Source organism: Balaenoptera musculus, chromosome 13 (genome assembly GCF_009873245.2).
Source record: "Balaenoptera musculus isolate JJ_BM4_2016_0621 chromosome 13, mBalMus1.pri.v3, whole genome shotgun sequence".
Classification (NCBI taxonomy): domain Eukaryota; kingdom Metazoa; phylum Chordata; class Mammalia; order Artiodactyla; family Balaenopteridae; genus Balaenoptera; species Balaenoptera musculus.
In genome coordinates, this window is record NC_045797.1 from 4,926,390 (window position 1) to 5,054,350 (window position 127,961).

Below are 127,961 nucleotides of genomic sequence, written 5' to 3' on the forward strand. Positions count from 1 at the left end.
AGATATAGGTATACGTATAGCTGATTCATTTTGTTGCACAGCAGAGACTAACACAACATTGTAAAGCAATTATACTCCAATAAAAAAAATTTTTTTAATAAAAATAAAAGCACTTTTCTGAAACCCTTCGGGGAGTTTGGGCTTTTTAGGGTATGAGCCACCGGTCTTCTTGCATGACCCTGCAATAAACCTTTCTCTGCTCCAAACTCTGACGTTTCAGTTTGTTTGGCGTCAGGCGCACGAACTTGCGTTAACATCACCCCTACCTCCAGGCCAGTCTCTGTCCCCTCTGGTTCACCCAGGGGACATGGGGCCCACCCCCAAGGACAGGTGACAAAGCTCCTTTTACCTCACTAAGCCCAGCGGCTGAAACATGAGTGAATGAATTAGTGGTGGCCTTCAGCTCTCCTATAGCCTGCCTTTTTGTCCATTTCCATTGGCACTTAAACCTTCTTTCTTATGCACATCTGGGCCTGAACCCGTGTCAGCCCACAAATGAACATTCTCAGCCCTTACGGGGCCAACCTACATTTCAGTGGCAAAGCCAGGCTAACTCCTTTATTTGTCTTTTTACCTATTGCATCCGTACGATTTCATTAAAAACAAGCGGAAATTAAAAATGAAAGTGCTGAAACTACTAGTAATAAAACTGAGAATGATTTGGGATTCACTGGGTATTCACATGGCAAATATTTCCCGTGAGGTTTCCACTTCGTTATCTTTAGCAGCTTAGTGATCTGTTCAGTTGCTGAGATAAAATATTAAAGAATGTCTCCAAACTAGTGGAAATGCACATTTTAAGGACTGTATTGTGGATGTCACTAGTTCCAACGCCACTTCCCTCAAATCTCCATTGGGAATCAACCCACTCTCTGACATGGGTAATTAACGGTGTCTCCGTCTTAGATAAAGGTCTTTCTATACAAATGCTGCTGCAAGCCCTTTTCTCCCACCATCACCCCAAACAAAGGGTGCCTCTGAGCCCCTGCTGTAGAAATTCCGGAAGGCTCTAAGGGAAGCACAGTCTTCAGGGAAAATTGGCAAGTCTCATTTCGGGAGTGCTGGGATGAAACAGACAGGAGAAGTGAGCAAACTCCAGGACCTGACAGGTCGTTTGGAGTCAGAGCCACTGAGTGTCCGAGGAAGAAAGGATCCTGGTCTGAGAGGCGGTAGAGGTTGGAGGAGGGGTCCACGGCGCGGTCCCCCGGAGCCCAGGGTAGGGATGGCTCTGTCGATGGGGTCTCCCCATTTCAGGTACTTCCTTCAAAGACTCTCCTGGCCTGGGATCCTGCGTGGTAGAGTGAGTGCAGGTGAAGGTTATTCCTGGCTCCCACCTCCCAGGTCCAGGCTTCAAAAATCCTGAGCCCCCATAATCACCAACAAGCAGCAGGTGAGGAGAGTTATCCAGACCACATCGGAGTGGAGCTGCATGGGTACCCAGGGGAGCAGGAAGGCCAAGGTCCCTGCGGAAGTGGGAGGGAACACCGGCTAGCACACAAGGCAGGATGGTTTGGAAAGTCATTCCAGCTGAACGCAAACAGCAGTGGGGCACAGTCATGGACCCCGCAGAGCCCAATATGGAGAACCCCGTCTCCAGGGGCATTTGGTGTGTGTGACTTTAAGAAGCTAGTAGAAATTTTTATGAGCTGCCTACTGCAAAACGTTCAACGTCGATTTTTTTCCCCCTTCAATTAAACCTTTTCCCTAAATATTAAGTCTTGAGTTATTTCAAGCATCCAACCTGTCCATAAATAACAACTGCTTTTCATACGGTGCCTCACATATGTCATCTCTTCCCCTCACATCATCACGAAATGAGGACACAAGCTCAGGGAGGTTGACAAGCTTCTCAAAGACCCCTCCAGGTAGTTAGTGGAGGAGTTTCAGACTCGAATCCCTCTTGCTCTTAACCACTAGGCACAGCCCCAGATCCTCAGATTCCTAGGAGGCAATGAGGCAAGAGGTGAAATTAACTCCAATGCTTCCCCCCTGGAGGAGTGTCTCAGATAAAGTTGTCCCAGGAAGAAAGGAGATTAATTGAGACGGAGCCTTATTCATCAATGTCATCTTAAGATCTCCAGCCATGCGGAAGGATCCATTCAAGAAATGTAAAACTCATTGAAGGAGTTCTCCATCTTGAATGTTACATCTCACGTGCACCTAAATGCTATAGTTTTCTTCACTGCCAGGCAAAAACAAGGCAAAACAAAACAAAAGTGTGTTCGCTCCCGAGAAAGCCCAGAGTAAATCGAGGGAAATCACTCAGAAACCTTCATTGTATACTTCCAGAGGTCAGTGTCCAGGTTTCTAGAAGTTAGTTCCAACCAGCAATTGGTCTCACAGGACTGAGAGAGTCAGAAAAAGTTGCTGTAGGGTAAGAACCACAGCGCAGGTAGCAGACTACAGTGCCTGCCCGACAAATGACTGTGTCTCTGGTTTATCAACCTCACTTTTCTGGACCTCGGCTTCCTCCATGGTGAAATAGGCGCTGTCATATGGGCTCCACATAAGACCAATCGAAGGACAAAGTGTCAGCCGTCCTACAGGTGAGGAGAATTCTCCAGCATTGCAGGCAACGAGGGACAAACCAGAGAGGAGAAGACTGACGGAAGGTGAGGGGAACAGGATGAGGGGCACATGTGGCGGTCATCATTGTGCTCTTGGGTGCACCACGAGAAACAGCTTATTTTACCTAAACTGGAAAATCCTCCATGAAGAGCTATGATTCCCAGGTTGGGGAGATAAACCAAGATGCAAAAAATTTACAAACATCTGATTAGAAGGGCCCTAATGAGCTTATGACTTTGGGTGGTCGTCCCTCTCCCTGTAATAAAACAGAGAATCTGCCCTCCCCTCACTGTGCCCTTCAAGTAGGGAAGGAAAAAAAGGAGGGAGGGACTAGGTGAGAGTAATGAACACAAAGCAAATATTATGGAACTCTGAGGGCAGAATGCTAAGGAAAATAATCCAGTCACAAAAGGACAAATACCCTATGATTCCACTTCCGTGAGGTACCTAGAACAGTCCAAATCATAGACACAGGAAGTTGCCAGGAGCAGAGAGCAGGGGGTCTGGGGGGAAGGGGGAATGGGGAGTCAATGCTTAATGGGGACAGAGTTGCAATTGTGGAAGATGAAAAAGTTCTGGAGCCAGATCATGCTGATGGTTGTAAAACAGTGTGAAGGTACCTAATGCCACTCTACTGCACGCCTAAAAATGGTTAAGATGGTAAAGTTTGCGTGTTATATATATTTCCCATAACTTAAAAAATTTTAAAGAGCAAATAGTAAATAAAATAAAGAGTGGGTTGATGTACATTCCGGACCTGAGTATTACGATAGCAAATGTGTAAAGCTGGGTCATCTCGGAATATAAATCCTGAGAGACGAGCATGGGCTCCTTGTCACCTAAGATCCCGCCAGGCACTCCATGCCATCCACGGCCTGTGAAGAAGGGCACAGGCCCACCTGACCCTGCTCCCCCAACACATGGGGCCTCTGCTGTCCCCGCTAACCCCTGCTGCTCCCCCCGGCCCTGACACATCTCCTGTGTTGTCCATAGACTGACCCCCTCCAGTCTCTATGACTCTTCATTAGGGCCATGCCCTCATCTGCTTGGCTGCTATAACAAAATACCATAGACTGGGTGACCTACAAACAACAGAAATTTATTTCTCAGCCTTCTAGAGGCTGAGAGTCTGAGACCAGGCTCTGGAAGAGGTGAGGTCCCTCTTCCAGATTGCAGACTTCTCATTACACCCTCATGTGGTAGAAGAGGCAAGGAAGCATCTGGGATCTCTTTTACAAGAACTCCAAAAAACGAATACCGTATGCTAACACATATACATGGAATCTAAAAAAAAAAAAAGGTTCTGAAGAACCTAGGGGCAGGAGAGGAATAAAGACACAGAAGTAGAAGATGGACTTGAGGACACGGGGAGGGGGAAGGGGAAGCTGGGACGAAGTGAGAGAGTGGCATGGACATATATACACTACCAAATGTAAAACAGATAGCTAGTGGGAAGCAGCCGCATAGCACAGGGAGATCAGCTCGGTGCTTTGTGACCACCTAGAGGGGTGGGATGGGGAGGGTGGGAGGGAGATGCAAGAGGGAGGGGATATGGGGATGTATGTATATGTATAGCTGATTCACTTTGTGATACAGGAGAAACTAACACACCATTGTAAAGCAATTATACTCCAATAAAGATGTTAAAAAAAAAAACAACACCAATCCCATCCATGAGGGCTCCTCCCTCAAGGCCTAATCACCTCCCAAGGCCCCACCTCCTAAAGCATGACATTGGGTGTCAGGATTCCAACATATGAATTCTGGGGACGGGAACATTCTCACCATAGCACCACCTTTGAATGCTGCTGTTGTCAACTACAGAATAAGAGAGTTGGACTATATCTAAGCTCCAACAGTTTGGGTCTTTGAAAGTAATGATAAGAGTTTACAGCTAAATTTTAGTGTCAGAAATCTTTGTGACTTGTTAAATCATAAACTGTGATGACCTGTGATGAGAGTGATGCCAGCTATCTGAAAGATGGCTTTGTTTACTTGGAGTAGAAGTACATCCTCTTGGTGTGGTAACTGCATCTATCACACGTGGCTCAGAATTCCGGCTGACGTAGGCCAGCTGGAAAAAAAATAAGTGAGTTCTTACTTATTTTGGTTTGACAGGTAAAGTCTTTCAAAGCATGGGGCCCACCAGCAGGGTGATTAACGGGCAATCTCGGTGGCACCAGAGTTGGTCCCCACAGGTCTAGGTGACCTCCAAGTTGCTTCCAGTGTCAAGGCGCTCAGACTGCGGGGTCACAGGTATTTATTTGCATTTGAGGAGTGAGAGGGGCTCAGAGACACAGCAAATATTCCCTGAGGACAAGGGCCTTGCACACTGGTCAGGCATGAAGAGTGAGGGCCATTACCTTTGCCAGCCCTACCCAAGCCCACACTGCCCTCCTGTATCCTGGCTACCCAGCCCCACTGGGGCCACACCACATGCCAAACCACCTGACATCTGAACTGCCACTCTACAACCCTCCATGTCCCATCCCCAGGGAATCAAACGCTAATGCTCCACGTTCATCAGTGTTCATGAGCCAGTCAGTTAATGAGGGCTTCGGGAGAGGTAATGTCTTTCCCTAACGAAGTAGCTCTGAGCAACATGAGCAAATAAACACAGTCCTTTCCACAAGTACACAACCGTAAGCTTCAAGCGAATGGCCCAAAGGCAGTGCATCCTTATTTAAATGTGAGCCACCACATGACAACCAACATCTCCATCACGGGGTGATGAACCCCACGTTGGCCTCCCACTTGCTGTCCATGAGGTCGAAGGGTGTGTGCTTTAGCAGCTGGACAGGGGGAGAAGGTGGCCACCTTTTGGGTGGCATGTGATACCTCACTTTTTTCCAGAACTTGGTCTTTGCACACTGCGACTGCTCTGTGAAGTCCCCACTCCACTGGACGGCCCCATGCTTCTGTCTGATGTACTGAATGGACTCTGGCAAGGTTGTATAGTCCTTGACCTTCTCCAGTTCAATCAGAATGACCTTTATCCCGTCCTGGATGAGAACATTGTAGACTGCGATTTGTTCTTCAGACATGTTCCTTAATAGGTCAAGGCTTAGCGCTTCGGGAACTATGAAGATGATCAGTCTTCTGCACAGCTTAATATTTTCATCGATGACATTGACCACAGCTGGAAATAAAGAAAGAAGATGCAGAACATCTCACGATTAAAAGAGCCACAGACCATGTGCTACTCAGAACAAGGATCTTATCAGGTCTAACTTTGTATCTCCAAACTTAGCTGAAGGTCTGGTATATAGTAGAGGATAAATACTTTTTTAAAAATAACAGACTTTTAAAGGATAGGACACAGGTAGTTAGCTCAAATGTTGTACTAATCTTTATTTGTGTTTTCCTCTTGTGTTTCATAGCTATTTAAATGACCAGGACTTATAAGACTAACTTGAAACCAAATAACATATCCTAATGATTTCTTGGGAAGGGGAGGGGAAAGTTCTTGAAATATCCAACGATGGATAAAACTTGGTCTTTTTTCAAAACAAAGGCCAAGTTTTATATCCTCCTTATTCTTAGGATATAAGAATAGACTGTAACCTCCCCAAGAGCACTTCCTTCTTCTCTTTGGTTTATTTTAATATTTCTAGTGCCTACAACATTACCTGGCACATAGCAGGTGCTCAATAAATATTTGTTGAAGAAGTGAATGAATGAATGAATATTGATATGCTTATGAAATGAGAGCTCTTCTGCAGGTTTATAACAAGCACTGGATCACATTTTCATTTCCTCACGGAGGATGGTTTCATAACTTGAAACGATGTGATAAGCTATGGATAGGAGCAGCCTACAAATCCAAAGTTCTTAGAAACCTTTTAAAATGACCCAGAACAGGCCACTAGGTAGTAATCTTGGTTTCCTGGTGATATTTCAAATATCAGCTGTTTACTGTATCGCCTTCTAAGAAAGAGAAGGTATAGGATAAGACGGATGTTTTCATCTATTGAGTATCTAATATGTGCTAAGCTCCATACTGGTCCCTACTCAGGTTTTACCTCATTTAATTCTCTCAACTGAGTCAGGGAAGCCATTCTCAACCCCATTTGACAGACGAGACAACTGAGGTTCAGTGATGTTAACTGCATTTCCCAAAGCTACTCTCCTATTAAAAGGGGGAAATAAATAACTTCTGTTTTATTTAGGTAGGGCAGGGTTGGAGAGAGTTGAAGTTTATAAAACCAGCCTTAAACATGAGCTCTTTTACAAATTCAAATTGACAGAAAATACTCAGTGGTTAGACTCAAGGATGTGACAGCAAATGACCAGTTGTCCCTTTTTAGTCTCTTGGCCAAGGCTGTGTATGTCATCATCCAGCGGTTCATACAAATGGGTCAACCAGATCCTTACCCAAAGTGAAAGTCACATGATTTCAACCAGGAATCCCAGTTATCCTGTTGTAGGGATGAGCCTAATGAGAGAAGAGAGCCTGGTCCTACCTCCTCAGCTCAGGGGCTGTGGGCAGGTGAGTGAAAGGCTCCCTGTGGTTCTGTGGGAAAGGCAAGCATAGCTCCTTCTGTTTGTAAAGTCAAAGAAGAGAGAGGTTCCTTTCCATTTTTTTTTTTTTTTGGCTGCATTGCAGCATGCGGGATCTTAGTTCCCTGACCAGGGATCGAACCTGTGCCCCCTGCAGTGGAAGCACGGAGTCCTAACCACTGGACCATCAGGGAATTTCGGTTCCTTTCCATTTTATTCATTTCTTATTTCTATACCTCATTTAAAACATACCTTGTCCAGGAAAGTCATCCCTGCCAAATATAAATAACTTGTATCCACACTGCCTCTCCAGCACCTTGGGGAGAATCTTCAACACCAGAGTGTCCATATCATGGCTCTGGCTTTCTCTTTGAGGCTTGGGGCACAAGACGTATGCATCATACAGCTTCCCATCTGAAAAGGAAATGGGACAAGCTCGTGAAATTATGCCTACCAAATTATCTTATGTGAACAAAGTGAAAATCTGAGTTGCTATCATGATGTCTTTTTTCTTGGGTTCAATGACTTCAGGGTGCCCAGTTGGCTGACTCATTGGCAAGCACTGCATCTCATTCTTTCAACACTTTAAATTTTCACTCCAATCTCTTCTTTCATGCATGGTTTTTTGAGGATAAGTTGAATGTAATTCATCTTTGTTTCTCTAGAGGTAAGGTGTCTTTTTCCCCTGGCTTCTTTCAGAATTTTTTCCCTATCTTTTATTCTGTAGTTTGAAAATGATATGCCTAGGTGTAGTTTTGTTTGTTTGTCTTTGGTATTTATCCTAATTGGAGTGCTCTGAGCTTCCTGGATCTGTGGTTTGGCATCTGACATTAATTTGGAGAAATTCTCAGTAATTAGTGTTTGAAATATTTCTGTTCCTCTCTTTCTTCTCCTACTGGTATTCCCATTACATGTATGTTACACTCTTTGTAGTTGTCTCACAGTCATTGGATACTTTGTTTTGTTTTGTTTTATTTTTTCCTGGTCTTTGTTCTCTTTGCTTTTCAGTCTTGGGGGTTTCTACTGAGGTATCCTCAAGCCCAGAGATTCTTTTCTTAGCAGTGTCTGGTCTAGTAATAAGCCCATCAGAAGCATTCTTCATTTTTGTTTGTTTTCTGCTAGCATTTCTTTTTGGTTATTTCTTAGTATTCCCATCTGTTTACATTGCCCATCTGTTCTTGCATGCTGTCTACTTTATCCTTTAGAGTCCTAAGCATAGTAATCATAGTTGTTTTAAATTCACAGTCTGATAATTCCAACATCCCCACCATATCTAGTTCTAATGCTTGCTCTGTCTCTTCAAATTGTGGGGGTTTTTTGGTCCTCTAATAGGCCTTATAGTTTTTCTTGATAGCTGGATGTGATCTACCAGGTAAAAGGAATTGCTGTAAATAGGTCTTTAGCAACATGTGGTGAGGAGTGGGAAGAGGGGAAGTATTCTCTAGTCCTATGATTAGATCTCAGTCTTTTAGTGAGCCTATGCCTCTGGACTATGAAATTCACAAATGTTTCTCAGTGTTTTCTCCCCCCTTAGGTTGGGCAGGATGGCTAGAGAGGGCTGGAGTTTGTTATTTCCCTTTGCCCAGGCCAGTCAGGCCCTGATAAAACCCCAGCAGGTTAGGTTCTCATTAACTGGTGTATCCTGAGGGCAGTCCTTGTTAAGAACAGAATGTTCTGGTGTCTTTCAAAATGGTTCTTTTTCCCCTCTCCCTGCTGGAAGCACATAAAGGAATTTTTCTCTGATATTTACCAGCAGAGCTTGGTCAGGCTCCTGGAAGTAAAACGCACGAAAGTGTGAAGGCCCCTTTATGATTGGGTCCCTGAAGAGGGTTCCCAGACCCAATTGCAATATGTGTGTGTGGAGGTTTCCCCACACCAACAAGCAATTCTTGGATGCCAGCAGGGTGTCTAAGAATTCAACTCCATTCCGACAATTTCTACCCAGAGATAGAATCAGATTGCGCGGGGAAAGGGCTCAGTCCCACAAGGTCACATTCCACTTCAGACGCCCAGTTGTTACCTGTGCTTCTGACCAAGGCGCTACAAACTGGAGGTTCCAACGACTCCCCCCCACCATCCCAATGTAAGCAGCTCCTTGCAGGAAGCAGCTCTTTGCAGGAGGCCCTTTTGTCCTGTCACTCTGGCAAAGCTATATTTTAGCTTAACTTTTACACCAGGTGCCTCCATGCTTAACTAACCTCTGGCCAAAGCACACCTTTCAAATCTTTTGATCACACAATGCCTCGCCTAACCTGTTGATTCTTTTCTTAGTAGAAATGAAGAATAAATAATTAACAGATGACTACATCTTTTCCCCAGCTTCCCCTTCAGTAATCTCACAAGCAGACTGTGTGAACAAGATAGCATCTAAAGAAAGATCATGTGGCGTCAACAAGCCTGCACGCAGTGGGAGATGGTGAAGAATCTGACCCCCTTTCTCAGTGATTAGCTGAGATTATTTCCCCTTTTCCCTTTAACACTTTCATGGCCACGCAGAATCTTTGGAGTTGGTTCTGGGACACCGGTCCACCTTCTCGCCTGGTTGCCGGCCTCCTGAATAAAGCAACATTTCCTTTTCCAACCAACCCCTGTCTCTCGAGTATTGGCTTTCGAGTGATGAACAGCCGAACCTGAGTTTGGTAACACTAATTCAGGATACCAGTAGCAAGTCCAGGGTGTTACCTGTACTCTGGACCAATTGGCTATAAACCAGATTCCCACGACCCCTTCCTTGGGTTCGATTAATTTGCTAGAACAGACTCAGAGAAACATGTTACTTACTAGACCACTGACTTATTATATAAGGATTTTAAAGGATATGAATCCACAGCCAGATGAGGAGATGTGCAGGGCAAAGGATGGAGAAGGGGTGCAGGGCAACCATACCCTCTCTGGGGGGCACCACTCTCCCCGAACTCTACCTGCTCACCGGCCCAGAAGTTCTCCAAACCCTGTCCTTCCAGGTTTTATGGAGGTTTCATTACATAGGCTTGATTGATTAAATTAGAAGGAAGCTTCACAAAGCTCATCCCTGATTCATCCTGTGCAACTGTGTCAGATGGTATTTTCCAAAAATAGCCCCAGCAGTATTTCCAGTCTCACAAGTTCTTTCTGCACTTTGCCACACCCCACAAAGAGGCAGAATCTATTTCGCCTTCCTTAGAATTGGGTAAGACTCTGCAGCTGCCTTGACAAATGAACAAGGTAGAATTGATCCTAGAAATTCAGGGTCTGAGTCATTTAAAAAAAAAAGGGCTTTTACCTAGCTCTGCCGTTCTTGAAACACTAGCCCTTGGAAGCCATCGCATGCTGTGAGGAAGCCCAGTGTCGTAGCCCCCATAGAGAGGTTATTTGGAGAGGAGCCCAGGCCACCAGTCAACAGCCCAAATCAGCTGCTCATCCTCTAGCTGAAGCCCCAGGCATCATGGGGCTGAGACAGGCCACCCCCGCTTTGCCCGTCCGCACTCCTGACCCACAGAATCCAGAAGCAAAATAAGTGGTGGTTTTATGCCGTAAAGTTTTGAGGTAATTTGACTCCCAGCCACAGTAACTGGGCCAGAATTGGGGAAATAACAATGAATAGCAACAAATAGCCATGAGGTGGACCACCCCCGGCAACTGTCTACATCCTCAAGAAAATTACAGAGACACAGACCTACTAGTGAGTTTCCTAAGGAAAGTGGGCCCTGCTCTCTCTGTGTAATGGTGGGGAAACAGTGCATCCAGGTTCTGGTGAAGTTCCTTTCATTTTCTAAGGAGATTCATCCCTACTTTTGATGTTAAAGCATCTGCGTACACCCTCATTGGCTGTTGGCAAAAATACAGTCATTTATTTGCACAACTTAATGTTTATGAAAGCTGCCTAAAGATTATTTGATTCCCTACTTCTCTCAATACGATGTTGCTAAATTTTAAACCTGATCAAACTGGTCCCGTGGAAAAATCAGATGTAATCAATTTGACTTTCAGGTAAATGCGCTAACTGAATTGCATGAGTTCTTGGCGTTTTTGCCCTAGCATGAAGACACTGGGAGAAAAGGCACATTAAACATGCTTTTACATTTACCATGGGAATTTTCTTGCAAGCAAAGTTCATTACATCACATGCTTTAAAGACAAGATCTCCCTACAAAACAATTTTCCTGAGGGATTGGCCCAGAAAAAGCCATGTGCCCTCATGAGCGAATGAAAAGTTTGTGTAAACAGTGCCATGAACCTTGTCATGGCTTTGCCTTCACTTTTAAAGCAAGAGCATCTTTAAAAACCATCCAAGGTGGGTCATTAACTGTCCCCTGCCCTGCTTATGTTATCATTCTACCCTTTGCTCACTGTACCTGTTTTGTTTTTGTTTTTAATTTATTTTATTTTTGGCTGTGTTGGGTCTTTGTTGCTGCGTGCAGGCCTTCTCTAGTTGCGGTGAGCGGGGGCTACTCTTCGTTGCAGTGCGTGGGCTTCTCATCACGGTGGCTTCTCTTGTTGCGGAGCACGGGCTCTAGGCACATGGGCTTCAGTAGTTGTGGCACGAGGGCTTCAGTAGTTGTGGCTCATGGGCTCCAGAGTGCAGGCTCAGTAGTTGTGGCTCACGGGCTCAGTTGCTCTGTGGCATGTGGGATCTTCCTGGACCAGGGCTCGAACCCGTGTCCCCTGCATTGGCAGGAGGATTCCCAACCACTGCGCCACCAGGGAAGCCCTTGTTTTTGTTTTTACTCATCTGTTCTACAGGTACATTCCCCACAAACCTATTTGGAATAAGGTGAGACATAGATATATCTCTCGCGTATATTTGTAAACTAATCCTTATGTTTGTGTACACACATGCACACCTGGGATAAGAATTTTTAAACTCCCTCCTGTGATTTAACAGACAATACACAGAGCTCGTGGACTTAGCCAGGCCTGTCCATGACTCTTAATAAAACTGTGAGTTATACACACCTCACTATTAATCACAGCTGCAGCTTGACTAATCTGGTTGGAATAAACAACTTACCACGAGAAGGACACATGTTCTCTCTCTGCCTCACTTGTATTTGTCATCCATTACTCCACATGTTCCCAACTAACCAGAAAATATCCTCAAGGGACACAAAGCTGCAAACAGCATCCGGGACTCGTCTCAGGGTCTCATCACTAACTCACTGCTGAAGTCACACTCAAAGGGGGCTCACAGGGCAGTTCTCAGAGACTGAGCTGGAGGAAATTTCATCACAAAGGGCGCGTGCACTTTTCTGACTTAAAAGGAAGAAGACCGCCGGCTGACTGTAGGTTCCCATCTCCAAACCCTCAGCCCGCCGGTTCCAAATCTGGGCAGCAGCCTGGTCTGAGCAAAGGGTGGGGCACCCTGAGTCAATCAACTGCCCAGCTTCCCCTGCTCAGGGTGAGGCACGATTCCTTTTTTCTCTTCCTGCTACACTTGACCTCACTCGCGGCGGTTTCACCAGACACTCAGCATTCACGCTCCGGGGATCCCGGTAGGTCAGGGAGGGAGTTCTGGGGACATCGCTGAACCCACGCAGCCCCCTGTCAGTCAACAAACAAAGCATCTCTGTGTCAGAAAAGACAAGCAGCGGTGCTGCCTTGAGGTCTCTTCTCAGACAGATGCAGGAAGAGCGCAGGCAGAGGTGGGCTTAGGCAGAGCAGGCCCTACAGGGGCCACGGCCCAGCTTGGCGCCTGCAACACTAAAAGAGCTTCAGGCCGCATTGGACGTGCAACGCCGATTTCCACAAGTGAATTGTACCGGCAAAGAAAAAAAAAAAAAAAAGAATCCGTTTTTTTCCAGGTTGCTCAAGGGCTGCCAATTTTGAATTCTGAAATTTAACTTAAACTCCAAGTTAGGACACTTATGCTTTATCAAACATGTGGACAAACACGTGTGTTTTATATGCAAAGCAGGCACTTAGTGTGACTACCACCCTTCTGTGTAATAGGGATTCCTAAAACGTGCTGGGACCCACCCCACCTCCCTGAGTTCCCGTCAACACCGCAAGTCTATGGACTTGAAAGGGATACGATTGTGTATCTCCGTGCAGGAAAGCTGCACAGACCTCTCTCAGCCAGGTGTGACTTTTCTATCCAGTTAGGAGACATTAAAGCAGATGTATTACTTTTCTGCGAGGCCTTGATTGATCACATCTATTGTGAGATACAAAGGAAATAGCACAGAGTTGAAAGCACAGCGATGAGAAATGCCTGATGCTCAGATTCCGGATCACACGGGCGCTTCTCCGGTGACTAGTGCTGTCAGGACACAGCTCCCCACACCAAAATGAGCCCCCAGGCAGAGCGGCAGGGGCAGCTTGCGTGGACCTTCAGACACGGGAGCCCCCTGCACCCCAGGACCCTCAGTGCTTTCCTGAACGTCAACTCAGCTATTCCTACAGGACTCTGTGAGGTGGGCTCTGATCATCGTCTCCTCCCCTCCCCTCCCCTCCCCTCCCCTCCCTCCCCTCCCCTCCCCTCCCCTCCCCTCCCTCCCTCCTTCCTTCCCTCCCTCCCTCCCTCCTTCCCTCCCTCCCTTCCTTCTTTCCACCTATACCTGAGAAAGAGAAGAGAATTAAATACCTAAATCACACAGGGAGTAAGTGGAGAACTCAAGTTCAAACCCAGGTCTGTCTCTCTCCAAACTTGAGAGCTGGAGACAAATCTTTTTGGGCACCAAGCCCAGGCCCAGAAGGAGCCGCAAACACAGGCAACTCCTAGCTCTCTGTGACATAAATTCTGCATGCACATGTGCTGTGTTGAAGATGTACCGTGAACAGAGCTCACGCTGCTCCAAGAGAAGTTTTTGTCTTTTGCCAACACCAGTGGACGTGAGAACCTTCCTAAAACAGTTGCACTGGGAGCCAGAAGATGATCTGCCAGGGCACTCCTAGCTTGCAAGCCTTATGTGATTGTACAGTGCCGGTGGCTATGGGCAAATCCTTTCTCTAAAGTACGAGAAGCCCCAGGGAGACGCTCTCCTCTAAAGTTGCCAACAACAGGAAAGGCAAGCTAGTAAAGATGATCAAGTATATTTACAACGGTTATACGGACGAGCAGATTCCAGGACAATGCATTTTTCAATGGTTACTCACCTTCTATGGGCCCTGCAGAATGGAAGGCACTTCGATACCAGAGTACAATGTCGATCTTAAAAACGTTGTAGATACACACAGCAGACACCGCCACGCTGGTCAAGACAAGAAGCCCTCCTATCAAGTAAGCTTGAAAATCTGGAACTACAAATGATGGCAAAAAAAAAAAAAAAAAAAAACAACCAATAAATAATAAAATAATAATACTACAAAGAGTCAATTATACACTTAACTTACACAAGTCCCATTACATACGCCAGATGGGTAGTAGATGTCAGTGAGGGGAGCACTTAATTATTCCTTTACAGTTAAGTAATAGGTATGGGGAGTAGAATAATTTGGTCTTGACCATGAGTTTGGGGAAGAAAATGTGATCTTGGGTATCTGGAGAGGGAAAGTCTGCAGACCCCTAGCTCCAGACGGTGGTTGTGGCATGGCTGTGACCGCAGGAAGACTGCTCCCCTATCAAAGCACACATGGCCGGGTCCTCCTTACTCAACACTAGACTCTCCAGAGGTGGAGCCTGAGAACCTTTACTGGGGAAGTTCCCCAGGTGGTTCTGTTGCATGTTCTTCATTATATTACTGTTATAACCGCCTTCCCAGTTACTCAAACTTGAACAGCAGGACTCGTGTCATAAATAAAGAACCTTCAGCTGCCTCTCCTGGAAGCCATCTCCGTGGCTTCATACGACTGGCTGAGAGCCAAACTCCCACCTCATCCCCTCTGGGCCAGCAGAGGCCAGGCTGGGCTCCTGTCTGCAAGACATGGTCTCAGGAAGGGCATTTACACCCCGCTCTGTTTTGTGAGCACATTGCCAAGCAATTAAAGCAAAAGCAGTGGGCAAGAGATGACCAAGGAGAAGAACCAATTTCTCTGGAACTCCAAGCCCCCTCAAAACATGCTCCTATGTATCTAAGAAGAGGAACAGCACAGCTTTCTGCCTGACCACAGCCCAAAGCGGTGCTGTCAAAGAAGGAGGCTCTAGGAAGGCGAGAACTAGAAAAGAGGAAGTGGGAGAGCGGAAGAGAAATCCTCCCCATTCTTAGAATCTACCGCACGTCCACCACTTCCTTCATTGGCCCCCTCCCTGGTCCTCCGGTCCCCACTGGAAAGTGTGTGTGGGTAGGAGGGTGGGCGGGAGGGGGGAGGGGAGCTTACTGAAGAACCGATCACAACCTGCCCTAGGCCACACATGTTGCAAACATTTTGTAAAGAAATCCCTATGCGTGCTTGTATGTCTTCAAATACATGGCATAATAAAGCACAATAACTAAAAACACATTCTGTGTCCCCAAAATTAATCCATTGATTAAGTCCCAGCATAGCCAAGTGGATCTGCTCTGCACGCTGGTGCCCAGTTGGTCCTGACCGTGAGTTTGAACCTCTAGCTTCTATCTGTTGGATGGAATCGCCTCCTCCCCGCTGCCACCTCCCGCTTCTATGCTTTTTACCAGCTCTTGGAGCAACAGTGCCACCTCTCCCCTTGGGAAGACCTGTGTGTGGGGACCTTTACTGTACACATCAGGGATCTTGGCACTGCAAATGGTCATGATAAAAAGACCATGGCCACAATATGTATGAGATTCAAAAAGCCTCTGGTAAGTAAACAGGAGTGTTGGCCTGAAATTCTTGGGTTGATCACGCACTGCATTCAGGAGTGTCGATACCCTCTTCTCTATAATGGAGCTAAAAGACAATGAAATTCCAAACAGGAAGTTAATGAATAAGTTCAAAGGAAGTATTGGCTTTGAAACTGAAATAAGTGGAAAACTCTCTGTTGAGACATCAGGTGACCTATTGAAGGCCCTATTTAAGGGGGTATTTACCTTTTGGGTCCACCTGGCTACCACCAGCCTTAAACTGAGATGGTAGCTGAGAACAAGTGATTAAAGGAAATTCATAGGAGGTCACACCCAACCCAAACAACTTTCTAGAGAGCCTGCTTCCGATCATCCAAATATGATTCACATCTGAAGGTGTCTTCAACAAAAATCAGGAAGTCCAACGGAGAAGTTGTAACCTTACTTCAGGTCCCAAGGAAAGCAACAAGAGGCTTGGATTTAAGAGGGTTTGTTCCTAAGAATTTAGGGAAAACAAAACAGAGTGCACACGTCCAAATATACATTGCATGTGAGATATGAAATAAGTGTTGATAGGAACAAAGATGAATTTAGTAAGCGTAGGTTTCTTAACTAACCTGAAACAAAGGAGATTAAGGACATGTCCCCTCTCCTGTATGATCACCAGGTGTTAATTGATAACATCATTAGTTGCTCTGAGCCTGGACTTTGCCTCAGAATCCTTCTGAATACAGTACTTCCATGTGGTTACTACCTATAAGGCAGTATTGACATAGAAATTGACACTGGTCTTCCTCAGTCTAGGTTGAGGCAGATTTCAGTTATAACCACTTCAGGTATTGTGCAATTTCCAAGGCTTCCCACAATCAGGTCCCCCTCTTTTCTCTGGTGTGGACCCTGAGGCACTCTCTCCAGCAGTTTTACTCCTAATGATGTATCACAAAGGAATGCTTCTACATGAGCGCCAGCACCAACACACAAGAATTTCCATAGCATCATGATTTGTCAACAGTCCCAAACTGGAAACAACTCAAATGACCACATAGTTACAGTAGAATGGATACACTGTAACCTGGTTATTCAATGGAACAGGATTCAGCACTGAAAATGAATGAACTTCTGCTACACGCTACATCACCAATGCCTCAGTGAACCCCATAAACCTAAGAAGAGAAGCAACACATCAAAGAAAACCTACTATGTAACTCTCTTTATATAAAGTTCAAAATCTGTCCAGTAAGCAGTTGGAAATGCAGAGTTGCCACGTGGGAAGGGAAAATGTCATTGGAGATGTGGAGTTTGTTTTCACGCACACAGGGATGACAGTTGAAACCATGAGGATAAGGGATAGTATCAGAGAGGAGGGTATAGAAAGAGTGGCTCTGAGGATAGAATCTCAAGAATCACCCAGATGTGCCATAGAAGGAGATGGGATGCACATGACTGATTGGGGGAAAGTGATCCCAAATGACTTTCGATGACAAAGAAAAGCCATTGAGCAGAGGAAAAATAGACAGTGATGGCAGATGAGCCAAAACTCCTTCTACCTGAGGCACCCAAGAGGGCTCCCCCTGGTCCAGAGTGAGAAGGGGGAGGTGCTGTGTGCTCATTCACAGGAAAGGCACCTGGGGACAGTGTGACCTTGGCCTCCAGGCATGGAAGTGAGGTAGGGAAAAAGCCCAGTCAGGAATGCAGGCTGCTGTGGACACACACCTACTGATTGCCATTCAAAGGGAGGGGATGGACGCTAGTGAGACTTTAGCTAGACGCACGCAAACATGGCTTTAAACTGATCCTTAAGGGACACTGGAAATTCAAGCCCTCTCTCTTGTGTGTAGCAAACCAAAAAAAAAACCAAAAAAGGTGATATTAATAGAATTATAAAAAAGCTGTCTTGGTAAACTACAGGCTTGGTAAACCTCTTACAAGGTAGTTCAAACATTTCCCCTGATACATTTAAGAATTGAAAGTTTTTCTCGAGATTATGATTTCATCCTTCACTATTTACTCTCTGGTTCCATCACCCTCCAATGGATAATCAGCACACTCTGTACAGTGTTAAGTGCACAATCTGTGTACACACATGGAATTGAAGCCTTCCTGCTCAAATATCAGGATTCAGCCTCTACAGATAATTTTACAAAGTTACATGATAAAAATATACATTAGCACTTTATTTTTACATCACATGATTTATAATGAACAACCTAAAAGCTGAAAATCACAAGTACATGATTATAAAAGTTGAGCAAGCAGGTTTAATAAAGGAATACTTCTGTGTTTTCTTGAGTTCTGATGCATAAAATCTCAATGCATATTAATAGGGAGCTTTCTAAGGACACTGTAGTGAAGCCACAGCCTGACCCCAAGAACATGACCAGACAGGGTATCAGCTTTTATCTAGATTTCATATTGAGTTTCCCTATTTAATACCACTCTGCTGCCTCACACCAAACATTTCAAGTCACTCCTCTTTCATTTGTGTTTCCTTGCCATCACCTGGAACACTCTTGAGCCGAATGCATCCCACTAGAGTATTACCTGGGAGTTTTAGTATAACGTAAGCTGCAGACACTCCAGCATGGCATGTGAAAGGGTGGCCATAATCTTCCATTTTCACTTCTAAGAAGGTTATGTTCATTGTGTAAAAAAGATGTCCTTGAAAAACAGTGTAGTTTCTATGAAAGAGGAGCCAGTCATTAATATGTACATGAGTTGTATTTAACCAACATATTTTATAACCTTTTGTCTGGAGAATAAAGTTCTTTCCTGGAGAACACTTGGGGCCATCATTTCACCCTAAGAATACCCGGCTGGTTCAATGAGGTGATGGATTGTGTAGCACCAAATTTGCATTTTCTTCTAGACAGTGACACAGAAGTGTAGTCTTTTTAATTAGAGACACCATCCTCAGCCCAAAGGGGCCTCCCCCTGTCCCTCTCCACTCATCCTAACCTACCTACACTGCAAAGCCCAACACAAGTTCTTCTGCCTTTTGACTTCATTAGTCTTGTTTCATACCACTCAACTTAAACCACCATAAATTGGGTTTACACCACTGCAGTAGCTAATGATCATGCATCGTCTCTCCCAAGAATCCCTGTGTTGTGGCCATTTTGCTATTTAAGCCTTGAAGGCCCATGGCCTTCCTAAATAGGAATGAGACTGGTTGTAAGGAGTAGCTGAGAGAAACTGATCTTGCTGCTTGGAGCCATACTTTGTTGTTTTGTCTCCTCTCTCTATGATCCAAGCAGGAGTAATAACATGAGCATCTTCTCTGAACCAATGCTTGGCCCCACAGTACTGAAAAGGGCTTGAAAAACTACAACCAAGAGGAGTGAGGGGAGAGACAGTGAGAGCCACCTAACATAAAGCAGTACCAGCACCAAAATCATTTAGATGGAGAAATTCGTGCTAGGTTTTAGGGAAGCCAGAAAAAGCAAAAACACCTACTCGCTTCCTTCTTGAATTCGTTTGGATTCCTTGTAGTAAACATTGACCAATGTGTTATTGACCCTCCAGTAGCGTGGTTTGTGTTACCCCGTGTGTCTGTTATATTGCAGTCCACGATGAGGGTGGAACCTGTACAATCAAATTCATAAACACACAATGAAAACACTACCAAAGTGACCTGCTTAACAAAGGCAACCTTGCTTCTGAGCCTTGAATATATTTCAATTACCAAAAATGTCCCCCTGAGGTCAATGTTCAATCTACTGTACATTATTCTCTCCCTGGATGGAAAGGACGAGGACACATGACCTTCCAGGATGCCTATTGTACAGAGACAGGAATAAGCTGTCAAACGGCACCAGCTTCAGACCAATTTTCCCACAATATCAGGGGCACACATACTGCTTCTACTGTCAGTAAACTTAGCAAAGTTTACAAAGTTTACAAAAGTATTCACACACGTTTTCTCCTTCAGTCTTCTTATCGTTCAGACACTCCTACAAGGCAGAAAAGGGGCAGAGCTATTATCCCCCATCTTAGAGATAAGAACACTGAGGTTCAGACAGATCAAGTGCTTTGCCCAAGGTCACACATTAGAGGAAGGAACGAGATGTGACTCTGGTTTCCTAATTCCAAATCCAGTGATATTTCTACTTCACCATTTGTGACCCCTACCCTTTCCCTCTTTCCTTTATCCTGCCTCCACATGCATTCAAAAATTATATTAAATAAATATACATTTCATTTCATTTTATTTTGCCCCCAAAGCCTAATAAATTCGATCTATTTACTACATGTAAAAAAATTACTGTACTTCTAACAGTCTACTTTAAGTTTCTTTATTCTAGGTGGTATTAAGTTTTTTTTCTTATTTGTAAAATATAACACAGTTATGGTAAAAAGTATAGAGTATAAATGTAAAGTTACTGAATTATTAAAATCAAATATCCATATCACCTTCACCTCATCCAGAAATAGTATATTGCCAAACACCCCAGAAGCCGCCCACTTGCTTTCCTTATTTTATATTTTATCACTTCCTACTCACCCCTGAACCCTGGCTTCAATGATCGATGTTTAGTGTTGATGTTCCCCATGCTGTTGTGTGTCACCATAGTCCATACAGACAATGGACCATACTAGTTCTTTTTTTTTTTTTTTAATCTTTATTGGAGTATAATTGCTTTACAATGTTCTGTTAGTTTCTGCTGTATAACAAAGTGAATCAGCTACATGCATACATATATCCCCATATCCCCTCCCTCTTACGTCTCCCTCCCACCCTCCCTATCCCACCCCTCTAGGTGGTCACAAAGCACCGAGCTGATCTCCCTGTGCTATGCGGCTGCTTCCCACTAGCTATCTAGTTTACATTTTGTAGTGTATATATGTCTATGCCACTCTCACTTCGTTCCAGCTTACCCTTCCCCCTCCCCTGTGTCCTCAAGTCCATTCTCTACGTCGGCATCTTTATAGTGTCCTGCCCCTAGGTTCATCAGAACCGTTTTTGTTTTAGATTCCGTATATATGTGTTAGCATACCGTATTTATTTTTCTTTATCTGACTTTACTTCACTCTGTATGACAGACTTCTAGGTCCATCTACCTCACTACAATAACTCAATTTCATTTCTTTTTATGGCTGAGTAATATTTCATTGAATATATGTGCCACATCTTCCTTATCCATTCATCTGTCAATGGACACTTACAATGGACTTATTGTAAATGCAGTGAACATTTGGTGCATGTATCTTTTTGAATTATAGTTTTCTCAGGGGTATATGCCCAGTAGTGGGATTGCTGGGTCATATGGTAGTTCTATTTTTAGTTTTTAAGGAACCTCCATACTGTTCTCCATAGTGGCTGTATCAATTTACATTCCCACCAACAGTGCAGGAGGTTTCCCTTTTCTCCACACCCACCTCCAGCATTTATTGTTTGTAGAATTTTTGATGATGGCCATTCTGACCGGTGTGAGGTGATACCTCATTGTGGTTTGATTTGCCTCTCTCTAATGATTAGTGATGTTGAGCATCCTTTCATGTGATTGTTGACAATCTGCATATCTTCTTTGGAGAAATGTCTGTTTAGGTCTTCCGCCCATTTTTGTATTGGGTTGTTTGATTTTTTGATATTGAGCTGCATGAGCTGCTTGTATATATGGAGATTAATCCTTTTGTCAATTGCTTTGTTTTGCAAATATTTTCTCCCATTTTGAGGGTTGTCATTTCATCTTGTTTATGGTTCCCTTTTCTGTGCAAAACTTTTTAAGTTTCATTAGGTCCCATTTATTTTTTTTTTTGTTTTTATTTCCATTACTCTAGGAGGAGGGTCAAAAAGGATCTTGCCGTGATTTATATCATAGAATGTTCTGCCTATGTTTTCCTCTATGAGTTTGATAGTGTCTGGCCTTACATTTAGGTCTTTAATCCATTTTGAGTTTATTTTTGTGTATGGTGTTAGGGAAGTGTTCTAATTTCATTCTTTTACATGTAGCCATCCAGTTTTCCCAGCACCACTTATTGCTGTCTTTTCTCCATTGTATATTCTTCCCTCCTTTGACAAAGATAAGGTAACCATATGTTGTGTGGGGTTTACCTCTGGGCATTCTATCTTGTACCATTGATCTATATTTCTGTTTTTGTGCCAGTACAGTACTGTCTTGATTACTGTACTTTGTAGTATAGTCCTGAAGTCAGGGAGCCTGATTCCTCCGGCTCCGTGTTTCTTTCTCAAGATTGCTTTGGCTATTCGGGGTCATTTTTTGTTTCCATACAAACGGTGAAATTTTTTTTTCTAGTTCTGTGAAAAATGCCATTGGTAGTTTGATAGGGATTACACTAAATCTGTAGATTGCTTTGGGTAATAGAGTCATTTTCACAATATTAATTCTTCCAATCCAAGAACACGGTATATCTCTCCATCTGTTTGTATCATCTTTAATTTCTTTCATCAATGTTGTAGTTTTCTGCATACAGATCTTTTGTCTCCTTAGGTAGGTTTATTCCTAGGTATTTTATTCTTTTTGTTGCAGTGGTGAATGGGAGTGTTTCCTTAATTTCTCTTTAAGATTTTTCATTTTTAGTGTATAGGAATGCAAGAGATTTCTGTGCATTAATTTTGTATCCTGCAACTTTATCAAACTCATTGATTAGCTCTAGTAGTTTTCTGGCAACATCTTTAGGATTCTCTATGTATAATATCATGTCATCTGCAAACAGTGACAGTTTTACTTCTTTGATTTGGATTCCTTTTATTTCTTTTTCTTCTCTGATTGCCGTGGCTAAAACTTCCACAACTATGTTGAATAATAGTGGTGAGAGTGGGCAACCTTGTCTTGTTCCTGATCTTAGAGGAAATGGTTTCAGTTTTTCACCATTGAGAACAATGTTGGCTGTGGGTTTGTCATATATGGCCTTTATTATGTTGAGGTAGGTTCCCTGTATGCCCACTTTCTGGAGAGTTTTTATCATAAATGGGTGTTGAATTTTGTCAAAAGCTTTTTCTGAAACTATTGAGATTATCATATGGTTTTTATCCTTCAATTTGTTAATATGGTGTATCACATTGATTGATTTGCATATATTGCAAATCCTTGCATTCCTGGGATAAACCACACTTGGCCATGGTGTATGATACTTTTAATGTGCTGTTGGATTCTGTTTGCTTGTATTTTATTGAGGATTTTTGCATCTATGTTCATAAGTGATATTGGCCTGTAGTTTTCTTTTTTGTGACATCTTTGTCTGGTTTTGCTATCAGGTGTGATGGTGGCCTCGTAGAATGAGTTTGGGAGTGTTCCTTCCTCTGCAATTTTTTGGAAGAGTTTGAGAAGGATGGGTGTTAGCTCTTCTCTAAATGTTTGATAGAATTCACCTGTGAAGCCATCTGGTCCTGGGCTTTTGTTTGTTGGAAGATTTTTTAATCACAGTTTCAATTTCAGCGCTTGTGATTGGTCTGTTCATTTTTTCTATTTCTTCCTGGTTCAGTCTTGGAAGGTTGTACTTTTCTAAGAATCTGTCCATTTCTTCCAGGTTGTCCTTTTATTAGCATATAGTTGCTTGTAGTAGTCTCTCATGATCCTTTGTATTTCTTCAGTGTCAGATGTTACTTCTTTTTCATTTCTAATGCTATTGATTTCAATCTTCTCCCTTTTTCTTGATGAGTCTGGCTAATGGTTTATCAATTTTGTTTATCTTCTCAAAGAACCAACTTTTAGTTTTATTGATTTTTGCTATTGTTTTCTTCATTTCTTATCTGATCTTTATGATTTCTTTCATTCTGCTAACTTTGGGGTTTTTTTGTTCTTCTTTCTCTATTTGCTTTAGGTGTAAGGTTAGGTTGTTTATTTGAGATCTTTTCTTGTTTCTTGAGGTAGGATTGTATTGCTATAAACTTCCCTCTTAGAACTGCTTTTGCTGCATCCCGTAGGTTTTGTGTCATCGTGTTGTCATTGTCATTTGTTTCTAGGTATTTTTTGATTTCCTCTTTGATTTCTTCAGTGATCTCTTGGTTATTTAGTAGTGTATTGTTTAGCCTCCATGTGTTTGTATTTTTTACAGTTTTTTTCCTGTAATTGATATCTAGTCTCATAGCATTGTGGTCGGAAAGATACTTAATATGATTTCAATTTTCTTAAGTTTACCAAGGCTTGATTTGGGACCCAAGATATGATCTATCCTGAAGAATGTGTCATGAGCAATTGAGAAGAAAGTGTATTCTGTTGTTTTTGGATGGAATGTCCTATAAATACCAATTAAGTCCAGCTGGTCTAATGTGTCATTTAAAGCTTGTGTTTCCTTATTTATTTTCATTTTGGAGGATGTGTCCACTGGTGTAAGTGGGGTGTTAAAGTCCCCTACTATTATTGTGTTACTGTTCATTTCCCCTTTTATGTCTGTTAGCATTTGTCTTATGTATTGAGGTGCTCCTATGTTGGGTGCAAAAATATTTACAATTGTTATATATTTTTCTTGGATTGATCCCTTGATCATTATGTAGTGTCCTTCTTTGTCTCTTGTAATAGTCTTTATTTTAAAGTCTATTTTTTCTTATATGAGTATTGCTACTCCAGCTTTCTCTTGATTTCCATTTGCATGGAATACCTTTTTCCATCCCCTTACTTTTAGTCTGTATGTGTCCCAGGTCTGAAGTGGGTCTCTTGACAGCATATATACGGGTCCTGTTTTTGTATCCATTCAGATAGTCTGTGTCTTTTGGTTGGAGCATATAAGCCATTTACATTTAAGGTAAGTATCTATATGTATTTTCCTGTCACCATTTTCTTAATTGTTTTGGGTTTGTTTTTGTAGGTCTTTTCCTTCTCTGTGTTTCCCTTCTAGAGAAGTTCCTTTAGCATTTGTTGTAAACCTGGTTTGGTGGTGCTAAATTCTCTTAACTTTTGCTTGTCTGTAAAGGTTTTAATTTCTCCATCAAATCTGAATGAGATCCTTGCTGGGTAGAGTAATCTTGGTTGTAGATTTTTCCCTTTTGTCACTTTAAATATGTCCTGCCACCCCCTTCTGGTTTGCAGAGTTTCTGCTGAAAGTTCAGCTATTAACCTTATGGGGATTCCCTTGTATGTTACTTGTTGCTTTTCCCTTGCTGCTTTTAATATTTTTTCTTTATATATAATTTTTGATAGTTTGATTAATATGTGTCTTGGCATGTTTCTCCTTGGGTTTATCCTGTATGGGACTCTCTGTGCTTCCTGGACTTGATTATTTCCTTTCCCATATTAGGGAAGTTTTCAACTATAATCTCTTCAAATATTTTCTCAGACCCTTTCTTTTTCTCTTCTTCTGGGACCCCTATAATTCGAATGTTGGTGTTTTTAATGTTGTCCCAGAGGTCTCTGAGACTGTCCTCAATTCTTTTCATTCTTCTTTCTTTATTCAGCTCTGCAGCAGTTATTTCCACTATTCTGTCTTCCAGGTCACTTATCCGTTCTTCTGCCTTAGTTATTCTACTATTGATTCTTTCTATTTTTAATTTCATTTATTGTGTTGTTCATCATTACTTGTTTGCTCTTTAGTTCTTCTAATTCCTTGTTAAACGTTTCTTCTATGTTCTCCATTCTATTTATGAGATTTTCAATCATCTTTAGTATCATTACTCTGAATTCTTTTTCAAGTAGACTGCTTATTTCCTCTTCATATATTTGGTCTGGTGGGTTTTTACCTTGCTCCTTCATCTGCTGCATATTTCTCTGTCTTCTCATTTTTTTAACTTACTGTGTTTGGGGTTTCCTTTTCACAGCCTGCAGGTTCGTAGTTCCTCTTGTTTCTGGTGGGTGAGGTTGGTTCAGTGGCTTGTGTAGGCTTCCTTGTGGAGGGGATTGGTGTCTGTGTTCTGGTGGGTGGGCTGAATCTTCTCTTTCTGGTGGGCAGGGCCACGTCCGGTGGTGTGTTTTGGATTGTCTGTGCATTTAGTATGACTTTCGGCAGCCTGTCTGCTAATGGGTGGGGTTATGTTCCTGTCTTGCTAGTTGTTTGGCATGGGACGTCCAGCACTGGGGCTTGCTGGCCATTGGGTGGAGCTGGGTTTTAGTGTTGAGACAGACCTCTGGGAGAGCTCTCACCAATTAATATTACATGGGGCCGTGTGGTCTCTGGTTGTCCAACATCCTGGACACGGCTCTCCCACCTCAGAGGTCCAGGCTCGACACCCAGCTGGAGCACTAAGAGCCTGCTAGCCGCACAGCACAGAAGAAAAGGAAGGTTAAAAAAAAAAAAAAAAAAGAACAGACAGAACCCCAAAACAAATGATAAAAGCAAAACTAAACAGACAAAATCACAGAAACATACACACACACACACACACACACACACACACACACACTCACAAAAAGAAAAAAAAAACAAAAAAAAACCCCGAACAGACAGAACCCCAAGACAAACGGTAAGAGCAAAACTAAACACACAAAATCACACAAAGAAACATACACACAGACGCTCAGAAAAAGAGAGGGAAAAAAAAGGAAGAGAGCAACCAAACCAATAAACAAACCCACAGATGAAAACAAACACTAAAACTAAACTAAGGTAAACATAAAACCAAAAACAAATCAAATGCAGAAAGCAAACCCTGAGTCCACAGTTGCCCCCAATGTCCCCCACCTCAATTTTGGGAACACTCGTTGTCTATTCAGGTATTCCATACATGCAGGGTTTACCAAGCCGATTGTGGGGATTTAGTCCGCTGCTCCTGAGGCTGCAGAGTGAGATTTCCTTTCTCTTCTTTGTTCACACAGCTCCTGGGGTTCAGCTTTGGTTTTGGCCCCACCTCTGCGTGTAGGTCACCCTCAGGCATCTGTTCCCCGCCCAGACAGGACAGGATTAAAGCAGCGGCTGATTAGGGCTCTCTTGCTCACTCAGCCCGGGAGAGGGAGGGGTTATAGTAGTCACAATTGGGTTGCCGGGAGTGCCTGCGGTGGCAGAGGGCAGCGTGATGTTGCAACAGCCTGAGGTGCGCCGTGTGTTATCCTGGGGAAGTTGACCCTGGATCACAGGAGCCTGGCAGTGGCGTGCTGCATAGGCTCCTGTGAGTGTGTGGGTAGTGACCTGTGCTTGCACACAGGACTCTTGATGGCAGTGGTGGCAGAGGTAGCGGTCTGTGTCTGCCTCTGGCGTCCAACATGATAGCTGCAGCTCATGCCCATCTCTGGAGCTTGCTTAGGCAGTGCTTTGCTGTCTGCAGGCTCACAGAGCAGGAAGCCCCTCTCCTCATGCACCCTGAAACAACGGTCTCTTGCCTCTCCGGCAGGTCCAGACTCTTTCCTGGACTCTCTCCTGGCTAGCCGTGGCGCACTAACCCACTTCAGGCTGTCTTCACACAGCCAACCCCAGTCCTCTCCCTGGGGATCTGACCTTTGAAGCCCGAGCCTCAGCTCCCAGCCCCCACCCGCCCTGGCGGGTGAGCAGACAAGCGTCTCAGGCTGGTGAGTGCTGGTCAGCACCGATCCTCTGTGCAGGAATCTCTGTGCTTTGCCCTCTGCACCCCTGTTGCTGCGCTCTCCTCTGTGGCTCCAAAGCTCCCCACCCCATCCCCGCCACTGAGGGGGCTTCCTAGTGTGTGGAAACTTTTCCTCCCTCACAGCTCCCTCCAGAGGTGCAGGTCCCATCCCTATTCTTTGTCTCTTTTTTTTCCCTTTTCTTTTGCCCTACCCATGTACGTGGGATTTTCTTGCCTTTTTGGAAGTCTGAGGTCTTCTGCCAGCGTTCAGTAGGTGCTCTGTAGCAGTTGTTCCACACGGAGATGTATTTTTGATGTATTTGTGGGGGGGAAGGTGATCTCCACATCTTACGCCGCCACCATCTTGAAGGTCTCCAACATACTAGTTCTTATTCATTTCTCTTACTGTTGCTATATACGCACTGACATGGTTTCTATTATTTACCTCCTATGCCTATGGCCTATTTGAACTCTCTTCTGTTCTGCATGTCTCCCAGGTCACATGCATATATTCCTCATGTATACACACCCCTGTACACGATGAGTATACAGAATTATCTACCAGTAAAATTGGGAGATTATAGATTATGCCTAGCTCCAACTTGAAATGACATGCCAAGCTGTTTTCTAATAGTTGTACCACCTGACGCTTCCACCAGCAGTGTGAGAGTTCCTGTTACTGCACAGACTCCGATGCCTGGGATTGTCAGTCTATTTACTTTAGCCATCTTTATGTATGTGTCCTGATATCAGCTAGTGAACTTAAGTTAAATCTCCCTAGATTGCACCTGGTCGAGCCACCTTTTTAAACTTTTTATTGGCTGTGTTGAATCCTCTACTTGAGCTGTCTGTCCAAGTGGTTTGTCGGTCCTCCCACCAGGTGGCTTTCTCCTCATTATTTTGGAGGAGCTTGGCCTAGATCCTGCCTACGAGACCTTTGCTCACTTATTTCAAGGTATCTTCTTCTACTCAGTGGCTTGTCTTTCCCACTCTCTGAATAACAGAAGTTCTTATTTCTAATGTAGCCTCACTTACCAATTTTTTCCTTCAAGACTAGTAATTTGTATGTTCTTCATTTTTTTAACCTTTCCTTACCCCAAATCATAAAGGTATTTTTCTAGAAATGTATGGTTTTTGACTTTCATAGGTAGGTCTACAATTCACTTGAAATTATTTTTATAAAAGGCACGAGAAGGGGGCAAGTTTTGTTTTATTTCATATTACATCCAATTGTCTAGGGCCATTTATTGAGAAGGACTGCACTTTCCCCTATTACTCTGTAGTGTCAGATTTGTCAAACCAAGTGCTTTGCATGCATGGATCTATTTCTGGGCCTTCAGTTCTGTTTCTACCGTCGATCCTCATACCAGGGACTAGATTGTCTTTTTAGCAAATCTTTTTTTAGCAAATCTTGAAATCTGGTGGTCACTCATCCTCCCATTCAGTTCTTCTTCATTAAAGTGTCTTGAGCGGTCCACCTCCTCGCCCAGAACTGAGCCCACGTTTCCGCAGAGCTGTAACTCCCGGCTCGGGGTCTCTTCCCTCCGCCATCACTGAAGGCCCCGGAGCCCGAGGGGGAGGGCGGCCTCACTGAGGCTGCCGGCTCTGGAGGGGCCCTGGCGGCCGAAGCCGAGACAGTCCTGGGGACCGCGGGCCGGTTGTTCAGCAAGTAACTTAAAAGTGTCTTAACTATTATTCAATCTTTGAGTTTTTCAAACCAATGTCATAATCAATGTATCAAATTCTACAAAAACCAAAATCTGTTAAGATTTGACTGTCTCTTCTTCCTCCAAACAAAGAAAAAGTGTCAACAAGTCAGTTTTGAGTGTGTTGTTCTATAGGTTTTTAAAAATAGATTTTTAAAAATCGGATTAAGGACATTCCCTTCTATTCTTAATAAAAGAGTTTATTTTTTTTTTAATAATGAATTCCCAGTTCAAGTTTTCTAAATGACTTTTCTGTGTCTATAAGGTAAGTGTATTATTTTTCTCCTTTAGTTTGTTTATGCAAAATAAAAGTGTGAATTATCTAATATGAAACAACTTTGTATTGCTCCGTATAACCCCAGTTTAGTCCTTTATGTATGTTGTTAAAATAAATTTGCTAGCAATTTGCTTCACATTTTTCATCTGTGTTTATGAATGAGATTTGGCCTGAAATTTTCCTTTGTAATAATGTTCTGGACTTCCCAGGTAGCACAGTGGTTGAGAATCCACCTGCCAATGCAGGGAACACAGGTTCGATCCCTGGTCCAGGAAGATCCCACATGCCACAGAGAAACTAAGCCCGTGCACCACAACTACTGAGCCTGCGCTCTACAGCCCGTGAGCCACAACCACTGAGCCCGTGCACTACAACTACTGAACCCTGCACGCCTAGAGCTCATGCTCCACAACAAGAGAAGCCACCGCAATGAGAAGCCCGTGCACCACAGTGAAGAATAGCCCCAGCTCGCCACAACTAGAGAAAGCCTGTGCACAGCAATGAAGGACCCAATGCAACCAAAAATAAATTTTTAAAAAATTAGTAATATCCTTGTTGGGTTTGGGTGTCAAGGTTTTCCTGACCTTATAAAATGAGATAAGGACTATTTCCTCTTTTACTTCTCTCTGAAACAATTTGTTTGAAAAATTGATGTTATCTCTTTATTAAATGTTTTGTAGAATTCACCAGTAAAACCACTGAATCTGGAATTTTGTTTGTGGGAAGATTTTAAATTTATTTAATAGTTATATGATTACCTTCTCTCTATGACTTATCATTTTCTTTCTAATTATCTAAACACAATGGCTAGAATTTTCAAAGACAGGAGAGGGGAACCAAAGTTAATTAAGAGAGTTAATAACAGGTATATTTATCCTTTCTAGGTGTTTATGAAATCCACTAGGGTATTCCATGGTGAGTGATATGTAGACAACTATCTTTTATTATAGGCATTATTATTTCTTTGAAAGTTCAAAAGAACTAAAAGAACTCTCCTTGAAACATGTGGGTCCAGAGCCTTTTAAGTATTGAGTAGATTTTCATCTCCTTTCCATGTGTTGCTTTGTAAGCTTTCTCATTTCTGTCTTTAATGTTGAGTTTCTCTGCATTGGGGGGGATTAGATTTGCTGGAGTTTTCTCTATCTTCTTTTTCTATTCCACCCCACCCCCGCCCCAACCCTCTATCCCAGAACCAACTTTGTAATTTATCAATTCTATTTGTTGGTTGGTTTCCTTATAATAACTTTTATAATTTTTTACACCTATCTTTTTTATTTCCTTCCATGGAGTTGTTTAGTTGCTCTTTTTTATAGAGTTAAAGGGTTAGATTATAGATTTTAATGTTTTCTACACTTATTATTAATAATAATGATATTTAAAGATACATGCTTCTTGTAGAACTCACTGTTGGTCACATTCCATGAAGTTTGATATCTTCTCTCTGCCATTATTTTCTAAATATTCTGTACCAATGGCTTTGGCTTAATCTAACCAAGAAAGTAAATAATTAGAAGCTAAATTGTTGTTGCTTAATTTTTTTAATTAGTGGATTTATTTTTTGTTGGGTTTATCATTGTTTTGATTTTAGCTGTAAATTTCTAGATTACCTACATGGGGATTATACCACATGGTCTGTATAATTTCCTCTTTTGGGACTCTGAGTTTTTCATAGATGTTTATGAATGCTATCCATTAAATACATTATTCTTAATATATTACTAGAGTATTTTAGATCCTTATTTGACTAGCAAATTTGTCAAAGCCAGAATATGTTAAAATCTCCCACTATAACTGAAACTATTGTACTGTCTTGTTGTATTGTGCTTGTATTTCTGAGAGTTTAGCTTTATATATTTTATTTTGATGCATGGCTATTTGACACATAAACATTTTTATTTGGGGAGGGATAATTTTTATTAGTATAAAACGATTCAATTTGTCATTTAATTTTTTGCATTGAGAGATATATTATCAGATTGAAAGATTAATATTGCGAATCTGATTTCTTTGTATTGCTATTGTATGCAAATCTTATGCATATCTTGCTTATGCACTGATTTTTAATCTTCTAGGACATGTATTTTTAGATCTGTGTATTTTGAGGAGAGCATATAATTGGATTTTACTATTTGACTCAACCTGAACATCTTTTTTTTTTTTTTACTTTTTTAATTTTTTGGTTGTGTTGGTTCTTTGTTGCTGCACGCAGGCTTTCTCTAGTTGTGGCAAGTGGGGGCTACTTTTCATTGTGGTGCACGGGCTTCTCATTGCAGTGACTTCTCTTGTTGTGGAGCATGGGCTCTAGGCGGGTGGGTTTCAGTAGTTGTACCGTGTGGGCTCAGTAGTTGTGGCTCACAGGCTCTAGAGCTCAGGCTCAGTAGATGTGGCACACAGGCTTAGTTGGGACATGGCATGTGGGATCTTCCCAGACCAGGGATTGAACCTGTGTCCCCTGCATTGGCAGGAGGATTCTTAACCACTGTGCCACCAGGGAAGTCCCAAGCATCTGTCTTTTAATAAAAACTTTGTTTAATTTATTTTTTCTTTAGAAGGTACTCAACACATTTTTACCTTACTAGTGATTACCTTTAAATTTTAAAAAAGTATTTGAGTCCCTTTTTCTCCACTTAGATCACAAACTGAGGCAGTGTTTATTGATCCCTTCCTATGTAAAATAAGGAAAATAACATGGTAACTTCCCCTACTCCTTTCATATCCTTCCTAGTGTGAGATAATATAACCCAGGACTCTTGATCAATATTACTTAACAGTAGTTTGATATTACATATCATGTCTTTCAGGAAGAATTTGTCTTTGCGTGAACAGATTTACAGTAATCTTTTAGACCCATAGTGATTGCAGCCAGACCTTTCATAGCACAACCTCCCCAGCCTTGTGCTCTGTGATTTTTTATTTTGATACCTCTCCTGATGAACTCAGGTATATACAAAGCTGGAAACTGGATACACCTGTATGGTATTTATCTTCATTCTTAAAATTCAAAAAACATTCACAAGGATGTGTGGACTTACTGATTTCCTGCCCTTAGTGACTTCAGAGGCTTCAATAAGTTTACTCACCAAGGTTTACTTCAATTGAATTATTTTTGGATAAATGATCTTAGGGATTCTTCTTCCATTTCCCACTTTTCCTGATAAGAAATTCATACCCAGATGAAATTGTATTAGAAACATTCCCAACTACTTGAATGCAATAATAACATAAAGAAAACATGGTACTGAGCATACCTTCAATAAACATTGGTCAAGAAAAAACAAAACTCATGATGGTGACAAAATATCGCTCCATAAGTGCATATTTTTTCAACCAGAAATAATTGAATTGCTAAGGGGAAAAAACTAAAAGCTGGGCTACTAAGAGAGTTCACATCACCATTATATATTTGACATAAATATAAACTGATGAGATTGTGTAATAAATTCTCATTGCCTAGTCATCCAGTACACGTCTAAGCAGTGGTGATAAGCAAAGTTCTGGCCTGGGTCCTAGACAGAAAGAAACAGTGACCCTAATGGTCTGTTCTCGGTTCCACTCCTCCATCCTCCAACCCTGCTATTCCATATTCTTCTCAGACCTTCCTTATTCTGCAGCTTTTTCATCCCTCTCCCCCACTTTATAACTGCCTTCCTTGTATTGACTCCCCACCCCTTTGTCTTTCTCCACGCCTTCCCTCCCCAATTTGTCTACCAATATTTAGCAATCACCCTCTGGATCCCACATTCCTCCTCTTCTATTTGGGGTGTGAGGTGAAAAAGTTATACGAGGGAAGCTATTAAAAATGCAAAAACCTATGTCCTTCATGATGGCAATAATATTGCACATTCTACAAACTATTCAAATTCAGTACAGTAAGTCCTCTGCATACAAACCTTCAAGTTGTGAACTTTCAAAGATGCTAACTTGCGTTTGTGTGTCCACATAAGTTAGTTCATGTGTCTGGCGTACATTGTCACATGTGTGCATCCGCTACAAGTGGTTGTGCTTTTGTGTACTTTACTGTACAGTACTGTATAGAGTACAGTATCTTTATTTCAAGCCCAGGATGTCCAGAAGCAAGTGTAAAAGCAGCGGTGATGTAGCTGGTACTTGCCTGTTCACTCGATGCCAGCGCCTGTATGCCAGCTCTCGTACTGTACAACTGTACTTTTCAAGGTACTGTACTGTAAGATTAAAAATGTTTTCTTTATTTTGAGTGTTTGTTTTTTATGTATTATTTTTGTGAAAATTATTATAAACCTATTACAGTACAGTACTATATAGCCGATTGTGTTAGTTGGGTACCTAAGCTAACTTTGTTGGACCTACAAACATGCTCTTGGGATGTAACTTGTTCTTATGTAGGAGACTTATTGTATGTCCCAAACAGAAGTCATCACCAGCCAGTTAATATACCATCTCCCACTCAATCACACACATAGAAAATCTAGATGTCATTCTAAGCAACATCTTTTCTCCCACCCTCTTCATATGACCATCACCCAGCCAAACTAATTTTACCTCCTAGCATTTCTCAGTCTGTGCCTCTTTCTTTACACCTAAACCCTATTTCTCTACTCTCTACTCTTTCCCTAGGCACTTTCATTCACATCCACCTCTTCAATTACCATCTAAAGTTCAATGACTTTGCAAGGTGTAACTCTAAGCTCCAGACCCATATAGGCCATGACCTACTTGACATCTCAAGTCACCAAATACTCAGCTCACCCATGACCAAACTCATGATCTCACTCTTAAATCCAGTTTTCCTCCAGAGTTACATTTTTTTTCTTGAATAGTATCACCATCCAAAAGGCCTAGCTTCCTGGACCTTGCCACATCCCTCACCCCCACATTCAATCTGACACTAAGACCTGTGGATTTTACCTCCTAGGATGCCTGGAGTCCATCCACCTCTCTCCATCTTCAGTGCTACCATGATGACTGTGCCTACCTGATGTCTCACCTGCATTTCTGCACCTGCCTCCTAACTGCCATTCTTATCTATAGGGATTGTTCTGTGCACAGTGGCCACAGTGAGCTCTCAGAAACATGTTACACCATGCTACTCTCCTGCTCTCAACTGCTCTGGCTGCTTCCCATTGTTCTTAGGAGAAAATCCATGCTTCCCATCTTCACTTCCAGCGAAGTTCAGATAGTTACATCCAGATGTTGCAGCAGCCTCCTAAGTGGTCTCCAGGCCTCAAGACCCCCTTCAACTCCTGCTCAAACCATCTTAGGACTGATCTCATCCATCACAAATGCAGCCTTGTGGCTCTGCATTTACACTCATCCAAGGGTTCTTCAGCGCTTCATGGTAAAACCTGCGTATAACCAGCCCCCTTGACCTTTCCCCTGTTTAACTCCATGACTTCAGTTCCCGCCACTCCTCAGCTCACAGTTTTTTATGCTCTAACAAAATTACTTTTAGATCCAACATAAACTATCATGGTAGACACTTCCATGCTTTGCCTGAGACACTTCTCTCTGTCCCTCCTCCCTCTTCTTTACTTCTGTAAATCCTGCTCATCCTTCAAAATTCAGCTGAGAAGACATTTCCTCTTGGAAAGCTTCCAAGACCATTTATTTACTTGCCACCCATGCAGCTACTTCTGATTTTTTTCCTGCTCCCCTGGACACTGTCTATAACACTCTCCTTACCACATAATGTTAAGATGATCTATTTACATTTCTAGCACCACTACAACCAGGCTGAGAGCTTCTCAATAAAAGAAAGAATTTAAAAAAAATTTTAATTATAGGTTTTAACAATTTTTGGCATATAATAGATTATAAATAAACATTTATTGCAATGACATAAAATACAGATTATTGGACTCAATGATCTCTTAAGGTATTCTTCATTTTGCCTTTGAAATTCCATCTTATAAAGAATTCCCTCAGCCACCAATGTAAGACTAGAGTGTAAGATCATTGAGGTATTCATGTTTGCCCTTTACTGAATACCTATACTTCGCCAGGCACCCTGGGTGCTACTCCATAGACATGATCTCATTTAATTTTCATGAATAAACCAAGAATTTTGAGTCTTCCTTTTTTTCAGATGAGAAAACTAAACAGCCCATGCCCTTTCGCCCCACTCTTCCTACCCTCTGATTCTAATAATGACGTGTTTGAGGGACTGCTAACCCTCAGGAAATCAAGATCAGGAACCCCTTCTGCCCAAGCCAACCTCTCACGCAAAGCCAAGAGGCAGTCAAGGTGATGGTAAGAGTGTACTTACTGATCTTCACAGAAATGCTATTTAAAACAGTGTGCTGCTTCTTTGCATATGTGAGCCTGGCTTGACACGCATAGTTCCCTCCATCCTTTGCTGAGACATTCGTCACTAAAAGCTTCCTTCCCCAAGAAATAAATCGTTCTCCTTCAATCTCTTTACAGTCCTAAATTTAAAAATATATTTTTCATTTCAAAGAGTATTTTGGGGTATCAGTTACATTCCTAGTTAGCACCGTTCTATGAACCATGGGGAGACAAGAAACCTATGTGATCTCTAGACCTTAGGTAATTTACAATCTAATTGAAGACATATGTATATTTATATAAGATATATACATATCTCCCCAGAAAACTGATAAAGAATATTCTACAGGTTACAGTGAGAGCTATAAATATGAGGTCTACTGGGAGTTGACAGAAGAGAGGCTTATGTAGGCTGGAAGGAAGACTTTATGGAGAAGGATTGGACCTGGTCCATAAAGGAGTTTGGTAGGAGAATGTGAACAGGCAGGAAGGTCCTCCATGTCTCTCAATGGACCACCATCTAATGGCACCAAGCCCCTTTGCAAGATTGCAAGCCCAGGTGAATAAGGACTGCGTCCTCTGTGTTACAGGTCCAATCACACCTTCTCCACCTATCAGGGGTTGGACTTTGTCGAGGTCCAAAATAACTCTTCACCAACCTTCTATCTGGAGGCCTAAGCAATAGTCAAAGTACGTGGCAAGGTTAAGGGGAGCAGATATCACGTCACTTCTTAAGTCACCCAGGCTTCCACTGCATCAACAAGGAAACAGCCTCACACAAAACCAACTTAAAGACTGGTTAGTCTCAGGGAAGGCCTTTCTCATTGTTCTCCTCAGTTTCCACCCAGAGGGCAAGCCTCACCATTCATCTGTCCTGTCATAAGCTCACATTCTCATGTGAATCGTTTTTTCCAACGCAGAGGCCCACTCCTGAACTCTTTCTCAAACCTTTTCCCGTTTCTTCAGGAAGTGCCAATCTACAAAATAACAACTGGGATAATTGAGTCCATTTATTCATTCAAATATTTTTCTTGCTCTTTGCTAGCATTGTGAGAGGCCCTGGTCATGCACGAATAAGATGCAGTCCCTCTCCTCCGAAAGCTCACAATCCTTATAATAGAGAAGACAAACATACAACCCCTAATTATATAAAGATGTAATCACTCAAGTTTTGAGCTCTCTCCTCACTGAGTCAACCATGGTCAGAACTCACTCTCCACCATTGGAACAGTGTGAATGCATCCATTGTGGAAGGTGAAACTCAATAATGCCAAAATGAACATTTGTTTATTTATTTATCATGTGAACAATAACTTTCTAGAAGTCTTATATTATTTTTTCTGTAAACACCCTATAGGGGAAACCAAATTATAATCAGATCATTGCTTACTGAGTAGAATGGGAATTACTAGTAAGAGTCAGATGCTGATAACATGAGTGATGTTGCCTTCTTTAGAATAGGGACAAACAAAAAGCGTGAGTGTTTGGATTATGGAAACCACGTTCCTGGGTGGGGCTTGGGTAGGTGTAATCTCTGGGACTCCATTTCTATGCTCTGATCTTGATCAGTCCCCTTTCTGATTGACTCATTCAAGACATACAAATATTTAATCATATTAAAGTTTAGCCTGGACAGCTGAAGAACCATTCTGCCCTTTTTCAGTAACTAGAACTGTCTCTATTGTAATCCGCTGCATTATTTTACAGTTTTAATACTCAGAAGGCTTTGATTTTTAGCTAAAAATGAGTGGTGATATCTCACTAATAAGATTTTAATTAGTAATATTAGCAGCCAAAATTTGAAAATTTTTGTCTTTCTAGCACCAAGAAGAACAATTCTGACCCAGCATGTACAATGGTTCACAGGTACAAAATAGACGAGAGCATCCTGGCTAAGCTGTAGTGGTCATAGGAGAGAGGTGAAGATGAAACTGGTGAGGGAGTCAGGAGCCCAATCATAGAAAACCATGAAAAGGGGAGGAGCACCTGAAGCTGTCTGTGCAAGGGACCAAGGTGTGCATAGTTGCCTTTGAGCACAATCTGTCTGGTTGCTGTGTGGGAAAGGATTAAAATGGGGCAATCTTAACGACTAGGGAACAATTTAAGAAGTTATTTCCGTACACTAAGGCTGAATAGAACATGAACTAAGGCAGTACACTGGGGATAACCAGGAGGGAACAAAAAACAGTGATTTTAAGCAGTTCTAATTCACAGCCTTAGTGACAAATTTGGACTATGGAGATGGAACAGGACTGGTATGGTCCCAGCTTAGGGATGCAAAAGTGTCCTTAGATAGGAGATGGAATGCAAAGAAAATACAGAAGAATGATCAGATTTGAGATTAAGATAAAAAAGTGGCTCTAGACATGGTGAATCTGGTGAGTTGTGTGATGGGAATGTCTACATGGAATCTATGTTAGGTTGTTGGATGAAGTATCTGGAGATGGGAGAAAGGAGAGTTGGGAGCCATCTGTGTGCGATGGTTCTATGAGCCTTCCACCTGAATGCAATCAAAACAAGAACTGAAGATGACCATGGCTGAAACTGGGAACCCCTAAAATCTAAGACCCAAACACAGAGAATGAGAACACAGTAATGATTACTAAGGAAAAGCCAGGGAGTGGGGAGATAAAGAATGAGTAAGTTTCAGAAGAGAGAGAAGAGGAAGCTCTCAGCTCATGGGCACGTCCAGCAGTGATGGACACCACAAGAGATCAAGATCAGGATTGGAAATGAATGTTAGATTTGGCAGCTGGGAAGCCAGTAGTAACTCAGCAACTATAGATCCAGTATGGTGGTGGGGCAGAAACCATTGTATTGAGAAGTAATTTGGAATTGAAAAAAAAAAAGGAGACATTCCTGCTTTCCCAAATGTGGATACTTCACAGTCTATGAGCATGGATGTTCTAACACCTGAACCTTCTCCTCTGGAACACCTTCATTCTCAAGGACAACCTCTACTCCTATGAGTCTTCAATTCTCCCTGCCACAAGCCGGATTTTGTCATTATCCAGAACTACTCTGTCTCTAAATTCTTAAAATAAAAATATACCATTCTGGGGGGACCTTCAAGATGGTGGAGGAGTAAGACGTGGAGATCACCTTCCTCCCCACAAATACATCAAAAATACATCTACATGTGGAACAACTCCTACAGAACAACTACTGAACGCTGGCAGAAGACCTCAGTCTTCCAAAAAGGCAAGAAAATCCCCACATGCTTGGGTAGGGTAAAAGAGAAAAGAAAAAACAGAGACAAAAGAATAGGGATGGGACCTGTCCCTTGGAGAGGGAGCTGTGAAGGAGGAAAAGTTTCCACACACTAGGAAGCCCCTTCACTGGTGGAGACGGGGGGTGGTGGTGGGGAAGCTTCGGAGCCACGGAGGAGAGCGCAGCAATAGGGGTGCAGAGGGCAAAACGGAGAGATTCCTGCACAGAGGACTGGTGCTGACCAGCACTCACCAGCCTGAGAGGCTTGTCTGCTCACCCCCGCCGGGACGGGCAGGGTCTGGGAGCTGAGGCTCAGGCTTCAGAGGTCAGATCCCAGGGAGAGGACTGGGGTTGGCTGCGTGAACACAGCCTGAAGGCGGCTAGTGCACCACAGCTAGCTGGGAGGGAGTCCGGGAAAAAGTCTGCAGCTGCCGAAGAGGCGAGAGACCATTGTTTTGGGTTGTTTGAGGAGAGGGGATTCCTTCCCCAGCTGCCCACAGAAGGCAGAGCACCACCTAAACGAGCTCCAGAGACGGGCGTGAGCCGCGGCTATCAACGCAGACACCAGAGATGGGCATGAGATGCTAAGGCTGCTGCTGCCGCCACCAACAATCCTGTGTGCAAGCACAGGTCACTATCCACACCACCACCCCCCCGGGAGCCTGTGTAGCCCGCCACTGCCAGGGTCCCGTGATCCAGGGACAAGTACCCCAGGAGAACACACGGCGCGACTCAGGCTGTTGCAACATTATGCTGGCCTCTGCCGCCGCAGGCTCACCCTGCATTCCAATAACTACCATACCCTTCCCTTCCCCCGGCCCAAATGAGCAAGAACCCCCTAATCAGCAGCTGCTTTAACCCCCTCTTGTCTGGGCGGGAACAGACGCCTGGGGTGACTTACACACAGAGGTGGGGCCAATCCAAAACTGAACCCCAGGAGCTGTGTGAACAAAGAGAAAGGGAAATCTCTCCCAGCAGCCTCAGAAGCAGCGGATTAAAGCTCCACAATCAACCTGATGTACCCTGCATCTGTGGAATACCTGAATAAACAACAAATCATCCCAAAATTGAGGCAGTGGACTTTGGGAGCAACTGTAAACTTGGGTTTTACTATCTGTGACTGATTTGTTTCTGATTTTTATGTTTATCTTAGTTTAGTTTTTAGCACTTGTTATCACTGGTGGATTTGTTTATTGGTTTGGTGGCTCTCTTTTTTTTTATTATTTTTAATTTTTAAATTTTAATATTATTTTTTATTTATTTACTTTTTTCTTTCTTTTTGTCTCACTTTTCTTCTGAGCTGTGTGGCTGACAGGGTCTTGGTGTTCCGGCCTGGTGTCAGGCCTGAGCCGCTGTGGTGGGAGAGCCGAGTTCAAGATGTTGGACCACCAGAGACCTCCCAGCCTCACGTAATATCAACTGGCAAGAGTTCTCCCAGAGATCTCCATCTCAACACTAAGACCTGGGTCAACCCAACAGCCAGCAAGCTCCAGTGCTGGATGCCTCATGCCAAACAACTAGCAAGACAGGAACACAACCCCACCCATTAGCAGAGAGGCTGCCTAAAATCACACTAAGTTCACAGACACACCACCAGACGTGGCCCTGCCCATCAGAAAGACAAGATATAGCCCCACCCACCAGAACACAAGCACCAGTCCCCTCCACCATGAAGCCTACACAATCAACTGAACCAACCTCACCCACTGGGGGCAGACACCAAAAACAATGGGAACTATGAACCTGCAGCCTGAGAAAAGGAGACACAAACACAAAAAGTTAAATAAAATGAGAAGACAGAGAAATATGCAGCAGATAAAGGAGTAAGGTAAAAACCCACCAGACCAAACAAATGAAGAGGAAATAGGCAGTCTATCTGAAAAAGAATTCAGAGTAATGATAGTAAAAATGATCCAAAATCTTGGAAATAGAATGGAGAAAATACAAGAAACGTTTAACAAGGAACTAGAAGATCTAAAGAGCGAACAAACAATGATGAACAACACAGTAATTGAAATTAAAAATTCTCTAGAAGCAATCAATAACAGAATAACTGAGGCAGAAGAACAGATAAGTGACCTGGAAGATAAAATAGTGGAAATAGCTACCACAGAGTTGAATAAAGAAAAAGGAATGAAAAGAATTGAGGATAGTCTCAGAGACCTCTGGGACAACATTAAACACACTAACATTCAAATTATAGGCGTCCCAGAAGAAGAGAAAAAGAAAGGGTCTGACAAAATATTTGAAGAGATTATAGTAGAAAACTTCCCTAATGTGGGAAAGGAAATAGTCAATCAAGTCCAAGAAGCACAGAGAGCCCCATACAGGATAAACCCAAGGAGAAACATGCCAAGACACATATTAATCAAATTATCAAAAATTATACACAAACAAAAAATATTAAAAGCAGCAAGGGAAAAGCAGCAAAAAACATGCAAGGGAATCCCCATAAGGTTAATAGCTGAACTTTCAGCAGAAACTCTGCAAACCAGAAGGGGGTGGCAGGACATATTTAAAGTGATGAAAGGGAAAAACCTACAACCGAGATTACTCTAACCAGCAAGAATCTCATTCAGATTTGATGGAGAAATTAAAACCTTTACAGACAAGCAAAAGTTAAGAGAATTCAACACCACCAAACCAGCTTTACAATAAATGATAAAGGAACTTCTCTAGGCGGGAAACACAAGAGAAGGGAAATACCTACAAAAACAAACCAAGAACAATTAAGGAAATGGTAATAAGGACACACACACTGATAGTTACCTTAAGTGTAAATGGATTAAATGCTCCAACCAAAAGACATAGACTGTCTGAATGGATACAAAAACAAGACCCATATATATGTTGTCTACAAGAGACCCACTTCAGACCTAGGGACACATACAGACTGAAAGTGAGGAGATGGAAAAAGATATTCCATGCAAATGGAAATCAAAAGAAAGCTGGAGTAGCAATTCTCATAACAGACAAAATAGACATTATAATAAAGACTATTAAAAGAGACAAAGAAGGACACTACATAATGATCAAGGGGTCAATCCAAGAAGAAGATATAACAATTGTAAATATTTCTGCACCCAACACAGAAGCACCTCAATACATAAGACAAATGCTAACAGCCATAAAAGGGGAAATCGACAGTAACACAAAAATAGTAGGGGACTTTAACACCTCACTTACACCAATGGACACATCATCCAAAATGAAAATAAATAAGGAAACACAGTTTTAAATGACACATTAAACAAGATGGACTTAATTGATATTTATAGGACATTCCACCCAAAAACAACAGAATATGCTTTCTTCTCCAGTGCCCATGGAACATTCTCCAGGATAGATCATATCTTGGGTCACAAATCAAGCCTCGGTAAATTTAAGAAAATTGAAATCATATCAAATATCTTTCCGACCACAACGCTATGAGACTAGATATCAATTACAGGAAAAAAACTGTAAAAAATACAAACACATGGAGGCTAAACAATACACTACAAAATAACCAAGAGATCACTGAAGAAATCAAAGAGGAAATCAAAAAATACCTAGAAACAAATGACAATGACAACACAACAACACAAAACCTACGGGATGCAGCAAAAGCAGTTCCAAGAGGGAAGTTTACAGCAATACAATCCTACCTCAAGAAACAAGAAAAACCTCAAATAAACAACCTAACCTTACACCTAAAGCAGTTAGAGAAAGAAGAACAAAATATACCCAAGGTTAGCAGATGGAAAAAAAGCATAAAGATCAGATCAGAAATAAGTGAAAAAGAAATGAAGGAAACAGTTGCAAAGATCAATAAAACTAAAAGCTGGTTCTTTGAGAAGATAAACAAAATTGATAAACCATTAGCCAGACCCATCAAGAAAAAAAGGGAGAAGACTCAAGTCAATAGAATTAGAAATGAAAAAGGACAAGTAACAACTGACACTGCAGAAATACAAAGGATCATGAAAGATTACTACAAGCAACTATATGCTAGTAAAATGGACAATCTGGAAGAAATGGACAAATTCTTAGAAAAGCACAACTTTCTGAGACTGAACCAGGAAGAACTAGAAAATATGAACAGACCAATCACAAGCACTGAAATTGAAACTGTGATTAAAAATCTTCCAACAAACAAAAGCCCTGTACCAGATGGCTTCACAGGAGAATTCTATCAAACATTTAGAGAAGAGCTAACATCTATCCTTCTCCAACTCTTCCAAAATATAGCAGAGGAAGGAACTCTCCCAAACTCATTCTATGAGGCCACCATCACCCTGATACCAAAACCAGACAAAGATGTCACACACACAAAAAAGAAAACTACAGGCCAATAGCACTGATGAACATAGATGCAAAAATCCTCAACAAAATACTAGCACATTAAAAGGGTCATACACCATGATCAAGTGGGTTCTATCCCAGGAATACAAAGATTCTTCAATATATGCAAATCAATCAATGTGATATACCATATTAACAAATTGAAGGATAAAAACCATATGATCACCTCAATAGATGCAGGAAAAACTTCTGACAAAATTCAACACCCATTTATAATAAAAACTCTCCAGGAAGTAGGCATAGAGGGAACCTATCTCAGTATAATAAAGGCCATATATGACAAACCCACAGCCAACATCGTTCTCAATGGTGACAAACTGAAACAATTTCCTCTAAGATCAGGAACAAGACAAGGTTGCCCACTCTCACCACTATTATTCAACAGAGTTTTGGAAGTTTTAGTCACAGCAATCAGAGAAGAAAAAGAAATAAAAGGAATCCAAATCGGAAAAGAAGAAGTAAAGCTGTCACTGTTTGCAGATGACATGATACTATACATAGAGAATCCTAAAGATGCTACCAGAAAACTACTAGAGCTAATCAATGAATTTGGTAAAGTAGCAGGATACAAAATTAATGCACAGAAATCTCTTGCACTCCTATACACTAATGATGAAAACTCTTAAAGAGAAATGTGGGAAACACTCCCACTTACCATTGCAACGAAAAGAATAAAATACCTAGGAATAAACCTACCTAAGGAGACAAAAGACCTGTCTGCAGAAAACTATAAGACACTGATGAAAGAAATTAAAGATGATACAAACAGATGGAGAGATATACCATGTTCTTCGATTGGAAGAATCAACATTGTGAAAATAACTATACTACCCAAAGCAATCTACAGATTCAGTGCAATCCCTATCAAACTACCAATGGCATTTTTCACAGAACTAGGACAAAAAATTTCACAATTTGTATGGAAACACAAAAATCCCCGAATAGCCAAAGCAATCTTGAGAAAGAAAAACGGAGTTGGAGGAATCAGGCTTCCTGACTTCAGACTATACTACAAAGCTACAGTAATCAAGACAGTATGGTACTGGCACAAAAACAGAAATATAGATCAATGGAACAGGACAGAAAGCCCAGATATAACCCCATGCACATATGGTTCCCTTATCTTTTTCAAAGGAGGCAAGAATATACAATGGAGAAAAGACAGTCTCTTCAATAAGTGGTGCTGGAAAAACTCGACAGCTACATGTAAAAGAAAGATATTAGAACATTTCCTAACACTGTATACAAAAATAAACTCAAAATGGATTAAAGACCTAAATGTAAGGCCAGACACTATCAAACTCTTAGAGGAAAACATAGGCAGAACACTCTATGACATAAATCACAGCAACATCCTTTTTGACCCACCTCCTAGAAAAACGGGAATAAAAACAAAAATAAACAAATGGGACATAATGAAACTTAAAAGCTTTTGCACAGCAAAGGAAACCATAAAAAAGATGAAGGGACAACCCTCAGAATGGGAGAAAATATTTGCAACTGAAGCAGCTGACAAAGGATTAATCTCCAAAATATACAAGCAGCTCATGCAGCTCAGTATCAAAAAAACAAACAACCCAATCCAAAAATGGGCAGAAGACTTAAATAGACATTTCTCCAGAGAAGATATACAGATTGCCAACAAACACATGAAAGGATGCTCAACATCACTAATTATTAGAGAAATGCAAATCAAAACTACAATGAGGTATCACCTCACACCAGTCAGAATGGCCATAATCAAAAAATCTACAAACAATAAATGCTGGAGAGGGTGTGGAGAAAAGGGAATCCTCTTGCACTGTTGGTGGGAATGTAAAGTGATACAGCTACTATGGAGATCAGTATGGAGGTTCTTTAAAAAACTAAAAATAGAACTACCATACGACCCAGAAATCCCACTACTGGGCATATACCCTAAGAAAACCATAATTCAAAAAGAGTCATGTACCACATGTTCATTGCAGCACTATTTGCAATAGCCAGGACATAGAAGCAATCTAAGTGTCCATCGACAGATGAATGGATAAAGAAGATATGGCACATATATGCAAAGGAATACTACTCAGCCATAAAAAGAAACGAAATTGAGTTATTTTTAGTGAGGTGGATGGACCTAGAGTCTGTCATACAGAGCGAAGTAAGTCAGAAAGAGAAAAACAAATGCCGTGTGCTAAGACATATATATGGAATCTAAAAAAAAAAAAAAAAAAGGTTCTAAAGAACCTAGGGGCAGGACAGGAATAAAGGCGCAGACGTAGAGAATGGACTTGAGGATACGGGGAGGGGGAAGGGTTAGCTGGGACAAAGTGAGAGAGTGGCATGGACATATATACACTACCACATGTAAAATAGATAGCTAGTGGGAAGCAGCTGCATAGCACAGGGAGATCAGCTCGATGCTTTGTGACCACCTAGAGGGGTGGGATAGGGAGGGTGGGAGGGAGACGCAAGAGGGAGGGAATATGGGGATATATGTATACATATAGCTGATTCACTTTGTTATACAGCAGAAACTAACACACCGTTGTAGAACAATTATACGCCAATAAAGTTGTTAAAAGAAAAAGAGGACCTTTCTGACAAGGTCAGTGGGTGAAATAAGAACATGGCTAGCTGATCCTCACTTGGCGAAACGTTGATTGTTTCTGAAAAGAATCCCCAGAGCCAATTTCATGTCTCTGTTCCTAAGGCTATAGATGAAGGGGTTCAGCATGGGAGTCACCACTGTGTCCATCGATGAGGCAATCATGTCTTTGTCATTGGAACTGCCCGATGAGGAGGAAAAGTACAGTGCCATAATCATTCCATAGAATAGAGACACCACAGAGAGGTGGGAGCTGCAGATGGACAGGGCCTTGCAGGTCCCTTTGGTAGAAGGGACCTCCAGGATCGAGACCCCAGTGCGGTCATAAGAGACCAGGATGCCAGTCAATGGAAGAATGACAACCGCAGCCCCTGCAGTGAATATAACCAACTCATTAAGAGAGGTGTCTGAGCAGGACAGCTTGAGTAGGATGGGGAGGCTACAGAAGAAGTGGGGAATGATGTTGTCAGCCCAGAAGGACACCAGGGCCAGCAGGAGGGTGTGCAGAAGGGCACTGCCACAGCAGAGAGTCCAGGACCCAGCCACCAGCAGCACACACGGCCTCTGCATCATGACGGTGGTGTAGTGGAGAGGGTGACAGATGGCCACATACCTGCCACATGCCATCACAGCGAGGAGGAGATTATCAACACAACCGAAAAGTATATAAAAATACACCTGTGAAATGCACCCTGCGTATGTGATAGATTGGTATTGAATCTGCATGTTCATCAGTATCTCTGGGACAGTGACAGATGAAAAGGAGACATCGGTGAGGGCCAAGTGGCTGAGGAAGAAGTACATGAGGGTGTGGAGGCGAGAGTCCAGCCTGATGAGTGGAGGACGAGCAGGTTCCCCAGCACCGTGGTCAGGTACATGCCCAGGAACAGGGCAAAGAGCACGCCCTGCTGCTCTGGAAGGGTGGGGAGCCCCAGGAGGAGGAACTCGGACACACTGCTGTGGTCCTCCCTCCTCATGCCATTCTTATCTCTGCTGGGAATGAATAGAAACTGGAAATGTCAGGAACTTAGACATACTGAGCATAGCAACTACCATATGGTCACATACTTTCTCCAAGTCGCTGTGTCACTGCACAGACAAATCTCACTGCATTGCACTCACACTTTGGTGCCTCATCCAGTCTGGTGAGAACAGTGAAGTGTGATTTGTCTGGACACTGACACAGTCACTTGGAGATATCATTCAAACATCAATCAAAGAAACATCAATCAAACTCTTCAGCTGAAATCAGAAAGAGCTCATTCTTTTTTTAATATAGTGAAGACACTATGATAGACTTTAGATGGACCTGGGCAAATATGAATCAGGAGTGGGAAGGGGACTTTCTGGGGCATGCCTTCTGATACTTCGTGATTCTTGAACCCTATGCGTGTACTACCCATTCAAAGAAACTACTTAATTAATCTTAATTAAAAAGAATAACAAAGGATAGTCTGAAAAGTAAGAATAATTGGGGGAGGGGTGGATTCCAATAATAAGCTATGACCAAGCTCTAATAACTACAAATTAAAAAAATAAATAATTAGCAGCGTTAAATTGTCAATAGCAATTAGTTAACAAATCTTACATACACAAATCTCTCTCTTTACCCATTCTGCTTTAAAAGGTACAACTTAAACTAAAAATCAAGTAGGTTTTAAAGAAGAGGAAGGAAAATATCAATAGGAAAATTATTTTTTTACCTTATACCACTTTACTGAATCCAAATCAAAACTGTTTGGGAAGTTCAGATGACACATAAGAGTGTCATCTTTTCCAACATATAAAATCTGTTTGTACTCATCTGGCACGTTCGGTTGACTGTTTCTGGAAGTACCACACCAGTGTTTTTTAAATACAGTGAGGTTGACTTGCATTCTGGGACAGATGTTTGTATCACTGTAAGAAAACAACAGATTGAAACCTCATAAACTCAAACAGTCACAAAACCAAATAATTCTGTTTATCTCCAAATATTTCCAAATCCTCTTCCAAGCACTGTGCAAACCCTCTGCCTCAAACAAGACAGCATACATCTCACAAGTCATTCATTATGAAAGGGAAAAAAAAAGTATTCGGATGGTGGAAACATGGGAGGACATCTTAACCAAATAATCAAAATGAACATCACCAAGCAGGGACACGCTGATGCTAGGTGTCTCTGAGTGTGCTGTCTGAAAAGAATGCAAACCACTTCCATAGCATTCCAGCCAAGAAGGCTCAGCCTGAACCGGCTCATGAAGAAATATCTGGCAAACCCAAATTAAGAGATACAATATAAAATAATTGCCTGTACTTCTTAAAAATGTCAACGTCACACACACAAAACAGGCTGAAGATCTGTTCCAGATGCAAAGAGATTAAAAGTACATGACAACCAAATGCAATGCAATGATCTTGGATTGAATCTTTCACAGGAAAAGGAAGAAAAACATTTATAAAAGTCATCATTGAGAAGATTGATAAAATTAGAATACAGATCGGTTAGTAGATAAAAGTATTGTGTGATGGTTAAATTTCCTGAACGTGATAACTATTCTGTGATGATGTAAGAGAATATTCTTGTTGAGAGGAAAGACACGTTGAAATATTAAGGGGTGAAGGGACCTGTTGCATACAACTGAGATGATTTGGAAAAAAATGGTTTAGAAAAAATACTGTGTGTAACATACACAGGGGATGATGGGGAAAATGTGGCAAAGTGTTAAATAATAGAAATCTCGATAAAGGGTAGACAGGAGCTCTTTATACAATTCTTGCAAATATGATATGAATTTGAATTATTTCAAAGTAAAAATATATAGTTTACTAAACATGTATCATATCTGTATATTAAAGATTTGTGAGAATTCATGTTTACTTTCTTCCATGACAGACAGTATTGATGTCTACGTTCTAGGAAAGATTATTTTGCCCCATTTCACAGCTCCCATATTTAAATATTTTAAATCAAGCCTGTGATCCAGCAATCCCACCCCTGGGCATATATCAGAGAAAACCATAATTCGAAAAGATACATGCACCCCAATGTTCATTGCAGCACTAGTCACAATAGCCAGGACATGGAAGCAACCTAAATGTCCATCAACAGAGGAATAGATAAAGAAGATGTGGTACATATATATATACACACACACACACACACACACACACACACACACACACACACACACTGGAATATTACTCAACCATAAAAAAGAATGAAATAATGTCATTTGCAGCAACATGGATGGACCTAGAGATTGTCATACTGAGTGAAGTAAGTCAGACAGAGAAAGACAAATATCATATGATATCGCTTATATGTGGAATCTAAAAAAAAATGGTACAAGTGAACTTATTTACAAAACAGAAATAGAGTTACAGATGTAGAAAACAATCTTATGGTTACCAGGGGAAAGGGGGGGAGAGGGATAAATTGGGAGATTGGGATTGACATATACACACTACTATATATAAAATAGATAACTAATAAAGACCTACTGTATAGCACAGGAAACTCTCTACTCAATACTATGTAATGACCTATATGGGAAAAGAGTCTAAAAAAGAGTGGATATATGCATAACTGATTTACTTTGCTGTACAGCAGAAAGTAACACAACATTGTAAATCAATTATACCCCAATAAAAATAAATAAAAATGAAGTCCCAGTTAGAATAAAAAATAAATAAATCCAGCCTGGACGTCCAGACAGATTTGTGTGGCATATGATCTCCAACTCTGGTTGATGAATAACCTGGAGTAAAGAGGAGAGCAGACCCCCTCAAGACGTCAGCAGCTGGTCTGAAGAGTGAATGAAATTTGGGGGAAGGGGCTACTGGCACTTCCACCTGTGCCACTGAGTAACCATGTACTTTGAGTCAATCACACGGAAATGAGGAATCTGGCAGGAATCAGAGAAGGACGTGGCCATCCCTGAAACACAGAAAGAGGCTGGCAAATACCAAGGAACCACAAGAGAGGGAGGATGCAGCTACATTCCTGGAGTACCTACTTCACACATGATCTGGGGTCATATTTACTTCTACCCTATCTGGCTGGCATTACTTCCACTTTACAGATAAGAAAGCCAAGGCTCGTGGAGGTCAAATAACTCATGAAGGTCATGCACATTAGCAAAGGAGGATAACAAAATTGGGGCCCTCAGCCAAAATTTGGTCCACAGATGTGTTTTAATTAGGACACATGCACAAAGCTTATTGGAAAGTTAACCACACACACACACACACACATTCTAATTTCCAGGTTACCTTGAAAATCTGGAAGATGGACTTGAACTGCATAGACTGCCACCTTTGGTGTGACATATGCTTTCTGGTTCACCACAGTGCCAACCTGGCTCAACTATCTCCCACCAGACCTGTGTCACTTACTTACATTCCTAGCATAAGGCTTAGCATGGGGTCTAGAACATACTTGATGCTTGGTCACTGTTAAATTCCTATAGCAGAACCCTTACAAAAAGTGCTTGAAGGAGGCTTATAACTCTCTGATGTACCACCTGTCACAAAAACTTTTAGCATTCCAAGAAAGAAGGCAGCAATCATATTGGGATTAAACAGGCTTTGTAAGCTGGTCTGGCCTTGGACATCATTTCGATAGGAAAAGATGCATTTCACGGTCCAACAACTGATTTACAAATCTGTTCTGCTTAAAAGTCTATTCATTGAAACCACCGCATAACAATTACAAAACTATATTCTTCTCATTGTTTTCTACATTGATTAAGAGTGTATCAAGAGTTTTTCTAAAGGAATTATATATTATATAAATATTATACATATATTATATACATATGAATGAGAGAGAGAGAGAGTTCTCATGAATGAGGAACTTACTTTGTATCACAGTGGTAGATCCCAGAGTCCTCCCCTTTCACAGGGAGAAACAAAATCCAGTTTTGGTCCTGGTGGATCCTAGACTGTATGTTTTTGGATACTGGGATTTTCCTAGGATATTTATACCATGTTGCATCTACCCTCCCAGATGTTGGCAGAGGGTATATGCAGTTAAAAGCCGTAGGCTGGCCTACTGACACAGTCTCCTGCATACTCACATCCTCGCAAGCATCTAGGGAAAGAAAGGAAAAAAATAATCACAACCGAGAGCGCTCATGTCGGTTATTATTAGTTTCCACAAATACCTCAATTTTCTTGCTGATTTGAAATTGTATGTGAGAGTTTTCTCAGTATGGGAGTTTCCTAAAAACAGTCTGCTGATGTGAAAGCATAACCCGAAGTCCTTCACATCCGTCCATAAGAGTGAATTTACTCAGTTCTCCCCCTCAACAAGTGATCTCCCCATTTGGAACGATTCCCCTCTTTCCCTTCTATTCTAAGACCCGTAATTCCTTCATCTTCCTCCTTCAGGGTAAACGTTCCTATTCTGAGCCCCACTTGACCTGTTTTCCTTCTGCCCTGCTACCCGGTTAATTCAATCCGTCCCCAATAAAAGGTGTAAGTATCTCCTCCCCAAAAGGATTGTTAAACAATCCGCTCGCTTTAAAGTTCGTTTCTAACAAAATGCTTCGTGTTTCTTGGAATTAATTTGTTCCGTTGCTGGTTTCTTTGCTATTACCTTGGGTCTAACATGTCCCTTTGTCATATAAAATAGAAGGTATTAGATCTATTTGAGCTTTTTAAAAAATTTTATTTATTTATTTTTGGCTGTGTTGGGTCTTCGTTTCTGTGCGAGGGCTTTCTCTAGTTGCTGTGAGCGCGGGCCTCTCACTATCGCGGCCTCTCTTGTTGCGGAGCACAGGCTCCAGACGCGCAGGCTCAGTAGTTGTGGCTCACGGGCCCAGTTGCTCCACGGCGTGTGGGATCTTCCCGGACCAGGGCTCGAACCCGTTTACCCCAGCATTAGGCACGCAGATTCCCAACCACTGCGCCACCAGGGAAACCCCTATTTGAGCATTTTAACTCGAGCCTTGACTTGCAAATTTGCCCAACTCCTCTCAGACCCCTGCAGCTGAAACTTGCCGTTTCCGCCTCCCCCGGGATTCTGCCTGGACCCCTGGGGCGAGTGTCACCGGCCAGGCTCCGGTCTCACGCGATCCCCCAGGAGGTCTGCACAGGGGCTCGCCCGGAGCGGCAGGGTGGCAGGGAGGGAGGGGGGCCACTGAGACCCGAACCAACCGAACATACCTGCTCTGATAAATCGTGGAAGAGCGCTGGACACGACGCAGAGCAGCAGCAACAGCATTCCCCTACCGGCTGCGAGGAAGCAAGAGGGGGGGATGGAAAAGGGCGCAGCGGGCGGAGCGCGCCCTCTGCCGGCACGAGGCCGGGGTTCTGCGACCTCCGAATCTCAGAGATCCCAGCTAGGCTTCTGACCTTCCCTTCTCCATGGGGAGACCTCCAACTTTGGCCCCGGATGTATCCGGACGCGCCCCCAAAGACTGCTCCCTCCCTTGCCCCGCCCTTGCTCCGAGCGCCCACCTCCAGAATCCGGGGGGAGAGGCATCAGTGGGAGGGGTCGGGAGGGGCCGGGAGGCGCAGTGCGGGCATCGGGGCGGGTCCCCTCTTCCAGATTGCCCGGTCGCCTCCTTTGGGGGCGCAGGGACGTCCCCTTCTGCCACGCAGCTCGCCGCCCGGCCCGCCCGCCTCAGCCCGCGGCCCCCGCTCCCCGCGGTGGCGCCCGGGTGCCCACCGTGCGTCGCGCGTAGCCCTCCCTGCGCGTCCTCAGCCTCAGGATCCTCCTGGGCCCGGCCGTCTAAACGGAAACCTGCTCACTCGGGAGAAGGCAGCTTAGGCCTATATGGCAAAGGCCGGCAGGAAAAGAGGGAGGAAGACGGGCCGGCAGTGGACGCGGCCTCCACACCTTCGCCCACAGACGGAGTCCGCTCCCCCAAGGTCGCCCAGCCGGTCAGGGGCCGCCCGGGAGTCCCGATCGCCGCCCCCCGCCCCAGTCGCGCACATTTTTGCCATCTCCTCGCCCCGCCCGCGCCCTGCTCAGCTGCAGACTCCGCGAGCCGGCTGTGTACCTGCAGGACTGGATCGGAGCGCGCAGGAGCCCCTAGAAAGTGGAGACTGACAGCCCGGGACTGAGCTCTGTCGTGGCATTTCCATACCAGGCTAGTTCCTCACTACGGTGGGCGGGGCAGCCCTACCTTCCCAGTGGTAGCTTAGGAAGGAGCGTGCCATTGCACTAGGAAGTGGGTTTGAAGGCTTTTAGCCGGATTTTCTGGCAGCTAAGAAGTCCTACATCCCCATTAATTGTCTGCTGAAATCTATTCCAAATTGTCCCACCAAATGAACTACTCCTTCCTTTCCGAACTCCATTCGGGGAGTTATTACATGCCCTGCATTGGCCTATATAGAATGCCCCCAAAGTAGACGCCGACCCAGATGGCTTTTTTTTTTTTTTCAATACCTGTATTTATTTTATTTTATTTTTCACACACACACACACACACACACACACACACACACACACACTGTATTTTATTTTTACAAGAGATAAATAGACTGACACCAAGCATTGTAAATGGATGACCACAACAAAACAACAATGATTGCAATTACCAAACACGAAACACACTCATGCTATGTCATAATATTGACATTCAGTCCAGTAATCCTCCACTGTAACAGCTCCTTTACTTTGCAGTGAAAATTGATTTGTATATTCTTTGCCTCTGGGTCCTTGTGGGTTTTTTTTTTTTAATTCAAACAGAAAGTCACAAAAATTATACTCATCCTCATCAGTTCACTCAGTCCCATGTAATTAATTTTTTTTTCATCTTGATCTTTTGTTAGCACTTTTATGAGTTCATCAGTTTTTCATTAGAGTTCTGAAAATACTTATTCATTCAGTTCAGCAGTACAGTCAGTTACCAGAAACCTGTACTTGTCAGAGTCTTTTCCATGAATTTCCTGAAGATGAAACCCTTTTATAGGAACATATTTACAAAAGCATCAGAGTACACCCAGAACTGCCTGTAAATGACAAAAGACTTAAAAATGACCACGGTTAAAGATTTGATGAAAGTTCATAATAATGCAGTTGACAAGAAAATTAGTTATTTCTGAGATATACATTTTAAAGTAATAACTAGGATTATGACATATAACATTATACCAGAACATATAAGATTTTTAGAAATTTCATGTAATGTCTGAAACATTTATATTAACATATTTCCATACAAATAACCCAATGAAAGTTTAGTATTAATTGTTTTGTTTCTTTGTTTTTTTATACTGCAGGTTCTTATTAGTCATCAATTTTATACACATCAGTGTATACATGTCAATCCCAATCACCCAATTCAGCACACCACCATCCCCACCCCACCGCGTTTTTACCCCCTTTGTGTCCATATGTCTGTTCTCTACATCTGTGTCTCAACTTCTGCCCTGCAAACTGGTTCATCTGTACCGTTTTTCTAGGTTCCACATACATGCGTTAATATACGATATTTGTTTTTCTCTTTCTGACTTACTTCACTCTGTATGACAGTCTCTAGATCCATCCACTTCTCAACAAATGACTCAATTTCGTTCCTTTTTATGGCTGAGTAATTTTCCATTGTATATATGTACCACATCTTCTTTAGCCATTCGTCTGTCGATGGGCATTTAGGTTGCTTCCATGACCTGGCTATTGTAAATTGTGCTGCAATGAACATTCGGGTGCATGTGTCTTTTTGAATTACGGTTTTTCTCTGGGTATATGCCCAGTAGTGGGATTACTGGATCATATGGTAATTCTATTTTTAGTTTTTTAAGGAACCTCCATAGTGTTCTCCATAGTGGCTGTATCAATTTACATTTCGACCAACAGTACAAGAGGGTTCCCTTTTCTCCACACCCTCTCCAGCATTTGTTGTTGGTAGATTTTCTGATGATGCCCATTCTAACTGGTGTGAGGTGATACCTCATTGTAGTTTTGATTTGCATTTCTCTAATAATTAGTGATGTTGAGCATCTTTTCATGTGCTTCGTGGCCGTCTGTATGTCTTCTTTGGAGAAATGTCTATTTAGGTCTTCTTCCCATTTTTGGATTGGGGTGTTTGTTTCTTTACTATTGAGCTGAATGAGCTGTTTATATATATTTTGGAGATTAATCCTTTGTCCATTGATCCGTTTGCAAATATTTTCTCCCATTCTGAGGGTTGTCTTTTCGTCTTGTTTATGGTTTCCTTTGCTGTGCAAAAGCTTTGACGTTTCATTAGGTCCCATTTGTTTATTTCTGTTTTTATTTCCATTACTCTAGGAGGTGGATCAAAAAAGATCTTGCTGTGATTTATGTCAAAGAGTGTTCTTCCTATGTTTTCCTCTAAGAGTTTTATAGTGTCCAGTCTTACATTTAGGTCTCGAATCCATTTTGAGTTTAATTTTGCGTATGGTGTTAGGGAGTATTCTAATTTCATTCTTTGACATGTAGCTGTCCAGTTTTCCCAGCACCACTTATTGAAGAGACTGTCTTTTCTCCATTGTATATCTTTGCCTCCTTTGTCATAGATTAGTTGACCATAGGTGCGTGGGTTTATCTCTGGGCTTTCTATGTTGTTCCATTGATCTATGTTTCTGTTTTTGTGCCAGTACCATATTGTCTTGATTACTGTAGCTTTGTAGTATACTCTGAAGTTAGGGAGTCTGATTCCTCCAGCTCCGTTTTTCTCCCTCAAGACTGCTTTGGCTATTTGGGGTCTTTTGTGTCTCCATACAAATTTTAAGATGATTTGTTCTAGCTCTGTAAAAAATGCCATTGGTAATTTGATAGGGATTGCATTGAATCTGTAGATTGCTTTGGGTAGTATAATCATTTTCACAATGTTGATTCTTCCAATCCAAGAACATGGTATATCTCTCCATCTGTTGGTATCATCTTTAATTTCTTTCATCAGTGTCTTATAGTTTTCTGCATACAGGTCTTTTGTCTCCCTAGGTAGGTTTATTCCTAGGTATTTTATTCTGTTTGTTGCAATGGTAAATGGGAGTGTTTCCATAATTTCTGTTTCAGATTTTTCATCATTAGTGTATAGGAATGCAAGAGATTTCTGTGCATTAATTTTGTATCCTGCAACTTTACCATATTCATTAATTAGCTCTAGCAATTTTCTGGTGGCAGTTTTAGAATTCTCTATGTATAGTATCATCTCATCTGCAAACAGTGACAGTTTTACTTCTTCTTTTCCAATTTGTATTCCTTTTATTTCTTTTTCTTCTCTGATTGCCATGGCTAGGACTTCCAGAACTATGTTGAATAATAGTGGTGAGAGTGGACATCCTTGTCTCGTTCCTAATCTTAGAGAAAATGCTTTCAGTTTTTCACCATTGAGAATGATGTTTGCTGTGGATTTGTCATATATGGCCTTTATTATGTTGAGGTAGGTTCCCTCTATGCCCACTTTCTGGAGAGTTTTTATCATAAATGGGTGTTGAATTTTGTCAAAAGCTTTTTCTGCATCTATTGAGATGATCATATGGTTTTTCTTCTTCAATTTGTTAATATGGTGTATCACATTGATTGATTTGCATTTATTGAAGAATCCTTGCACCCCTGGGATAAATCCCACTTGATCATGGTGTATGATCATTTTAATGTGTTGGATTCTGTTTGCTACTATTTTGTTGAGGATTTTTGCATCTATATTCATCAGTGATTAGTCTGTAATTTTCTTATTTTGTAGTATCTTTGTCTGGTTTTGGTATCAGGGTGATGGTGGCCTCATAGAATGAGTTTGGGAGTGTTCCTTCCTCTGCAATTTTTTGGAAGAGTTTGAGAAGGATAGGTGTTAGCTCTTCTCTAAATGTTTGATAGAATTCACCTGTGAAGCCATCTGGTCCTGGACTTTTGTTTGTTGGAAGATTTTTAATCACAGTATCAATTTCATTACTTGTGATTGGTCTGTTCATATTTTCTGCTTCTTCCTGGTTCAGTCTTGGAAGGTTATACCTTTCTAAGAATTTGTCCATTTCTTCCAGGTTGTCCATTTTATTGGCATAAAGTTGCTTGTAGTAGTCTCTTAGGATGCTTTGTATTTCTGTGGTGTCTGTTGTAACTTCTCCTTTTTCATTTCTGATTTTATTGATTTCAGTCCTCTCCCTCTTTTTCTTGATGAGTCTGGCTAATGGCTTATCAATTTTGTTTATTTTCTCAGAGAACCAGCTTTTAGTTTTATTGATCTTTGCTATTGTTTTCTTTGTTTCTATTTCATTTATTTCCACTCTGATCTTTTTGATTTCTTTCCTTCTGCTAACTTTCGGTTTTGTTTGTTCTTCTTTCTCTAGTTTCTTTAGGTGTAAGGTTAGATTGTTTACTTGAGATTTTTCTTGTTTCTTTAGGTAGGCTTGTATAGCTATAAACTTCCCTCTTAGAACTGCTTTTGCTGCATCCCATAGGTTTTGGGTCGTCGTGTTTTCATTGTCATTTGTCTCTAGGTATTTTTTGATTTCCTCTTTGATTTCTTCAGTGATCTCTTGGTTATTTAGTAACATGTTGTTTAGCCTCCATGTGTTTGTGTTTTTTACGTTGTTTTCCCTGTAATTCATTTCTAATCTCATAGCATTGTGGTCAGAAAAGATGCTTGATATGATTTCAATTTTCTTAAATTTACTGAGGCTTGATTTGTGACCCAAGATGTGATCTATCCTGGAGAATGTTCCGTGCGCACTTGAGAAGAAAGTGTAATCTGCTGTTTTTGGATGGAATGTCCTATAAATATCAATTAAATCTATCTGGTCTATTGTGTCATTTAAAGCTTCTGTTTCATTATTTATTTTCATTTTGGATGATCTGTCCATTGGTGTAAGTGAGGTGTTAAAGTCCCCCACTATTATTTTGTTACTGTCCATTTCCTCTTTTATAGCTGTTAGCAGTTGCCTTATGTATTGAGGTGCTCCTATGTTGGGTGCAGATATATTTATAATTGTTATATCTTCTTCTTGGATTGATCCCTTGATCATTATGTAGTGTCCTTCCTTGTCTCTTGTAACATTCTTTATTTTAAAGTCTATTTTATCTGATATGAGTATAGCTACTCCAGCTTTCTTTTGATTTCCATTTGCATGGAATATCTTTTTCCATCCCCTCACTTTCAGTCTGTATGTGTCCCTAGGTCTGAAGTGGGTCTCTTCTAGACAGAATATGTATGAGTCTTGTTTTTGTATCCATTCAACAAGCCTGTGTCTTTTGGTTGGAGCATTTAATCCATTCATGTTTATGGTAATTATCGATATGTAGGGTACTTTGACCATTTTCTTAATTGTTTTGGGTTTGTTTTTGTAGGTCTTTTTCTTCTCTTGTGTTTCCCACTTAGAGAATTTCCTTTAGCAGTTGTTGTAGAACTGGTTTGGTGGTGCTGAATTCTCTTAGCTTTTGCTTGTCTGTAAAGCTTTTGATTTCTCCATCAAATCTAAATGAGATCCTTGCCGGGTAGAGTAATCTTGGTTGTAGGTTCTTCCCTTTCATCACTTTAAGTATATCATGCCACTCCCTTCTGGCTTGCAGAGTTTCTGCTGAGAAATCAGCTGTTAACCTTATGGGAGTTCCCTTGTATGTTATTTGTCGTTTTTCCCTTGCTGCTTTCAATAATTTTTCTTTGTCTTTAATTTTTGCCACTTTGATTACTATGTGTCTCGGCGTGTTTCTCCTTGGGTTTATTCTGTATGGGACTCTCTGTACTTCCTGGACTTGGGTGGCTATTTCCTTTCCCATGTTAGGGAAGTTTTCGACTATAATCTCTTCAAATATTTTCTCTGGTCCTTTCTCTCTCTCTTCTCCTTCTGGGACCCCTATAATGCGAATGTTGTTGCGTTTAATGTTGTCCCAGAGGTCTCTTAGGCTGTCTTCATTTCTTTTCATTCTTTTTTCTTTAGTCTGTTCCGCAGCAGTGAATTCCACCATTCTGTCTTCCAGGTCACTTATCCGTTCTTCTGCCTCAGTTATTCTACTATTGATTCCTTCTAGTGTAGTTTTCATTTCAGTTATTGTATTGGTCATCTCTGTTTGTTTGCTCTTTAATTCTTCTAGGTCTTTGTTAATCATTTCTTGCATCTTCTCAATCTTTGCCTCCATTCTTATTCTGAGGTCCTGGATCATCTTCACTATCATTATTCTGAATTCTTTTTCTGGAAGGTTGCCTATCTCCACTTCATTTAGTTGTTTTTCTGGGGTTTTTCCTTGTTCCTTCATCTGGTATATAACCCTCTGCTTTTTCATCTTGTCTATCTTTCTGTAAATGTGTTTTTTTTCCCACAGGCTGAAGGATTGTAGTTTTTCTTGCTTCTGCTGTCTGCCCTCTGGTGGTTGAGGCTATGTAAGAGGGTTGATGGGAGGCTCTGGTGGTGGGTAGAGCTGACTGTTGCTGTGGGGGTCAGAGCTCCGTAAAACTTTAATCCACTTGACTGTTGATGGGTGGGGCTGGGTTCCCTCCCTGTTGGTTGTTTTGCCTGAGGCAACCCAACACTGGAGCCGACCCGTGCTCTTTGGTGGGGTTAATGGCAGACTCTGGGAGGGCTCACGCCAAGGAGAACTTCCCAGAACCTCTGCTGCGAGTGTCCTTATCCCCACGGTGGAACAGCGCCACCACTCGCCTCTGCAGGAGACCCCCCAACACTAGCAGGTAGGTCTGGTTCAGTCTCCCCCAGGGTCACTGCTCCTTCCCCTGTGTCCCGATGCACACATTACTTTGTGTGTGCCCTCCAAGAGTGGGGTCTCTGTTTCCCCCAGTCCTGTCAAAGTCCTGCAATCAATTCCCACTAGGCTTCAAAGTCTGATTCTCTAGGAATTCCTCCTCCCGTTGCCGGACCCCCAGGTTGGGAAGCCTGACGTGGGGCTCAGAACCTTCACTCCAGTGGGTGGACTTCTGTGGTATAAGTGTTCGCCAGTCTGTGAGTCACCCGCCCAGCAGTTATGGGATTTGATTTTACTCTGATTGCGCCCCTCCTACCGTCTCACTGTGGCTTCTCCTCTGTCCTTGGACGTGGGGTATCCTCCTTGGTGAAGTCCAGGGTCTTCCTGTCCATGATTGTCCAGCAGCCAGTTGTGATTCTGGTGCTCTCGCAAGAGGGAGTGAGAACACGTCCTTCTACTCCGCCACCTTGGTTAATCTCCCCAGATGGCTTTTAAGGAATATTATTTATCTGCCTGGGTCGTGCTGTTAACTTCTGTAAAGCAGACATCCGACGGGGATCCTCAAATACCTGGAGCAAGAAAACTGTTCCTGTCTGAAACTTCCAACTCTGACGATATCAACAGGGACTTGTTGCCCTGACCATCAGGAGACACCCAGAGACATCCTGGAGGACACTGAGACTTAGAAAAAATATAAAATGTAATCACCATTCAACAGATTTCTGGCCAAGCTATTTCTGGTGGACCTTGTGGGATTCAGAACAGTGAGAAAAGCAGCCATAGCAGCAAGAGGAGATGACAGCAAAGCTTTCTGTGATAAGCTGGAAGCCAGTGGTTTGCAAACTTCTACACTCTTAAAAATTATTGAGGATTCCAAAGTGCTCTTGTTTATGTGGGTTATATCTGTCGATATTTACTATGTTAGAAATTAAACTGGAGAGTGGTTTAAACATTTATTTTCTTATTTACTTAAAATAACAATAAACTCTCTACACATTAATATAAATATCATATATTTTATGAAAAATAACTCTACTTTCCAAAACAAACAGACTTATTGAGAAAAGTGGGATTGTTCTACATACCTCTACATACGCATACTCAGTGTTTGGAAATCTCTTATTTAATGTCTAATTTAACAGAAGACAGTTGGATTCTCATATGCAGTCTCTTATGATGTTACATGTCATGTAGCCTCTGAGAAAGTCCACTGTCCACTGGTGAGGGAATGAGAGTAAAAAAGACAGAGAAGGTCTTAATATTACGATGAAAATGGTTTTGATTTCAGGGATCTTTTTAAAAGATCTCAGGTCTCCCTAGGGCTCTTTACTCTGAGGCCCCCTTGGTAAGCCGGAAGTGGAGATCTTTATTACTTTTCCCCTGGTATCAGCATTAAGTGAGGTTCCTCTGTACTTATACATTTTGCAGGCTTTATGCCCCCAAACTAGCATTACTATAAAAAATATCAAGTGACTCGCATACAGAACTATTGTTATAAGCAGTGTTGAAAGTTATTTCTGAATCTTTTTTGTTGTCTTGTTCAGTTTCTACCTTATAAATAGAGGAATCTGTGTCCTGGCCTGTTTTGTATAGTTTGAGGATCAACTTGCATGCCAAGTTCAGTCAGTATAGTTGCTCCAAAGCTTAAGAAGTTAAGACGGGCGTCCCAGCCCTCCTGCAGGCCTCCCTCTGATGGGACATGGCTGACACTTCACTTTGTCGGTGAGGCTGAGGACGCGAAACTTGCACTTCCAGAGATGGTTTCTGTACCAAATGTGTTTCCCGGTACTGGGGGAATGAACCGCTTGGCTCTGAAGGCACAACTGACTTGGGGATTGCAACCTTTGCAATTAAAAACAACAGAAAATCAAAACCTTTACTGCAGGTTCTCAACTACCCTGAAAAATTAGAGAAACTGGAGAACATTGTTTGCTAATGAGAAAGGGGAAGGAAGGAATCCAAACAGGTTTGCTTTGTTATGGCGATGAGAAATGCTGCTTTCTGCTGAAACTTCCTCAATTAATTCACTTTATTCTTCCTCTCTGATTTTCACATTTAAAATTTTCTATTTAAATGGGCGTCAGCAATAGTTAACAGCTAAATAATTCAATAAGTCATAAGTCATATAAGCAAGACCCAGCCTCAGAAATCATAATTACCAAGTTTCCTGTGTACCTCTCTCCCACCCTCCAGACTCACCATCCTAAACTTGTTTATCATTCTGACGTGTGTGTGTGTGTATTCCTTAAGCAATATATTCTTGTGTAGGGTTTTTTAGCGTTTATATAAAAAGTACTATATACTTATGCAACGTTTTATTTCATTCAATATTATATTTGTGACATTCAAATATTTTGAGAAGTGTAATTCTAGTTCACTCAAGGAAACTACTATATTGTATTCTATTGTATGAATATTCCACAATTTTTGTATCTATCTCCTTTGGATATTTAAGTTAGATATTTAAATATCAAATTTATGTTTTGCTTTAAAAATAGTGCCGCTGTGAAGATTTTTTTAATGTCCTCTTGTGTGGGTTTTTGAGAGATTGTCCAGTGAGTGAAAATGCAGGATCACTGGGTAGATGCATCTTCAACTATACTAGGAAACCCTAATTTTCTCCATTTAGTATTCTTTGGAGGATAAGTATTTCATTGCTTCATGTTCTTGCCAATATTTGGTATGTCAGACTTTTATATTTTGCCAGTTTTGCCAGCCCAGTGATGGAAAAGCTATTGTATGATTTTATTCTACAATTCTCTAATTACTAAGAAGGTGGAACATCTTTGCCTCTGTTCATCCTTTGTCCTCTGTGTGAAATAACTTCTCATGTTTTTTCTGTTTTCCCCACCTGGTTGTTTGTCTTCCTCTCATCGATTTGTAGAGAACTCATTAAATTCTACCTCTGATGTTTCACGTGGTTACCTTCAAAGTGAAGCACAGGTGTACTTCACTGTTCTCTCCCTGACAGGGAGCTCAAACCCAGCAGCACGCTTTATCTATAAAATAGCGATGATTAGACCCACTTTTCAGAGGTGACATTTGTAAAACCTCTTTTGCAGAGCGCCTGACAATAATAGAAACTTGATGAGCACAGTTTGTTACCATCATCTTATGACTAATTCTTCCTTGCCACAGTATTTAATATTGCAGATAGCTTTGCAGTGAGAATATCCTTAGATATTCATGCCATTAGTCACAAGCCATAGGTAATGGACTCTTTCAATTGTTTTGTTTTTTTTTTATGAGCTGAAACAATTCCTCTACCAATTCATTACCTCATCCTGAGAGCAGGTATGAAACAATGCTCTGGGTGCAACGGATGCATTGCTCAGTTCGAACTAGTTGAATTGTACCCTCAATTGATTTGATCTTCAGACAAGGATGTGATGTACATTCAGAAGAGTAGCAGGGCAATACATTTTATTAAAGATCTCATATACGAATGTATATATAATATAATGCATAGTAATATTATTTGTTCTAACTAACTAGCTGATCATTTCCCATTGAACATAACCTGCAGCTAGTTTCCCAGTAAGAATGAGGTGATGTGGCAGGTGTAGGCCAATGTCAGTGGACATGCACATATGGAGACCCATTTGCGATACATTAGAGGGTCTCTCTGTTCCTTCTTCAAGTCAGTCTATCTTAAATCAAATTCAGAGAATCACAATGTCACAGGATTGGAATGGAACCTAAGGTTTGGCTATCACTTGAGCAGAGTAATAAGCACCCTCCTACACATGGGGCAATAATTAACACTTTTCAGGCCTCACAATTTACGTGCGTGCGTGCATGCACGTGCGTGCGCACACACACACACACACACACACACACACACAAAACGGCCGTAATCACACCCCCCCCCAACCCAGCCAGCACCGGTCAACTTGGCTCTGGACAGCACCCCTCTAGAAACATCCCACCCACAAGTCACCCATCTTAGTCTCACACCCAGTGTTCAGATATCTTCATATTCTTGCCAAGAGTTTATTCAGATCAGGCTTGAGGGAACTCATTCCCTCCAAGGCAGCCCATTCCAAATTGTAGGCCTACCAGCCAATCCCTCCTTCCTAAAAGGAAGAGGAAACCTCAGCCATGTAGGGATTCTTGTTCCATCCTTCGGATCCATAGAAAGAAGAATGCAGTCTTCCACGTTGCCACACATGCAATGTCGCCAGAGCTCCTGCAACCATTGATCTCTCCAGACCTAGTACCTGAAATCAGGGCCTCCAACAGCCCGCAACTCAACTAAGCTGCTGACCTCTCAAACATGGAGGACATGGGACCTTCATCCCTGACATTCTAGGTGTTAGGCTTGTGTTAACATCACCTGTGGTTTGGTTGGGCTTGTACATGTTTGTTTTGCTTTGGTTTTGCTCATTCTTTCATTCTGGGGTTTCTGCACACCAACACCCTAAATGTTTTTTTTTCACTTTTGTAGCCACTAAGCATATTTTTTCCACCAGGGTTTAGGCCTGTTCCTTATTGCAAGTGAAGGGTCTTACATTTATCCTTAGTCAATGTCATCTGGTAAAAGATGGTGCGTTAAAGAGGTCATTTATCTGGGAGGCAGAACATCTGGGCTCCCTTCTCAGCCCTCTTGCTAACTAGCTGAGAATTGTAACAAATTTGGGGGCAAGGGCTGCCCCCCACAGATACAGTGAATGTTGACTGAACCTTTCAACCACATTATTTAACTTGCAGATAAATATTTATCACAGTGATACCCTTTGTGTCTATCAAGTTCACAAAGATTTTTTTTTTTTTTTAAGAGTATTAGTCATTTTATTTTTATTTATTTATTTATTTATGGCTGTGCTGGGTCTTCGTTTCTGTGCGAGGGCTTTCTCCAGTTGTGGCAAGCGGAGGGCCACGCTTCATCGCGGTGCGCGGGCCTCTCACTATCGCGGCCTCTCTTGTTGGGGAGCACAGGCTCCAGACGCGCAGGCTCAGTAACTGTGGCTCACGGGCCCAGTTGCTCCGCGGCATGTGGGATCCTCCCAGACCAGGGCTCGAACCCGTGTCCCCTGCATTGGCAGGCAGATTCTCAACCACTGCGCCACCAGGGAAGCCCCCCACAAAGATTTTTAAATGACTATTTTCAGTGTCACACGCTTCCTATGGGAAAGCAAGGCAAATGTCTCTAGAGAACACAATTAGTGAAGAACATGAAAAGGTCCATTGCCCTCTGGCCCATTGATCCTAAGAATCTATGCTAAGGTAATCATCAAGGAAGTGGACAAAGATATTTGGGCAAAGATGACTACTTCATTTTGATCCCTGAGAGCTACAAACTGGAAATAATCTAGATGTACAACCAAAGCAGAAAAGCTAAAGTATAGAGCATCCACTTGATAAACTGAATGATCATTCATAGATCATATTTTAAATAATAGTAATGTGGGCAAATATTTTTACTAAGTTTAAAAAGTTAAGGTGTTAAACTGCATATATTATATGATCTCAATTATATCCATAAAACTACAATAAAATGTTAATAATTATCTCTAGTTGTTAGTTTTTTCTTCCTTATACTTTTCAGAAATTTCTGTGTTCTCTCAAACCTACATTGCTTCTATCATACAAAAAAGTATTTTTAATTTATTTAAGAAAAATGTTCCTAATACAATCAACTCACAGAGGGATTTCTGTCCCAAGTTCCTAAGACCTCCCTCTCTGACCCTTTACTCCCTGCTAATTTGCCTTCATAAAAATACCCACCCCTCCATCAACACTTCACGCCTTAGTGTTCTCCCATTTAAAAATCTCCAAGAGCTCGCATATACCAACTCCAGATAATAAAGTCCAAATGTTTCAGTCAGGGATTTAAGACCATCTATTGTATGAGTTCGTTTCCTGAGCGGCTTTCTCTCCACGCTACACTCTATGACTAGTTTGTTTTGAACTTGGAAATTTTCTCAGTGTCTAATATGTTAGGCACATAGAACTTTTAAAACAATCCGAAAGTCAACTCGAGAGCAAAAATATTCCCCTATTTTAGAATTTGAGGAAAGACTGGGAACCACTTGGGGGAAACATAAGACTTCAGAAGCAATTAAGTGTAGTGTGGACGGAAGGATTATGGAATATCATGTAACAATAAAGTACTTAAACAAACGGCTACTGTCCACAACTAAAAGGCACATGGGAGGCAGGAATCTGTCTCAGGCTAAGAGGGATAAGCGACGTGAGATGGCTGAGGAGGGAAAAATGTGGGTAGCCAGACAGGATTCACGATGTGAGCAAAGGCAGAAATGCGTTCACACTAGGGCCATTAGACGTGTGATCCACTCGCACTGAAGACGTCCGAGGAATCTCGTTCCAGGATGTGTTTAATGAAAGCAAAACCAGTGAACACTGCAGACTGGTATCAGTGCAGCTCATCTCAGACCCAGAAACAGGAACTAAGTGACACTTGGGGTCACTTTCAGGTCAAAGGTTCTGAGAAAAACAGGCTTCCTTGACTTTCACTCTGAGTAAATTAATCTCCCCGCTGGCTGAGCCCAGAGCAAGTCAACAGGATCCTGTGAGTCTTGATGACTCAGGTGGTCCAGACTCAACTGGTCTGACAGCTGAAATTTGTAGTGATTGCTGCCTTTGTGTTTGGGCAGCAGATTTAAGGTGAACATACAGGATGTATGAACTTTAAACAGCCAGACCTTCCCTAGAAGGCATCTGAGCCATGCATGTTAAGACAAGCATGTGTGGGGATTAAAAATTAATATTCACTTTAAATATTGTCATCTATTTCCTGTAGCTCTTCCTCTCCCTAAAACCAACACACACACACACACACACACACACACACACACACGTACTTTAGTTGCAAAATAAATGTTAGTGTGACAAAAATGTCCCTCCCAGCTGTCTCCCCATGTACATTTTTTCAGGGGTGGTCTATTTTTTCCCTGTTTTTTGAATTCTTGCTCCTGTCATGATTCACTTGTGCATTTTATTTTAGTAAGAAAGGACTTCCCCCTTCCACCCCCAGATCATTCTCTTCCCCACCTGCTACCCTCTCTGTGGCCTCCACATTAAGCCAAACTCACCACACTCACAGATTCTTGCCTCAAAGGGGAAAAGGTTTTCTTTTGACAAACTAGCTTATGGAAATCTCTGATTTTCTAACTGTATGCTATTTATACTTAGCCCTTCAGTGAATGTTTGTGAAACCTACTGTATCGTAAACACCAAGCCAAATCCCGACTTGCTAAAATTGGATTAAATAGAAGCTATTATCATTTTTAGAAGCTGACACCAGAACTATCTGCCCTCCTCTCCCTCCACTCCCCAATCCCCAGAATTTGAAAAAGATTCATTCTGGATTAAACGAATTTACTCTTTTACTTGTACTGATCAAGAGGTAAAATTAAGAAAATATATTTTGAGATTCTGTATCTCATATTGGACGTAGACTTTCTGTCATAGGGAAAAACCTTTGTATTCTATTACAAGGTAATCACTAAATGGGTGTTGCCTGTAAGCGTTAATTATACATCATGGTCCATCTCTGGGAACCCTGCCTCCCAGGTAATGATCATTAAGCTAAAAATACCTCTGTTTAGCTCACGGGAGACATCCTGACCAGGCCCACCTGTGAATGCCTGCAGGATGGGGGAAGTTAACACCTCCCCTCTGCAGCTCACCTGACCCAGGAAGTGTTTGACTTGACTCCCGCCCTTTGAGTATAAAAGAAGCGTGAATTCTAACTCAGGCAAGGTGGTTTTCTGGGGGTGGGAGTCTGTTCTCTTCTTGGTCTGCTGGCTTTCCGAATAAAGTCGCTAGTTCTTGCCCCAACAGCTCGACTTTCGATTTATTGGCCTGTCACGTGGTGAGTAGTAAAGTTTGGACTTGGCAACAGATTTTGCTGAAACCCGCCAGGGGCCTTGCTGCTCCTGGCCAGCTGATCGCAGCCGGGGAATTTGGGGGTACGGCCCTGGCCGCTGCCGGGACCGCTTGTCCGAGGATCTTCCCTTCAACATTCTGGCCGCCCCAGCGCCTGGCAATTGGAGCAAGGAATCAACATTTGGGAGCCGAAGGCCTCCACGCAGTGGGGTAAGTTGCTCTGGTGTGTGCAGCCAGAAACCTCTCCGTTTGGGGCTTTTATTCTGCGGAATAAGCCAGTTTGTTTTGTATTTGAGTGGGGCACCCTGTTGCAGAGAGGAAAGAGTTGCTGGGCTTTTACCTAATTTGTGAACCAGTTCATTTGCTTCTTTGGTTGTTTTAAAATGTATTTTATTGAGGTATAGTAGATTTACAATGTTGTGTTAATTTCTACTGTACAACAAAGTTTCAGTTATATATATATGTGTGTGTACATATATATATGTTGTTTTTCATAATCCATTCCATTATGGCTTATTACGGGGTATTGAATTTAGCCCCCTGTGCTCTACAGTAGGACCTTGTTGTTTATCCACCCCATAGATAATAGTTTCCACCTGCTACTCCCAAACTCCCACTCCATCCCTCCCCCACCTCCCTATCCCTTGACAACCACACGGTTGTTCTCTACATCTGTGAGTTCGCCTGTTTCATAGATAGGCTCATTTGAGTCATATTTTGGATTCCACAAATAAGTGATACCACACGTTATTTGTCTTTCTCTATCTGACTTACTTCCCTTAATATGATAATCTCAAGTTCTATCCATGTTGCTGCAAATGGCATTTCATTCATTTTTATGGCTGAGTAATATTCTATTATATATATGTACCACATCTTCTTTATCCATTCATTTGTTGATGGACATTTAGATTGTGTCCATGTCTTGGCTATTGTGAATACTGCTGCTGTGAACATTGGGGTGCATGTATCTGTCTGAATTAGAGTTTTGTCCGGATAACATGCCCAGGAGTGGAATTGCTGGATCATATGGCAACTCTACTTTTAGTTTTTTGAGGAACTTCCATACTGTCCTCCATAGTGGCTACACCAATTTACATTCCCACCAACAGTGTAGGAGGGTTCCATTTTCTCTACAACCTCTCCAGCATTTGTTATTTGTAGATGTTTTAATGATGGCCGTTCTGACCAGATTGAGGTGGTACACCATTGCAGTTTTGATTTGTATCTCTCTATAAATAAGCGATGTTGAGCATCTTTTCCTGTGCCTATTGGCCATCTGTATGTATGTATTCTTTAAAAAAAGGTCTTTTCGGTCATCTGCCCATTATATGATTGGGTTTTTCTTTGGATATTGAGTTGTAGGTGCTGTCTGTGTATTTTGGAAATTAATCTCTGCTCGGTTACATCATTTGCAAATGTTTTTTCCCATTCCTTAGGTTCTTTCCATTATGTTTATGACTTCCTTGGCTGTGCAAAAGTTTCCAAGTTTAATTAGTTCCCATTTGTTTATTTTTGCTTTTATTTCTATTGCCTTGGGAGACTGACCTAAGAAAACATTGGTACAATTTATGTTCGACAGTGTTTACCTATGTTCTCTTTTGGAGTTTTATGGTGTCATGTCTCATTTCAATCCTTAAGCCATTTTGAGTTTATTCTTGTGTATGGTGTGAAGGTGTGTTCTAACTTTTCATTTTGTCTGTACTGTTTCCACGTTTATTGCTAAATCAATTTTGTGGTATTTAAAACTTTTACAGATGTCGAATAGAGAAAAGGAATAGAAGTAAAAAAGACCTGGCTGTAGGACATTCCCAGGGAGAAGAGAAAGGTTCCACTTGGTTCCTAAAATCACCAAAAGCCCCAGTCCAGAAATCATCCAGGTTGCCTGATGCCCAGGCAGAAAGGCATCCTGTTAATGGTTAGAGATGATCAATTTCTGTTTATGGTTTTATGGTGGCTATTCTGTGAAGAAGCGGGGAAGAATGATGAATTTCTTAACGTACAAGCATCTCTGCTGTTACATCAGGGAAAATAAGGAAAGGAAGGTAATGAGGGTGAGGATATATTGCTTCAGACCTTACCTCCTCCAGCTGAGGTAGCTGTCCCTGCCAGTGTAGCCATCATTCCACTATACCCACCCCTCCACCACCTTCTGTGTCTCTCCAGCTCCAGTTCCTGACGCTGGGGCTCGCGGCTGTCCATCCTTACAGGGATCAATTAGAAAATCCTGCGTTAGTTCCTGCAGCACAGGGATTTGGTCTGGTATCGGCTTCTAAGACTCAACAGGGCCCCCAGTTTGAGCCAGGAGTCACTCCCTGGGCAGGATAGTGTACTTTTTGCTGTCATCTCACAGGGGGCCTAAATGCAAATGACCAGCTGGCTGGGTTTCTCAGACTTGTTTAATTGGAAAGATCGAAACCCTCCTTACGGGGAGGATCTTCTACACCTGAAACCCACTTAGCAGCACCCACAGGTAAACCGAATTGGGACCCTAATAAAGGACAAATGCCCTTATTAGAGTACTCCCAGAAGTGCATGGTGGCAGGTTTTTGTAAAGGGAAACCAAAGCAAAAGAATTTGGACAAAATTCAAGAAATTAAAAAAACGGAGACCTCTTCGAATTTTTGGAAAATCTTTATCAGGCCTACAGACATTATATTAATGCAGATCTCGAGGCCCCTGAAAATATTAGAATGGTAAATTTGACCTTTTCTGAGGAAGGGGTGCAAAGTTCCTCAGATATTGGGAGAAAAGTTGCAAAATTTAGTGCATTTGGAATGAACCTAATGCACTTTCTCAATTGGTAAATGTTCCTTTTAAGTGCTCAACAGAGAACAGCCACAGAAGAAAAATATACAAAACAAAAACTTCACTTTTTTGGCAGTGACCTTGGATTCCCGGAAGGCAAGTAACCCGAAGAGAGGTAAGCCACTACTGGGGAAGGAACAATGCACTTACCTTCAGGAGAAATAACATTGCAAATCAGGTTGCCCTAGGCTAAAACATAAGAGGAAAAACAACAAAAGATGAGAGCTTCTCACATGAGAGAAAGAGACTAACACTCTGATGAATGAACAGGGAGTCCAGGGACTGCCTTGGACATGAGGTGCCTAATTCCCCAAAGGAGCCCTGGGACAAAATGACAGTGGGGAATGAGCTGATTAATTTTTTTTTTTTAAGGTTTTTTTTTTTTAATGTGGGCCATTTTTAAAGACTTTATTGAATTTGTCACAATATTGCTTCTGTTTAATGTTTTGGTTTTTTGGCCACGAGGCATGGGAGATCTTAGCTCCCCAACCAGGGATTGAGCCTGCACCCCTTGCCTTGGAAGGTGAGGTCTTAACCACTGGAGCACCAGGGAAGTCCCTGATTAACTTTTTGATAGACCTCACCTTAAAGTGTTTTCACCAGAACAGCTTGACATTGGAGTCCCAGCAGAACATGCTTTCAGCCTACAGATGGTGCTCGTGAAAACCTTTGCAAAGGAGTCACAGCTCTATCCCCCCGAGGTGTACGAAAAGCACAGAGTGTGTGTAGGGTTGTGTACAGTCTTCTGACATCTGGTGATTTTTCTTTCGATACTTTCTTTTTCACACAGTTTGTTCATGAGATTACTGAAGGGAGAGCTAGGGAAGATATCTGGTCATCTGTTAATTACTTACTCTTCTACGTTGATTTACAGAAAGAACCAATAGATTAGGCAAGATATTGTGTGATCAAATATTTGAAAGATGTGCTAGGGCTGGAGACCAATAGAGCACGGGGGCAGCTGATTTAAGGTTAGTAACAAGGCAATAGTGTGCCTCCTGCAGAGAGAGCTTTCCTGCCAAAAGCTGCTTGCAAATCCCCTTTGTCAGATCATCACTCCATTTCTATGAGATTATGGGTGAAGGTCCATCTGTAACTTCTTCCTGCTGACAGAGGGCACCGTATTCTTAGACTGGAAGATGTCGATGTGGGTTTGTAGCATCTCTTGGCTGACAGTTGTAGTTGCCCACTTACATATATGGGCAGAACAAGCTGCAATTATTCAGACGCCGACAAATATATAGATTATGAGCAGTAGTGTTAATCCCATTCTCTTAAGGCCAGTTCTTGGAATTGTGCTAGCAATAGGCTCAGTATTGCTCAAGATGGAGCAGCTTGTGTCATGGCCGCAGTCTGGTCATCATGCAGTTGGCTTTTTCCCTCTGGTGGCAGTTACAGTATGGGTAAAACAACTCGGGAATATGTATCAGACACTGAGTCTGTGACCCAATTTTCCTCATCATTAGTGGTTTCAGCCTGCTCTTTTGAGACTCAGCTTTTCTATAAACAAGAAGCAGGCAACAGGGAGGGGCCTTTGTACTGGGGCGGGGGGGGGGGTGGCTTGCAGGGTTCTGATTGGTTCCATCCCCCCTTTGCTTGATACTCCTTAATCCTGAGTAGGGACAGATGCAGAACAACAAGAAAAAACAAAGAGTAGTGTTTTGGATAGAGAGGTTAATCGTAAACTTGACTGAGGAACCCACAGGGTCCTGTTCAGTTTCACCAGCAGATACTCTTCTCAGAATGGCTGGTGGTGTCTGAGTCTGACACAACTCAGGGAATTCAAGTTCTTGGCAATACAGAATTGTATATGAAATGACATCCACAATGGCCACCCAGTTTTACCTTGGTTGTCTGAACCACAGCTACTCCATTTTGACTTTCAATTACATTTCTCTCCTTAATGGACAAAGCAGGTGTCGCCATTAATGATTTTAGTGCTTTTCTAGATATGAGGAGATGCAAGAATTTGGGCTCCTGAAAGCTTCTCCTGAAAATATCTCACTATCTGAAGGCCTGTTCTGCCAGTTTTTCTCAGAACACAGAGTGCCTCATTGCTGATCTTCACCCTGAACTCCTTTCAGGGTGTGTTGAAGGTCAGCAACGGCAGTGGCTTGTGACTTAATCCTTGCAGAGGCAGATGGCAAGTGCCAAGTTTTGGTCGGCAGGGGCCCCTCATGGTGATAAATTCGACCATGGTTTGGAAGGCATTTCATGACCATTTCATCCCATGGTGCTAGGAATGTTCATTCCCAGGTCAGGCGAGGATTTTGTTAATAGGCCACTCAATGTGCTATTACTGGACTAGGCCTTATTACCAGTAGCCAAAAGTCTCTGGACCACCTGTCTTACTAGTCTGTTATGGCCCAGGAAGAAGTTCCCTCTTGTTGCTTCTTCTCATATGTAGAGCTACACTATTACAATCACTGATCTTACATAGAACTATATACCTGATCAACTGTTTCAAGTCACACAGTCATCATATTTCTATCGAGGGTCTCAGCCACACATTGGTAATACAAGAAACAACAATTTTGTAAAACAAATTTAAAAAAATCTACAAATAATATATCCGGTAAGTTCATAAGTAGCAATTTAAGAACTTCCATCAGGTGCAGCTCAGTATTTCCCCAGGTCACCTGACTTAGTCTGCTCTATACCAGTGCTTATCTTTAAGGGAAATTATACATTGGCATTGTCCACAGGGCACCCAGCCCAATTTCCTAGTGTTACTAGGCTGGTTATCCTTAGTGTGGTTTAATTGTTCCCAACATAAGGGAGCCTTTAAACTTAAATGACTATAGCCTGGTGTTAATCACATAAATCCATACCATAATTGTGGGAGGTTATATTTTTTTTTTCATTTAACAAACGTTTATTGAAAAGCCATGTGCTAGCACCAGGGACACAAAGATGACTAAGACATGTCCTCATCTTCAAGCTTAGTCTATTAGAAGAGCAAACATGTATAATTACTAGGTAAGGAATAATGTACAATGATAACAGCAATGGATTGAAGCATATTAAAAAATGTTTAAGTCTAGGCATTCATAATGATACCAAAACCAAAGCCAAACAAAAAACCCTAACTGGTCACCACTGGCAAATGCTAGTAAACTAATTCATTATTCTGAAAATTGATGAATCAAAAGAAAGAATCAAGCATTCATCCTGACTTTCTAATATGAACTATACCACTGGGTAATCACATAGTAGATAAGGGAGACTTTCTCTTTTTAGAAGTATTCCATGTAATAAATAAAGAATGACAGATTAGAATATCACTATTTTGCAGCTCTTAATGATTTAATGGATCTAAGCAAAGATCATTAATAGCTACTGACATCACAAAAAGAGAGTCAGTACCTCCTGATAGAAGTACTTACCACTCTTGAAGAAGTCTGAGCAAACTTCTAAATTTAAGTACCAATTTAAAGGAAATGCAGAAGGGAAAGCAACATGCTAAAAGGCACCACAGAGATATGCTCAGCAAAATTCAGACTCAAGGAAACTCTACAAGACAAATGACTCCGTTTTTACAAGAAAAAATTACGAAAGAAAAAAAGAGAGAAAGAGATGGACAGTCTTAAAAGATAAATCAACCAACTGTACTGTACAAATTTATTTGCATCCCAATTCAAACACTCTAGAACAAAATATATGTATGTATGACACAATTGGGGAAATGCAAACACTCACTGGGTTTGATGCTGTTAAAACATTATTGTTAAATTTTTAAGTGTAAGAATGGAATTACGGTTATTTTTTCAAAGCCCTTTTAGAGATGTATATGTATATGTTTGTAGATGATATTATAAATGTCTAGAATTTGCATCCAATAATCTAGGGAGGAGGCTGGAGTGAGTAGGGGGTAGTACTAGGTGGGTGATGGGGTACATATTTACATTGTCTACTATAAAAATTATTAAAAAGAAACAGGAAAGATCAAAATAACACGAGAAAGAGAGAGGCTGACTGTATGTAAAGCACGTAGGCTGTACATCACAAGTACTACTTATAATTATTACAAAGCTTAAGCATTGGATTAGATGACCTCTCAGGTACTTTTCAATTCTGAAAAGTCTAAAATGTTATGACTAGATTATTTTTAAAGGTCATTTTTATCTCTCAAATTCTTTGGTTCTTCCCCAGGGATACGGCTCAACTTTCTTCTCCCACTGGTTAACAGTAGCACACAAAAACACTGAACAACAACTGCTTTTAAAAAGCACATGAAGTGGAACTGACTCCCAGTTCAGTGCTTGGAGGTTTTGGCTATCCCGCCCACCTCAGTTCTGGAGTCTGGCTGTTACACTGCTTAAATAACAGGTTAAACAGCCAGTACTGGTTAAACACATGGAAAATTTTGCTTTATCCAGTGGTGATAACTCCTATGCTTCTTTTATCCTACACATAAACAGTTTGGGAAGAGTGGTCCAGAACCCCATGGAGATAGTGAGGCACTTTCAGGAGGTGCCTGAGATCAAAAGTATTTTTGTGGTAATACTAAGATGATATTTTCCTTTTTCACTCTCATCTCGTAAGTGTACAGCGGGGTTTTCCAGAGGATACATGGTGTGTGGAAATACACCAGATCAAATGCAAAAGCACATATAAAATTCAAGCTGTTTTTTGTTTGCTTGTTTATACTGCAGGATCTTATTAGTCATCAATGTTATACAAATCACTGTATACATGTCAATCCCAATTGCCCAATTCAGCACACCACCATCCCCAGCTCCCCGCGATTTCCCCCCCTTGGTGTCCATACGTTTGTTCTCTACATCTGTGTCTCAACTTCGGCCCTGCAAACCGGTTCATCTGTACCATTTTTCTAGGTTCCACATACATGCATTAATATACGATATCTGTTTTTCTCTTTCTGACTTACTTCACTCTGTATGACAGTTTCTAGATCCATCCTCGTCTCCACAAATGACTGAATTTTGTTCCTTTTATGGCTGAGTAATTTTCCATTGTATATGTACCACATCTTTATCCATTCGTCTGTCGATGGGCATTTAGGTTGCTTCCATGACCTGGCTATTGTAAATAGTGCTGCAATGAACATTGGGGTGCATGTGTCTTTTTGAATTATGGTTTTCTCTGGGTATATGCCCAGTAGTGGGATTGCTGGATCATATGGTAATTCTATTTTTAGTTTTTTAAGGAACCTCCATACTGTTCTCCATAGTGGCTGTATCACTTTACATTCCCACCAACAGTGCAAGAGGGTTCCCTTTCTCCACACCCTCTCCAGCATTTGTTGTTTGTAGATTTTCTGATGACGGCCATTCTAACTGGTGTGAGGTGATACCTCATTGTAGTTTGATTTGCATTTCTCTAATAATTAGTGATGTTGAGCAGCTCAGTAAAACTTTAATCTGCTTGACTGTTGATGGGTGGGGCCGGGTACCCTCCCTGTTGGTTGTTTGGCTTGAGGCAACCCAACCCTGGAGCCTACCTGGGCTCTTTGGTGGGGCTAATGACAGACTCTGGGAGGGCTCACACCAAGGAGTACTTCTTAGAACTTCTGCTGCCAGTGTCCTTGGCCCCACGGAGAGCCACAGCCGCCCCCCGCCTCTGCAGGAGACCCTCCAACACTAGCAGGTAGGTCTGGTTCAGTCTCCCCTTGGTCACTGCTCTTTCCCCTGGTCCTGATGTGCACACTACTTTGTGTGTGCCCTCCAAGAGTGGAGTCTCTGTTTCCCCCAGTCCTGTCGAAGTCCTGCAATCAATTCCCACTAGGCTTCAAAGTCTGATTCTCTAGGAATTGCTCTTCCCGTTGCGGACCCCCAGGTTGGGTAGCCTGACGTGGGGCTCAGAACCTTCACTCCAGTGGGTGGTCTTCTGTGGTATAAGTGTTCTCCAGTGTGTGAGTCACCCACTCAGCGGTTATGGGATTTGATTTTACTGTGATTGCGCCCCTCCTACTGTCTCACTGTGGCTTCTCCTTTGTCTTTGGATGTGGGGTATCTTTTTTGGTGAGTTTCAGTGTCTTCCTGTCGATGACCGTTCAGCAGCTAGTTGTGATTCTGGTGTTCTTGCAAGAGGGAATGAGAGCAGGTCCTTCTACTCCGCCATCTTGGTTCCTCCCTCAAGCCTCTCCTAAGACCTCCAAAAGTCTCATCTGATTATGGCATCAGCTTGATGTCCAGAATCTTGATATCTAATTCAGGTCCAGGTGTGATTGAGGTTCCTCAGATGCAGTTCCTCAGGTACAGCTCCTGGAGTATAATTCCTCTTGATCATTCTTTTTTGCATAAGGTACTGTTCTTCCTGCTTCTACTCTGATGCATTCTCTGGAGGTTATATTCTTTGGCTGATAATTTGCTTGTTGCTCTGACTGAGCTTGAGTAACTTTAGAAGAAAATTCACATTTATGGCCAGGGTCAGAGCAGGTATTATTAATTGTCCAGGTAAGGGAATCCCACCTAGTAATGGTCAGTAGTCTCCTGAACAGATATTATAATTTCTTTCTTCTAGAATAAATTTCCCAAGGGCCAACCAATAAGAGCCATGGAGTGGAGAAATCCCCAAAGTAACCCACAAGCACTGGGTATAGGTGATTGAAGATAACCCTAACAATTGGGATAAATTTAACTCTGCATAGATTGTGAAATACCTTTGTTTTTTAATAAGCAAAGGTGTGAGCAATTATGAAAGTAATTGGTATACAGGCGTGGGCTCACATCTTGGACCAGCTGTCCACTTCAGATGTCTTCTTATCCTGGTCTGGTCATTTCTCCTGTGAGCATTGTTTTCAAGGTGATTTTGAGGTCAACCATCCTCTCTATAGGCCAGTGCAGTGCAGAGGCCCTTTCTAAGTGGAAATATTAATCCAGGAGCCAATTCCCATCACTCTTGCTGTGCATGAGCTAGTTAAGAGTATCTGATAAGGTCTTTCCATCTAGGTTGGAGATAGGCCTTTAAATGATGCCCAGTCTTCTGGTTGTAGGTCATGGGGCATCTGCTCTCTATCCAAAGACAGATTACTGAGATAAGCTTCAGAAACAACTTGGTGTCCTTTTACTAATTCAATTAAAGTTTGCAACAATAGAACCTAACAGCAAGGAACTATCTGGGAAGTGAATCTTAGTAAATACATCTCAGTTAACAAAACTAGAATTAACAGTCTCTGAAACATCCTTTTTCTCTCTAAAATTACCTTATTTCTACCAAATATAGCCAAATAAAATGAGGTGCTTTGTTTTGTTTTGTTTGCAAAGTGAGTTTGGTTACCTGATCATGTAGACTCTTTTAATCTGATTGTGCTAGAACTTTCTGTAAGGAATCGTCAGATTAAATCTGTTATTTTTATTTTTTATTGACATATAGTTCATTTACAATGTCGTGTTATTTTCAGGTGTACAACAAAGTGATTCAGTTATACACATATATATATATTCTTTTTCAAGTTCTTTTCCCTTATAGGTTTTTACAAAATATTGAGTATAGATACTTGTGCTCTACATGAGGTCCTTGTTGGTTATCTATTTTATATATAGTAATGTATTTATGTTAATCCCAAACTCCTAATTTACCCCTCCCCACTTTCCCCTTTGGTAACCATAAGTTTGTTTTCTGTGTCTGTGGGTATATTTCTGCTTTGTATATGGTTCCTTTGTATCACTTTTTTTAGATTCCACATATAAGTGATATCATATGTTATTTGTCTTTTTCTGTCTGACTTCACTTAGTTTGGTAATCTCTAGGTCCATACATGTTGCTGCAAATGGCATTATTTCATTCTTTTTTATGGCTGAGTAGTATTCCACTACCACATTTTCTTTATCCATTCATCTGTTGATGGACATTTAAGTTGCTTCCATGTCTTGGATATTGCAAATAGTGTTGCTATGAACATTGGAGTGCATGTATCTTTCAAGTTAGAGTTTTTGTGTTTTCTGGTTATATGTCCAGGATTGGGATTGCAGGATCATATGGTAATTCTAGTTTTTTAAGGAACCTCCCTGCCGTTCTCCATAGGGGTGTACCAGTTTACATTCCCACCAACAATTTAGGAGGCTCCTTTTTCTCTACACCTTCTCCAGCATTTATTATTTTTAGAATTCTGATGATGGCCATTCTGGCCAGTGTGAGGTGATACCTCACTCTCATTATGATTTGCATTCTCTAATAGTTAGCGATGTTGAACACCCTTTCCTCTGCCTTTTGGACATCTGCATGTCTTCTTTGGAGAAATGTCTATTTAAATCTCTGCCATTTTTAAAAAATTTTATTATTTATTTACTTATGGCTGTGTTGGGTCTTCGTTTCTGTGCGAGGGCTTTCTCTAGTTGTGGCAAGTGGGGACCACTCTTCAATCGCGGTGCACGGGCCTCTCACTATCGCGGCCTCTCTTGTTGCGGAGCACAGGCTGCAGACGCACAGGCTCAGTAATTGTGGCTCGCAGGGCTAGTCGCTCTGCGGCATGTGGGATCTTCCAGACCAGGGCTCGAACCCGTGTCCCCTGCATTGGAGGCAGATTCTTAACCACTGCGCCACCAGGGAAGCGCCTTCTGCCCATTATTTGATTCAGTTTTTGTTTATTTGACGTTGAGTTGTATGAACTCTGTGTATAATTTGGAAAGTAATCTCTTGTCAGGTGCAGCAGTGACAAATATTTTCCCCATTCTGTAGGTTGTCTTTTGGGTTTATTTATGGTTTCCTTTGTGTGCAAGATCTTCAAGTTTAATTAGTTCCCATTGTTTACTTTTTATTTCCATTACTCTGAGACAAATCCAAATAGGTATTGCTGCAATTTATGTCAAAGAATGTTCTGCCTATGTTTCCCTCGAAGAGTTTTATAGTAACTGGTCTTACATTGAAGTCTTTATTCCATTTTGAGTTTATTTTTGCATATGGTGTTAGAGAAAGTTCTCATTGCATTCTTTTACATGTAGCTGTTCAGTTTTCCCAGCACCACTTTTGAAGAGACTATTTTGTCCATTGTATATCCATGCCTACATTGTTGTAAATAATTGACCATTGGTTCACGGATATATTTCTGGGATTTCTATCCTATTTCATTGATTTTTGTCTGTTTTTGTGCCAGTACCATACTGTTTTGATGTCTGTAGCTTTGTAGTATAGTCTGAAGTCAGGGAGCCTGATTCTTCCAGCTCTATTTTTCTTTCTTAAAGTTGCTTTCTTCCTCAGGGTCTTTTGTGTTTCCATACAAATTTAAAAATTTTTTGTTCCACTTCTGTGAGAAACATCATTGGTAATTTGATACAGATTGTATGGAATCTGTAGTTTGCCTTCGGGAGTATAGTCATTTTGAAAATACTGGTGTTTCTGATTCACAAACATGGTATATCTTTCCAACTGTTTGTGTCATCTTTGATTCTCTCATCAGGATCTTATTGTTTTGGAAGTACAGGCCTTATGCCTCCTTAGGTAGGTTTATTACTATGTATTTTATTCTTTTGATGTGATGGTAAATGGCATTGTTTCCTTAATTGCTGTTCCTGGTCTTTCATTGGGATTGTATGGAAATGCAGCAGATTTCTGTGTATTAATTTTGTATCCTGCAACTTTACCAAATTCATTGAGTTGTAGTAGTCTTCTGGTAACTCTTTAGGATTTTCTGTGTATACTTTCATGTCATTTGCCAACAGTAACAGTTTTACTTTTCCAGGTTGGATAACTTATTTATTTTTCTTCTCTGATTGCTGTGACTAGGACTTCCAAAACTGTGTTGAATAAAAGTGGCAAATGTTGACATCCTTGTCTTGTTCCTGGTATTAGAGGAAATGCCTTCAGCTTTTCACCATTGAGTATGATATTAGCTGTGGGTTTGTCACATATGGCCTTATTATGCTGAGGTAGGTCCCATCTATGCCTGACTTTTCTGGAGAGCTTTTATCATAAATGGATGTTGAATTTTACGAAAAGCTTTTTCTTTATCTATTGAGCTGATCATATAGGTATTATTCTTTACTTTGTGATGTGATGTATCACACTGATTGTGTGGATATTGAAAAATCCTTAACTCCTGGATAAATCCACTTGATCATGGTGTATGATTCTCTTAATATATTGTTGAATTCGGTTTGCTAGGATTTTGTTAGGAATTTTTTGCATCTATGTTCATCAGGGATATTGGCCTGTATTTCTTTTCTTGTGTTATTTTTGTCTGGTTTTAGTATCATGGTGATGGTGGCCTCATAGGACGAGTTTGGAAGTGTTCTTCCTCTGCAACATTTTGGAATAGTTTCAGAAGCATAGGTGTTATCTTTTCACTAAAAGTTTGGTTGAATTCACCTGTAAAGCCATCTGATCCTGGACTTTTGGTTGTTGAGATTGTTTTCAGCAGATTCAATTTCAGTACTCATTATTGGCTGTTTGTATTTTCTGTTTCATCCTGGTTCAGTATTGGGAGATTTTACCACTCTAAGAATTTGTCCATTTCTTCTAGGTTCTGCTTGGAGTAGTCTACTATGGTCCTTTGTATTTCTGTGGTGTCCATTGTAGCTTCTCCTTTTTCATTTCTGATTTTATTGTTTTGGGTCTCTCCCTTTCTTTCTTGATGAGTCTGGTTATAGGTTTATCAATTTTGCTTATCTTTTTAAAGAACCAGCTTTTAGTTTCATTGATCTTTTGTTTTTTCTTCATCTCTATTTCATTTGAAATTTCTGCTCTGAGCTTTATGATTTCTCTTCTTCTGCTAATTTCAGGTTTTGTTTTTCCTTCTTTCTCTACTTGCTTTAGGTGTAAAGATAGGTTGTTTGAGATTTCTCTTGTTTCCTGAGGTAAGCTTGTATTGCTCTAAACTTACCTCTTAGAACAGCTTTTCCTGCATCCTGTAGATATAGATCATTCTGTTTTCATTTTCATTAGTCTCTGGGTATTTTTTTGATTTCCTCTTTGATTTCTTCAGTGATCCACTGGTTGTTTAGTAGCATATTGTTTAGCCTCCACGTGTTTGTGATTTTTGCAGTTTTTTCTTGTGGTTGATATCAAACCTCATAGTGGTGTGTTCAGAAAAGATGCTTGATATACTTTAAATTTTCTTGAATTTACCAAGGCTTGCTTTGTGGCCCATCATGTGATCTATCCTGGAGAATGTTCCGTGTGCACCTGAAAAGAATGTGTATTCTGCTGCCTTTGAAGGATTGCTATATAAATATCAATGATTCCTTCTGCACTAATGTGCCATTTAAGGCCTGTGTTTCCTTATTGATTTTCTGTCTGGATGATCTCTCCGCTCGTGTAATTAAGATGTTAAAGTCCCCAAGTATTATTGTGTTACTGTCAATTTATCTTTTATGGCTGTTAACATTTACCTTATATATTGAGGTGTTCCGACGTTGGGTGCATCTATGTTTACAATTGTTATATCTTCTTCTTGGACTGAGCCCTTAATCATTGTGTAGTGTCCTTCTTTGTCTCTTGTAAAAGTCTTTATTTTAAAGTCTATTTTGTCTGATGGGAGTATTGCAACTCCAGGTTTCTTTTGATTTCCATTTGCTTAGGATAGCTTTATCCATCACGTCACTTTCAGTCTGTATGTGTCTCTAGATCTGAAGTGGGTCTCTTGTCGACAGCATATATATGGGTCTTATTTTTGTATCCAGTAAGCCAGTCTATGTCTTTTGGTTGGAGCCATTAATCTGTTTACATTCAAGGTAATTATCAATATGTATGTTCTTAATGCCATTTTGTTAACTATTTTCAATCTGTTTTTGTAGGTCTTATTTCCTCCTTTCCTCTTTTGTTCTCTTCTCTTGTGATTTGACTTTCTTTAGTTTTGTGTTTGGATCCCTTTTCCTTTTGTGTCTGTATATCTATTAAAGATTTTCTGTTTGCAGTTACCATGAGGTTTTGATATAGCAGTCTCTCTATATACATTACTGTATTAAGTTGCTGATCTCTTAATTTGAAATGCATTTCAAGTATTCTGCATTTTCACTCTCCTATCATGAGCACTGGAAAAAATCAGCTGATAGTCTGATGTGCATTCTCTTGTATGTTATTTGTTTCTTCTCCCATGTTGCTTTTAATCTTTTCTCTTAACTTTAACTTTTGTCAATTTGATTACTATGTGTCTCGACGTATTCCTCCTTGGGTTTGTCCTGCTTGGGACTCTCTGTACTTACTGGATTTCGGTGACTGTTTCCTTTCCCACGTTAGAAAAGTTTTCAGCTATTATCTGTTGAAATATTTTATCTGAGCCTTTCCCGCTCTCTTTTCCTTCTGGGACCCATATAATGCAAATGTTGGTGTGTTTGCTGTCCCAGAGATCTCTTAATCTGGCATCATTTCCTTGTATTCTTTGTCCTTTATTTTGTTCCACATAAGTGATTTCCCACCACTCTTGTCTTTCAGCTCACTTATCTGTTCTTCTGCCTAATTTTTCTGCTATTGATTTCTCCTAGTGTATTTTTCGTTTCAGTAACTGTAGTCTTCAACTCTCTTTGTTTGTATATTATATTTTCTAAGTCTTTGTTAAAAACTTCTTGTAACTTCTCTTGCTCTACCTCCATTCTTTTCCAGAGTTCTTGGATCATCTTTACAATCATTACTCTGAACTCTTTCTCCGGTATATTGCCTTCTCCATTTCGCTTAGTTGTTCTTCTGAGGTTTTATTTTGTTCCACTTTCTGAAACATATTCCTTTGCTGTCTCAGTTTGTCTAAATTTCTATTTGTATTTTTATGTATATGGACGGTTAGTTATGTTTCTTGTCCTTGGGGAATTGGCCCTTTGTAGGGGATGTCCTATGTGTCCCAGCAGTTCACTCCCCTGTCGTCATCCAAGGGCCAGGTTCCAGCTGGTCCCGGGTAGGTTCTCACCTGTGTTTGCAGACTCATTTCTGCAGGCTGTGGGATCATATATTTTTTGCTTCTGGTGTCTGCCCCCCTGGTGTGTGAGGCTGGTCTAGAGGCTTGTTCAGGCGTCCTGGTGTGAGGGTGCTGGTGCCTGCCCACTGGTGGCTGGAAGTAGTTCTTGGCCCTCTTGTGGGTCACGTCCTGTTAAGTGGTGCTTCTAGAGGTGGCTGTGGGCTCAGAAAGTCTTCAGGCAGCCTGTCTGCTGATGGGTGGGACTGTTCTCTCCCTGTTGGTTGTTTGGCCTGAGGCATCTCAGCACTGGAGCCTTCAGGCTGTTGGGTGGGGGCAGGTCTTTGTGCAAAATGTAGACCTCCGGGAGAGCTCATGCTGATGAATATTCCCTGATAACTCTGTAAGCAGCGTCCTTTCCCCAGCGTGAGCCACAGCCACCCCCTGCCTCCTCAGGAGACCCTGCAAGACCAGCGGGTAGGTCTGGCCTATGCCCCTATGAAGTCACTGCTTTTTCCCTTTCACCTGGTGCATGGGAGAACTTGTGTGTACCCTGCAAGAGTGGAGTGTCTGTTTCCCCCAGTTCCGTGGAGCACCTGCAATCAAGCCTTGCTGGCCTTCAAAGCCAAATGTTCTGAAGGCTTCTCCTCCCAATGCTAGAACCCCAAGTTGGGGATCCTGACATGGGACTCAGAACTCAATCCTGTGGGAGAACTTCTACGATATAATTATTCTCCAGTTTTGGGTCACTGACCCACGTGTTATGAGATTTGATTATATTGGCAGTGTACCCCTCCTACCATCTCATTGTGGTTTCTTCATTGTCTTTGGGTGTAGAATATCTTGTTTGTTAGGTTCCAGTCGTTTTCAACGATGGTTGTAGAGCAGTTGTGGTTTTGCTGTGCTCGTGAGGGGAGGTGAGCCCAAGGTTCTTCTACTCCATCATCTTCTCGAGAATTCTAGTGTGGGTTTTTGAGAGCTTGTCTGATGAGTGAAAATGCAGGAGCACTGGGTAGATGGACCTTCGACTGTATTAGGGGATCCCTAGCTTTTTCCACGTTAGTATCCTTTAGAGGATAAGCGTTTCATTGTTTCATGTTCTTCCCAATATTTGGTAATGTCAGACTTTTACACTGTGCCAGCTTTTGCCAGTCCAATGATGGGAAAGCTATTGTGTGCATTTATTTTACAATTCTCTGATTACTAGGAAGATGGAACACCTTTGCCTATCTTCATCTTTGTCCTCTGAAATTCCTTATCATGTTTTTCCCTTTCACCCACCTAGTTGTTTGTCTTCCTCTCATCAATTTGTAGAGAACTCGTTATATTCGACCTCTGATATTTTATGTGGTTACCTTCAAAGGGAGGCACAGATGTACCTCACTGTTCTCTCCCTGAAACGGAGTTCAAACCCAGCAGTACCGCTTATCTATAACATAGCAATGATAGATGGACTTTTCAGAGGTGGTATTTGTAAACTCCTTAGAAGAGTGCTTGACAATAATAGATACTTGCTGAGTACTGAGTTCTTTACCATCATCCTACAACCAACACTTCCATGCCACAGTATTTAATACTGCAGATATTTTTGCAATGAGAATATTCTTAGAAGTTCATGGCATTAGTCACAAGCCATAGATAATGGACCCTTTCAATTTTTTTTTTAATCACCTGAAACAATTCCTCTAAAAATTCATTACCTCATCCTGAGAGCAGGTGTGAAGCAATGGTCTATATGTGATGGAGGCATTGATGACTTTGGATTGGTTGAATTCTACATTCAAATCATTTGATATTCAGACAAGGATGTGATGCATATTCAGAAGAATAGCAGGCAACATATTTTAAAGATTTTGTATACAAATGTATATTTAATATAATGTATATTAATGTTTTTTTAAAACTAAATAACTAATTTCCCACTGAACATAATGTACAACTAGTTTCCCAGTGAGAATGAAGCAGAAATGTGTCCACAGGGCATGGCCAAATGTTCCAAACCTCAGTGTGCAGGGAGTGGGGTCCTACCAAGATCTTTATACCTTCAAGCTTAAGTTCTTACATTTTTTTTTTCTCTCTGAGAGGCTTGAGAATACACAGCAGCAATTCTGCAGTTGACTTTTGTTGCTGGAGGAAAATGAACTTCTAGAGATGGAAGAAACAACAGGGGTGACAGGAAGATGATGCTACCACATTTAGTGTCCTGGGGTCCTCAGCTCCAGTCATCAGTTCATTCACTCACTCATCAAATATTTACCCAGTCTTCTCCTTTGTGTCAGATGACACTACAAGTGTCGGGAACAGCTGGACAGAAGACAGACAATCTCAGAGCTTACAGTATAGTGGCTAGTGTGTGTGTGGGGGTGGGGGTGGGGGTGAGAGATGTGGGGAAAAAGCACTGAATAAGACCGCTTAAAGAGATGATTTCAGGTTGGTGAGAACCATGAGGATATGAAATATGATGAAGAGGTAGAGAGGGTGTTGGGAGAGGCTTCACTGCAGAAGTGATTGTGGCCTGAGTAATGACAAGGAGATCCCCAGGTAGACATCTGGGGGAGACCTCTCTTCACAGAAGGAACAGCTGCGACAAAATATCTGAAGGAAGAAAGAGTGTGGAAATTTCTAAGTAACAGAAATGAAGTCAGAGTGACCAGAATACAGTGAACATGTGAGGGCGTTGGGTAAATAAAGTTAGAGAGTAGCCAGGGCTGTACCGTACAGGGGCCTATAGGCAATAGGAAGAAGGTTGGATTTTATTCTAGGCAAAATTGAAAGCTATTAGAAGATTTGAAGCAGAACAGAGAGAGAATGTTATCTACAGTTTTAAAATGTCATTCTGACCATTAAAAATCCACCAACATGGCTATGATTCCAGGCTGACAATACTAAGTGTTGATGGGGATATGGAAACACTGCAGCTGTCATATGCTACCAGTGGTGGTACAGATTGTCATGACCAATCAGGAACTCTATTTGGTTATTTCTACTAAAGCTAAGTCAGCAAATCCATTTTTCACGGATACCCCAAATAGAAATGCATACATACATTCACCAAAAGAGACATTTGCTAGAATGCTCATAGGAATAGTACTCATAATAGTCAAAAACTAAAAATTACCCCAATGCCTATCAACAATACAATGGATAAAACAGGTGTGGTAGATTCTCACAGTGGAATACTATAGCACCATGAGAAACAACTACGTACAAATACAGGCAACAGTATGGATGAATTTCATGGATGAATCTCACAGATAAAATGTCCAACAAAAGAAAAATAGAAAAAAAGAGATCATACTACTTGGTTATATTTATATAAGTTTCAAAAATAGCGAAAATTAATCTATGCTGTTGAAAGTCAGAACAGTGGTTTCCCTTGGGGCAAGGGTAATATGTAACTTGGGAACATGACTGATGTTTCAGTGTTGATCATCTTCCTTTCTTGATTTGGATGCTGGTGGCATGGGAGTGTCTGTGAAACTTCAAGGAGCTATTCACTTATGAGCTCTCTTCTAAATGTAGGTTATAAAAATTCAAAGAAAGTTCACTCTGGATGCTGTATGAAGAACTGGTCACGAGGGGTGAGATGGCAAGTGGAGAAACGTGGCCCCAGTTAGGAGGCTACTGAAGTAGACCAAGGAAGAGGGGATGTGGCAGGTGTGGCCTGATGACAGTGGACATGCACATATGGAGACCCATTTGGGTTACATTAGAGGGTCTCTCTGTTCTTCATATCAATCTATCTTAAATCAGATTCACAACATCAGAGGTTCTGAATAGAACCTAAGGTTTGGCTATGACTTGTGTAGAGTAGTGAGGACCCTCCTACACATGGGGCAACGCATGGTGCAGTAATCAACATTTTTCATCCCTTACAACTTAATGACTTATGTTACACACGGCCATAACGGCAACCTCATCCACCTACCAGCACCAGTTGACTGGGCTCAGGACAGCTCCCCTCTAGAGACATCCTGCCCACAAGTCACCTGGTTTAATCTCACATCCAGTGTTCAGATCTCTTCAGAGTCCTGCAGGAGTTTACTCAGCTTAGCCTTGAGGGAACTCATTCTCTCCAAGGCAGCCCATTCCAAACTGTAGCTAATCACTGCTTACTAATGGGAGGAGGAAATCTCAGCCACGTAGGGATTCTTGTTCCACCCTTTGGGTCCATAGAAAGAAGAATCCAGTCTTCCACATTGCGACACATCCAATGTTGCCAAAGATCCCGCAACATCCCTTCTCTCCAGACCTAGTACCTGGAGTCAGAGGATCCAACAGGCCTCACGGCCACTCAGTTGCTGGCCTCTCACACATGGAGGACGTGGGAACTTCATCCCTGACATTCTAAAGGTTAGGCTTGTGTTAACATCACCTGTGGTCTCATTGGGCTTGTAAGTGTTTTGCTTTGCTTTTCCACATTCATTCATTCTGGCATTACTGTGCACTAAGACACTTTTTTTTTTTTAAACATCTTTATTGAAGTATAATTGCTTTACAATGGTGTGTTAGTTTCTGCTTTATAACAAAGTGAATCAGTTATACATATACATATGTTCCCATATCTCTTCCCTCTTGCATCTCCCTCCCTCCCACCCTCCCTATCCCACCCCTCTAGGTGGTTACAAATCACCGAGCTGATCTCTCTGTGCTATGCGGCTGCTTCACACTAGCTATCTATTTTACATTTGGTAGTGTATATATGTCCATGACACTCTCTCACCCTGTCACATCTCACCCCTCCCCCTCCCCATATCCTCAAGTCCATTCTCTAGTAGGTCTGTGTCTTTATTCCCGTCTTGCCACTAGGTTCTTCATGACCTTTTTTTTTTTTCCTTTGATTCCATTTTTTTGTTTTAGCATACTGTATTTGTTTTTTTCTTTCTGACTTTCTTCACTCTGTATGACAGACTCTAACTCCTTCCACCTCATTACAAATACCTCCATTTCATTTCTTTTTATGGCTGAGTAATATTCCATTGTATATATGTGCCACATCTTCTTTATCCATTCATCCGATGATGGACACTTAGGTTGCTTCCAGTCTGGCTATTGTAAATAGAGCTGAAATGAATATTTTGGTACATGACTCTTTTGAATTATGGTTTTCTCAGGGTATATGCCCAGTAGTGGGACTGCTGGGTCATATGGTAGTTCTATTTGTAGTTTTTTAAGGAACCTCCATACTGTTCTCCATAGTGGCTGTATCAATTTAACATTCCCACCAACAGTGCAAGAGTGTTCCCTTTTCTCCACACCCTCTCCAGCATTTATTGTTTCTAGATTTTTTGATGATGGCCATTCTGACCAGTGTGAGATGATACCTCATTGTAGTTTGATTTGCATTTCTCTAATGATTAATGATGTTGAGCATTCTTTCATGTGTCTGTTGGCCATCTGTATATCTTCTTGGAGAAATGTCTATGTAGGTCTTCTGCCCATTTTTGGATTGGGTTGTTTGTTTTTTTTTGTTATTGAGCTGCATGAGCTGCTTGTAAATCTTGGAGATTATCCTTTGTCAGTTGCTTCATTTGCAATATTTTCTCCATTCTGAGGGTTGTAAGACACTTTTTTTTTCACATTTGTAGCCTCTAAGCCGTATTTTCTGCACTTGTGCTTGGGCATGTTCCTTATTGTAAGTGAAGGGTCTTACATTTATCCTTAGTCAACGTCATCTGATAACAATGGTTGGTTAAAGAGGTCATTTATCTGGGAGGCAAAAACATCTGGGCTCCCTTCTCAGCCCTCTTGCTAACTAGATGAGAGTTTATAACAATTTGGGGGCATGGCCTGCCCCCCAGGAACTGTCAGTGTTGAGTGAAACTTGAGCTGCATTATTTAATTTGCAAAAGAAACATTTATCACAGGGATACCCTATCAAGTTGGCAAAGACTTTCAAATGACTCTTTTCAGTGTCACATGCTTCCTGTGGGAAGGCAGAGCAAATGTCTCCATGGACACAATTAGTGAAGAACTTGAAGGTCCATTGCCCTCTGGCCCATTGATTCTAGGAATGTATGCTAAGCTAATCATCAGGGAAGTGTACAAAGATATTTGGGCAAGGATGACTACTTCATTTTGACCACTGATAGCTACAAACTGGAAATAATCTAGATGTGTAACCAAATCAGAAAGGTATAGAGCATACATTTGATAAACTTAATGAACATTCATAGATCATATTTCAGATAATGTGGGCAAATATTGTTACTAAGTTAAAAGTTAGGGATTAAAATGCATGTAGTATATGGTCTCAATTATATCCAAAGAAAGACAATGAAATGTTAATAATTTATCTTTAACTTGTGAGGTTGTGGGTGAATTTTTCTCCCTCATAATGTTCAGGAATTTCTCTGTTCTCTCGAGCCAGCATTGCTTCTACAAATATAAAAAGGGTTTTTAAATTAAGAAAAATGTTTTTAATACAGTCAACTCTCAGAAGGATTACTATACCAACTTCCTCAAGACCTCTCTTTCTGACCCTTTACTCCCTTCCAATTTGCCTGCATAATAATGCCTGCCCCTCTGTTAACACTTTCTTTATGCCTTAGTGTTCTCCCATTCAGAAATATCCAAGAGCTTCTATATATACCAACTCCAGATAATAAAGTCTAAATATTTCAGTCAGGGAGTTAAGACCCTCTATCATAATGAGTTGGTTTCCTGAACTACCTTCTGTCGACACTACTCTCTAAGACTAGAGAGATTAAGGGTTTCCAACTCTAATTTTCTCAGTGTCTAATATGTTAGGCACATAGTTAGCACTTTTAAAACAATGAAAATTCAACTGGAAAGCAAATATATTCCCCTGTTTTGGAATTTGAGGGAGGAATTTGGAGTCCAGTTTTAGGCAACTAAGAATTCAGAAGCAATTAAGTGTAGTGTGGAGAGTAGGATTATGGAATATCACGCAACAATAAAGTATTTCAACAGATGGCCACTGTCCACAGCTACAGAGGCAAATGAGAAGGAGTGTGTCTCAGGCTAAGCGGGATAAGCGATGTGAGATGGCTGAGGAGGGGAAAATGTGGGTAGCCAGACAGGATTCACCATGTGAGCAAAGGCAGAAAGGGGTTCACACTAGGGCCATTAGATGTGTGATCCACTCGCACTGAAGACGTCCGAGGAATCTCGTTCCAGGATGTGTTAAATGAAAGGAAACCAGTGAACACTGTGGGCTGGTATCAGTGCGCTCATCCCAGTCCCAGAAGCAGGAACTAAGTGACACTTGGAATCACTTCTGGTCAAGGCCTCCGAGAAAAATGAGTTTCCTTGACTTTCACTCTGAGTAAATTCATCTCCCCACTGGTTGAGCCCAGAGCGAGTCAACAGGATCCTGTGAGTCTCCATGATTCAGGTTGCTCCAAGCTCAACTGGTCTGACAGTTGCAGTTTTTAGTGACTGCTGCCTTGTGTTTGGGCTGCAGAGTTAAGGTGAACATACAGGATCTATGAACTTTAAACAGCAAAGCCTTCCTTAGAAGAAATCTGAGCCATACATGTTAAGATAAGCATGTTTTCAGTTTAAGAGATTAATACTTTAAATATTGTCATGTATTTCCTATAGCTCTCCTCCCTAAAATTTACACACACGCACACCACACACACACACATACACACACATATATATACTTTGGCTGTAAAATAAATGTTAATACACCAAAAATAGTCCCTCCCAGCTGTCTCCCCATGTACATTTTTTCAGGGGTTGTCTATTTTTTCCCTATTTTTGAATTCTTACTATGGTCATGATTCACTTGTGCATTTTATTTTAGTAAGAAAGGACTTCTCCCCTTCTACCCCCAGATCATTCTCTTCCCACCTGCTACCCTCTCTGTGGCCTCCACATTAAGCCAAACTCACCACACTCACAGATTCTTGCCTCAAAGGGGAAAAGGTTTTCTTTTGGCAAACTAGCTTATGGAAATCTCTGATTTTTCTAACTGTATGCTATTTATACTTAGCCCTTCAATGAATGTTTGTGAAACCTACTGTATCGTAAACACCAAGCCAGATCCCAACTTGCTAAAATTGGATTAAATAGAAGCTATTATCATTTTTAGAAGTTGACACCAGAACTATCTGCCCTCCTCTCCCTCCACTCCCCAATCCCCAGAATTTGAAAAAGATTCATTCTGGATTAACGAATTTACTCTTTTACTTGTACTGATCAAGAGGTAAAATTAAGAAAATATATTTTGAGATTCTGTATCTCAGATATTGGATGTAGACTTTCTGTCATAGGGAAAAACCTTTGTATTCTATTACAAGTTAATCACTAAATGGGTGTTGCCTGTAAGCGTTAATTATACATCATGGTCCATCTCTGGGAACCCTGCCTCCCAGGTAATGATCATTAAGCTAAAAATACCTCTGTTTAGCTCACGGGAGACATCCTGACCAGGCCCACCTGTGAATGCCTGCAGGATGGGGGAAGTTAACACCTCCCCTCTGCAGCTCACCTGACCCAGGAAGTGTTTGACTTGACTCCCGCCCTTTGAGTATAAAAGAAGCGTGAATTCTAACTCAGGCAAGGTGGTTTTTTTGGGGGTGGGAGTCTGTTCTCTTCTTGGTCTGCTGGCTTTCCGAATAAAGTCGCTAGTTCTTGCCCAACAGCTCGACTTTCGATTTATTGGCCTGTCACGTGGTGAGTAGTAAAGTTTGGACTTGGCAACAGATTTTGCTGAAACCCGCCAGGGGCCTTGCTGCTCCTGGCCAGCTGATCGCAGCCGGGGAATTTGGGGGTACGGCCCTGGCCGCTGCCGGGACCGCTTGTCCGAGGATCTTCCCTTCAACATTCTGGCCGCCCCAGCGCCTGGCAATTGGAGCAAGGAATCAACATTTGGGAGCCGAAGGCCTCCACGCAGTGGGTAAGTTGCTCTGGTGTGTCCAGCCAGAAACCTCTCCGTTGGGGCTTTTATTCTGCGGAATAAGCCAGTTTGTTTTGTATTGAGTGGGGCACCCCTGTTGCAGAGAGGAAAGAGTTGCTGGGCTTTTACCCAATTTGTGAACCAGTTCATTTGCTTCTTTGGTTTTTAAAATGTATTTTATTGAAGTATAGTAGATTTACAATGTTGTGTTAATTTCTACTGTACAGCAAAGTGTTTCAATTATATATATATGTGTGTGTACATTTACATATGTTGTTTTACATAATCCATTCCATTATGGCTTATTACGGGGTATTGAATTTAGCCCCCTGTGCTCTACAGTAGGACCTTGTTGTTTATCCACCCCATATATAATACTTTCCACACTGATACTCCCAAACTCCCACTCCATCCCTCCCCCACCTCCCTATCCCTTGGCAACCACAAGTCTGTTCTCTACATCTGTGAGTTCTCCTGTTTCATAGATAGGCTCACTTGAGTCATATTTTGGATTCCACAAATAAGTGATACCACACGTTATTGTCTTTCTCTATCTGACTTACTTCCCTTAATATGATAATCTCTACTTCTATCCATGTTGCTGCAAATGGCATTCATTTTTATGGCTGAGTAATATTCCATTATATATATGTACCACATCTTCTTTATGCATTCATTTGTTGATGGACATTTAGATTGTGTCCATGTCTTGGCTATTGTGAATACTGCTGCTGTGAACATTGGGGTGCATGTATCTGTCTGAATTAGAGTTTTGTCCGGATAATATGCCCAGGAGTGGGATTGCTGGATCATATGGCAACTCTACTTTTAGTTTTTTGAGGAACCTCCATACTGTCCTCCATAGTGGCTACACCAATTTACATTCCCACCAGCAGTGTAGGAGGGTTCCATTTTCTCTACAACCTCTCCAGCATTTGTTATTTGTAGATGTTTTAATGATGGCCGTTCTGACCAGATTGAGGTGGTACATCATTGCAGTTTTGATTTGTATCTCTCTAAAAATTAGTGATGTTGAGCATCTTTTCTTGTGCCTATTGGCCATCTGCATGTATGTATTCTTTAAAAAAGGTCTTTTCGGTCATCTGCCCATTATATGATTGGGTTTTTCTTTTGATATTGAGTTGTAGGTGCTGTCTGTGTATTTGGAAATTAATCTCTGCTCGGTTACATCATTTGCAAATGTTTTTTCCCACTCCTTAAGTTCTTTCCATTATGTTTATGACTTCCTTGGCTGTGCCAAAAGTTTCCAAGTTTAATTAGTTCCCATTTGTTTATTTTTGCTTTTATTTCTATTGCCTTGGGAGACTGACCTAAGAAAACATTGGTACAATTTATGTCTGACAGTGTTTACCTATGTTCTCTTCTAGGAGTTTTACGGTGTCATGTCTCATTTAAATCCTTAAGCCATTTTTGAGTTTATTCTTGTGTATGGTGTGAAGGTGTGTTCTAACTTTTCATTTTGTCTGTACTGTTTCCACGTTTATTGCTAAAAAAAATTTTGTGATATTTAAACTTTCTACAGATGTCGAATAGAGAAAAGGAATAGAAGTAAAAAAGACCTGGCTGTAGGACATTCCCAGGGAGAAGAGAAAGGTTCCACTTGGTTCGTAAAATCACCAAAAGCCCCAGTCCAGAAATCAGCCAGGTTGCCTGATGCCCAGGCAGAAAGGCATCCTGTTAATGGTTAGAGATGATCAATTTCTGTTTATGGTTTTATGGTGGCTATTCTGTGAAGAAGAGGGAAAGAATGATGAAATTCTTAACGTACAAGCATTTCTGTGATTACATCAGGGAAAATAAGAAAAGGAAGGTAATGAGGGTGAGGATATATTGCTTCAGACCTTAACTCCTCCAGCTGACGTAGCTGTCCCTGCCACTGTAGCCATCATTCCACTATACCCACCCCTCCACACACCTTCCGTGTCTCTCCAGCTCCAGTTCCTGACACTGGGGCTCACGGCTGTCCATCCTTACAGGGATCAATTAGAAAATCCTGTGTTAGTTCCTGCAGCACAGGGATTTGGTCTGGTATCGGCTTATAAGACTCAACAGGGCCCCAATTTGAGCCAGGAGTCACTCCCGGGGCAGGATAGTGTACTTTATGCTGTCATCTCACAGGTGGCCTAAATGCAAATGACCAGCTGGCTGGGTTCTTAGGCTTGTTTAATTGGAAAGATCGAAACCCTCCTTACAGGGAGGATCTTCTACACCTGAAGCCCACTTAGCAGCACCCACAGGTAAAACCAAATTGGGGACCCTAATAAAGGACAAATGCCCTTATTAGAGTACTCCCAGAAGTGCATGGTGCAGGTTTTTGAAAAGGGAAACCAAAGCAAAAGAATTTGAACAAAATTCAAGGAAATTAAAAAACGGAGACCTCTTCGAATTTTTGGAAAATCTTTTCAGGCCTACAGACATTATACTAATGCAGATCTTGAGGCCCCTGAAAATCTTAGAATGGTAAATTTGACCTTTTCTGAGGAAGGAGTGCAAAGTTCCTCAGATATGGGAGAAAAAGTTGCAAAAATTTAGTGCATTTGGAATGAACCTAATGCACTTTCTCAATTGGTAAATGTTCCTTTTAAGTGCTCAACAGAGAACAGACACAGAAGAAAAATATACAAAACAAAAACTTCTCTTTTTTGCAGTGATACTGGATTCCGGAAGGCAAGTAACCCAAAGAGAGGTAAGCCACTACTGGGAAAGAAACAATGCAACTTACCGTCAGGAGAAATAACATTGGAATTCAGGTTGCCCTAGGCTAAAACATAAGAGGAAAAAACAACAAAGGATGAGAGCTTCTGGCATTGTAGACAGAGGACTAACACTCTGAAGAATGAACGGGGAGTCCCGGGGCTCCCTGGACATGAGGTGCCTAATTCCCCCAAAGGAGCCCTGGGAAAAAATGACAGTGGGGAATGAGCTGATTGACTTCTTTTTTTTTTTTTTTAAGGTTTTTTTAATTTAATGTGAGCCATTTTAAAGACTTTATTGAATTTGTCACAGTGTTGCTTCTGTTTTATGTTTCGGTTTTTTGGCCACAAGGCAATGGGGATCTTAGCTCCCCAACCAGGGATGAACCTGCACCCCTTGCCTTGGAAGGTGAGGTCTTAACCACTGAAGCGCCAGGGAAGTCCCTCATTAACTTTTTGATAGACCTCACCTTAAAGTGTTTTCACCAGAACAGCTTGACATTGGAAGTCCCAGCAGAACATGCTTTCAGACTACCAGATGGTGCTCGTGAAAACCTTTGCAAAGGAGTCACAGCTCTATCCCCCTGAGGTGTATGAAAAGCACAGAGTGTGTGTAGGGTTGTGTACAGTTTGTCGACATATGGTGATTTTTCTTTAGATACTTTCTTTCTCACACCAGTTTGTTCATGAGATTAGTGAAGGGAGAGCTAGGGAAGATATCTGGTCATCTGTTAATTACTTACTCTTCTGCGTTGATTTACAGAAAGAACCAATAGATTAGGCAAGATATTGTGTGATCAAATATTTGAAGATGTGCTAGGGCTGGAGACTAGTAGAGCATGGGGGCATCTGGTTTAAGGTTAGTAACAAGGCAATAGTGTGCTCCTGCCGAGAGAGCTTCCTGCCAAAAAGCTGCTTGCAAATCCCCTTTGTCAGAACATCATTCCATTTCTATGAGATTATGGGGTGAAGGTCCATCTTTAACTTCTTCCTGCTGACATAGGGCGCCGTATTCTTAGACTGGAAGATGTCGATGTGGGTTTGTAGCATCTCTTGGCTGACAGTTGTAGTTGCCCACTTACATATATGGGCAGAAGAAGCTGCAATTATTCAGACGCCCACAAATATATAGATTATGAGCAGTAGTGTTAATCCCATTCTCTTAAAGCCAGTTCTTGGAATTGTGCTAGCAATAGGCTCAGTATTGCTCAAGATGGAGCAGCTTGTGTCATGGCCGCAGTCTGGTCATCATGCAGTTGGCTTTTTCCCTCTGGTGGCAGTTACAGTATCGGTAAAACAACTCGGGAATATGTATCAGACACTGAGTCTATGACCCAATTTTCCTCATCATTAGTGGTTTCTGCCTGCTCTTTTGAGACTCAGCTTTTCTATAAACAATAAGCAGGCGACATGGAGGGGCCTTTGTACTGGGGCGGGGGAGGGTGGCTTGCAGGGTTCTGATTGGTTCCATCCCCCCTTTTCTTGATACTCCTTAATCCTGAGTAGGGACAGATGCAGAACAACAATAACAAAAAAGAGTAATGTTTTGGATAGAGGGGTTAATCGTAAACTTGACTGAGGAACCCACAGGGTCCTGTTCAGTTTCACCAGCAGACACTCTTCTCAGAATGGCTGGTGGTGTCTGAGTCTGACACAACTCAGGGAATTCAAGTTCTTGGCAATACAGAATTGTATATGGAATGACATCCACAATGGCCACCCAGTTTTACCTTGGTTGTCTGAACCACAGCTACTCCATTTTGACTTTCAATTACATTTCTCTCCTTAATGGACAAAGCAGGTGTCGCCATTAATGATTTTAGTGCTTTTCTAGATATGAGGAGATGCAAGAATTTGGGCTCATGAAAGCTTCTCCTGAAAATATCTCACTATCTGAAGGCCTGTTCTGCCAGTTTTTCTCAGAACACAGAGTGCCTCATTGCTGATCTTCACCCTGAACTCCTTTCAGGGTGTGTTGAAGGTCAGCTGCTGCAGTGGCTTGTGACTTAATCGTTGCAGAGGCAGATGGCAAGTGCCAAGTTTTGGTCTGCAGAGCCCCCTCGTGGTCATAAATTCGACCATGGTTTGCAAGGCATTACATGACCATTTCATCCCATGGTGCTAGGAATGTTCATTCCTAGGTCAGGCAAGGATTTTGTTAATAGGCCACTCAATGTGCCGTTACTGGACTAGGCCTTATTACCAGTAGCCAAAAGTCTCTGGACCACCTGTCTTACTAGTCTGTTATGGCCCAGGAAGAAGTTCCCTCTTGCTGCTTCTTCTCATATCTAGAGTTACACTATTACAATCACTGATATATTTTTTTTAAATTTTATTTATTTATTTTTGGCTGTGTTGGGTCTTCGTTGCTGTGCAAGGGCTTTCTCTAGTTGCGGCAAGTGGGGACCACTCTTAATCACGGTGCGCGGGCCTCTCACTGTCACGGCCTCTCTTGTTGTGGAGCACAGGCTCCAAACGCGCAGGCTCAGTAGTCGTGGCTCACGGCCTAGTTGCTCTGCGCATGTGGGATCTTCCCAGACCAGGGCTCGAACCCGTGTCCTCTGCATTGGCAGGCAGATTCTCAACCACTGCGCACCAGGGAAGCCCACAATCACTGATCTTACGTAGAACTATATATCTGATCAGCTGTTTCAAGTCCCCAAGTCATCATTATTTTTATCGAGGTCTCAGCCACACATTTGGTAATACAAGAAACAACAATTTGTAAAATGAATTTAAAAAATCTACAAATAATATATCTGGTAAGTTCATAAAGTAACATTTTAAGAACTTCCATCAGGTGCAGCTCAGTATTTCCCCAGGTCATCTGACTTAGTCTGCTCTATACAATGCTTATCTTTTAAGGAAAATTATATGTTGACATTGTCCATAGGGCACCCAGCCCAATTTCCTAGTGTTACTAGGCTGGTTATCCTTAGTGTGGTTTAATTGTTCCCAACATAAGGGAACCTTTAAACTTTAAATGACCATAGCTGGTGTTAATCACACAAATCCATCCCATAATTGTGGAGGTTATTTCTTTTTTTTTTTTTTTTTTCATTTAGCAAACATTTCTTGAAAGCCATGTGCTAGGCACCAGTGACACAAAGATGACTAAGACATGTCCTCATCTTCAAGCTTAGTCTATTAGAAGAGCAAACATGTAAAATTACTAGGTAAGCGAATAATGTACAGTGATAACAGCAATGGATTGAAGCATATTAAAAATGTTAAATCTAAGCATTCATAATAATACCAAAACAAAAGCAAAAACAAAAAACCCTAACTGGTCGCCACTGGCGAATGCTAGTGAACCAATTCATTATTCTGAAAATTGATGAATCAAAAGAAAGAATTCAAGCATTTCATCCTGACTTTCTAATATGAACTATACCACTGGGTAATCACATAGTAGCATAAGGGAGAGTTTTTCTTTATGTAAGTATTCCATCTAATAAATACAGAAATAACAGATTAGTATATCACTATTTTGCAGCTCTTAATGATTTAATGGATCTCAGCACAGAACATTAATAGCTACTGACATCACAAAAGGAGAGTCAGTACCTCCTGATAGAAATACTTACCACTCTTGAAGAAGTCTGAGCAAACTTCTTAATTTAAGTACCAATTTAAAGGAAATGCAGAAGGGAAAGGAACATGCTAAAAGGCACCACAGAGATGTGATCAGCAAAATTCAGACTCAAGGAAACTCTACAAGACAAATGACTCCGTTTTTACAAGAAAAAATTACGAAAGAAAAAAGAGAGAAAGAGATGGACAGTCTTAAAAGATAAATCAACCTACTGTACTGTACAAATTTATTTGCATCCCAGTTCAAACACTCTAGAAACAAAATATATGTATGTATGACACAATTGGGGAAATGCAAACACTCACTGGGTGTGATGCTGTTAAACCATTATTGTTAAATTTTTAAGTGTAAGAATGGAATTATGGTTATTTTTTCAAAGCCCTTTTTAGAGATGTATATGTATATGTTTGTAGATCATATTATTAAATGTCTAGAATTTGCATCCAATAATCTAGGGAGGAGGCTGGAGTGAGTAGGGTAGTACTAGGTGGGTGATGGGGTACATATTTGACATTGTCTACTATAAAAATTATTAAAAAGAAACAGTAAAGATCAAAATAACACGAGAAAGAGAGAGGCTGACTGTATGTAAAGCACTTAGGCTGTACATCACAAGTACTACTTATAATTATTATAAAGCTTACGGATTGTATTAGAAGACCTCTCAGGTTACTTTCAATTCTGAAAAGTCTAAAATGTTATGACTAGATTATTTTTAAAGGTCATTTTTATGTCTCAAATTCTTTGGTTCTTCCCCAGGGATACGGCTCAACTTTCTTCTCCCACTGGTTAACAATAGCACACAAAAACACTGAACAACAACTACTTTTAAAAAGCACACGAATTGGAACTGACTCCCAGTTCAATGCTTGGAGGTTTTTGGCTATCCCACCCACCTCAATTCTGGAGTCTGGCTGTTAAACTGCTTAAATACTAGGTTAAACAGCCAGTACTGGTTAAACACATGGAAAATTTTGCTTTATCCAGTGGTGATAACTCCTATGCTTCTTTTATCCTACACATAAACAGTTTGGGAAGAGTGGTCCAGAACCCCATGGAGATAGTGAGGCACTGTTCAGGAGGTGCCTGAGATCAAAAGTATTTTTGTGGTAATACTAAGATGGTATTTGCTTTTTTACTCTCATCTCATAAACTGTACAGTGGGTTTTCCAGAGTGTACATGATGGGGTGGAAATACACCAGATCAAATGCAAAAGCAGATATAAAATTCAAGCTGTTTTTTGTTTGTTTGTTTATACTGCAGGTTCTTATTAGTCATCAATTTTATACACATCACTGTATACATGTCAATCCCAATCGCCCAATTCAGCACACCACCATCCCCAGCTCCCCGCGATTTCCCCCCCTTGGTGTCCATACGTTTGTTCTCTACATCTGTGTCTCAACTTCTGCCCTGCAAACTGGTTCATCTGTACCATTTTTCTTGGTTCCACATACATGTATTAATATTCGATATTTGTTTTTCTCTTTCTGACTTACTTCACCCTGTATGACAGTCTCTAGATCCGTCCACGTCTCCACAAATGACTGAATTTCGTTCCTTTCTATGGCTGAGTAATATTCCATTGTATATATGTACCACATCTTCTTTGGCCATTCATCTGTCGATGGGCATTGAGGTTGCTTCCATGACCTGGCTATTGTAAATAGTGCTGCAATGAACATTGGGGTGCATGTGTCTTTTTGAATTATGGTTTCTCTCTGGGTATATGCCCAGTAGTGGGATTGCTGGATCATATGGTAATTCTATTTTTAGTTTCTTAAGGAACCTCCATACTGTTCTCCATAGTGGCTATATCAATTTACATTCCCACCAGCAGTGCAAGAGGGTTCCCTTTTCTCCACACCCTCTCTGGCATTTGTTGTTTGTAGATTTCCTGATGTTGCCCATTCTAACTGGTGTGAGGTGATACCTCATTTTGGTTTTGATTTGCATTTCTCTAATAACTAGTGATGTTGAGTAGCTCTTCATGTTCTTCTTGGCCATCTATATGTCTTCTTTGGAGAAATGTGTATTTAGGTCTTCTGCTCATTTTTGGATTGGGTTGTTTGTTTCTTTAATATTGAGCTACATGAGCTGTTTATATATTTTGGAGATTAATCCTTTGTCTGTTGATTCATTTGCAAATATTTTCTCCCATTCTGAGGGTTGTCTTTTCGTCTTGCTTATGGTTTCCTTTGCTGTGCAGAAGTTTTGAAGTTTCATTAGGTCCCATTTTTTAATTTTTGTTTTTATTTCCAATACTCTAGGAGGTAGATCAAAAAAGATCTTGCTGTGATTATGTCAAAGAGTGTTCTTCCTATGTTTTCCTCTAAGAGTTTGATAGTGTCCGGTCTTACATTTAGGTCTCTAATCCATTCTGAGTTTATTTTTGTGTATGGTGTTAGGGAGTGTTCTATTTTCATTGTTTTTACATGTAGCTGTCCAGTTTTCCCAGCACCATTTATTGAAGAGACTGTCTTTTCTCCATTGTATATCTTTGCCTCCTTTGTCATAGATTAGTTGACCATAGGTACGTGGGTTTATCTCTGGGCTTTCTATGTTGTTCCATTGATCTATGTTTCTGTTTTTGTGCCAGTACCATATTGTCTTGATTACTGTAGCTTTGTAGTATAGTCTGAAGTCAGGGAGTCTGATTCCTCCAGCTCCGCTCTTTTCCTTCAAGACTGTTTTGGCTATTTGGGGTCTTTGGTGTCTCCATACAAATTTTAAGATGATTTGTTCTAGTTCTGTAAAAAATGCCATTGGTAGTTTGAGTGGGATTGCATTGAATCTGTAGATTCCTTTGGGTAGTATACTCATTTTCACAATATTAATTCTTCCAATCCAAGAACATGGTATATCTCTCCATCTGTTGGTATCATCTTTAATTTCTTTCATCAGTGTCTTACAGTTTTCTGCATACAGGTCTTTTGTCTCCCTAGGTAGGTTTATTCCTAGGTATTTTATTCTTTTTGTTTACAATGGTAAGTGGGAGTGTTTCCTTAATTTCTCTTTCAGATATTTCAATCATTAGTGTATAGAAATGCAAGAGATTTCTGTGCATTAATTTTGTATCTTGCAACTTTACTAAATTCATTGATTAGCTCTAGTCGTTTTCTGGTGGCATTTTTAGGATTCTCTGTGCATAGTATGTCATCTGCAAACAGTGACAGTTTTACATCTTCTTTACCAATTTGTATTCCTTTCTTTCTTTTTCTTCTCTGATTGCCATGGCTAGGACTTCCAAAAGTATGTTGAATAATAGTGGTGAGAGTGGACATCCTTGTCTCGTTCCTGATCTTAGAGGAAATGCTTTCAGTGTTTCACCATTGAGAATGATGTTTGCTGTGGGTTTGTCATATATGGCTTTTATTATGTTGAAGTAGGTTCCCTCTATGCCCACTTTCTGGAGAGTTTTTATCATAAATGGGTGTCGAATTTTGTCACAAGCTTTTTCTGCATCTATTGAGATGATCATATGGTTTTTATCCTTCAATTTGTTAATATGATGTATCACATTGATTGATGTGTATACATTGAAGAATCCTTGCATCTGTGGGATAAACCCCACTTGATCATGGTGTATGACCCTTTTAATGTGTTTTTGGATTCTGTTTGCTAGTATTTTGTTGAGGATTTTTGCATCTATATTCATCAGTGATATTGGTCTGTAATTTTCTTTTTTTGTAGTATCTTTGTCTGGTTTTGGGATCAGAGTGATGGTGGCCTCATAGAATGAGTTTGGGAGTGCTCCTTCCTCTGCAATTTTTTGGAAGAGTTTGAGAAGGATGGGTGTTAGCTCTTCTCAAAATGTTTGGGAGAATTCATCTGAAGCCATCTGGTCCTGGACTTTTGTTTGTTGGAAGATTTTTAATCACAGTTTCAATTTCATTACTTGTGATTGGTCTCTTCATATTTTCTGTTTCTTCCTGGTTCAGTCTTGGGAGGTTATACCCTTCTAAGAATTTGTCCATTTCTTCAGGTTGTCCATTTTATTGGCATAGAGTTGCTTGTAGTAGTCTCTTAGGATGCTTTGTATTTCTTCAGTGTCTGTTTTAACTTCTCCTTTTTCATCTCTAATTTTATTGATTTGAGTCCTCTCACTCTTTTTTTTGATGAGTCTGGCTAATGGTTTATCAATTTTGTTTATCTTCTCAGAGAACCAGCTTTTAGATTTATCGATCTTTGTTATTGTTTTCTCTGTTTCTATTTCATTTATTTCTTCTCTGATCTTTATGATTTCTTTCCTTCTGCTAAATTTGGGTTTTGTTTGTTCTTCTTTTTCTAGTTCCTTTAGGTATAAGGTTAGATTGTTCGTTTGAGATTTTTCTTGTTTCTTGAGTTAGGCTTGCATAGCTATAAACTTCCCTCTTAGAAGTGCTTTTGCTGCATCCTAAAGGTTTTGGATCATCGTGTTTTCATTGTCATTTGTCTCTAGGTATTTTTTGATTTCCTCTTTGATTTCTTCAGTGATCTCTTGGTTATTTAGTAACGTATTGTTTAGCCTCCATGTGTTTGTGTTTTTTACATTTTTTCCCTTTAATTCATTCCTAATCTCATAGCGTTGTGGTCAGAAAAGATGTTTGCTATTATTTCAATTTTCTTAAATTTACTGATGCTTGATTTGTGACCCAAGATGTGATCTATCCTGGAGAATGTTCCATGCACACTTGAGAGGCAAGTGTAATCTGCGGTTTTTGGATGGAATGTCCTATAACTATTAATTAAATCTATCTGGTCTATTGTGTCATTTAAAGCTTCTGTTTCCTTATTTATTTTCATTTTGGATGATCTGTCCATTGGTGTAAGTGAGGTGTTAATGTCCCCCACTGTTATTGTGTTACTGTCGATTTCCTGTTTTATAGCTGTTAGCAGTTGCCTTATATATTGAGGTGCTCCTATGTTGGGTGCATATATATTTTAATTGTTATAACTTCTTCTTGGACTTATCCCTTTATCATTAGTGTCCTTCCTTGTCTCTTGTAACATGCTTTATTTTAAAGTCTATTTTATCTGATATGAGTATAGATACTCCAGCTTTCTTTTGATTTCCATTTGCATGGAATATCTTTTTCCATCCCCTCACTTTCAGTCTGTATGTATCCCTAGGTCTGAAGTGGGTCTCTTGTACACAGCATGTATGTGGGTCTTGTTTTTGTATCCATTCAACAAGCCTGTGTCTTTGGTTGGAGCATTTAATCCATTCATGTTTATGGTAATTATCGATATGTATGGTCCTTTGAACATTTCCTTAATTGTTTTGGGTTTGTTTTTGTAGGTCTTTTTCTTCTCTTGTGTTTCCCACTTAGAGAATTTCCTTTAGCAGTTGTTGTAGAACTGGTTTGGTGGTGCTGAATTCTCTTAGCTTTTGCTTGTCTGTAAAGCTTTTGATTTCTCCATCGAATCTGAATGAGATCCTTGCCGGGTGGAGTAATCTTGGTTGTAGGTTCTTCCCTTTCATCACTTTAAGTATATCGTGCCACTCCCTTCTGGCTTGTAGAGTTTCTGCTGAGAAATCAGCTGTTAACCTTATGGGAGTTCCCTTGTATGTTATTTGTTGTTTTTCCCTTGCTGCTTTCAATAATTTTTCTTTGTCTTTAGTTTTTGCCACTTTGATTAATATGTGTCTCGGCGTGCTTCTCCTTGGGTTAATCCTGTATGGGATTCCCTGCGCTTCCTGGACTTCAGTGGCTATTTCCTTTTCCATCTTAGGGAAGTTTTCATCTATAATGTCTTCAAATCTTTTCTCTGGTCCTTTCTCTCTCTCTTCTCCTTCTGGGACCCCTATAATGCAAATGTTGTTGCGTTTAATGTTGTCCCTGAGGTCTCTTAGGCTGTCTTCATTTCTTTTCATTCTTTTTTTCTTTATTCTGTTCTGCAGCAGTGAATTCCACATTCTATCTTCCAGGTCACTTATCTGTTCTTCTGCCTCAGGTATTCTGCTATTGATTCCTTCTAGTGTAGTTTTCATTTCGGTTATTGTATTGTTCATCTCTGTTTGTTCTTTATATTTTTTCTAGGTGTTTGTTAAACATTTCTTGCGTCGTCTCGATCTTTTCCTCCATTCTTTTTCCGAGGTCCTGGATCATCTTCAATATCATTATTCTGAATTCTTTTTCTGGAAGGTTGCCTGTCTCCACTTCATTTAGTTGTTTTTCTGGTGGTTTTATCTTGTTCCTTCATCTGGTACCATAGCCCTCTGCCTTTTCATCTTGTCTATCTTTCTGTGAATGTGGTTTTTGTTCCACAGGCTGCAGGATTCTACTCCTTCTTGCTTTTGCTGTCTGCTTTCTGGTGGATGAGGCTATCTTAGAGGGTTATGTAAGTTTCTTGATGGGCGGAACTGGTGGTGGGTAGAGCTGACTGTTGCTCTGGTGGGCAGAGCTCAGTAAAACTTTAATCCGCTTGACTATTGATGGGTGGGGCTGGGTTCCCTCCCTGTTGGTTGTTTGGCCTGAGGCAACCCAACACTGGAGCCTACCTGTGCTCTTTGGCGTGGCTAATGACAGACTGTTTGAGGGCTCACACCAGGGAGTACTTCCCAGAACTTCTGCTGCCAGTGTCCTTGTCCCCACGGTGAGCCACAGCCACCCCCCGCCACTGCAGGAGACCCTCCATCACTAGCAGGTAGGTCTGGTTCCGTCTCCCCTTGGTCACTGCTCCTTCCCCTAGGTCCCGATGTGCACACCAGTTTGTGTGTGCCCTCCAAGAGTGGAGTCTCTGTTTCCCCCAGTCCTGTCGAAGTCCTGCAATCAATTCCCACTAGGCTTCAAAATCTGATTCTCTAGGAATTCCTCTTCCCGTTGCCAGACCCCCAGGTTGGGAAGCCTGACATGGGGCTCAGAACCTTCACTCAAGTGGGTGGACTTCTGTGGTATAAGTGTTCTCCAGTCTGTGAGTCACACACCCAGCAGTTATGGGATTTGGTTTTACTGTGATTGCACCCCTCCTACTGTCTCACTGTGGCTTCTCCTTTGTCTTTGGATGTGGGGTATCTTTTTGGTGAGTTCCAGTGTCTTCCTGTCGATGATTGTCCAGCAGCTAGTTGTGATTCTGGTGTTCTTGCAAGAGGGAATGAGAGCAGGTCCTTCTACTCTGCCATCTTGGTTCCTCCCTCAAGACTCTCCTAAGACCTCCAAAAGTCTCATCTGATTATGGCATCAGCTTGATGTCCAGAATCTTGATATCTAATTCAGGTCCAGGTGTGATTGAGGTTCCTCAGATGTGGTTCCTCAGATGCATTTCCTCAGGTACAGCTCCTGGAGTATAATTCCTCTTGATCATTCTTTTTTGCATAAGGTACTGTTCTTCCTGCTTCTACTCTGATGCATTCTCTGGAGGTTTATTCTTCGGCTGATAATTTACTTGTTGCTCTGACTGAGCTTGAGTAACTTTAGAAGAAAATTCACATTTATGGCCAGGGTCAGAGCAGGTATTATTAATTGGCCAGGTAAGGAAATCCCACCTAGTAATGGTCAATAGTCTCGTGAACAGATATTATAATTTCTTTCTTCTAGAATATATTTCCTAAGGGCCAACCAATAAGAGCCATGGAGTGGAGAAATCCCCAAAGTAACCCACAAGCAGTGGGTATAAGTAATTGAAGATAACCCTAACAATTGGGTTAAATTTAACTCTGCATAGATTGTGAAATACCTTTGTTTTTTAATAAGCAAAGGTGTGAGCAATTATGAAAGTAATTGGTATCCAGGCGTGGGCTCACATCTTGGATCAGCTGTCCACTTCAGATGTCTTCTTATCCTGGTCTGGTCATTTCTCCTGTGAGCATTGTTTTCAAGGTGATTTTGAGGTCAACAATCCTCTCTATAGGCCAGTGCAGTGCAGAGGCCCTTTCTAAGTGGAAATATTAATCCAAGAGTCAATTCCCATCACTTTTGCTGTGCATGAGCTAGTTAAGAGTATCTGATAAAGGTCTTTCCATCTAGGTTGGAGATAGGCCTTTAAATGATGCCTAATCTTCTGGTTCTAGGTCATGGGGCATCTGCTCTCTATCCAAAGGTAGATTACTGAGATAAGTTTCAGAAACAAACTTGGTGTCCTTTTACTAATTCCATTAAACTTGGCAACAATATAACCTAAGAGCAAGGAACTATCTGGGAAGTGAGTCTTAGTAAATATATCTCAGTTAACAAAACTAGAATTTAACATTGTCTGAAACATATCCTTTTTCTCTCTAAAATTATCCTTATTTCTACCAAATATAGCCAAATAAAAATTAGGTCTTTTGTTTTGTTTTGTTTGCAATGTGAGTCTGGTTGCCTGATCATGTAGACTGTTTTAATCTGATTGTGCTAGAAATTTCTGTAAGGAATCTTCAGATTAAATCTTTTCTTTTTTATTTTTTTATTGACATATAGTTCATTTACAGTGTTGTGTTATCTTCAGGTATAAAAGAAAGTGATTCAGTTATACACATATATACATCTATTCTTTTTCAAAATCTTTCCCTTATAGGTTATTACAAAATATTAAGTATAGATACTTGTGCTCTACATGAGGTCCTTGTTGGTTATCTATTTTATATATAGTAATGTATTTATGTTAATCCCAAACTCCTAATTTACCCCTCTCCACTTTCCCCTTTGGTAACCATAAGTTTGTTTTCTATGTCTGTGGGCATTTTTCTGCTTTGTATATAGGTTCCTTTGTATCACTTTTTTTAGATTCCACATATAAGTGATATCATGTGTTATTTGTCTTGTCTGACTTCACTTAGTTTGGTAATCTCTAGGTCCATCCATGTTGCTGCAAATGGCATTATTTCATTCTTTTTTATGGCTGAGTAGTATTCCACTACCACATTTTCTTTATCCATTCATCTGTCGATGGACATTTAGGTTGCTTCCATGTCTTGGATATTGCAAATAGTGCTGCTATGAACATTGGAGTGCATGTATCTTTTCAAGTTAGGTTTTGTGTTTTCTGGATATATGTCCAGGATCGGGATTGCAGGATCATATGGTAATTCTAGTTTTTTAAGGAACCTCCCTACCGTTCTCCATAGGGGTGTACCAGTTTACATTCCCAACAACAATGTAGGAGGGCTCCTTTTTCTCTACACCTTCTCCAGCATTTATTATTTTTAGAATTTTGATGCTGGCCATTCTGGCCAGTGTGAGGTGACACCTCACTGTCATTATCATTTGCATTCTCTAATAGTAGCGATGTTGAACACCCTTTCCTCTGCCTTTTGACATCTGCATGTCTTCTTTGGAGAAATGTCTATTTAAATCTTCTGCCGTTATTTTTTTTAATTTTATTATTTATTTATTTATGACTGTGTTGGGTCTTCGTTTCTGCGCGAGGGCTTTCTCTGGTTGCGACAAGCGGGCGCCACTCTTCATCGCGGTGCGCGGGCCTCCCACTATCTTGGCCTCTCGTTGCAGAGCACAGGGCTGCAGATGCGCAGGCTCAGTAATTGTGGCTCACGGGCCCTAGTCGCTCCGCGGCATGTGGGATCTTCCCAGACCAGGGCTCAAACCCATGTCCCCTGCATTGGCAGGCAGAGATTCTTTAACCACTGCTCCACCAGGGAAGTGCCTTCTGCCCATTTTTTTGATTCAGTTTTTTGTTTATTTGACATTGAGTTGTATGAACTCTGTGTATAATTTGGAAAGTAATCTCTTGTCAGTTGCATCAGTTACAAATATTTTCCCCATTCTGTAGGTTGTCTTTTGGTTTATTTATGGTTTCCTTTGTGTGCAAAATCTTCAAGTTTAATTAGTTCCCATTTGTTTACGTTTTTATTTCCATTACTCTGAGACAAATCCAAATAGGTATTGCTGCAATTTATGTCAAAGAATGTTCTGCCTATGTTCCCTCGAAGAGTTTTATAGTAACTGGTCTTACATTGAAGTCTTTATTCCATTTTGAGTTTATTTTTGCATATGGTGTTAGAGAAAGTTCTCATTGCATTCTTTTACATGTAGCTGTTCAGTTTTCCCAGCACCACTTTTGAAGAGACTATTTTCTCCATTGTATATCCATGCCTACATTGTTGTAAAATAATTGACCATTGGTGCACGGATATATTTCTGGCATTTCTATCCTATTTCATTGATTTTTTGTCTGTTTTTGTGCCAGTACCATACTGTTTTGATGTCTATAGCTTTGTAGTATAGTCTGAAGTCAGGGAGCCTGATTCTTCCAGCTCTATTTTTCTTTCTTGAAATTGCTTTCTTCCTCAGGGTCTTTTGTGTTTCCATACAAATTTAAAAATTTTTTGTTCCACTTCTGTGAGAAACGTCATTGGTAATTGATACGGATTGTATGGAATCTGTAGTTTGCCTTCAGGAGTATAGTCATTTTGAAAATACTGGTGTTTCTGATTCACAAACATGGTATATCTTTCCAACTGTTTGTGTCATCTTTGATTTCTCTCATTAGAGGTCTTATTGTTTTTGGAGTACAGGCCTTATGCCTCCTTAGGTAGGTTTTATTACTATGTATTTTATTCTTTTTGATGTGATGGTAAATGACATTGTTTCCTTAATTGCTGTTTCCGATCTTTCATTGGGAATGTATGGAAATGCAGCAGATTTCTATGTATTAATTTTGTATCCTGCAACTTTACCAAATTCATTGAGTTTTAGTAGTCTTCTGGTAACATCTTTAGGATGTTCTGTGTATACTTTCATGTCATTTGCCAACAGTAACAGTTTTAGTTTTCCAATTTGGATAACTTATTTATTTTTCTTCTCTGATTGCTGTGACTAGGACTTCCAAACTGTGTTGAATAAAAATGGCGAGCGTTGACATCCTTGTCTTGTTCCTGGTATTAGAGGAAATGCCTTCAGCTTTTCACCATTGAGTATGATATTAGCTGTGGGTTTGTCATATATGGCCTTTATTATGCTGAGGTAGGTCCCATCTATGCCTGACTTTCTGGAGAGCTTTTATCATAAATGGATGTTGAATTTTACGAAAAGCTTTTCCTTTATCTATTGAGATGATCATATAGGTATTATTCTTTACTTTGTTGATGTGATGTATCACACTGATTGTGTGGATATTGAAAAATCCTTAAACTCCTGGGATAAATCCCACTTGATCGTGGTGTATGATTCTCTTAATATATTGTTGAATTCGGTTTGCTAGGATTTTGTTAAGAATTTTTTGCATCTATGTTCATCAGGGATATTGGCCTGTAATTTCTTTCTTGTGTTATTTTTGTCTGGTTTTAGTATCACGGTGATGGTGGCCTCATAGGACGAGTTTGGAAGTGTTCTTCCTCTGCAACCTTTGGAATAGTTTCAGAAGGATAGGTGTTATCTTTTCACAAAAAGTTTGGTTGAATTCACCTGTGTAGCCATCTGATCTTGGACTTTTGTTGTTGAGATTCTTTTCAGCAGATTCAATTTCAGTACTCATTATTGGCTGTTTGTATTTTCTATTTCATCTTGGTTCAGTATTGGGAGATTTTACCACTCTAAGAATTTGTCCATTTCTTCTAGGTTTTCCATTTTATTGACATATAATTGCTTGTACTAGTCTACTATGGTCTTTGTATTTCTGTGGTGTCCATTGTAGCTTCTCCTTTTTTCATTTCTGATTTTATTGATTTGAGTCTCTCCCTTTCTTTTTTTTTTTTTTTTTAAATTATTTATTTATTTATTTGTTTATTTATGGCTGTGTTGGGTCTTCGTTCTGTGCGAGGGCTTTCTCTAGTTGTGGCAAGCGGGGGCCACTCTTCATCGCGGTGCACGGGCCTCTTACTATCGCGGCCTCTCTTGTTGTGGAGCACAGGCTCCAGATGCACAGGCTCAGTAATTGTGGCTCACGGGCCTAGTTGCTCCGCGGCATGTGGGATCTTCCCAGACCAGGGCCCGAACCCATGTCCCCTGCACTGGCAGGCAGATTCTCAACCACTGCGCCACCAGGGAAGCCCTCTCCCTTTCTTGATGAGTCTGGTTAAAGGTTTATCAATTTTGCTTATCTTTTTAAAGAACCAGCTTTTAGTTTCATTGAACTTTGTATTGTTTTCTTCATCTCTATTTCATTTAAAATTTCTGCTCTGAGCTTTATGATTTCTTTTCTTCTGCTAACTTCAGGTTTTGTTTTTCCTTTTTCTCTCCTTGCTTTAGGTGTAAAGACAGGTTGTTTGAGATTTTTCTTGTTTCCTGAGGTAAATTTATATTGCTCTAAACTTACCTCTTAGAACTGCTTTTCCTGCATCCCGTAGATTTAGATCATTCTCTTTTCATTTCATTTGTCTCTGGGTATTTTTTTGATTTCCTCTTGATTTCTTCAGTGATCCATTGGTTGTTTAGTAGCATATTGTTTAGCCTCCACGTGTTGTGATTTTTGCAGTTTTTCTTGTGGTTCATATCTAATCTCATAGTGGTGTGGTCAGAAAAGATGCTTGATATACTTTAAATTTTCTTGAATTTACCAAGGCTTGCTTTGTGGCCCATCATGTGATCTATTCTGGAGAATGTTCCATGTGCACTTGAAAAGAATGTGTATTCTGCTGCTTTTGAAGGAATGCTATATAAATATCAATGATTCCTTCTGGACTAACGTGTCATTTAAGGCCTGTGTTTCCTTATTGATTTTCTGTCTGGATCATCTCTCCACTCATGTAAGTAAGATGTTAAAGTCCCCAACTATTCTTGTGTTACTGTCAATTTATCTTTTATGGCTGTTAACATTTACCATATATATTGAGGTGTTCCTATGTTGGGTGCATCTATGTTTACAATTGTTATATCTTCTTCCGGATTGATCCCTTAATCATTATGTAGTGTCCTTCTTTGTCTCTTGTAAAAGTCTTTATTTTGAAGTCTATTTTGTCTGATATGAGTATTGCTACTCCAGGTTTCTTTTGATTTCCATTGCTTAGGATAGCTTTATCCATCACCTCACTTTCAGTCTGTATGTGTCTCTAGATCTGAAGTGGGTCTCTTGTTGACAGCATATATATGGGTCTTATTTTTGTATCCAGTAAGCCAGTCTGTGTCTTCTGGTTTGGAGCCTTTTAACCTGTTTACATTCAAGGGTAATTATCAATATGTATGTTCTTAATGCCATTTTGTTAACTGTTTTCAATCTGTTTTTGTAGGTCTTATTTCTTCCTTTCCTCTTTTGTTCTCTTGTGATTGACTTTCTTCAGTTTTGTGTTTGGATCCCTTTTCCTTTTGTGTGTGTATATCTATTATAGATTTTCTGTTTGCAGTTACCGTGAGGTTTTGATATAGCAGTCTATATATACACATTACTGTATTAAGTTGCTGATCTCTTAATTTCGATTGCATTTAAAATATCCTGCATTTTCACTCTCCTCCTACCAGAGCACTGGTTTATATGTCATATTTATTTGTAGATAATTTCCTACCTTTACTTTATGTTTGACTTCTAACGATGAGTATTCCCATTTTTCCATTTTCTTGTCTCTAGTTTTGGCCTTTTCTTTTCTGCCTAGTGAAGTTGCTTTAGCATTTGTTGTACAGCTGGTTTGGTGGTGCTGAATTCTTTTAGCTTTTGCTTCTCTGTGAAGCTTTTTATTTCACCATCAAATCTGCATGAGCACCTTGCTGGGTAGAGTATTCTTGGATGTAGGTTTTCCCTTTCATCACTTTAAGTATATCGTACCACTCCCTTCTGGCCTGCACATTTTGCCAAAAAAATCAGCTGATAGTCTTATGTGGATTCTCTTGTATGTTATTTGTTTCTTCTCCTTTGTTGCATTTGATCTTTTTTCTTAACTTTAATTTTTGTCAGTTTCATTACTATGTGTCTCGGTGTATTCCTCCTTGGGTTTGTCCTGCTGGGGACTCTCTGTACGTCTTGGATTTCGATGACTGTTTCCTTTCCCACGTTAGGAAAGTTTTCAGCTATTATCTGTTGAAATATTTTATCTGAGCCTTTCCCTCTCTCTTTTCCTTCTGGGACCCGTATACTGCAAATGTTGTTGTGTTTGTTGTCCCAGAGATCTCTTAATCTGTCCTCAATTCCTTGTATTCTTTGTCCTTTATTTTGTTCCACATAAGTGATTTCCACCACTCTTGTCTTTCAGCTCAGTTATCTGTTCTTCTGCCTAATTTTTCTGCTGTTGATTCCTTCTAGTGCATTTTTCGTTTCAGTAACTGTAGTCTTCAACTCTCCTTGTTTGTATTTTCTAAGTCTTTGTTAAAAACTTCTTGTAACTTCTGTTGCTATACCTCCATTCTTTTCCAGAGTTCTTGGATCATCTTTACAGCCATTACTCTGAACTCTTCTCTGGTATATTGCCTTCTCCATTTCACTTAGTTGTTCTTCTGAGGTTTTAATGTGTTCCACTTTCTGAAACATATTCCTTTGCTGTCTCATTTTGTCTAAATTTCTATTTGTTTTTTTATGTATATGGAAGGTTAGTTATGTTTCTTGTCCTTGTAGAAGTGGCCCTTTTGTAGGGGATGTCCTATGTGTCCCAGCAGTTCACTCCCCTGTCGTCATCCAAGGGCCAGGTTCCAGCTGGTCCCGGGTAGGTTCTCACCTGTGTTTGCAGACTCATTTCTGCAGGCTGTGGGATCATAATTTTCTTCTGGTGTCTGCCCCCTTGGTGTGTGAGGCTGGTCTAGAGGCTTGTTCAGGCGTCCTGGTGTGAGGGTGCTGGTGCCTGCCCACTGGTGGCTGGAGGTAGGTCTTGACCTTCTTCTGGGTCGCGTCCTGTTAAGTGGTGCTTCTAGAGGTGGCTGTGGGCTCAGAAAGTCTTCAGGCAGCCTGTCTGCTGATGGGTGGGACTGTTCTCTCCCTGTTGGTTGTTTGGCCTGAGGCATCTCAGCACTGGAGCCTTCAGGCTGTTGGGTAGGGTCAGGTCTTTGTGCAAAATGTTGGCCTCCAGGAGAGCTCATGCTGATGAATATTCCCTGATAACTCTGTAAGCAGTGTCCTTTCCCCATTGTGAGCCACCTGCCACCTCAGGAGACCCTGCAAGACCAGTGGGTAGGTCTGGCCTATGCCCCAATATAGTCACTGCTTTTTCCCTGGGGCCTGGTGCATGCAAGAACTTGTGTGTACCCTTCAAGAGTGGAGTGTCTGTTTCCCCCAGTTCCATGGAGCACCTGCAATCAAGCCTTGCTGGCCTTCAAAGCCAAATGCTCTGAAGGCTTCTCCTCCCTATGCCAGAACCCCAAGTTGGGGATCCTGACATGGGACTCAGAACTCAATCCTGTGGGAGAACTTCTATATATAAAATTATTCTCCAGTTTTGGGTCACCGACTCATGTGTTATGAGATTTGATTATATTGGCATTGTACCCCTGCTACCATCTCATTGTGGTTTCTTCATTGTCTTTGGGTGTAGAATATCTTGTTTGTTAGGTTCCAGTCTTTTTAACGATGGTTGTAGAGCAGCTGTGGTTTTGTTATGTTCGTGAGGGGAGGTGAGCTCAAGGTTCTTGTACTCCATCATCTTCTCGAGAATTCTAGTGTGGGTCTTTCAGAGGTTGTCTAATGAGTGAAAATGCAGGAGCACTGGGTAGATGGACCTTCGACTGTATTACGGTTCCCTAGCTTTCTCTATATTAGTATCATGTAGAGGATAAGCGTTTCATTGCTTCATGTTCTTGCCAATATTTGGTAATGTCAGACTTTTACACTGTGCCAGCTTTTGCCAGTCCAATAATGGGAAAGCTATTGTGGGCATTTAGTTTACAATTCTCTGATTAGTAGGAAGATGGAACACCTTTGCCTATGTTCACCTTTGTCCTCTGAAATTCCTTATCATGTTTTCCCCTTTCACCCACCTAGTTGTTTGTCTTCCTCTCATCAATTTGTAGAGAACTCGTTATATTCGACCTCTGATATTTTATGTGGTTACCTTCAAAGGGAGGCACAGATGTACCTCACTGTGTTCTCCCTGAAAGGGAGTTCAAACCCAGCAGTACCGCTTATCTATAACATAGCAATGATAGACCCACTTTTCAGAGGTGGTATTTGTAAAAACTCCTTAGAAGAGTGCTTGACAATAATAGATATTTGATGAGTACTGAGTTGTTTACCATGATCCTACAACCAACGCTTCCATGCCACAGTATTTAATATTGCAAATATTTTTTGCAATGAGAATATTCTTAGTAGTTCATGCCATTAGTCACAAGCCATAGATAATGGACTCTTTCAGGTTTTTTTTAATCATCTGAAACAATTCCTCTATTAATTCATTACCTCATCCTGAGAGCAGGTGTGAAGCAATGGTCTATATGTGATGGAGGCTTTGATGACTTCAGATTGGTTGAATTTTACATTCAATTCGTTTGATATTCAGACAAGGATGTGATGCATATTCAGAAGAGTAGCAAGGCAACATATTTTAAAGATTTCGTATACAAATGTATATTTAATATAATGTATATTAACTATTTTTTCTAACTAAATAACTGATTTCCCACTGAACATAATGTACAACTAGTTTCCCAGTGAGAACGAAGCAGAAATGTGTCCACAGGACATAGCCAATATTCCAAAACTCAGTGTGCAGGAGTGAGATCCTACCAAGATCTTTATACCTTCAAGCTTAAGTTCTTACCTTTTTCTTTTTCTCTCTGGGAAGCTTGAGAATACGCAGCAGCAATTCTGCAGTTGACTTCTGTTGCTGGAGTAAAATGAACTTCTAGAGATGGAAGAAGCAACAGGGGTGACAGGAAGGTGATGCTACCACATTTAGTGTCCTGGGGTCCTCAGCTCCAGTCATCAGTTCATTCCCTCACTCATCAAATATTTACCCAGTCTCCTCCTTTGTGTCAGATGACACTCCAAGTGTCGGGAACAGCTGGACAGAAGACAGACAATCTCAGAGCTTACAGTATAGTGGCTAGTGTGTGCGTGGTGGGGGGGTGAGAGATGTGGGGGAAAGCACTGACTAAGAGCACTTAAAGAGATGATTTCAGGTTGGTGAGAACCATGAGGATACGAAATACGATGAAGAGGTAGAAGAGGGTGTTGGGAGAGGCTTTCACTGCACAAGTGATTGTGGCCTGAGTAATGACAAGGAGATTCCCAGGTAGACATCTGAGGGAGACCTCTCTTCACAGAAGGAACAGCTGCGACAAAATATCTGAAGGAAGAAAAGAGTGTGGAAATTTCTAAATAAAGAAATGAAGTCAGAGTGGCCAGAATACAGTGAACATTGCGAGCGTTGGGTAAATAAAATCAGAATAGCCAGGGCTGTACTGTACAGGGGCCTGTAGCAATAGGAAGAAGGTTGGATTTATTCTAGGCAAAATTGAAAGCTATTAGAAGATTTAAAACAGAACAGAGAGAGAATGTTATCTACAGTTTTGAAATGTCATTCTGGCCATTAAAAGTCCACCAATATGGCTATGATTCCAGGCTGACAATACTAAGTGTTGATGGGCATATGGAAACACTGCAGCTGTCATATGCTGCCAGTGGCGGTACAGATTGGCATGACCACTCAGGAACTCTATTTGGTGATTCTAGTAAGCTAATTAGCAAGTCCATTTCTGACAGATACACCAAATAGAAATGCATACATACATTCACCAAAAGAGACATTTGCTAGAATGCTCATAGGAATAGTACTCATAATAGTCAAAAACTAAAAATTACCCAAATGCCTATCAACAATACAATGGATAAAACAGGTGTGGTAGATTCTCACAGTGGAATACTATAGCACCATGAGAAACAACTATGTACAAATACAGGCAACAGTATGGATGAATTTCATGGATGAATCTCACAGATAAAATGTCCAACAAAAGAAAATAGAAAAAAGAGATCATACTACTTGGTTATATTTATATAAGTTTCAAAAATAGCGAAATTAATCTATGCTGTTGAAAGTCAGAACAGTGGTTTCCCTTGGGGCAGGGGTAACAAGTAACTTGGGAACATGACAGTGATGTTTCAGTGCTGATCATCTCTTGATTTGGATGCTGGTGGCTTGGGAGTGTCTGTGAAACTTCAAGGAGCTACTCACTTATGAGCTCTCTTCTAAATGTAGGTTATAAAAATTCAAAGAAAGCTCACTCTGGATGCTGTATGAGGAACTGGTCACGAGGGGTGAGATGGCAAGAGGAGAAACGTGGCCACCGTTAGGAGGCTACTGAAGTAGACCAAGGAAGAGGGGATGTGGCAGGTGTGGCCTGATGACAGTGGACATGCACATATGGAGACCCATTTGGGTTACATTAGAGGGTCTCTCTGTCCTTCCTATCAATCTATCAAATCAGATTCACAACATCAGAGGTTCTGAATAGAACCTAAGGTTTGGCTATGACTTGTGTAGAGCAGTGAGGACCCTCCTACACATGGGACAACGCATGGTGCAGTAATCAACATTTTTCAGCCCTTACAACTTAATGACTTATGTTACACACGGCCATGACGGCAACCCCATCACCTACCAGCACCAGTTGACTGGGCTCAGGACAGCTCCCCTCTAGAGACATCCTGCCCACAAGTCACCTGGTTTAATCTCACATCCAGTGGTCAGATCTCTTCAGAGTCCTGCAGGAGTTTACTCAGCTTAGGCTTGAGGGAACTCATTCCCTCCAAGGCAGCCCATTCCAAACTGTAGCTAATCACTGCTTCCTAACGGGAGGAGGAAATCTCAGCCACGTAGGGATTCTTGTTCCACCCTTTGGGTCCATAGAAAGAAGAAGCCAGTCTTCCACGTTGCAACACATCCAATGTTGCCAAAGATCCCGCAACATTCCTTCTCTGCAGACCTAGTACCTGGAGTCAGAGGATGCAACAGGCCTCACAGCTACTCAGTTGCTGGCCTCTGAAACATGGAAGACATGGGAACTTCATCCCTGACATTCTAAATGTTAGGCTTGTGTTAACATCACCTGTGGTCTCATTGGGCTTGTAAGTGTTTTGCTTTGCTTTTCCACATTCATTCATTCTGGCATTACTGAGAACTAAGACACTTTTTTTTTTTTCAAATTTTTTGCCTCTAAGCCATATTTTCTGCACTTGTGCTTAGGCATGTTCCTTATTGTAAGTGAAGGGTCTTACATTTATCCTTAGTCAGTGTCATCTGATAACAATGGTTGGTTAAAGAGGTCATTTATCTGGGAGGCAAAACATCTGGGCTCCCTTCTCAGCCCTCTTGTTAACTAGATGAGAGTTATAACAAATTTGGGGGCATGGCCTGCCCCCAGGAACTGTCAGTGTTGAGTGAAACTTTGAGCTGCATTATTTAATTTGCAAAAGAAATATTTATCACAGAGATACCCTATCAAGTTGGCAAAGACTTTCAAATGACTATTTCAGTGTCACACGCTTCCTGTGGAAAGCAGAGCAAATGTCTCCATGGACACAATTAGTGAAGAACTTGAAGGTCCATTGGCTTCTGGCCCATTGATTCTAGGAATGTATGCTAAGCTAATCATCAGGGAAGTGTACAAAGATATTTGGGCAAGGATGACTACTTCATTTGACCACTGATAGCTACAAACTGGAAATAATCTAGATGTCTAACCAAATCAGAAAAGGTATAGAGCATACATTTGATAAACTTAATGAACATTCATAGATCATATTTCAGATATGTGGGCAAATATTGTTACTAAGTTAAAGAAAAGTTAGGGATTAAAATGCATGTACTATATGGTCTCAATTATATCCATAGAAAGACAATGAAATGTTAATAATTATCTTTAACTTGTGAGGTTATGGGTGAATTTTTCTCCCTCATAATATTCAGGAATTTCTCTGTTCTCTCAAGCCAGCATTGCTTCTACAATATAAAACGGGTTTTTAAAATTTATTTAAGAAAAATATTTTTAAAACAGTCAACTCACAGAAGGATTACTATACCAACTTCCTCAAGACCTCTCTTTCTGACCCTTTACTCCCTTCTAATTTGCCTGCATAATAATGCCTGCCCCTCTGTTAACACTTTCTTTATGCCTTAGTGTTCTCCCATTCAGAAATATCCAAGAGCTTCTATATATACCAACTCCAGATAATAAAGTCTAAATATTTCAGTCAGGGAGTTAAGACCCTCTATCATAATGAGTTGGTTTCCTGAACTCCCTTCTGTCGACACTACTCTCTATGACTAGAGAGATAAGGGTTTTCCAGCTTTGTAATTTTCTCAGTGTGTAATATGTTAGGCACAAGTTAGCACTTTTAAAACAATGAAAATTCAACTGGAAAGCAAATATATTCCCCTGTTTTGGAATTTGAGGGAGGAATTTGGGGTCCAGTTTTAGGCAACTAAGAATTCAGAAGCAATTAGTGTAGTGTGGAAGTAGGATTATGGAATATCACGCAACAATAAAGTATTTCAACAGATGGCCACTGTCCACAGCTAGAGAGGCAAATGAGAAGGGGTGTGTCTCAGGCTAAGCGGGATAAGCGATGTGAGATGGCTGAGGAGGGGTAAATGTGGGTAGCCAGACAGGATTCACCATGTGAGCAAAGGCAGAAAGGGGTTCACACTAGGGCCATTAGATGTGTGATCCACTCGCACTGAAGACGTCCGAGGAATCTCGTTCCAGGATGTGTTAAATGAAAGGAAACCAGTGAACACTGTGGGCTGGTATCAGTGCGCTCATCCCAGTCCCAGAAGCAGGAACTAAGTGACACTTGGAATCACTTCTGGTCAAGGCCTCCGAGAAAATGAGTTTCCTTGACTTTCACTCTGAGTAAATTCGTCTCCCCACTGGTTGAGCCCAGAGCAAGTCAACAGATCCTGTGAGTCTCCATGATTCAGGTGCTCCAAGCTCAACTGGTCTGACAGTTGCAGTTTTTAGTGACTGCTGCCTTGTGTTTGGGCTGCAGATTTAAGGTGAACATACAGGATCTATGAACTTTAAACAGCCAGACCTTCCTTAGAAGAAATCTGAGCCACGCATGTTAAGATAAGCATGTTTTCAGTTTAAAAGATTAATACTCACTTTAAATATTGTCGTCTATTTCCTAAAGCTCTTCTCCCTAAAATTTACACACACACACACACACACACACACACACACACTTTGGCTGTAAAAATAAATGTTAATACACCAAAAATAGTCCCTCCCAGCTGTCTCCCCATGTACATTTTTTCAGGGGTTGTCTATTTTTCCCTATTTTTTGAATTCTTACTATGGTCATGATTCACTTGTGCATTTTATTTTAGTAAGAAAGGACTTCTCCCCTTCTACCCCCAGATCATTCTCTTCCCCACCTGCTACCCTCTCTGTGGCCTCCACATTAAGCCAAACTCACCACACTCAACAGATTCTTGCCTCAAAGGGGAAAAGGTTTCTTTTGGCAAACTAGCTTATGGAAATCTCTGATTTTCTAACTGTATGCTATTTATACTTAGCCCTTCAATGAATGTTTGTGAAACCTACTGTATCGTAAACACCAAGCCAGATCCCGACTTGCTAAAATTGGATTAAATAGAAGCTATTATCATTTTTAGAAGTTGACACCAGGACTATCTGCCCTCCTCTCCCTCCACTCCCCAATCCCCAGAATTTGAAAAAGATTCATTCTGGATTAAACGAATTTACTCTTTTACTTGTACTGATCAAGAGGTAAAATTAAGAAAATATATTTTGAGATTCTGTATCTCATATTGGACGTAGACTTTCTGTCGTAGGGAAAAACCTTTGTATTCTATTACAAGTTAATCACTAAATGGGTGATGCCTGTAAGCGTTAATTATACATCATGGTCCATCTCTGGGAACCCTGCCTCTCAGGTAATGATCATTAAGCTAAAAATATCTTTGTTTAGCTCCCAGGAGACATCCTGACCAGGCCCACCTGTGAATGCCTGCAGGACAGGAGAAGTTAACACCTCCCGTCTGGAGGCTGATCTGAACCAGGAATTGTTTGACTTTACTCCCTCTACTTTTTGTATAAAATAAGGCGGAATTCTAACTCAGGCAAGGTGGTTCTTTGGGGTACCAGTCGCACCATCTTCTCAGTCAGCTGGCTTCCAGATAAAGTCCCTGTTTATTGCCCAAACAAAGCACAGCTCAATTTATTGGCCTGTCTACAGTACTACAAGTTTGGACTCGGTAAAAAAATGTTTAAGGAACCTCCATTCTATTCTCCATAGTGGCTTTAATTTACATTCTCACCAACAGTGTAGGAGGGTTCCTTTTTATCCACACCTTCTCCAGCATATGTTATTTGTTTAAATTTTAATTATGGAAATTCTGAACGTTGTGAGGTGATACCTCATTGTAGTTTTGATTTGCTTTTCTCATAATTATCAATGTTGAGCATATTTCATGTGCATTTTGGCCATGTGTATGTCTTCTTTGGAGAAATAACTATTAGATATTCTCATTTTTTGATTCGGTTGTTTTTCCATTTCAGAAGAATGAGCTGGAGATTAGTGCCTCGTCTGTCGCATCATTTACAAATATTTTCTGCCATTCTGTGGATTCTCTTCATTTTGATTATGATTTCCTTTGCTGTGCAAAAGTTCATGAGTTGACTAGGTCACATTTGTTTATTTTTGCTTTTATTTTTATTGCCTTGGGAGACTGACCTAAGAAAACAATGGTAAGATTTCTGTCAGAATATTTTGTCTATGTTTTCCTCTGGGAGTTTTATGGTGTGATGTTTACAGTTTAAGTACTTAAACAGTTGTGAGTTCCCTTTTTCATATGGTATGTGGAGGGGTTAGGAGGTTGTCCTAATTTCAGTGATTTACATGTAGCTGACCAACTTTCCCAAACCACTCGCTGAAGAGACCGTCTTTTCCCCATTGTATACTCTTGCTTCCTTTGTTGAAAATTAATTGACCATAGGTGTGTGGGTTTATTGCTGGCCTCTCTATTCTGTTCCATTGATCCATAAATCTATTTTTTATGCCAGTGCAACATTATTTTAATTACTGTAGCTTTGCAGTGTTGTCTGAAGTCTGGGCGGGTTATGCCTCCTGCTTTGTTCTTTGTCCTCAGGATTGCTTTGGCAATTCCTAGTCATTTATGGTTCTGTATAAATTTTAGTGTTATTGTTTCTAGTTACGTGAAAAATGTCATGGGTAATTGATAGGGATTGCATTAAATCTGTAGACTGCTTTGGGTAGTATGGTCATTTTAACAATATTAATGCTTCCAATCCAAGAGCATGGGGTATCTTTCCATTTCTTTGAATCAACCTCAATTTCTTTTCTTAATATTTTATGGCTCTCAGCATATAAGTCTTTCACTTCTTTGGTCAGGTTTATTCCTAATTATTTTATTTATTTTGATGTGATTTTTTTTTAATTTACATTTTTTCAAATTTCTGTATTGTGGTACAATATGCATAACATAACATTTATCATCTTAATCACTTTTTAAAACTTTATTTCATACCGGAGTAGAGTTAATTTATAATTTGTTAGTTTCACTTGTATAGCCTAGTGATGTACTTATACATAAATCTATTCTTTTCAGATTCTTTTCCCATATTGTTTATACAGAGTATTGAGTAGAGTTCCCTGGGCTATGCAGTAGATCCTTGTTGATTATCTATTTTGTATATAGTAGTGTGTGTATGTTAACCCCAAACTCCTAATTCATCCCTCCCCAGCACCTTTCCTCTTTGGTAACCATAAGTTTATTTTCTCAGTTTCTGAATCTGTGAGTCTGTTTCTGTTTTGTAAATAAGTTAATCTTTAAGGAACCTGCTTACTGTTTTCCACAGTAGCTGTACCACTTTACATTCCCACCAGCAGTGTAGGAGAGTTCCTTTTTCTCCACACCCTGTCCAGCATTTCTTATTTGTAAACATTTTAATTATGGAAATTCTGATCATTGTGGTGATACCTCATTGTAGTACTGATTTGCATTTCTCTAATAATCGAAGTTGAGCATCTTTTCATGTGCTTTTTGACCATCTGTATGTCTTCCTTGGAGAAATGTCTATGTAGATCTTCCCATTTTTTTAATTGGGTTGTTAGTGTTTTTGATATTGATGTAAATGAGCTGTTTATATACTTTGGAGATTAGTCACTTGTCTGCCACATCATTTGCAAATAATTTCTGCCATTCCGTAAGTTGTCTTTTCATTTTATTTATGGTTACCTTGCTGTGCAGAAGCTCATGAGTTTGATTAGATCACATTTGTTTCTTTTGTTTTTATTTTATTGCCTTGGGAGACTGGCCTAAGAAAACAGTGGTATGATTTATGTCAGAGAACGTTTTGCTTATGATTTCCTCTAAAAGTTATATGGTTTGAAGTCTCGATTTAAGTCCTTAAGCATTTTGAGTTCCTTTTTTTTTTGTATGGTGTGAGGGTGTGTTCTAATTTCATTGGTTTACATGCAACTGTCCAACTTTCCCAACACCACTTGCTGAAGAGACTGTCTCTTTCCCATTGTATATTCTTGCTTTCTTTGTCTAAGATTAATTGACTGTAGGTGTGTGGGTTTATTACCGGGATCTCTATTCTTTTCCACTGATCCATAGGTCTGTTTTTATGCCAGTACCATGTTGTTTTGATTACTGTAGCTTTGAGGTATTGTCTGAAGTCTGGGAGGGTTACGCCTCCTGCTTTCTTCTTTGTCCTCAGGATTTCTGTGGCGATACTGGGTCACTTATGGTTCCATATATATTTTAGTATTATTGGTCCTAGTTCTGTAAAAAAAAAAAAAATGTCATGGGTAATTTGATAGAGAATACATTAAATCTGTAGATTTCCTGGCCATTTTAACGATATTAATGCTTCCAATAAAAGAGCATGTGATATTCTTCCATTTCTTTGAATCTTTTTCAAATTCCTTTATTAATGTTTCATAGTTCTCAGCATATAAGTCTTTCACTTCCTTGGTCAGGTTGAATTCTAAGTACTTTATTTATTTTGATATGATTTTTTTTAATTTCATTTCAATTTTTTTCAAAATTTCTTTATTGTGGTAAAATATGCATAACATAACATTTATCATCTTAATCATTTTTTAAGATTCTTATTTTATATTAGAATAGTGTTGATTTACAATATTGTGTTAGTTTCACATGTAGAGCCAAGTGATTTACATATATATATATATTCTTTTCAGATTTTTTTTTCCATATAAGATACACAGAGTACTGAGAACAGTTCCCTGGTATACAGTAGCTCTTTGTTGATTATCTATTTTGTATATCATAGTGTGTATATGTTATACCCAAACTCCTAATTCAACCCTACCCATCTCCTTTCCCTTTGGTAACCATAAGTCTCTTTACTCAGTCTGTGAGTCTGTTTCTGTTTTGTAAATAAGTTCATTTAATTTTTAAGGACCCTCCTTACTGTTCTCCTTGATGGGTATGCCAATTTACATTGCCACCAACAGTTTAAGGGGGTTCCTTTTTCTCCACACCCTGTCCAACATTTCTTATTTGTAGATATTTTAATTATGGAAATTCTGATCGTTGTGAGGTGATTCCTTATTGTAGATTTGATTTGCATTTTTCTAATAATTATTGATGAGGATCTTTTCATGTGCTTTTGGGCCATCTGTATGTCTTCTTTGGAAAATGTCTATTAAGATCTTCTGCCCATTTTTTTTTTTTTTTAATAAAGCCTTGAAACTGCAGTTTTTTTTTTTTTTTTTTTTAAGAAATTCACGTTCTTTTTTTATTTATTTATTTATTTATTTATGACTGTGTTGAGTCTTCGTTTCTGTGTGAGGGCTTTCTCTAGTTGCGGCAAGTGGGGACCACTCTTCATCGCGGTGCGCGGGCCTCTCACCATCGCGGCCTCTCTTGTTGCGGAGCACAGGCTCCAGACGCGCAGGCTCAGTAATTGTGGCTCACGGGCCCAGATGCTCCGCGGCATGTGGGATCTTCCCAGACCAGGGCTCGAACCCGTGTCCCCTGCATTGGCAGGCAGATTCTCACCACTGCGCCACCAGGGAAGCCCCTTCTGCCCATTTTTTCATTGGGTAGTTAGTGTTTTTGATATTGATGTGAATGAGGTGTTTGTATATTTTGGGTTAGTGCCTTGTCGGTTGCATCATTAGCAACTATTTCTGCCATTTGGTGGTTTGTCTTTTCATTTTGTTTGTGGTTTCCTTTGTTGTGCAAGGGTGCAGAAGTTTGATTGTGTCCTCTTTTTTTTGGCTTTTCTATTTCCTCTGGAGAATGACCTAGGAAAACCACAGTATAATTTCTGTAAGGGAATGTTTTGCCTATGTTTTTCTCTAGGAGTTTTATGGTGTGAGGTCTCCTATTTAAGACCTTATGCCAATTGAGTTGCCTTTTGTGTATAGTGGAGAGGTGTGTTCTAATTTCAATGATTTATATGCAGCTGTCCAACTTTCCCAACACCATTTGCTGAAGAGACTATCTTTTCCCCATTGGTATATTCTTGCTTTCTTTGTCGAAGATTAATTGACCGTAGCTGTGTGGGTTTGTTACTGGACTGTCTATTCTGTTCATTCATCCATAGTTCTGTTTTTGTGCCAGTACCTCATTGTTTTGAATACTGTTGCTTTGTAGTATTGTCTGAGTCTGGGAGAGTTATGCCTCCTGCTTTGTTCTTTGTCCTCAGGATTGCTTGGGCAATTCTGGGTCATTCATGGTTGCATATAAATTTTAGGCTTATTGGTTCTAGTTCTGTGAAACTGTCATGGGTAATTCGATAGGGATTGCATTAAATCTGTAGATTGCTTTGGGTGGTATGGCTATTTTGAAAATATGAATGCTTTTATTCCAAAAGCATGGGATATCTTTGCATCATCTTCAGTTTCCTTTATTAATGTTTTATGGTTCTCAGCATATAAGTTTTGACCTCCTTTGTGAGGTTGATTCCTAAGTATTTTATTCATTTTGATGCAATATTTTTGTATTTTATTTTATTTTACTTTTCGCAGATTTCTTTATTGTGGTATTACAGTATGCATAATACAACATTTATGATCTTAATTTTTTAAATTTTTATTTTATATTGGAGTAGTTGATTTACAGTATTGTGTTGGATTCAGTTGTACATCAAAGTGACTTACTTATAATTATGTCTATTCTTTTTCAGATTCTTTTCCCATATAGGTTATACAGAGTATTACGTTGAGTTCCCTATGCTATACATTAGGTACTTGTTGAATATGCCTTATGTATATAGTAGCGTGTATATGTTAATTGCAAACTCCTAACTTATCCATCCCCACCACCTTTCCTCTTTGGTAACCATAAGTTTGTTTTCTCAGTCTCTGAGTCTGTTTCTGTTTTGTAAATAAGTTCATTTAAATTTAAGGACCCTCCTTACTGTTCTCCATAGTGGTTGTACCACTGTACATTCCCATTAACAGCATACGAGGGTTCCTTTTTCTCCACACCCTGTTCAGCATTTCTTATTTGTAGACATTTGAATTATGGAAATTCTGATCCTTGTGGTGGTAGCTCATTAATTTGCATTTTGTTAATTATTGATATTGAGCATCTCTTCATGTGCTTTTTGGCCATCTGTCTTCTTTGGAGAAGTGTATTATGTGGATCTGCCCATTTTTAATTGGGTTGTTAGTGTTTTTGATATTGATGTGAATGAGCTGTTTGTATATTTTGGAGATTAGCGCCTTGTCAATCATATCATTTGCAAATATTTTCTTCCATTCTGTGGGTTGTCTTTTCATTTTGTTAATGGTTTCCTTGCTGTTCCAAGGGTCATAAGTTTGATTAGGTCCCATTTGTTATTTTTGATTCTCTTTCTATTGCCTTGGGAGACTGAACTCAGAAAACAATGGTACCAGTTCTGTCAGACTGTTTTGCCTACATTTTTCTCTAGGAGTTTTATTGTGTGATGTCTCCTATTTAAGTCCTTAAGCCATTTTGAGTTCCTTTTTTGTGTGGTGTGTGGGTGGGTTCTAATTTCAGTGATTTACATGCAACTGTCCAACTTTCCCAACACCACTTGCTGAAGAGACTATCTTTTCCCCATTGTATATTTTTGCTTTTTTGGTCGAAGATTAATTGACCATAGCTGTGTGGTTTTGTTACTGGGCTCTCTATTCTTTTCCATTAATCCATAGGTCTGTTTTTGTGCCAGCACCTCATTGTTTTGAATACTGTTGCTTTATAGTGTTGTCTGAAGTCTGGAGGTTTATGCCTCCCGCTTTGTTCTTTGTCCTCAGAATTGCTTGGGCGATTCTGGGTCATTCATGGTTGCATATAAATTTTAGGCTTATTGGTTCTAGTTCTGTGATAAATGTCATTGGTAATTTGATACGGACTGCAATAAATCTTTAGATTGCTTTTAGTTGTATGACCATTTTAACCGTATTAATGCTTCCAATCATAGAGCATTAAATATCTTTGCATTTCTTTGAATTATCTTCAATTTCCTTTATTATGTTTCATAGTTCTCAGTATATAAGTCTTTCACCTATGTGTTCATGTTTATTTTGAAGTATTTTATTTATTTTTATGTGTTTTCTTTCAAATTTCTGGATTGTGGTAAAATATGCATAACATAACATTTATTTTCCATCATTTTTAAAATTTTAATTTTTATTTTATGTTGGAGTAGAGTTGATTTACAATGTTTTGTTTCAGTTGTACAACAGAGTGATTTACTTATACATAAACATATATCTATTCTTTTTCTGGATCTTTATCCATATAGGTTAGTACAGTGTATTAAATTGAGTCCCTGTTGTATACAGTAGGTCCTTGTTGATTTTCCATCTTGTATATAATAGTGTGTGTATGTTAATCCCAAACTCCTTATTTATCCCTACCCACCACCTTTCTCCATTGGTAACCATAAGTTTGTTTTCTTAGTTTTTGAGTCTGAGTCTATTTGTTTTTTGTAAATAAAGTTCTTGTAATTTTTAAGGCACGTTCATACTGTTCTCCATATTAGCTGTACCAAGTACATTCCCAGTGACAGTGTTGAAGGGTTCCTTTTTCCCCACACCCTCTCCAGCATTTGTTATTTGCAGACATTTTCATTATGGAAATTCTGATCATTGTGAGGTGATTCTGCATTGTAGTTGTGATTTGCATTTCTCTAATAATTGTGAATGTTGAGCATCTTTTCATGTGCTCCTTGGCCATCATTATATCTTCTTTGGCATAATGTCTTTAGATCTTCTGCCCATTTTTTTGATTGCATTGTTAGTGTTTTGATATTGAATTGAATGATCTGTTTGTATATTTTTCAAATTAATCCCTTTTCAGGCTCATCATTTGCAAATATTTTCTCTCAATCTGTAGCTTGTCTTTTCATTTTGTTAATGGTTTCCTTTGCTGTGCAAAATTTGATAAGTTCAATTAGGTCTTATTTATTTTTGCTTTTATTTCTATTGCCTGGGAGACTGAACTAAGAAAACAGTGGTATGATTTATGTTAGAGAATATTCTGCCTATGTTTTCCTCTAGGAGTTTTATAGTATCTCGTCTTACATAGGTTTTCAATACATTTTGAGGTGTTTTTTTTTTAAAGAACATTAGAGAATGTTCTAATTTTATATTTCTGCATGTAGCTGTCCAGGGTTCCCAGCACTACTTATTGAAGGAAGAGACTGTGTTTTCTCCATTGTATATTCTTGCCTCATTTGCATAGATTATTGACCATAGATGTGTGTGTTAATTTCTGGGCTTTCTATCCTGTTCCAGTGATCTATAATTTTGTTTTTGTGCCAGTACCATACTCTTTGATTACTTTGACTTTATAATATAGTCTTCTATATCTGAAATCATGGAGCCTGATTCCTCCAGCTCTGTTCTTCTTTCTCAAGATTCCTTTGGCTATTTGGGGTTTTTGGGTCTCCATACAAATTTTAAAGTGTTTTGTCCTTGATCTGCAAAAAAATGCCATGGAAATTTGATAGGGATTGCACTGAGTCCTTTGGTTGCTTTGGCCAGTATAGACGTTTTTGTTTTTTTTTTTTAATTTATTTATTGATTATTTATTTATGACTGTGTTGGATCTTCGTTTCGGTGCGAGGGCTCTCTCCAGCTGTGGCAAGCGGGGGCCACTCTTCATTGCGGTGCGCGGGCCTCTCACTATCGCGGCCGCTCCTGTTGCGGAGCACAGGCTCCAGACGCGCAGGCTCAGTAATTGTGGCTCACGGGCCCATTTGCTCCGCAGCATGTGGGATCTCCCCGGACCAGGGCTCGAACCCGTGTCCCCTGCATCGGCAGGCAGACTCTCAACCACTGCGCCACCACGGAAGTCCCTAGATGTTTTGACAGTATTTATTCTTCCAATCCAGAAACATGGTATACCTTTCCATCTATTTGTGTCATCTTTGATCTCTTTTGTCTGCATCTTATGATATTTGGAGTACATGTGTTTTGCCTCCTTAGGTATGTTTATTCGTAAGTATTTATTCTTTTTGA

At 40.8% G+C, this 127,961-nt stretch overlaps 2 protein-coding genes across 2 annotated transcripts; both read right to left on the bottom strand.

Annotated features, from left to right (window-relative positions):
- Positions 1 to 4,171: 4,171 nt before the first annotated feature.
- Positions 4,172 to 52,576, bottom strand: IL1RL2 (interleukin 1 receptor like 2). The gene is given in 13 exon segments (XM_036872354.1): positions 4,172 to 5,707; positions 7,321 to 7,482; positions 14,143 to 14,286; positions 18,267 to 18,403; positions 19,179 to 19,254; positions 19,257 to 19,307; positions 32,196 to 32,222; positions 32,225 to 32,266; positions 35,357 to 35,516; positions 47,221 to 47,416; positions 50,360 to 50,591; positions 51,668 to 51,736; positions 52,507 to 52,576. Coding segments are annotated over 12 exon segments (1,704 nt in total). The 5' UTR covers positions 51,726 to 51,736; positions 52,507 to 52,576; the 3' UTR covers positions 4,172 to 5,288.
- On the bottom strand, positions 45,554 to 46,494 carry LOC118905917 (olfactory receptor 1J1-like). Its single transcript, XM_036872905.1, is given in 2 exon segments — positions 45,554 to 46,356; positions 46,359 to 46,494. Coding segments are annotated over 2 exon segments (939 nt in total).
- Positions 52,577 to 127,961: the final 75,385 nt, after the last annotated feature.